The 141,615-nt window shown below is 41.0% G+C and overlaps 10 protein-coding genes and 1 long non-coding RNA gene across 25 annotated transcripts; 7 read left to right on the top strand and 4 right to left on the bottom strand.

The window, feature by feature from the left end:
* Window positions 1–12,878: 12,878 nt before the first annotated feature.
* On the top strand, window positions 12,879–45,017 carry tinagl1 (tubulointerstitial nephritis antigen-like 1). Its single transcript, XM_044171688.1, has 12 exons — window positions 12,879–13,036; window positions 19,826–20,136; window positions 22,253–22,319; window positions 28,827–28,919; window positions 29,026–29,140; window positions 34,334–34,460; window positions 34,989–35,139; window positions 35,267–35,453; window positions 36,778–36,823; window positions 37,799–37,922; window positions 41,729–41,774; window positions 42,129–45,017. The coding sequence occupies exons 2-12, from the start codon at window positions 19,833–19,835 to the stop codon at window positions 42,294–42,296; spliced, it is 1,428 nt and encodes a 475-aa protein (XP_044027623.1). The 5' UTR covers window positions 12,879–13,036; window positions 19,826–19,832; the 3' UTR covers window positions 42,297–45,017.
* A 3,949-nt stretch (window positions 45,018–48,966) lies between these two features.
* On the bottom strand, window positions 48,967–51,700 carry LOC122864840 (lens fiber membrane intrinsic protein-like). Of its 2 annotated transcripts, none has more exons than XM_044172541.1 (5): window positions 51,477–51,700; window positions 50,592–50,800; window positions 49,855–50,004; window positions 49,629–49,763; window positions 48,967–49,276 (listed from the first exon to the last, which is right to left on the bottom strand). In XM_044172541.1, the coding sequence occupies exons 1-5, from the start codon at window positions 51,683–51,685 to the stop codon at window positions 49,215–49,217; spliced, it is 765 nt and encodes a 254-aa protein (XP_044028476.1). In that variant the 5' UTR covers window positions 51,686–51,700; the 3' UTR covers window positions 48,967–49,214. The 2 variants fall into 2 exon arrangements, with proteins under 2 accessions (XP_044028476.1, XP_044028477.1); XM_044172542.1 differs by lacking the exon at window positions 51,477–51,700 and adding an exon at window positions 51,236–51,423.
* A 2,027-nt stretch (window positions 51,701–53,727) lies between these two features.
* LOC122864824 (ubiquilin-4-like) lies at window positions 53,728–60,694 on the top strand. The gene is made up of 11 exons (XM_044172512.1): window positions 53,728–53,914; window positions 55,625–55,776; window positions 55,985–56,133; window positions 56,227–56,489; window positions 56,693–56,851; window positions 57,034–57,256; window positions 57,363–57,502; window positions 58,103–58,186; window positions 58,616–58,731; window positions 58,821–59,103; window positions 59,184–60,694. The coding sequence occupies exons 1-11, from the start codon at window positions 53,771–53,773 to the stop codon at window positions 59,334–59,336; spliced, it is 1,866 nt and encodes a 621-aa protein (XP_044028447.1). The 5' UTR covers window positions 53,728–53,770; the 3' UTR covers window positions 59,337–60,694.
* Window positions 60,695–61,685: 991 nt separating this feature from the next.
* On the top strand, window positions 61,686–64,124 carry LOC122864829 (ras-related protein Rab-25-like). Of its 2 annotated transcripts, XM_044172529.1 has the most exons (6): window positions 61,686–61,794; window positions 61,952–62,033; window positions 62,585–62,780; window positions 63,082–63,275; window positions 63,449–63,529; window positions 63,622–64,124. In XM_044172529.1, exons 2-6 carry the CDS (start codon window positions 61,997–61,999, stop codon window positions 63,747–63,749), a joined length of 636 nt encoding a protein of 211 aa, XP_044028464.1. In that variant the 5' UTR covers window positions 61,686–61,794; window positions 61,952–61,996; the 3' UTR covers window positions 63,750–64,124. The 2 variants fall into 2 exon arrangements, with proteins under 2 accessions (XP_044028464.1, XP_044028463.1); XM_044172528.1 differs by having other exon boundaries at window positions 61,733–62,033.
* On the bottom strand, window positions 63,978–70,429 carry LOC122864830. Of its 2 annotated transcripts, XR_006375308.1 has the most exons (3): window positions 69,807–70,429; window positions 67,241–67,343; window positions 63,978–66,784 (listed from the first exon to the last, which is right to left on the bottom strand). It is a non-coding gene; the product is annotated as an uncharacterized LOC122864830 (long non-coding RNA). The 2 variants fall into 2 exon arrangements; XR_006375309.1 differs by lacking the exon at window positions 67,241–67,343.
* Window positions 67,517–85,124, top strand: LOC122864825 (zinc finger protein 385D-like). 2 transcript variants are annotated; one of them, XM_044172515.1, is made up of 8 exons: window positions 67,517–67,858; window positions 73,882–73,997; window positions 79,112–79,219; window positions 79,887–80,055; window positions 81,152–81,403; window positions 81,494–81,675; window positions 83,919–84,020; window positions 84,327–85,124. In XM_044172515.1, the coding sequence occupies exons 3-8, from the start codon at window positions 79,112–79,114 to the stop codon at window positions 84,567–84,569; spliced, it is 1,056 nt and encodes a 351-aa protein (XP_044028450.1). In that variant the 5' UTR covers window positions 67,517–67,858; window positions 73,882–73,997; the 3' UTR covers window positions 84,570–85,124. The 2 variants fall into 2 exon arrangements, with proteins under 2 accessions (XP_044028450.1, XP_044028449.1); XM_044172514.1 differs by lacking the exon at window positions 67,517–67,858 and adding an exon at window positions 69,106–69,270.
* A 5,826-nt stretch (window positions 85,125–90,950) lies between these two features.
* On the top strand, window positions 90,951–95,861 carry sgo1 (shugoshin 1). 3 transcript variants are annotated; one of them, XM_044172510.1, is made up of 10 exons: window positions 90,951–91,111; window positions 91,310–91,464; window positions 91,699–91,892; window positions 92,037–92,089; window positions 92,183–92,247; window positions 92,569–93,423; window positions 93,537–93,668; window positions 94,387–94,557; window positions 94,801–94,990; window positions 95,083–95,861. In XM_044172510.1, the coding sequence occupies exons 2-10, from the start codon at window positions 91,320–91,322 to the stop codon at window positions 95,240–95,242; spliced, it is 1,965 nt and encodes a 654-aa protein (XP_044028445.1). In that variant the 5' UTR covers window positions 90,951–91,111; window positions 91,310–91,319; the 3' UTR covers window positions 95,243–95,861. The 3 variants fall into 3 exon arrangements, with proteins under 3 accessions (XP_044028445.1, XP_044028446.1, XP_044028444.1); XM_044172511.1 differs by having other exon boundaries at window positions 91,699–91,907; window positions 94,870–94,990; XM_044172509.1 differs by having other exon boundaries at window positions 91,699–91,907.
* A 182-nt stretch (window positions 95,862–96,043) lies between these two features.
* Window positions 96,044–105,422, bottom strand: kat2b (K(lysine) acetyltransferase 2B). Its single transcript, XM_044172508.1, has 18 exons — window positions 104,724–105,422; window positions 103,548–103,674; window positions 103,230–103,375; window positions 102,702–102,788; window positions 102,411–102,592; window positions 102,133–102,324; window positions 101,859–101,962; window positions 101,590–101,715; window positions 100,914–101,047; window positions 100,155–100,363; window positions 99,941–100,067; window positions 99,729–99,839; window positions 99,113–99,256; window positions 98,907–99,021; window positions 98,746–98,776; window positions 98,324–98,387; window positions 98,151–98,235; window positions 96,044–97,576 (listed from the first exon to the last, which is right to left on the bottom strand). The coding sequence occupies exons 1-18, from the start codon at window positions 104,922–104,924 to the stop codon at window positions 97,383–97,385; spliced, it is 2,379 nt and encodes a 792-aa protein (XP_044028443.1). The 5' UTR covers window positions 104,925–105,422; the 3' UTR covers window positions 96,044–97,382.
* Window positions 105,423–105,568: 146 nt separating this feature from the next.
* LOC122864828 (ras-related protein Rab-5A) lies at window positions 105,569–114,325 on the bottom strand. 6 transcript variants are annotated; one of them, XM_044172523.1, is made up of 6 exons: window positions 114,186–114,325; window positions 109,631–109,852; window positions 108,990–109,141; window positions 108,618–108,740; window positions 108,276–108,369; window positions 105,569–108,061 (listed from the first exon to the last, which is right to left on the bottom strand). In XM_044172523.1, exons 2-6 carry the CDS (start codon window positions 109,794–109,796, stop codon window positions 107,946–107,948), a joined length of 651 nt encoding a protein of 216 aa, XP_044028458.1. In that variant the 5' UTR covers window positions 109,797–109,852; window positions 114,186–114,325; the 3' UTR covers window positions 105,569–107,945. The 6 variants fall into 6 exon arrangements, with proteins under 6 accessions (XP_044028458.1, XP_044028461.1, XP_044028456.1 ...); XM_044172526.1 differs by having other exon boundaries at window positions 109,631–109,849; window positions 114,186–114,324; XM_044172521.1 differs by lacking the exon at window positions 114,186–114,325 and adding an exon at window positions 113,200–113,393.
* On the top strand, window positions 114,283–119,391 carry otud6b (OTU deubiquitinase 6B). Of its 4 annotated transcripts, none has more exons than XM_044172520.1 (8): window positions 114,283–114,396; window positions 116,015–116,163; window positions 116,560–116,658; window positions 116,979–117,179; window positions 117,408–117,528; window positions 117,703–117,764; window positions 117,853–117,959; window positions 118,496–119,391. In XM_044172520.1, exons 2-8 carry the CDS (start codon window positions 116,029–116,031, stop codon window positions 118,578–118,580), a joined length of 810 nt encoding a protein of 269 aa, XP_044028455.1. In that variant the 5' UTR covers window positions 114,283–114,396; window positions 116,015–116,028; the 3' UTR covers window positions 118,581–119,391. The 4 variants fall into 4 exon arrangements, with proteins under 4 accessions (XP_044028455.1, XP_044028454.1, XP_044028453.1 ...); XM_044172519.1 differs by lacking the exon at window positions 114,283–114,396 and adding an exon at window positions 114,428–114,559; XM_044172518.1 differs by lacking the exon at window positions 114,283–114,396 and adding an exon at window positions 114,863–115,147 and having other exon boundaries at window positions 117,853–117,970.
* A 432-nt stretch (window positions 119,392–119,823) lies between these two features.
* lrrc69 (leucine rich repeat containing 69) lies at window positions 119,824–123,027 on the top strand. Its single transcript, XM_044172516.1, has 8 exons — window positions 119,824–120,364; window positions 120,494–120,620; window positions 120,719–120,791; window positions 120,991–121,186; window positions 121,896–121,967; window positions 122,075–122,176; window positions 122,457–122,636; window positions 122,882–123,027. Exons 1-8 carry the CDS (start codon window positions 120,194–120,196, stop codon window positions 122,987–122,989), a joined length of 1,029 nt encoding a protein of 342 aa, XP_044028451.1. The 5' UTR covers window positions 119,824–120,193; the 3' UTR covers window positions 122,990–123,027.
* The last annotated feature ends 18,588 nt before the right edge of the window (window positions 123,028–141,615 follow it).

Genomic DNA, 141,615 nt, shown 5'->3' with positions numbered 1-141,615 from the left:
TATAATGTAACGAGTGATATGATCAGATTATCTTTAAGAACATGTTATAATGTTGTACAAAAATATAATGTGTAATTGCCCCCTCGGCTGATGACATGAGTGATGAGATGGTGAAGAAAGACACTGGGTCAGAGACGTTATGTAATTATATAAAAAGCACTGGTTAAGAGCATTAAATGATGCTCTTTCTTGTCATTTAAATTGGTTAAAGTTGCAGGTTGCAGATGTTAAAATCTACAGTCTGAAGACTATTATCATGAAATGTATTATGATGTAAGACTAATAACCATTGTTGCCATACATTTATTATTAGACCATCCTCCACATACTGATGATAACTGGAATAATAAACTGAATTGTATTTAAACCTAATTTTCTCATAATGAAAACAGACAGCCTTGGGATCGTTGTCGAGACGGTGACAAGCCTAATGCAGAAGATGTATGATGGGCCAAAGATGGGGCCAAATCCAGCTGTTACAGCCCAAAGAAGGAATTGAAGGAGAGAGAAAATTGTGCCAAAAGTTTGTTTTGACACTGTACAGCCAGGGTATAACCTGACATAATTGCCATTAAAGCAAAAGTTCCATCCTTGTGTGTTGTCTGCTGATTGCTATGCAGTAATTGCACTTGATTCCTGCTCTTTACATCTATCAGAATCAAAACTGAAACCTGGCAGGCAGGAAGATGACGCAGGTGAGGAGATGTAACAGCTGAGGAATGTTTGGAGGTGATTGCTGTCTGTGATCATATGTTACCATGCCAGTTATACAGATTCAATAGGAGATATTAAACCTTTTCCAAATGCTGTGTAACACCCAGAGAGCAGCCTTTCTGTCTGTATATTTTGCATGGAAAAGGTAGAGGAAAAGGCTTGTGCAGGGCCGTGAGTACCCTTGATGACGCTGAAGTCATATCCTCTGTACTTTTTCAAGGACTCTGGGGATCTCTGGGAGCTAATTACAGGCCACTTCCTGGATTTCTTAGATTCAGTGTATTTGAACTTTATTAGAACAACAAGAGAGGAAACAAATAAAGGATAAAGGACACCAAAATGTTATGTCTGGCTGTGTCAAGAAGGATTGGACCTTTATACAGAGAAATAACATTTACAGAAAATATAACTGAATATTCACTTGAATAAATAAAATGTAAAAAATACAAATATTAAGACTCGTTTACAGGCTTTCTTTTTGGTGTCTGGTCAAAGTTTTCTAAGTGGGGAAGCTTTGTGTTGGGGGAAATCATGACCTCAGTATTTCTAAAATCCTGGATATGGCCCCGAGCTTGTGATTTCAGATCAGATTTATAATTGATTAAATTCTCATTCAAACGTAATTATTCACTGTTGTATTTTTATTTGCTCAGATTCTCACAAAACCCCTGTGTAATCAAACTCTCTGGCCATAATATTACCCAAACTTTAATAAAAAAAAGTTTATCGTTTCCACATGGAGAGGATAATAAAAGAAGAGACATGCAGAAAAAGGACATCAACAAATGAGCAAAGCTGCTGATGTTGTGAAAGGCTCGCTCCAAATCCCTTCCCAAGTTTTGCTGTCGTCAGCAAAATTGCTCGTGTAAGTGACTGGACTAAAACCTCTTTTCCAATCGCTGCATCACTCCACTCAGACCAGGACAAGAGATGTTGATTTCCAGATGGTTATCCACACTGACCTGTGCCTCTGCAGGATGAACATGATGTGAGGTTTGCATTAGCAGTGAGATAATGAAAAGAGAGGTAGACAGAAAGAGAGAGGGAAAAGACAAAGTCAAAGCCAGATGCTCTGTGATAATGATATTTATAGGTTACACAACTCTCAGGGTGAGAAGGCCTGTGGGAGCCCCCAGTTTCACTCATGTGACTCCTGGTTGAATTGATCTTGTTTCACATTATCTGACCTGGGCTCTGTCACTGCAGGCTGTGTTTCCTATTCCCAAATGTCACTCAAACAATTAGGAGGTTTAATGTGGCTCCAGTTCGGTACATCCCCGCCCAGAGAGGCCTCGAGGAGGACCTCTTCGGGCCATGTCATCATCTTCACCACTATCATCATCTTCATGGGGTCAATCTGTAGTCTTTGTTGTGGTTTCTTCCCCTTATCTTCTCGCCTCATCTTCTTAGTTCTTCTTAAGTTGAGTTGCAACTTTCTCAAGCTTAAAAATCGTTGTGTGCTTCTTTTCTTCTACACCTCTATAGATTAAAAAGTGAACATTTGTCACAGAAATGTTTGAGTATCAGTTAAGATAAAGACAATAACGCACAAGGAAAATGACATTTTCCTGTCTGAACATTTGTTTGACTTAAAAGTCGACTGTACACACAGACGTAATGCCACCGCTATTGAGAAAGGGGAACCAAGGGAAAGAGTTGTGCCCAGACTTGGAGAACAATGGAAAAACCCTGCTGGAGTATTTTGATAATGAATGAATCAGTATCTGAAACTTTTCCTGATGATCTCATAGAGTGAACTTTGTTACTGAGCTCTTTTTATTCTCTTCAGGGTCAGGCAGTACAGGCGTTCGAGTCCCAAAGGAAGTTTGGTTATTCTCAGTCACTCTGCGCTCTGCTCCCGTGTTTGTATGGCACATTGTGATGCTGTAGAGGGGATCATAAAAAAAAATTAAATACTAGACCCAAACACATTCAACCTCTGGTTTATCTCTGGTAATTCAACAGGTAGGTGTATTTGTGTTTGTATGTTTGTGTTTCACTTGGTGACGACAACCCTTACAATCAAAATACTTGCTTTTACATGATGAGAGAATATTTATATACCAAAAGTTTCGTAGTGTTGTTGTACAGTGAAAACCATGTATCTCCAATTTTGGTAATCTGGAGGATAAAGTTTTGCTTTATGGGTTACTGTAAGATGTATTATGACAAAGCTAAAAACAGGGCTGTTTTTGGAAAGTTTTTCATAGCGAAAGATGTTTTTTTCCCTTTTCTTAAATTTTAACTGTTGTTAACCTGTTTTGTTTTTGTATGTTCTTCATTGTATTACAGTTTTTTTGTGTGTTGAATTTTTTTATATTGTTCATTTAATGAGGACAATGTGGACTATACATACTACATCGCACCAGATACAGCTAAAAGCTGATCTTCATCTGTAGTCTCTGGGTGGAGGCCAGTGATGTGGAGGTTGATGTGGTTAAGCACTTTGTTACTCTATTTAGAAAAAGTGCTATATAAATAAAGTTATTATTATACACAGTAGGTATTATTATTCATTTGATGAGAATAAATACGGCTGTTCACAACCTTAAATGGCTTGTGACCCTTTAAAATACAGCAATGTCAATCCCTCATCACATGTTATGAGTTGTGAGCAGTTAAAAAACATTGATTCTTCCTTCTCATAGTTACATTTTTAGTGGGATGAACTATCCAAGATTTCAAAAGAAGAAAGAATTTGAGAAAGTCTGTCTTAGCCCTGTAATCTAGTGACCCCTCCAGATTTATTTTAGGACCTCGTAAGGGTTCCGAACCCCCAGGTCGAGAACCACTGCTACAGTGCGTGCATGTACGCAAATACAGGAAGCAGATTAAACGAGAAATGGGAACATCCGAAATCAGAGCCACCTTGTTATGTCTTCCTCTGAGCACGCTCTCTTTTTTTATTTTCCCTTGTTTATTAATCCCCCCCCACACACACACTGTGTGATAGTGTATCTAAGATATTCTGGGAATCCTAGAGGAGCCATGTAGGGACACGCCAAAGGAGAAGGAATTTGGAAGTAGAGAGGAGACAAAACGGATGGAGGGGGAGGTGGAATGGTAAGGGGCCGCAGGTAGAACGAGTCTCAAGATAAGACCCTCACTGACATGGCTGTCCTTTAATGTGTGTTTGATAACATCTGTGGGCCTGTCTGCTCTGTGTCTCCTCACCATACTCTGCTTCTTTAACCTAATTCTGCCAGCAACTTAACGTACTGATCGATAACAGGTGCTGTCATCAGATAGTGATGGTCCTGGAGGATCAGTGGTGATGGTTTTAGAGACAAAGAGGTTTCAGCTCTACAAGGGTCAGAGGTCAGGACCATTACATGCAGTGGCTGATGCATGGGTTTCGACTAATAGCTGTTTTTTTGTCATATACATGATTTTTAAAGGGTCTGCTCCCACAAATACACAAAAAACAAAAACATACAAATATATCTTTCTCTCACCAGTGCTATCTATCAATCCACATGGTTTTGTTGTCATGTGCTAGGAGGCCAAAACAAATCTCATTCAACAACAGCAACAACTTCTCTCTCTCTCTCTCTCTCTCTTATCATAGAGAATTTATGTATAGCTACGTAATACTGCTAGCTCATCAGCAACCAGTGAGATCATAACAAGCTCAGAAAAACGCTGTATGTTTGCTTCCACTTTTCAGTCATCATTCAAGATCACATATTCTGTTCATGAGCAACATGGTTTCTGCTGTAGGGAGATGTACAATTGGTGGGTGTTCTTCAATAAAAAAACAAACACAAATTACGCGTGGATGATAATGAGTAACAATCCCATATTTTCAGCAGCATAAACAGAATAACATCTGCAAATCACCTAAGCTATCTGAATGGAAACAGTAGGTAACGCACAAAATATTTTTAAATGGGACTTTACATTTATTTACACATACTAGATTGCACTGAGGAATAAACTCAAATACTACAATGCTTTGTTCAGGTGTCCACAAACTTTTGGTTGTATATTGTATCACATTAAAAATGGATATATCCTTTTCTGTTTCTATTAGCACTATGTTGTAGCTATTATCTCAGAATCAGAATCACAATCAGGTTTATTGCCAAGTAGGTTTTCACATACAAGGAATTTGCTTTAGTATTTTGGTGCATTATGGTCACAATTAGCATAGCAAGAGAAAATAAAAATGAGTACTGCAAGTTAATAATCTTAAATATAAAATAAAAATTTACAGTACAAAATTTGTGTAAAAACATATCTCTTTAAAAATGAAAAGAGCAAAAAAGTCCAAACATCCTCTGCACAAGAGTAAAGTGAAGTTTTGTTGAATGAGGGGAATACAGTAAATTGTCCATTAATCATGTAGGTTGGTGATTTGTCAAAGTCCATATGTCAAAGTGTGGAGGGGGAGGTGGAAAAACACTAAACCTCAAATTGTTCCACATGATGAGCGCTTTGAATGTGTGTGTCCCTTTGGACAAAATATATAAATGTTTTATATAAATATTTAAGTCCCTTTGGACAAAAGCATCTGCTGAGTGAATGTAATACGACTGGTCCCTGATGAAGAGAGAAGCAGGAATGGATGATGAAGTGCTCTAGTTTATTAACATGAGACTGTTCCATTTTCCATTTAAAAACACTTAATGTAAAAACAGCATTTTACATTAAGTGCATTTCATATTAGCAACACTTTCCATTTATATCGTTTGGGCTCCAAGTTGATGACTCTCTCGCCTTCTTGACATTTGTGAGACAACCCAAACACTCTCCTCATCCTGCTTCTCGACATTTCTGTTTATACTGTTTCTGTCCTGGTCTCCATGGTGACGGCCCGTGTACAACTGCCTGTCGTGGAACATGATGCTCGATGTTCCGCAGGCGTTCAGGAATCTCAAGTCTTTGCCAGCCTGTTGTAGACAATCTTGCTCCTGTGACACTGACTGGCAAACAACAAGGGGTATGAGATCCTCAACTGTCCCACTGTGTCCCACTAAAAGTAAATTGCAAACAACTTGCTGAACTGAGGGAGGAGTGGGAGAAAGCGAAGCGAAGAGATCAAATTACCACAGAATGTATAATATTGGCCTAAAATAACACTCAGCAAGCCCTTTACAAAATCTTAATTTACCAGCATAAACAAAGAAACCAAATTGTTCCAAACCATGAGATGTTTCTTCAGTCTTGAGCCCTGTGGAGATCAGTGGGAGGCTTGTGTAACAGTTGTGCGAGTTTGACAGGATAAACAGATGATAAACATGGGAGAGGTGAGGAGTGCTGCTGATGCTGCCCCCCCTGAGCCTCACCATTGGCCCTCTGAACTCCAATCTGCTCCAAATAAAACAAAACCCTTCCTTAGGGCCAAACCTATTTCCACTTTATTTGTGGAAAAGATACTTTTGAAGAAATCACACTCGTGTAGCCTAAGAGTCATGCTGTAATGAGTCAGAATCACTTGATCGGACATTATTTCTAATATAAAGTGTATATTTATAAAGTGACTCAGCACTTTTAGACACTAACATGAGATGTCAACATACTTGAACTCTTGTCGTCATGAATAGCATTTTGTGTTCTTTGTGAATTTTTGACTTCACGGTACCATGAATGCTTTTGCACAAAGGTACACCCAGATGTTGATAACAGAAAGGCCCAGTCACAGTGGCACAGTGAAATTTGTCTGTGTCTTTGAAATAGGCATTTCTTTCTATTTTCTCTTTGCATTTAGTTTTCCGGACTGTGGGAAAGGGTTGTGTCCAAAATCACTCCCTATTTACTGTGTAGTGCACTATATTTACTGTCCACCATTTTATTTGAGTGTGCGACTGTTGCAATTTATACACTATACTGTACTTTCCTCAAAAATTCCCACAGTGGAATGAAAAATGTAGTATCCATGGTGTGTACACTATTTTCTGCTAACAATCCCATAATAAGATGTGTCAGTACAGTAGTACAGTAATAAAGTGAACTATTGAGTGTATATTATATAGGGAGCAGTGAATGACATCTAGGATAAACTGTCAGTTAACAAGCTTGTTAGCTAGGTTGCTGCAGTTCATGCAAAAGACATGTTTTTACCATTGACTTCTGTCTCACATCTGTCTGCAAACCGTTCCTCCTTTTTGTAGCAGTTTATACTCCGACAGAGGAGGATTAAATAAAAGTGGATGTAGCAACATTGCTAAGAAGCTACATTAGCTTCCTCCACTTTGCTCTCTGAACCCTCAAAGGTCAGCACTGTCAAGATGGCTTGCCAACTGTTGTCAACTGTGCGAATTTGCAAGTCAAGTTGAAATTGACATGGAAAAATTGTGCAGATTTACTTTGCACCTGCAATCAGATCCACAGATGTGATTCTAATGAAATTAATTGATTTTGCTGCAAAATGTTGCAGTTTTAAATGCTGATGTGGCAAGGCCTTTAAAGAGGCCCATGGAACAGAACTGGTGAATGTATTACGCTCCATTAGGAGAGATAAGTACCATCAGTGAGTGGATGGATGGATGAGTGCAGGTTTGGGTGACAGGTATTGAGCGAGGGTGTTAAGACCACCAAGACCGTGCTAAAACCGTCAATCCCTGTGGGGATGGAGGGAGAGATGGATGGATGGATGGAGGGCCTGGGTAGTTGGAGGAGGGGGTGGGTGGGTGTGAAGCACCACCTGATGCTTCCTCTTGTCTTTTTGTGTAAAGCGAATAGATGACATCATAGGCGAGGGAGAATCTATTAGGTGCTTTTCCTCTCTTCTCCCAGCAGACACACACATCTCAGATCTGGCCAGTCCCTTGTACACGTGTTTCCTTCACTGTCCAATGTTAAATTTCCTCCCTTTGGAAGTAAAATAATCTTTCCCCCAAATGAGTCTTTCAATTCATTATTGTTGTACTTACATAACATGTGGTGACTTCAACACAGTTTGTACAATCAATCTGTAAATTTTAGCATGGAAACACCTCTCACACATGAGAAATGCGTTATGTGCAGCTGAAAAATAAGAATCAAAAGAATCAAACAACAGGCCTCTGCATGCCACATACAGTAACTTCTACTTGTAATGTACTTGTGGCAACAAAATGTTTGAGGTCTTTACTTAATTAGACAAAGAGACACCTGGCTTTGTTTCATTATGTGTAATCTTTGGCACTGAAGATATTGTGAAGTTTAATTTAAAGTAATAAAATATCAACAGTGTTCTTTTTGAATGGATTTATAGTGGCTGTAAGCCTACTTGACGGTTCCAGATCTGACTAGTGATAAAGAAGAAAGTGTTTGATGAGAGGTAGTTCGTAATTTACTTGTGTGGTTTCAAAATAAGTCATGACGTGCTGGATTTTTTAGTGTTTTTAGGACGGTGTTAACATGACTGTCAGTAAATATTTAATTACCAGTTAAAGATAAATGCATTACAATGTAATCTTGGAACGATACCTAAACAGGGATGCTAAGTGACTTAACGATGAACATCGGTATAGCTAGCGATGTGATGTGAGCAGTGTTCGACTAACATCGTCGCTTTCAGGGGTGGGAGGGTACTGTACACATGCACATGCAAACGCGCCTGCCAATGTGCAATAATATGCTATTAATATATTTCAATTCATACAAAGAATATTTAGCCTGGGACAACAAAGAAACATTAACATTAAAATGCCAACGCACAGTGGACAGGCAACGTTTTACGGTAACATAAAAGAAACATTTTACAACATGATGAACATGACTCTGACCTGCACATCCTGTTTATTCACTGAAATTCCACTAGATGTATTTTTCCTGGGCTTACAGCATCTGTTGAGCTTGTAACTCATGAATCTTATCAAATAGAACTTTTTGCTGACATGAATGAAGTTCAGAGATTTTTAGCAATTCAGTTTTTCCTACGATTGAATGATTTAGAATCTGTCACTTCTCTGTCAGCAATAATCAGTCTGCAAGTCAGTGGTTTCACAATCAATATGAATCTGACGTGACAGACGCACAGACATGTGAGGAGGGCAGAGGTGACAGACAGACTGACCTTTACAGCAATTCACATCCTGCAATACGTGCTGAGCAATCAATTTTTTCATGACTGTGAATGTGTTTGACATTGATGGAAACTGTGGAAAAGGCCTTTGTCTAGGTGTATACGCAAAATTATATAATATAGATAATAGTTACTGTTTATGGTTTTTACAACGGTATCACCTAGAATTGATGTTTATATATTAGTAATTTGCAACAGCAAATACTGTATGTTTACATTTCTATTCATATACTAAGGAAAATGTTTAATGAATGTATCTGCCAAGATGCAAAATGTTTATGTCATGTTTTGAGGGTTTATGTTATTTCCTGTTTTATTTTGTAATGTTCTTCCTCCCTCATGTGTCTTGTGGTTTTACTTCCTGCTTCTGATTGTTTGCCCAGCCCTGATCAGTTTCACCTGTGTCACATTGTCTCCCCTACCTGAGTGTATTTAAGTCTGTGTGTTTCTTTTGTTGTCTGTGTGCAGTGTGTATCTCTAGTGTTTATATTGAGTTGTTACCATCATCTTGTTTGCCCCTTTAGTTCAGTCAGTCATTTTCTAAAATGTTTTAGTTTAGTTTCAAATCTGCACTCTTCTGCATCCTCAGGATTTTCACATCCATTCAGTCATGTTAAAAAAGGGTTTTCCTTTTACCATCCTCATCCTTGCTACACTGACTGTGGGATGGATGTTTTGTCTTGGAGATATGCAGAACAAAAACAAATGCAGATCCCTCACAGGATTGGGACCTGTTTTACTCAACATGAGAAGGAATTTGAGCCTGAAACTGACCTGAACAAGAGGATTACAGAGAGAAAGGAAAGCAGTATAGATGTATCTCATATTCCACTCCATTAAGTTGTTGGTGTAAGGGTTATTTTGTTTGAGGCATGTAGCCTCCAAACAAAAGTACATCAGTTGCTCTCAAAAACAAAACTGTCAAGTGTCATAACTCCATCTGCCAAAAAGAGAACAACCAGTACAATGAAATTCTGATATTCTTCCAAATGTCTGTATTTCTCATCAACATATAAACATGTGGTTGTTTTTTTTACCCGCACCTGCTGCTAACTGCCTCGAAAACATCTAGAAAACACTCTGCACTCCACATGCGCCGTGAACACCCATTCTTGTTTACTATCAGCTGCACACGTGCTGCATTTTCCAGAAACAGGAAATGCACTAGAGAGATGGAGATGGATATTAGGAGAAAGAGAGGGATTGTTCCTCAGGATGACTGTGTGTGAGTGTCTAGCCCACGCCATGTGTCTGTCAAGTCCAATCTCAATGCTAGATTCTTTTTCCTGAAGTTTCCTTATTAAACACATCTGTGAGCGCGCACAACTGTCTTTTTGTGTGCATGTACTATAAATGTGTGTATGTGTTGCTTTTCCCTATAGAGTGCACCCGCTGAGGGTTCTTTGTGTATGTATAGGCTCTATTGTTATCATGTGTGTCCTCAGCCTCCACAGTTCTATCTATTTTCGGGGAAATTACCTCATAAACAGAAGCACTGCTGATCTGTGTCACAGTTAAACTTCTGGAGGGCTCGTTAAAGCCTGAGTCACTGCAGGCCGGGTAAAGCTTGTGTGTGTGTACATATCAAATGTACATCCAGTCTTACAACACGCCGCCTACAGATCTTGTGAAACATATTTCTAAAAGCCATCCAAGGTGATTCACTCTCCTCATCTTCACTTATGAACTGGAAATGAATCACACACACTCCCTTGTCTGGTGACTTCCTCTTCTGATTCAGGGGTCAGTTAGCCCCCCCCCCCACACACACACACACATACACACACACAGGCACACCTTCTCCTACAGATGGCTACAATCAACCTCTTGTGCATTTATCGTAAATGAAGCATCACAGCCATACTCTTCTACATGACTCATTTGCTGCCAGTAGCTTTGCGCAATAGCATTCTTTACATGTTAGAACAACTGAATCAATCTTCACTGGGAGATATACAACATGTACAGTAAAACCTGCAATAATGATTGAGAAGGTGGGGACAACAAAACACAGTAAACATAGCTTAGAGCACCTCTCTTCAGGAGGTATGAGGTTGTGTAAGAGGTGTTAAAGCCATAATTATAGCGTTGTATGATAAGCGAACCTGTTACCCCTAACTGTCTCATCTTTACTCACATTACTGACAGAAACTGTCTGAGAGCTTTTCATTTCTGTCATGTAAGTTAGAGACTTAGAGTTAGAGTTTTGAATCTTGCAGATTATTAACTCAGGCTGGACACAAGACTGTGGTGTGTCCATGTGTGGGACACAGGGATGTTCCAACCAGGCTTTTAGGGAAGACACCAAGCATCAACCTAACATCACAATCAGTTTACAGAAAGTTATTGCATAAGAAACTCTGTAAAAGCCACGTTTGTCTCACATCCAAGTGTACCCCATGTTATTTTACAAGATGGCCTTCCTATTTCTAAATGCTGCATTGCTCCACTGTATACTAGCGGTTACCCATCTTATTTCACATTATATTCAGTTAATCCCTCCCAAATCAGAAAGTTTGTCTTTACCTATAAATGATGGATAAGTCACCTCCTGCGTGTGCCCTTCTTGACAGCTTGAATGTTCAAACAAGAATTCCACATTTTTAGCCAAATAGCCAATTAGCCATATGTCTTTCAGAAAGAGGTATGTGTCTGTGAATGCTTTCTAGTTAAACGGTCTTTGTGGTGGGGCCTCTGTTAGCATTAGAAGAATTGTGGAGGGTTATTTCTTTGATTTTTATCAATGTTTCAGATGTCCAAATAATTGACAACATATTAGAATCAAAGTTTGAGCAGGTGTTGCAGCATTTCATCCATTTTTATAACAGCAAAAACAGCAGACTGCGGTGAGAAGTCAACTCAACACCGCCACCTAAAGAATCCTTAACAGTGGATTTGAGAAGCCACGGTGGACTGGAAAATGTTTGATTATTTGTTTGAAACTGTCTGACTGACATTTATTTATTTGCCTTATTTCAGAATTGTTTTCTTTTCTGATCTGGGAATTTGGAAACCACCGTGTCACTTGTCATGAGTACTGGCTAATACTGATCAATAATCAATGATGGAGGGCATGGTAGACCTGTTAGAGGACAAATTTTCTGTAAACGTTCTGCAAGTGCTGAGAAAATTCAACACACTGACGTTTACATACCTTTTGGACAATGTTTTTGTTTGTCCTGAAAGGATTTTTGGGGAGCCCTGCCCTCCCCACCCTACATGGTTATTGATTCCTATTGAAGCCTTTAGCTTATTGATCAACCTGGGGGGGACCACCATGTCAGTCTCCTAAATACCTATTTAGCATTCGAACATGCAAAAAAGTAGAAACAACACCCTTTGAGCAATAATATTTTGTCTGATATTTTGTATTTGTGTATTGAATTTGGCATCAAATATATAAGTTGCCATCTTTTCAGCTGACTGAATCATATATAAATGAGAGGGTTAATTCATGGATCTATTATTGATTTCCTGAACTGAATCTATTCAGGTTGGAAAGGAGGAGATGTTAAAAAACAGAGGCACATGATGTAAACATATTCAAGACCACTGACATGTGGATTGCGCAGAAAGAAAACATTTTGTACATTCAGAGTATTTAGCCTCCCTTAAACACCTGCCAAAACCTCACCTCCAGAGGCCAGTTTGTAAGTTTCTAGAAGCTGGGAGGTCTTCCATCCAGCTATCCCATAATTTCCTGGCTGCCTGAGGTGAAAATATGCAACCCATGACCACTAGATGGTAGACATGTGGTCATCAGTACTCTACCACAGACAGACAAGCAGATTTGACCCTGCAGGGAAAAGCCACAGACAGTGCAGAGGAAACCGCTGGTGTTGCTGCTGTTGGTGAAAGTGGAAAGAAAATAGAAGAAAAAGCAGCAGAGCAAATACAGATGTGTCTGAGTGCAAACCATTTCACTTTCAGACTGGAGCTTCCAGTCTGATAAGGAGAGGAAAGACATGAAGAGACAGCAAACCTGTGGGAGTCACAGGGAAAGAAGTGTTTATGTGTGCGAGAGAGGGAGGGAGAGAGAGCACAGATTTGAGCAGGAGGCAGTGAGGTAGGGGACACGGGACAGGGCAGAGTGAAGGGGGGGTCGGGAAGGGGGAGTGGTTAGCCCTTGTATATAGGGAAGACAGAGTCTGATAGAGCAGATCCTGTGAGAGAGTGAGGAACAGAGGAAAGAGGGACTGACCTTTTACCCAAACCTTCTCTACCTGTGAATGACTTCCTGAACAACACATTAGCAAAGCTCTGCGGTTTTTCTATCGGATTACAAAACCAGGAATTCTCTCTCAGCTCAAGGTAACAACAGTTTTCGCTTTCTACACTTTTCAACAGCAGCCCTCTTTTGAGCCAGACTCCAGGCAGGTGCAGGCTGAACGTCACAGCCTGGTTTATACTGATCTCATGTTACCCAAAATATCTCTCTGATTTATGGAAACTTTTAAGCTCTTTTGATTTATGTTTGCTAATCATCATTATTTTTCTGAGATTAGAACTAATTCCTCTGCTTTATTTAGCCAAAGACACAGTACTGAAGTTAGTCAAGACTTGTTATGACATATTTACCTTCTGGGTGTGTGATTGTAGGACACAATATTCAGGATGTTATTATTAGGTTCAAGAATATCAGTGGGAGACTGGTAAGATTTTTTTTCAAGAGGTCACTGAGTTTGTGGCTGCTCCATTTGTGTAATTCACAATGAAACTGATAATACACTGATATACAAGACCAGTTATCCCATCACTCACCTGTTGTGGTGCAGACCTCATTAGACACCTGTGCGGTATTATAAATGGTCTCTGTTCTCTACTACCTTGACCTTGTGAGTGTTTAAAAAATAGAGCTGGACAGATAATCGTCAAGGACTGTGTGACACAGAGGGAAATGGAGCAGAAAGCGCTTTTATACAGATATACTAAGCCACGATGCCTGAATTATCTGAAGGGTGGTGCAGAGATATCTCAGAGTTTAGCTGTGTGAAGGAACGTGAAAGAGTGGGGTCATAGGACATATGTAAGCAGGGAACATAAAGGTTTGGTTCACCCAAATTACAAAATGACTAACCTTACCTCTAGTAGCCATGCAGACAGTTTTGGTTTTTAGTTGTCCAGCTTTTGAGATATCTGGTATTTCTGCCCCAATACAATGGTGAGGTTTTACACATTTATATTTCTGGTGCCCACAGCATTGAAAATTACATTTAAAATGTTAAACACACTGTTGAAAGCTTTTATAGAGACAAGTTATTCAGTAGAAAGTAGTTTCAAAATGTTCACATTGAGGTCTGTGCATTATCAAGACTAACCTGGACTGGAGGTGCGTGTGTGTGTGTGTGTGTGTGTTTAAGTGTGTGTGTGGGTTAATCTGTCCTGTGGCTGCAGTGTGGGATCAGTAGCTTGGCTACAGCTGTCTGGAGCACTGATGGGCCATATGACAACTTCTGTGACAATGTAAAATTTCACATTGTATTATGCAATGAAAGCTCTGCTTACTATTGCTTGGCATCACATACTTGTCCTTATTTACCTAATTGTGTTGATATGTTTGGAATATTGGATTTTACAGGATAGTTTTACTTAAAATAAAGACTCATCAGCTAAAAAAATGTACATTATCTCTCTTCAGCTGAGAACTAAACCAAACACAATAAAATATTGTCCTATATTCAAGCTACTTGGAGATTTCTTTTAGGTTTAAGGTACTCTAAAAGAAATAAGTTGCTCTGTTTAGGGAGGCTATTGATGAAGGTACTACTGCCAGTTTGACCTGAAGGCCTTTGCTTGTTGAGCAGACTGGTGGGTGTTTTATTGCACTGCTGCTCAGAGTCAGCCACAACAAAACACTTGTGTAAAGGAGGAGCCCTGCCCATCCCATGCTGCCATATGCTTGTGTGTGTGTGTGTGTGTGTGTGTGTGTGTGTGTGTGTGTGTGTGTGTGAGTGTGGAGTGCGTGTGCATTTCAACTAAAGGCACAGTCATGCAGAAAACAACACAGCAAAGGTCTTTTCCGGAGCCCCGCTTTATGTGCAGAGTGTCCATTGTGCTCTGAGATCTGATTGGTTCATTAATGATGTTATTTATGTAAGCAGCGGGCCAACCCCTCGTCTTTGTCTGGCCACACATAGACTCACCCATCCAGCAACCTGAGACCAATACACACGCACACATCCACACAAACATCCATGCATGTGGATGATTGTTTGACCTTTGTTAAGCCTAAGAGTGAGAGTTGTGGATTGCTTGTTTACACACACACACACACACACACACACACACACACACACACACACACTAAGCCTGGTCATTGAAGGTGTTACACATGCATATACCCATACTAGAGAATAAATAGTGTGACAGTTAAAACCAACTGTATCCCCGACACTGTCACTGACAAAAAAGATCTAAATTTATCACATGATGATCTCAAATGGTGGAAGGTTCCCATAATGGCAGTCTGTAAAATGATTCATATGTTGTTGTTTTTTTTTTTTTTACTTAGTCCCAGCTCCATTAACACTTATATTTTTCATTTCTCAAATCACTCAGATTTGAATGCAGATTTTTCTTGATTGGACCCACATATCTTGTTCTAAAATTGATCTAAATTGATTCCAGAGTCACCAGCTGGAGCACAAGTGTGATCATATTAGTTTCTGTGATTATGATTCTGTGTTAAACAGACATTTACTGTATGTTTATTGTTTCCCTCTGCCTGCCCCATTACCATGCCCCAGCATGGCATTTAGATAAACTGTATTGTCTCTGAGGTCCATTAATACTGGATGTGGGCTGCGTCTGTTCACCCAGATAATTTCCTCAAGTGTGACAGATTAGCTTTGACAGCAGGACATTACTTTATTTCCGTGACTGAGATAGCATGCTAATCTTGAAAGATAATGTCCCCTCCTTCATCCCTCACTAGTACTACTTGTAACTGCACTGGCAGATCCCACTTGGATAAAGTAAAATATTTAATTACAGGTGATTATAGTGCAACTGGATTTATATGTCACTGCAATGCAAACATCCATCCATCCATCCATCCATCCATCTTCTTCCGCTTATCCGGGGCCGGGTCGCGGGGGCAGCAGTCTAAGCAGGGACTCCCAGACTTCCTTCGCCCCAGACACTTCCTCCAGCTCCTCCGGGGGGATCCCGAGGCGTTCCCAGGCCAGCCGAGAGACATAGTCCCTCCAGCGTGTCCTGGGTCTTCCCCGGGGCCGCCTCCCGGTGGGACATGCCCAGAACACCTCCCGAGGGAGGCGTCCAGGAGGCATCCGGATCAGATGCCCTAGCCACCTCAGCTGGCTCCTCTCGACGTGGAGGAGCAGCGGCTCTACTCGAGCTCCCCGTGTGACTGAGCTCCTCACCCTATCTCTAAGGGGCGCCCAGCCACTCGGCGGAGGAAGCCCATTTCGGCCGCTTGTATCCGCGATCTTGTCCTTTCGGTCACTACCCAAAGCTCATGACCATAGGTGAGGGCAGGAGCGTAGATTGACCGGTAAATCGAGAGCTTTGTCTTTCGACTCAGCTCCTTCTTTACCACAACGGTCCGATACAGCGCCCGCATCACTGCAGACGCTGCACCGATCCGCCTGTCAATCTCACGCTCCATCCGTCCCTCACTCGTGAACAAGACCCGAGATACTTAAACTCCTCCACTTGGGGCAAGGACTCCCCACCCACGCGAAGAGAGCAAACCACCTTTTTCCGGTCAAGAACCATGGCCTCAGATTTGGAAGAGCTGATTCTCATCCCAGCTGCTTCACACTCGGCTGCAAACCGTCCCAGTGCATGCTGCAGGTCCTGGTTTGAAGAAGCCATCAGAACGACATCATCTGCAAACAGCAGAGATGAGATCCTGTGGTTCCCAAACCGGACACCCTCCGGCCCCTGACTGCGCCTAGAAATTCTGTCCATATAAATTATGAACAGAACCGGTGACAAAGGGCAGCCCTGGCGGAGTCCAACATGCACCGGGAACAGGTCTGACTTACTGCCGGCAATGCGAACACAGCTCCTGCTCCGTTATACAGGGACCGGACAGCCCTTAGCAAAGGGCCCCGGACCCCATACTCCCAGAGCACTCCCCACAAAGCGCCCCGGGCACACGGTCGAATGCCTTCTCCAGATCCACAAAGCACATGTGGACTGGTTGGGCAAACTCCCATGAACCCTCGAGCACCCGATGGAGAGTATAGAGCTGGTCCAGTGTTCCACGACCGGGACGAAAACCACTCTGCTCCTCCTGAATCCGAGGTTCGACTATCGGACAATTCTCCTCTCCAGTACCCTGGAATAGACCTTACCGGGAGGCTGAGAAGTGTGATCCCTCTGTGATTGGAACACACCCTCCGGTCCCCCTTCTTATACAGAGGGACCACCACCCGGTCTGCCAGTCCAGAGGCACTGTCCCAGACCGCCACGCGATGTTGCAGAGACGTGTCAGCCAAGACAGTCCCACAACATCCAGAGACTTAAGATACTCAGGACGGATCTCATCCACCCCGAAGCCTTGCCACCAAGGAGCTTGCCAACAACCTCAGTGACTTCGGCCAGGGTGATGGATGAGTCCGCCTCCGGTCCCCAGCCTCCGCTTCCTCTTCGGAAGGCGTGACAGCGGGATTGAGGAGATCCTCAAAGTATTCCTTCCACCGTCCGACAACATCCCCAGTCGAGGTCAACAGCTCTCCACCCCGCACCGCGTACAAGGTGTTGGTGAAGCACTGCTTCCCCCTCCTGAGCCGTCGGACGGTTTGCCAGAATTTCTTTGAGGCCGACCGATAGTCCTCCTCCATGGCCTCTCGAACCTCTCCCAGTCCTGAGTTTTTGCCTCTGTGACCCGCACGGGCTGCAGCACGCTTAGCCTGCCGGTACCTGTCAGCTGCCTCGGGAGTCCCACGAGCCAACAAGGCCCGATAGGACTCCTTCTTCAGCCTGACGGCATCCCTTACTTCGGCGCCCACCACCGTGTTCGGGGATTGCCGCGCGACAGGCACCAGAAACCTTGCGACCACAGCTACGAGCCGCCGCGATCGACAATGGAGGTGGAAAACATGGTCCACTCGGACTCAATGTCCCCAACCTCCCCCGGGATCTGGGAGAAGCTCTCCCGGAGGTGTGAGTTGTAGACCCTGCTGACAGAGGGCTCCGCCAGACGTTCCCAGCAGACCCTCACGATACGCTTGGGCCTGCCAAGTCTGTCCGGCTTCCTCCCCCGCCAGCGGATCCAACTCACCACCAGGTGGTGATCGGTTGACAGCTCCGCCCCTCTCTTCACCCGAGTGTCCAAGACACGCGGCGGAGGTCAGATGATACGACAACAAAGTCGATCATCGACCTCCGGCCTAGGGTGTCCTGGTGCCACGTGCACTGATGGACACCCTTGTGCTTGAACATGGTGTTAGTTATGGACAAACTGTAACTAGCACAGAAGTCCAACAACTGAACACCGCTCGGGTTCAGATCAGGGGGGCCGTTCCTTCCGATTACCCCTCTCCAGGTGTCACTGTCGTTGCCCACGTGGGCGTTGAAGTCCCCAGTAGAACAACGGAGTCCCGGGTGGTGCACTGTCTAGTACCCCTCCCAGGGACTCCAAGAAGGCCTGGTACTCTGCACTGCTGTTCGGCCCGTGAGGCCGCCACAACAGTGAGAGACCTGTCCCCACCCGGAGGCGGAGGGACGCGACCCTCTCGTTCACTGGGGTAAACTCCAACACGTGACGGCTGAGCTGTGGGGCTATGAGCAGGCCCACACCAGCCCGCTGCCTCTCCCCGCCGGCAACGCCAGAGAAATGGAGCGTCCAGCCCCTCTCGAGGAGACGGGTTCCAGAGCCCAGGCTGTGCGTGGAGGCGAGGCCGACTATATCTAGCCGGTAACGCTCAACCTCCCGCACAAGCTCAGGCTCCTTCCCCCCCAGCGAAGTGACATTCCATGTCCCTAGAGCCAGTTTCTGTGTCCGGAGATCTGGTCGCCGAAGCCCCTGCCTTCGACTGCCGCCCAGATCTCTCTGCACCGGCCCCTTACGGATCCTCCTGCGGGTGGTGGGTCCACGGGAGGACGGCCCCATGTCGCTCCTTCGGGCTGTGCCCGGCCGGGCCCCGTGGGGAAAGGCCCGGCCACCAGGCGCTCGCCGTCGGGCACCCACCCCAGGCCTGGCTCCAGGGTGCGCCAATCCGGGCGACGTAACTGGCCTTGATTTTAAATACAATGCAAACAGTGCTGCAAAATAATAATAGTGCAAGAGCGACTAAATACCAACACTTACGAAGGAAAAATATAGTAAAATGTGGGAATCACATACATATTCAGTCTAATTAATCAGTGGGGTCACATGAAGGGCTGAGAGTAAAAAAAGGTAACTAAAGAACCTTTCATCCTAAGACCTGAAGTGACCCCATCATACACCATTCAACACATTTAAAGACCTCTGTGTTTTTATCATTGTACACTTGTTTTCCATCACTTTCTTGCTGAGTGTATTTTCATATTTAGCTGCTGTTTGTCTTGGGTGCTTGAAAGGAAAGATGGAAAAAGCAGATCTTGTGGGTTTCTATGTGGACCATTTGCTGCCAGCTCTGTTTAAATGTATCTTTTGTGTGGGCGCCCCGGTGGCTCACCTGGTGGAGCACGTACCATGTATCAAGGCTGGGTCCTTGCCGAGTCACAACCCGGTCCCTTTGCTGCATGTGTTCTCCCCCCCGCCTTTCCTGTCTCTCTCCAACTATCCCTATCTCAATGAAACAGAAATGCCACAAAGTATCTTGTGTGTGTGTATGGGTTCTACTGAGTGTATATGCGTCAGTGTGTATGTGAATTACATGGCAGGAGGTGGATATTGTTTTGGGAGAAGCCATACTCCAATTATGCTGCTCACAGTGTAACCTCTTCACCTCTCTTCTCTTCACCTTGTGGAGTGTAAAGCATTTGGAGTGTGTCTCTTCTTGGGAAAAGCAGGCAAACTTTCACAAACATTTTTCCACTTTATCATATAAGCAAGGATAAGGATTATAGAAGGGCATGGATTATATGGTATTACCTTCACTTAAACATCCTATACCATATTTCCTAATCCCTTCTTTCACACAGATTTATCATGAAGCTCTTCCTGTTGACTGTGGTGGTGCTGCTCCTGGTGGTGGGAGAGAGCACTGCAGACAGAATCCTGTCAAGAAGGACCAAGCGGGAGCTTGCCAATCCGCTCCATGTTGGTGGCATCAGGGACCCATTTGGCTCCTACTGCCAGAGGAGGGGAGGCTGCTGTCCCGGCAGAGACGACCTGTGCACGGTTCCCTACCTGGACACCATCTGCTACTGTGACCTGTTCTGCAACCGCACCATCTCCGATTGCTGCCCTGACTTCTGGGGTCATTGCCTAGGCATGGAGCCACCTTTCATTGGTAAGTAACGGTGCACAAGCGAATGTGTAAATGTGTTTGGGTGTACATCAGTGAGTTTAGCAGGAGTATGTGTGGGCCTGTCGTAGTTAGTCAAGCTCAGCCTGAGAGCAGCACAGAACCCCACTGAAAGACTGTGCTGGATCACAGTGTAAAGCAGCATGACACCTGAACATGAATTACAATTAAATACCTGCTTTCTTTTAAACTCACAAGAAAGAAACATGCTTAAGATAAGGGACAGTATGAAAATGATTGGAGTGGGTAGGGGCGATGATTCTCCTATTTGTTTTTATAAAAGAATTCACCCATTTTCCCAAAATAATACAATAAAGCCCAGATACAGAGACAGGATTGTTGTCTTTTGCATATGGCCAAACACACCTTTGTGACCCATGGTGCACATGAACACCATCTTTTTTGATGTCTGTTTGATCTCTTCTTTATTAATAAATCTCAGAAGGGAAGGCTGAAACAAAATATAAATATGAAAAAAATAAAAGACCCTCCCCTTCTCTTCCAAAGAAGTCACACTACCCTCCCTTCAACAAAGATAAAAATTACCCTCTCGCTTTTCTGACCCTCTGTCCTACCCTGATAATTTTTGTACAGTCCCTAAATCTAACTGTTTAGCTGACTACGTTTGGACTCCCCACACAGTTATAATACCATTCTCTCAAGGCAGAGGTGTAAAATGTGCCAGCGACAGCAGAGGTCTACCTGAGAACAGAGCAGGGAACAGTACGCTTCTTATTAACCCAGACAGAGGGAGGGAGGAGGGGTGGATGGAGGGATGAATGGAAGTCAGGAGAAAGAATGTGGGCTATGTGAAGGGAAGGGGAGACAGACAACGGGTGCAGGATGGGAGGCAGAGGGGTCAGTGTAGGTATGTGTTCCTTGGACGACAAGGTAGGGGGATCACAAGGTGCGACACAAACACTAATGCATTTTTAAGAGCGTGCACACACACATTCGACCACACAGTCTGGAGGAAAGCTGTGGTGCTTCAAAAGGAAGAAGGTGACAGATTTTCTTATCTCTGCCCTGCAGTCACAGATTGTTGTAGTTCATAACACAATATTCAATGCCTTATTCAACTGGACATTTTCTAATTATGTTGTCAAAGTCAGTGTATAATTTTCAAATATTCACTTATCATGCTATATACAAAGTGTCACATCAACCTGTTACATGAAACCACATGCTATCAGATCAACATAATTCCCCTATATAAAATCCTTCGCTGTCAATGTGTAACTTGTCACACTACGAGTTGTGATGGACTGGGTGAGACAACTGTGAGGGAGAAGATGGGTATCAGAGGGCCTCAGTCATAAATCACACACTGAGCTCTGGGCCTCACACCAGAGGCCAGAAAACCCACTCAAACTGTAAAATGTCAGCCAGCTCATGCTTTAAATTCCATATGAAATTCACACAAATTCACAAAGCAGACAGCTCCTTTCACTGTAAATCAGCTTGTAGGTAAACCTCATTGTGAATCTGTCACCAAACCAATATAGTTTTCACAATGTGTAACTAAGCAGGGTTCAAACTTCAAGAGTAATGGGTCAAATTCATTCAAAAGGAATGCTAATGCTGTGTCACTGCTAAATCATTTTTGTGCTTTGTGACAATGCTGAGTGGACTTTACCTCACCATTGCAGCTCACAAATCCTTTGGTGTTTAATTATGGATGTAATGGGCGGGCCCTTTCCCTCAGTCTCTCTTGAGGTGGCGAAGTGGAGCGTAAGCTGGTTGAAGCATGACGAGGACCCAGGAAGCCTGGGAAGGCAGGAAAGAAGCAAACGCCACATTCCTACACTGGATTACTGGAGCTCAGAGCTCCTTAGACCTCACATATTCTTTGTGTACACTCACACACAGACCCACACACTGGGGGAGTTGATGTTAACACTTTTTATTGTGGTTGTGAAGTGAAGGAATTCGGCCAGTGTGCTTGTATTATATAAGTGTGAGTGCTGTATATGTAAGTCTGTATCTCTGTCTCTGTATTTGAGGCTGTGCATGGTTTTCTCTGAGATTAGTGGTAGGATCTGTGTTGTTTAGCCACATCAAACCCAGATATATAAAGTTTCCCCTCTTTGTCTCCTCTCAGGCACCTGTGAAAGAAATGGAAACAAGTTCTTTACAGGGCAAACATACAAAGAGAACTGCAATTTATGGTATGTAAACCCCTCTTTATTCTTCTATTTGTCTTTATACCTCTTAAATCCTCGGCTTCCCTTAAATGTCCCCTTAAGTAGCTTTAAGTTTGAAAAACATGTTTTTCCCCTCACTTCATCTATATGCTCTGTAACTACTTGTTTTAACACTTCACGTGAACCATTAGATGCTTATACTGGGAGAATATGCGGCATTACAACAAATAAAACAATTGTAGATGTCTTGTGCGTCACACTTCTTCTCACGCTGACATACAGTACAAGTTGTGTGGGTTTACAAAATATGTGTGTGCACAGCATGTGTTTCTAATAATAAAGCCACTGGTGGAGTAATATTCGATTTTATACGCACACACACAAACACACAACGACTATCTCCCTCCCCTCCTCTACTGTATGTCATAACTCTTTGCTCATAATAGGCCTTTTCCTAAGATATTTTGACATGTCACTTGGAAACGTACAGGTGTAAATAATAAAATGAATGATGGCTGAATTCCATTTAGCTGCTTCAATTTCAGTGTCCTGGTGTTGTGCTTGCTGGCTCACTGTCACACTGTCATGACTTTATGGAACAGAGCCATTATTAATGTTATTAGTAACACCTCTGCTTTTCTGTGACAAGTCAAAATGACTGCTGTGAAAAAGGCCTATTGTTCAGTATGAGAGTAATGAGATAGAAAAGGAATAAACACACTCTTAAAGTTAGGGAAACAAGGGGCTTTAGGCCTTGCGTTGATGTCCATAACCGCTATACTGAGACCTTGAGAATATTAAACAGTGGAAAGCTGTTGAAGTTTTCTCTTGTTGTTGTGAATGTTTGAAGATTTTGTTTTTGTGTCTACATATGTGGGACAGAGTGTTCTGGAGAACAATATTTTTAGCCACGCTAGCGGCATGGCTCTCTGGAAGGTAATGTCTGTCTGTCAGTCTCTCCACCGCTTTGGTCCAGACTGGAATATCTCAACAACTATCAGATTAATTGCCATGAAATTTGGTATAGACATTTATGTCCCCCTCAGGATGAATTGTAATAACTTTGATGAGCCCTTAACTTTTCATCTAGCCATCATCATTACTTTGTGTTTAATGCTAATAGCACATGTTAGCATGCTAACACGCTAAAATAAGATGGTGAACATTGTAAACATTATACCTGCTAAACATCTGCTGCTAGCAGGGGGTCATCCCTTTGTTCCCAGGGTCCTATGTTCCCAGCATGTGTATCTCTTGATATACACTAACATTGTAAGAGATTGATATCTTTGCAGTTCAAATTGCAAAAAAAGGAAGGGAGATTGACGTTTCAATTGCAGTTTGAATGGTAAAAATCCATTCAGCTACTGTGGAGATGTGATGATGTGAGATGATCAATGTCTAAAGTCAAGAAAACTGTCTTGCCTGCAAATTTGAGGGTGTTGGTTTCAAGGAGAAAGCTACAAGCTGTAGCTGGGTGATTTCAACATACTGACCCAGGGAAACATATATTGAACATTTTACCTAGGGAAAAGCATTGCTGAGAACATAAAACCCTTTGAAAGGTCTCCTTAACGTGTCATATTAAGAGGATCATGAGCTGGAGAACACAGAAGCCTGGGAACATCTGCTCCCAACTATAGACTGTATTGAACAGGTAATGCTGATAAAGTTAGTTGTTATTTATTCCAAAGCCTTTTCTGTTATAAAGTGAAGAACAGCTTGGCGGTTTGTGTCTGTTACAGGAGGAACAGTAGCTGCATAACTGAGAATAAATCACAACAGGCCCCCCTGCTAATTTTTCCCATCTCGTAGCAATGTTGTGTGCGCCAACCTCTCCAACATTCATATCCTACTGAGTAACATGGCAAATTTAGTCATAATTGAAACAGATTTCTTGTTGAGCTTCTGAACCGTGTTCTTACTTTCATATAAATAAAAATCCATTCTGCTCTAATGCACAGAACTGAGGCTGGAAATTGTAATACAAAGCTCATGTATTCTTGTTTTGACTCTTTGAGTAGATGTCTTTGACAATGTTGCATCCAGTTCAGGGGTACTGATGGACAGATTCACAAACAGCTCTTCACTTTATGACCCTGACATGAAGTTAAGAGCTTCTAAAAACAGTATTTTAGATTAGCTCTCAGTCACAGCAAAGTGTCTTTAATCTCTGTGTCCTTTCACACTCCGAGGGCAACAGGGACCATGTGGCTGTTGTTATTTTTCTGCATGATATTGACGGTAGCCAAGTACAGTAAAGCAGTTCTTGAGAGACCAAAGGAAGGAGATTGAGGAGGTCAAGTTAGTGAAAGCAGGAAGAAGGGAGATTGAATTCCTTACCTTCATTTTGCTCCTCAAAGACCCTGTATGCATGTGTACGTGTGTGAACATGCACACCTTGCACACAAATGTTGATTAAAAATCCATTTGTACATCTGTATTATATTTATTTTCATGCAACAAGAACACACTGTGGCTGTTTGTCATGACACGTCTAACCAAAACCACACTGACCCTGATGATCTCCACATCCTCTGCTTTTAGTCTCACAGCTGTTCGACTCCAGTAGCTGTGCTGTGTCAGTGTGATAGGCCTGCAGTATGACTTTTATCAAGGCAGCTCAATTAGGTTTGACCTAAAGGGTGTGATGGGTGCGTAGATAGGCGAGGTTGGAAGTTGATAAATGGTGGGGCTGGCGTTTTTTCTTGAGGAAAGACTTGTGGAGGTTGAGCAAACACAAACTGTGTGGTAAAAATAGCCTCCAGTGTTCCAGGTCACCAGAAATGCGTTTATGTGCCAACTCCCCCGCCAAACAAAAGAGTCTTATGCACATATGCTCTCACACGTGCTTGTTAAGGCAATACACATGGATGCTTGAAATATTGCACCACAACTTTGGCGCAGAGGGACACACACACGCTGCCTTTTCCTACTCCCACTCTCTCTACTTCCCAAATATGCGTCCTCCCAACTCTCAGAATCAGGGCTGCAGGGTGGAGGACACAGCTTCCTCTTTGAGTCATCAGGCAGCTCTCCCTCCTTTCCCTCCCAAGTCTCTCATTAGCAGTGGTTGAGCCTCTGCGCACTTATTTAGTTATCTAACCTCCTACATGTCTTGACTAACTGCTGACTTGGGCAAAATTGGAAGCCTTGTCAAATAGCCAAATATCACAGATACAGTCAATAAAAAACAGCTCTTTGACACCAGTATCACAATAAACTATCTTTTCCTAAAGTACGGTTATAGCTTGAAATTACTTCTCGGCAGATTGTGTCAGTGCTAGACAGCATAGAAACACAGCACACTCTGACTGAGCATGAAGTGCTAAAACTGCTTATGTTTACTGTTGTGTGCGTGTGTGTGAAGATGCACCATGATATGCGTGGCAGTCTTTTGTTGTGTTAATGAGATCTCCAGCTGAGGCCTTTTCCTTTCCGAGCTGTTGGCATCCTGATAACTCTCTATCTGCTCCAAATTATCTGAAACGTGGCGACTCCCGCTTGCGCCGGCAATCTCACACAGCCCAAAGGACCAACTATCTCTGTCTGCTTGTACTTCAGATTGGACAACAGCCAAATGCCAACTCAGTTGTTGTATAGTTTCTCAGATGCTGTAGATACGTCATATCTGAACACACACAAACAAGGCCCTGTCCCCACTGATCTGGCGGGATCAGTGGCGAGATATAGCGAGACAATAGACCTCATGTCACCCAGGTGTGCGTATTTGTATGTATGTATGCAAGTGTGTGTATGTGTATGGTCTTTGCGGTGAACAGGGTGTCTTTCTCTAATAGGGACTGTGACGAAGAATGTGAAACATGGCCTCCCACTGTCCTCGCAGCCCTCATATATCATTCTTAGTCACACTCTGTCCCCCTGTCTCCACGAGTCTATCATTACCTGTCCCTGTGTGTGTGTTTCAAGTACTATTACTGTGTGAATTTATTGCTGTTTTCGACCCAGTGGCACTGAGCTGCATGTACAGTATGTGTTACTGCTGAAGGGAGGGAGAGGCGAAAGGTCATTGTCTCTTTCCTTCAATCAAAGCCATCAGACGGTCCTCTGTGGGAGGTTGAGCAGACAGTCACTGGTCTAAAGTGTGTGCCAGCGTGTATGTGTGTGTGGGTGTGTGCTTGAACATTGTATTTGCTCGAGTCTTAGAGAGACAGCAGGGAGGAGTGCAGTGGAGAGGTGATACACACTCTGTAGGCTTCAGTGGGACTAAAGGGGAATTTGGCCTCTTCATCATTGTGTGTTTGAGTTTAATGGGCAGGTTACCTTTTCTGTAAACATGATGTCTAATGTACAGTAGACTTTATGGTTGGAAGTCTATACACACCTGTGTGGGAAACACCCACACTCATTCTTTCTCGCTTGCTAATGCACTCATTAATTTTGAGACGGCCGCTGACCCTGTGGCTGTTATACACAATAATTTATGTTGACTTTTTTTAACCAACAAGTGTTAGTGACAGGGACCTGCGAACAAAACCATTTACAGTCAGACAACCACGAAACAAAAAACACATCAATAAAGCTTTAAAATCACCAAAAGGGAATGAAAAATTCTAGCTTGAGGCTTAAAGATTTAAATCTAGTCCAGCCAAGATTAGTGTGTACATAAGGTGTCTGTAGAGTAACTATGTAGCTGGAGCCAGCAGCCAGTTAGCTTAGCTTAGCATAAAGAGTAAAACAAAATCCTGTAACACCTGTATAGTTTTTACACTTTGGGTTTTGCACGAATCAAACAAATGAGATATAACGTGTTAAAGGTCCAGTGTGTAACATTTAGGAGGAGCTATTGCCAGAAAGTGAATATATTTATAAGTATGTTTTAATTAGTGTATAATCGCCTGAAATAAGAATCGCTGTGTTTTCATTACCTTAGAATAAGCCCTTTATGTCTACAGAGGGAGAGGGTCCCCTTCCACAGGGTCCTGTCTAGATGGTAACCCTGGATACAAACCAAACACTGGCTCTAGATAGGGCCGTTTGTGTTTTTCGCGGCCACCATAGTTTCTACTGCACGTTTCGAAGGGGAGGGTGAGGCAAGCGGTATTCAAATGGTTGCAAACTGCAATTTCACCGCTAGATGCCACTAAATCCTACACAATGCTCCTTTACTTAGTGAACTTTAGAGGTGCTGGTAGGCAGAATTTATTACCTTTGGGCAGAGCCAGGTTAGCTGTTTTCATAATTATTGTACAGGCACAAGAGGAGCATCAATCTTCTCATCTCATTCTCAGCAAGAAAGCATATTTCCCAAAATGTCAAACTATTCTTGGAAGAAATTACAGAATGTCTCTGGAATAAATTAAGACATAAAAGTTGACCCACCAATCGTTTTATGGTTTAGAAAAGTCATGTGTAAATCACTGCATTATCACTGTAATTATTCTGTATTATTCTATAGCATCCTGGTAGGATAATATAAAATTTATAAAGAACAGACATTAGTTTTGATGTTTTGTTTTGTCCATACAGTTGCTTTTAGGAAATATATGGGATGAAATATCCTGTAGATGTTTATAGTTTCAAACAAATAATCAGCAAGTTTAGGGGACGCAAATTTTTTAATAATTTACTTTGAAGTATCAGCGGAAGGTGAACTTAAGTACTTGTACTTTACTGAACCATTTCCATTTTATACTTCTACTTCATTTCAGAGGGAAATATATGTTTTACTTCACTACATTTATTTTACAACTATGGTTACTGGTTAAAATTTTAATCCAAAACAAATTATCTTATAAATTATGATGCATTATAGATTTATTACTGTACCCAAAAGTATATATAATAATATAACATGTAGAACGGGGACAGTCTGCATAATGAGTACTTCTACTTTTGTATGTTTTGCTGACAATACTTTGATTGTACTTGTTTGATTTTACTTGCATGACTTTTACTTTTGTTGTATTGGTGCTTTTACTTAACTAAAAGATCTTGATACTTTTTCCACAAGTGGTCTAGCTACATACACACACACACACACACACACACACACACACACACACACACACACACACACACACACACACACACACACACACTCCCTCACAGTGAGTCATCAGAAAGCCCAAAGTTATATTTGAGCATCCCCAAAGAAAACATCATCATCATCATTAATATCCTGTTCCCTTATCTCTTTTGTCATCTTCTTGACTTCTTCAGTCTCTCTCTGCTTCCTTCTGACCAGAAATGGATCTGTGTTCTGCAGCCTTAAAAGGCTGAATATCTCCTTTAACCTCTCCCTCTATTTCTCACCCCCTCAGTCATTCTTTTTCCAGTCTTTTCCAGTTACTGACATTCTTCTCTTAGTTAATTTCTTATTTGGGAATTCCACTGAGCCCCTGCATATTTGTCTGTCCCTCAGATGGTCTTTCTATTTTAGCTGGTGACTTCACTGGCTTTAGCATAAATATGGAAATTGATATATTTCTATTTTAGTTGCAATTACAGCTGCTAATGCCTTTCAATGGTCTCATCTCTTTGCCCCTACTTTCTGTCTCTCCTCTGTAGTACATGTGGGACCACAGGACGCTGGGAGTGTGAGCAGAACGCCTGTCTGATGGAGCCTGACATTATCCATGCTGTCAACAGAGGACACTATGGGTAAAAAAACAAACACGGCCATACATAAACACACAAACTTGATACTATTTGATGGTCTACAATAAGATCTTTATTACACATGGTTCCTCCTATCTTGTGCTCTCAGGTGGAAGGCAGCTAACTACAGTCAGTTCTACGGCATGACTTTAGACGAGGGCATCCGGTACCGCCTGGGCACACAGAGACCCTCCAAGACTATTATGAACATGAATGAGATCCAGGTACAGGACAGTCTTCATCCTTGAAAAGTATTTTAGGGTTAATAGGACCCACCTGACCAAAAATACCAGTCGAAAGAGAACTATGTGGGTGATCAAGTTTCTAAAGGCACAGGTACAAACTTTATTGTTGATACTCTTCATGAAATCCTTACCATCATCAGTGCTACCATTTCATAACTGACATTTGACCTCTGACCTTGCTGGAGGAATATCATGTTACTTGTTGCTAGTAGGTGTAACCTCTTAAACCCTGGGTTTCTGCTTCAACTTCCACTTTAAAAAATATTTACATACAATCACAAAGTGTCACATAAATCACATATTATGTATTTGTTGTTCCCACTGACATTCCAGATTTCTTCTTCTTAATTTTATCAGGCTGTCATGTTTGGTGTCATTAGAAACTTAGAAAGAAACATTTTTTTATCACTAGAACTTAAGATAAAGTTTAATATTTTTGAAAAATGCTTTTATGTACAAAGTATATTTGCAATGTTGGACCCAACAGAAGCTGAAGGGGTGACAAAAAAATTTTAAATTTGAATTCCCTACAATTAAATCTCTTTACTTTCATTTATTTTTTTGGCTATGGTCTGGAGATACTATATAAAACCAGATTAGCCAAAATATTACATAGAAAAACTTCCAGAACAGTATACAGTATTTATATTGAGTTATTTTAAGCCATGATGGTTCATCTCTTATCTTTGGCATAATGAAAAGATGACCATGAAAACATTAAAATATACATAGTGTATGTACTGTATACCAGACAGAAACTAGTGTGAATCAGTGTGAGTGTGTGACACATGTATTGTAGGGATGTGGGTGGTGGGTGGTGGTGAAGGGAAATGTGGGGTGGTGTGGTGGAGCAGGATGTTTTAGCGACAGGTGAGAATGCAGAGTAAAATAAATTGTTACAGTTGTGTTGAGGCTGTTTCACTTCTTTAAAAGCTCCTGCCTACTTCCTGTGAGTTTATGATTTGTGATATGCAGGTTTAAAACCTATTACAACAAGCGAGCGCTGAAACATTTTCCACGTAATTATGGTGGCTTGTTGGTATGTGATGGCGTCTCCGTCTGGAACCTCAGCCCACTCTGATCCACTCAGCCTTTGTTTACATTTTACCCAGACAGATTACATAAGACGGAACCAAAACATCAGACAGAGAAGATGGAGGGGATGGTGGCTGCCCGGAGAATAAAGAGCAACCTCCTCTCCAGTCTGTACCTCCCCACCTCCATCCATCCCCTCATCCATCCATCCTCACTACCCCCGCTTACCTCTGCCAGCATTCCACGACTTCTTCCAGCCAAAAAAACCTCTCCCCTCCTTCTTCCGCCGTCAGCGTGTCCCTACCAGTGCCAGGAACCAGATAAGAGCGTTGCAGCTCATTCATAAATCTCTCTCTCCCTCCTTCCCTGTCTGTCTGTGGACTCCTGTGTAAGGGATGGAAAATAGTGAATTAATGAATGAATTCATTACACAACACCTTATTCTTGCAGCCGTTTTTCCTCTTTCATCTTGCCTTTAGGTCAGGTGTTTCTGGTGCCCGTGCTTTTGGACTCTGACCTTTCACAACTACAAATCTCTAACCAGCAGCACATTCCTTAGTTATGTATCAGGTGGCCGTTTGCGCTCTGAGTACCTCACTATTAATCAGAGGAATGCAGTGCAGGCAGCCAGGCTCTTTGTGAGAGAGAGGGGGAAAGTCAGTTGTACAGAAGTGTGTTCTCTGTTATCACACATAACTGGGAGCGACCTGGAGCAGCGACTAATAGATTGAGTATGTTTGGCATCTGAGAAGCAGCTGCGAGTGAACATGCGCTCTCAGGAATCAATTAGTCTTTTCATCCTAATTGGCATTCATTATCACAGTGGTATTGATGTTTTAAATAGAGATAGATGCCTCCATGAAAGCTGAAGTCAGTTGATTCAAACGACACGTTTGATTTTATACTGATGTAACCAAATTGCCTCATGGTTTCATGGAGAGGACCTGGATCAAAGGTTCCTGTCTGTTCTACAGCGTCAGGGATTAAGACTGGGCCAATGGGTCTGTAAAATGTCCCTTCTGCTTGAGGGTTGATTAGCAGACTTAGGTAATCTGCCTGTGATCCAAACTTGTCATACAAAGCCGTCCACAAGTATTTTAATCGCAGCTGTTAGTTTGTGTTCTGTTGTGGGCAAACAGTCTGACACCACATTCAACTGCTGCTGCAGCTTTATGTTGGCTCTAAGTGCTGTTTTCTCAATTTTACTCTAAATCCTTGTTTGAGATTTTGGGCTGTCACTTATGAAAATAATTGTTTTCACTGAGAAATATTGATGTTTTCTCAATGAGGGTCGTTCTGTGATAGAGTAACAGTGATTAAGTGATATTTACTGAGATGTCTGACTGAGGCAAAGGAGGCAGCACTGAGCAGATTGATCACCCGTGACTCCAATATGGCAGCACGCTGCTGCTAGATACAGGCTGGAAAAGTTTGCTTCCCTGCAAGTTTACTAGCAAGTTTTTTTTTCTTCAACTAGAGAGCATCATAATGCAGATTAATCTGGCCGGCCCAAAAGAGCCAAGCATTGTCCGCCTGAGAAAACTTGAGTGACAAGTTATTGACAACTGCTACAACGTATTAGTCAAAATGGCCGACGTGGACAGCCATTCATCAGCGGAAAAAAAGGAACATATCTACTGCCACCACTGCTACAGGGCAGATGAAACTCCTGCATTAATTCAATGGGAAGCTACAAACACTGTATTTAACAGGACAAGATATTCTGGACATTAAAGAAACCAAAAACAATTAGACAATCTGCGGAGGGACAATGACCAACTCACAGCTTGATTCCATCGATCAGCTCTGGCGGCTGCTTTTCGTTCTGGCTGGAGCTGATCGTGGCTACTCTAGACAAAGCTTGTGATTTCACCAGATGCAATGCAACACGTTTCAGAAGTGTCCCAGAAGCATCTCTCCACTCTGTTCCACTTAAAATATGCGATGATTAAGTTTATAGCCTATCTACAATAAACACATTCTTTGATAATATAGATCTTCCCAAGCTACCAGAACCTCATGCAAATATCTGCAAATACAGACCCATTACACTAGATGACTGTGAGAAAGCACTTCAAGCTATGTCAAATAACAAACCACCTGGATCAGACGGTTTCCCCACTGAATTTTACAAACACTTTTGAACCACAATATCATTAAGATGGTATTCATTAAGATGGTAACAGAAATGTACAAATCCTCCAACATACCACCACAATTCAGCACTCATCTAAGTTCAAGGATCCTACTCTGCTCAAGCTACTGCCCCTTATCATTCATCAACACAGACATCAAAATTATTAGTAAAGCACTAAGATTGGAAAAAGTCATCCATATCTTACTTCACTCGGACCAAACTGGTTTCATCAAAGGTAGACACTCCTCAAATAATATGCACCTAATAACTATATCAACAAATCCAAAGACTAACACATCAATCATATCATTAGATGTAGAGAAGGCATACAACCTATAAGGTCAGTTTATATGCCGACGATTTATTATTATGTATGCAAAAACCATCAACATCACTACCTACAGTGTTTAAACTCATAGCAAGATTTTCCTCCATCTCTGATTATTCCATTAATTGGTCCAAATCCACCATCCTCACTACAGAAAAGCAAACAGCTTGGAGGTTAGGTCTCTTTTAATTCATGGAAACACCTGTTTGAAAACAATACAGTACCAATATTTGTTGGCAGAACATCTCTCAATGGAACAAATCACTGCATCTAACAAAAATCAAACAGCTACATTTCAATGGGAGTTTGTTTTAAAAAACATTTTTATATATACACTTTGTCTTTGTTCTGGAGTGGCGACACCTTGTCTGTAAACAATTGAATGCAGGACAAGCTCTCCCAGCTGAGTGTGGCTGAATCCACCGGCAGGTGGATCACAGGCTTCCTGTCTGACAGGAGGCAGCACGTGAAGTTGGGAAAACATGTCTCTGACTCCCAGACCATCACCGGTTCCCCTCAAGGCTGTGTCCTTCCCCTCTGCTCTTCTCCCTGTACACAAACAGCTGCACCTCCAGTCACCTGTCCATTAAGCTGCTGACGTTTGCAGATGACACCACCCTCATTGGGCTCAACTCTGATGGGGATGAATCCGCCTACAGGTGGGAGATTGACAACCTGGTGACCTGGTGCAGTCAGAACAACCTGGAACTCAACGCTCTAAAGACAGTGGAGATGGTTTTGGATTTCAGAAAGATCCCTTCTCCACCCGTGCCCATCACCCTGTGTGACTCTGTCGACACTGTGGAGTCCTTCCTCTTCCTGGGCACCATCATCACCCAGGACCTCAAGTGGGAGCTGAACATCAGCTCTACACCGCCATCACTGAGTCCATCCTCACCTCCTCCATCACCATCTGGTATGCTGCTGCCACTGCCAGGACAAGGGCAGACTGCAATGTATCATTTGCTCTGCAGAAAAGGTGATTGGCTGCAATCTACCTTTCCTCCAGGACCTGTACGCCTCCAGGACTCTGAGACGAGCAGGAAAGGTTGTGGCTGACTGCTCCCACCCCGAGCACAAACTGTTTCAGACACTCCCCTCCGGTAGGAGGCTGTGGCCCATCTGGACCAAAACCGCACCCCACAAAAACAGTTTCTTTTCATCTGCAGCCGGCCTTATCAACAAGGCTCGAGACCCCAACTGACACCTCCTAACCCTGCACTACATGTTATATTAATGTAAAGTCTACACTCCTGACTCAGTGCATTACATTAAAGTACATCTTCTGGACTACTATCTTTCACATATTATTTCACAAATATTCTTTAAACTTTATACTGTGAACTTTTGCATATTCCCTGGTAAACATTTTGCATGTTGCTGCACAAACTATATAGCTATTTCATTTAAATAAGTCATATTGTACATATATATTTTTTTAATCATACTTTTTCATATCTTGTTGTCAATTTTCTATTAATGCTTACAGTACTTGTTTATAATTAATATTATTATTATTATACTTTATTTATATTTTCTACTTACTATGTTTATTGTTATGCACCAATATACCAAAGCATATTCCTTGCATGTGTGAACCTGCTTGGCAATAAATTGTTGCAGGCCTACGTAATATCTTCCATCTTTTTCTTAATTTTTCTCTCTCTTTCAGATGAACATGGATCCTCATAGTGACCGTCTGCCACTCTACTTCAACTCAGCAGAGAAGTGGCCAGGAAAAATTCATGAACCACTGGACCAGGGCAACTGTGCTGCATCCTGGGCTTTCTCAACTGCAGGTAGAACAGGAGAATAAATTGAGAAAATGCAGGGAAATATGGGATATCATTATGAGATCAAAAGGAAAGAGAGAAAATAGAAGAATAAAATTTTGTGAATCAACATTTGGCATTTTTGACAAGGTGCTGGCAGGTTAAATGACATTAGTTCAAAAAGACAAATAATGACCCAAACACACAGTCTTGTTCCCAATACTTCTATTTTACATGGACATGATGCTGTGTTGACTATAAAAAGTCTTCCTCAGGTTTGTGGTTGAAATATATATATATTTAAAATATATCGTCATTCTGTGCCGATATTTGTTATCCAGCACCTGCAAAAGATTTATGGATGTGTGTGTGGCTTCTGATGATTAATTGACATTAATAATCACACAATTTAGCTTGCTGCAGACAAAAAATAGAAACAATTTAGAGGATAAAATCTTAAAATCCTTTTGTGTAATTGTTAAGTAATCAAGTAACATCGTATTTGTTTTTTGAATGGTTTTGACATTTTTTTATGTTTCCTAACCTCTTCACTAGCTGTGGCATCAGACAGAATCTCCATCCAGTCAATGGGTCACATGACTCCTCAGCTGTCTCCCCAAAATCTTATTTCCTGTGACACGCGCAACCAGGGAGGCTGTGCTGGGGGACGTATTGATGGAGCCTGGTGGTACCTCCGGCGTAGAGGGTGAAGACTTCATTTTATATGAACTAGAAACAAAAAACAATGCAGCACACAATAAGTTTTGGTGATTACTTGATGACAACATTCTAAAGATTTGGCACATCTTTCCATCTCTCCTCTTCTCTCACAGAGTGGTGACAGAAGACTGTTATCCATACCAACCTCCACAGCAAACACCAGCGGAGGTTGGCCGCTGTATGATGCAGAGTCGCTCGATTGGTCGGGGGAAGAGACAGGCCACACAGCGCTGCCCCAACACACACAACTACCAGAACGACATCTACCAGTCCACACCACCCTACAGGCTCTCATCCAATGTAAACAACACAAAACAATACGTGCATAAACAGAGATACATGATGCACAACTGCATACATACACACCGACTCACAGGTCAACACCCGACCAGCATAACATGTTCTCCAGTAAACATGCAGCTTTCACAAGCTCGCTGTACATTTTTGGGACTTCTTCGTGCTACAGTGGACTATAATCTCTCTCACGTGTCTATTACAGTATGTGTTTTTGCACACTTTCCTCATGCATACTTGACTCTGTTGTGAATGAACATGGGAATGTACAGGATTAAGTGCTTGACAGCACTCTTCACTGAATCAATGAAGGGCAAGAAGTTGCATTTTTACCTGCATGTTTTCAAACTTTTATGGTCCATGCAGTTGGTTGATTGAGATATAATACAGAATTAAAAAGTAACCTATTCTGTTTGTAGTTACACTAGTTTGTCTCAAAATATATTGGTTATACAGGCCAGAGAGTGAATTAAACCAATTTACAGACTGAGCAATCATCATCATCATCATCATCATCATCATCATCATCCATAATCATTATCTACTATCATTTAGAGACTCAAAAGTGTATCTGGAATTAGATTTCTGTGTTTACCTTCTAATATCAAATTACTTGACTGTTTCTACATGTCATATATTCATGTTTATTAATATATTGAATTGAGTAAACCAGAATCAGTTGATATGAGAGCATAGTAGCCAAGAGTTCTGACTGATTACATTGAGAAAACACAGAGAAACAACTGTGCTGTATTATGAGACATTAGCGTATATAAATTCATATGGTATTGTCCTAGTGAATGAGAAGCAAATAGTAAATAATTAGACTATGAGCAGGTCAAGAACAAAATTGCTGTGAGAAAAGTTTATTTCACAATTTAAAAGCCGGATGGTCTAAAGTCCACTCCATGTAGAAAGCGCCTCTGCCATTCCTTATTAGCAAAAAGTATCATGTAACATTCACTGACTGTTTCCAGAAGCTGTCTCTGCATGCGGCTCCGTGTATCCCGTCTAATTCAAGACAACCACTGAGCTGCAGCATAACATGCGGTTTTATCAGCCAGCATCCATCAATGCTAAATGACGGCTAATGCCTCTCAAAATCATTACCGCCTGTTATTTCTGTCTCCCGATGGCCTGTGAAGTCAATAAGCCAGGCATTAAGGCCCAGGGGCCCTGCTGGACTCAATCTTGTTATCTGACTTTTAACATCCAGGGGGGTTGTTTTCATCCTCTCCATTTCACTGACATGTAATGATTTCTGATTAATTTCTTTCTGTCTGTCTCTCTCTCTTTGCCTATAAATTATTCCTTCTATCGTCTCTCTCAGGAAAAGGAGATCATGAAGGAGATCATGGATAATGGTCCTGTGCAAGGTAATTGTAAACAATATTTTAGTGTCAACATTTACTCCCAAGTGAGAGTTACCTTTAAAAAAATTAAACACCGCACTCCCAAGGGACACACAAATCCAAACACATGCACCTTGAAACCTCGTGTTGGGGATCCAACCTTGGACGATGTCATGTTTGGCTTTGTCATCCTAATGGTTTTTCCCTGGGTATCAACTGTGACCCCAGACACCGGGTCAAAAATGTTGGACTTTCATGTCAGTGTGGTTGAACTGACCTTCCTTTACTAGCTCGCCTCACTGTCTAGTGCCCATCTGGGCCATTGTCAAGTACACTTGAATAGGAGTCACATGTAGGTGTGTGTGTGTGTGTGATTCTCTATGAGCCTGTGCCAGCTTCTTGTTTAATTGTTTAGCAGTCCAGGAAAATGTATTGGCTTCACATCAAGTTTCCTTTTTGCCTTTGAGTTTCTCTCTGAAACAAAGACATATAGGTGTGTGTGTGTGTGTGTGTGTGTGTGTGTGTGTGTATACTCACATTGTGTATTGTTGATAAGAGGGGAGGTCTACACATTGTTCTCATCTAGAGAACACTGAATTTAGTGCAGGTAGACCTCCAAAAGAGGGAAATTTCTCACCTGTACATCCGGAGAGTTATTTCCATTGAGCTGGAATAGGAAAGTCACATGGAGTTCACAGCTGAGCACACACATACACACACACACACACACACACACACTGCTGCCTGCCCTTTCTGATGTCTGGGTGTGTGTGACTCAGGGGAGAATTGGAATTTGTTTGGTGAAATTAGTTAATTACTTTTAGATTAATGGATGTTTGAATAAGATTTTTATCTCTCTTTTCCATAACATATTCAGCAGCCTTTATAAAAGATAGTCATATTGTTGTTGTGTGTGTGTGTGTGTGTGTGTGTGTGTGTGTGTGTGCACGTGCATGTTATATCCGCCTACTAATTCTCCCTGCTTGTTTGTTCTTGCAGCTATTATGGAGGTCCACGAGGACTTCTTTGTCTATAAGAGTGGGATCTACAAGCACACTGACATCAGCTTCACCAAACCGCCACAATACCGCAAACATGGCACACACTCCATCAGGATCACTGGGTAAGTTACCAGTACACAGTAACAGTGCAAAACATCTCCTCCTCCCCTGTTTTGTGAACCAACAGCCCATTAGTCATATCATGGCCCTAGGTAGAGGTTTTGCTCCTTGCACAAATATGATTAGACTCAACATAAACACTTTGGGTTTTGAGATTGTACTGGGATTTTATGCCTTTTGACAATGAAAACTTTTGTTCAGTTGGAGTTATTGACAGGGAAACCATGTGCCATGTTACACAAATTCAACACACAATCACTTGTTAACTGAATGGGGTCTGGACAAAAACATTTGCCTCCCCTGCTCCTGATCCAAGTCTTGGATCATGTGTCTGGTTTCACTGTTGCTACATGCTCAACAGATGCCATTTCCGCAGAAAAGGTGTGTTTTAAAGGTGTGTATTAAGGATGAATCAGGTTTTAATTGAGAAGCTGCTGGTATCAGACTTGATTCAAAGCTTCACTGCACGTGTGTTTGCACACAGACGAGAGTCTATTGCTCTATTGCACAAGACACACCTTGGCTCCACTTTTCTGTCTAGCCCCAGACAAGGCCCCCCTCCCTCTTCTTCCTACTACAGCGACCACAAATATGCAGGCGGGTAGACAGCTGGCACACCTGGATTACCTGCCCCCACCTCTCTCGTTATTCCCCATCCTCCTCGCTTTCCTGCCACATCTCTTCTTGCTCTGTGGTGTCTCCATCATCACTCCTTAGCTGGCCATCTGACTCACTGACCGTCCCACTTCCTCTCTTTCCCCTCTGCACATCCAAGCCAAAATACTCTTATCATTTAAACTATCCTCAGACAGACAGGTGGTTGTTTGCTGCTGTTTTTATGTGTTTAGAGGGTCCAGCTGGTTTTGAAATGTGTCTGTTGTGACAATGATACGTTTGCCGCTCACTAGTCTCACTTTCCAAATTATAAAAATGAGCAGCTACCTCGTAATGGGTCTATAATGGGAGCTAAGGAATGTGTGTTTGTGAGCATTTGACTGTACCTTAGTACCTCAACGTCTGAGCTTGTCCTTGACTTGAACATCACTTTCTCGAGACACTCCAGACATGGGATCTCAGTGCTATGATAAAAGCAGTCTCCTTATTTTTATCTGATTGGCCATTGATAAACAAAACACAACCCATATACATTTTCATGTCCCTTTTTGTGTCCGTGTCTCGCATGTAGGTTTTATGACGTTTCATTTTATGACATCATATGACATGTATAGGCATGTGTATGATCAACACTCAAGCCCTCAGCCTCCAACCTGTACTTACCCTGTTTAAATCACATACTTTACAAGCACACTCTGTTCTGAAATGTGTTCTTGGAAAACTGTGGATGCACATGTGTGTTCACCATGCTCATGTCAGGATCACACTCTGTGAACTGTATTCACCTCTCTACAGTCTCAGTTTGTCAATAAACTGTAAAGGTATGCACAATGTGAGATGATGCTGAGGATGAGGATCCCCAGCGTTCCTGAATGCCTCCTGCTCTTTGGCTCCTTCTACTGAGGCTGTGATTCCTCACCGCTCACTGGATGAGTGGATGTGGATGTACAGCGACACGGGTATAGGGACGGATGGAACAAAAAGAGGAGGGAGGGCATAGTATTTTGAGCTCCAACCTTCCAGCCACAGGCATCAGTGTGTTTACATAGGACAAATCCCATAGCGATGCGTTCCTTTAAGCCCAGTGCCTGGGAAAGTTTGTGGAAAGAGCATTGAGGTCCACTGTGGTGGAAAGGGCATTGTCTGGGCTGCTGATCCTGACTGCACCGGACAGAGAGAGGGGGATCAATCCTCGGAGAAGAGGTCAGGGGTGGGCTGAGGGGCGTTGGGGAAGGGCGGGGCACATGGGCACAGCGGTATGCCCATCATTGTCCCCGAGTGAGCAAGTGAGCTGATTGGAGGCCAGATAAGAGTTCAGCAGTGGTCCGATTCTGTCTGGCTCTGTCCATACCAATAAATATGCAGGCAGGCAGGCATGCATATGGGATCTCACACACACACACATGCAGGTGTGTATGTGCCTTTACTCACAAACACAAATCCCATCACTCCAGTCAGTTTCAGATTGTAGTTGGCATCTGTTGTTCACACAGCTGTTTTGAATCTGTCTGCTCCTGGTCAATGTGACGTCTGACTCCAGTCAGGGAAACACTGGGCTAATAAAGTCACTCGCTGATAGAAGGTTGGCACTATCTGCCAGTATTGTGGTGGCAGGCTACTGAGTTGGCAGAGTCTGAGACCAGTACCTCTATTTCCCAGCATTCCTTTCCCTTATAAAAGAAAACAAGCAATTGGGCACCGGGAGTCTCTTGGGAATCGAAAGGCCTGGATTGCAAAAACAGGATGGGAATTGGCTTTGGGAGAGTGTTTTGATCCTGCTGAGCAAAAATAGTAGTCGTCTAAAATGAAGGTAAAACCCCTCTTGAGGTCGGACTGGAGGCCGGTGGCAAAGACAGAGGCCCTTTGGGGGTTGGCGACGAAGGCAAAATCCCTCTGGAGGTTGGACAGGATGCCGGCGGTGAAGACAGAAACCCTCTGGAGGCCGGGGGCGAAGGCGAAACCACTGAGGAGACTGGCTGCGAAGGCAGAACCCCTCTGGAGGCCCGTGGCTGGAAATCTGAACTGGAGGTTGGCGACAAGACAGCAGGGCTGGAGGCCGGTGACAGAGAGACTGGTAGAGGAGCTGATCAAGCCAGTGATGCCTCCTGCTCCGCAGGAACAGGAGACAGCTGCAGCTCAGGAGTAGCAGATTGCTGCAGCACTGGGACTGATGACTGCCGCAGCTCAGCAGGATCAGAGGTCTGCCGCAGCTCAGGTAATGGTGGCTGCTGCAGCTCGGAAAGTCCAGGAGGCTGCTGCAGCTCAGGAGGTTCAGGAGGCTGCTGCAGCTCAGGAGGTTCAGGAGGCTGCTGTAGCTCAGGAAGATCAGGAGGCTGCTTCAGTTCGAAAAATCCAGGAGACTGCTGAAGCTCAGGAGGTTCAGGAGGCAGCTGCAGCTCAGGAACTGGTGATTTCAGCCCAACTGGCACAGGAGGTGGCGGCAGCTCAGGCTCAGTGGATTGCTGCAGCACCCGAGGTTCAGGAGGCTGCTGCAGCCCAAACAGAACTCGAGATGGTCACGACCCAACCGGAGCAGGAGAAGGTTGCTGTAGACCGCCCAGGAACAGGTATCGGCCGGACCGCCAACTGGGAACCAGACAGAACTGGAGACATCTCTGTGGCACTGGGCAGCTGAGTCTCTGTGACGCTGGGCAGAGGGACCTCCCCGGTGCAGGAAACATTGATAGAAAAATATGAAACTAAGGAAAACTAAAACTAAGAAGCAGAGCAGGACATGATGCCTTAGTGTTGTCGTCTGCTGTCTGTGCATTGACTAGGTTGGTTTCCTCGTAACCTATCCTCTCCTTCCTGTTTCATGTCTGGAGTATGGAAATGGCAGAGGATGAGGGAAATTCCATGTTCTTTGGATAGGAATGTTGTAGGAGTGCAACTAGGCGGTGTCCAGCCATAAATACTCTGTTTTCAGGATGTTGTTAACAAGATGAAAGATTCACTTGAACACTACATATATCTCATCCTGCTTTTCTTTATCAATAATGCCAAGTGTGTCCTAGGTGAACACATTCCTGAGAAGTGTTTACATCAGACTTGTTTGTCATCCATACTTTAAAAATAGCAGGGCAACTCTGACACAGCTGATTTGATGTCTGTATTGAGGATATTTTGTTGTCCTGTTGATGACTCTTCACTCAAATGCATTTTGAATAACCATCCTTTCTGCTACGTGCAACAGGTGGGGAGAGGAGAGAAACTTTGATGGGACATCAAGAAAATATTGGGTAAGCTTTTTCAGTGTGCAAAACAAACATACATTGTTCTTGTCCAGGTGCTGAGTCCTAAAAACTGTAACTGTGATTTTTGTCTCCCAAGAACTTGCAACACTGTTAAACACTCCCTTTAAAATTTCTATTGTATTACATCATCAGTACAACATTTCAGCCCCAAATTAGCTCTTAATTGACTCAAACATTATTCTTTTTCTAATGAATAAAATAAAAATTTTAAAGGGAGTGTCAGTGTCGGTTCTGTTTTTTTTTGCCTAATGTACATTAATATAACCAGGTACTGTACATGCATTCGCAAATAAAAATCAGTCTCATCTGTAGTAAGTTTGACTATACTTTCCTTTTCAGATTGCTGCCAACTCCTGGGGAAAGAACTGGGGGGAGAACGGCTACTTCCGTATTGCTCGCGGGGATAATGAGTGTGAAATTGAAACATTTGTGATTGGTGCGTGGGGCAGGATCACAATGGAGGACATGCACAGCCACCATCACCACCATCGTCGCCGACACATTTAGAAACACAACAGATGTTAAAACCCCACCAAGACCTTTGTTTTTAATCCCACCTATAGCTGGGTTTTTACCCCAGAGGAGATCCCCACCAGTCTCGGAACTGGGCACATCCCCTTACCCATCAAACTGACTGGGACAGCCACAAAATCAATCTCAGAGCCCCTGAACCTTCTCTTTCTTATATCTTACTTTACTCTGGGAATCAATACAACCCCTCTTCTCCTCCATCTTTACTATTTTAAGACAACCCTCCTCACTCTCCCTGTAACTCAAGGTTTATGGCACCAAAAATACAAAGAAAAACTCAAGTGAACTAAAGCTCTTTTTATGTTGCCTTGCAATTAGGCACCTCAGGTATCTACTGATCCAAAGACCACACTTCCCAGAATCCTCAGCGTAATATCTGGTAAAACATGTTCATGTCAAAGTTGGGTGAAGAAAGAAGGAGACGCTCAATTTAATGTTTTCATTCTTCTTTGTGCTTCTTTGTCAACCTGAACCTTTAGTCTTTTCTAGCTCTAAATCTATAATCCAGACAGACCCAATTTCAGAAGGACACTGTGGAAAAGAGGAAATCTGAGAGCCAGATTATCAGACATCAGACCCTTTCAGAGAGCCAAACTGTGTAACCTGATAATATATCATAGATGACCTTACTGACATAAACCTGTCAGCTACACAGACGCACAGTTTGGCTCATTCCCTCAGTTTTAGAGAGGACACTTGTATGAAAGTAGTAACTGCAGGCAGTAGAGTTCTCACACATTCCAGTAAAAACGTAGAATCTGACACTGGAAACAGTAGGAGATTTGATGTGGAGTATAAGATGACAAAAACTCTGATTTGGGATTTTAGGATTTACAGTGCCACTGGCCATGACCAGCAGTCAAAATGACTCCCAATACCATTGGACATTTTAAAGCTATTTAATAATCAAACAGGATAACTCTTGGGACTACATGTTTATACTGGGAAGGACAGTGTCAGTAGATAAGATTAAACATGTATCATTTGGTCTTGGCTGCAGGTGAAATAAATAATTTTCAGTCTTACTAGATTGTTCTTACATGAACAATGATAAACACTTAAATGAAAGCCATGCTGCCATTCTTCACCCCACTGTCTCATTTGAAAAGTAAAACACTGATGCGTTAAGAGGCAAAACAGACTGTAATGCCTTAAAGAAACAGAGTTTGTTTTGACCGATGTAAAAGAAAGTGTTTGTGTATAGTAGTCTTAATTAGCTCTGTTCTGTGTTACAATTTGAGCTAAAGATGTTATTTTTTCATTGCAGTTATGTTTTGAAGTTTTATTTTACTACTTGTTTAAAGATGTGCTGTATGTAGTAACTTTAATAACACACGCATCACTGAGTTGCTTTTCTGCTTGTGCCTCTACATAGTTGTAACGAGGGGGGGATATTGCTGCTAAAGTCCGGTCTGTGCTACAGTATTTGACTGGAGTCTTTAGTTTAATGCATTTCATATGTAATAAGAATGTAAAGCCACTTCTAACTACTGCTGAAACACCAGTTCAAGTCACACAGGCTGCAGATGAGCTTGTCTTTTGACTTTATGTTCTCATATTTTATTTCTCATTTTTATTGTTTTCTGCTGGAAAACTCAACATGCTCCAACTTATCAGTGGTGTGCTTATCTTTGCTACAGTACCACAGCGCTTTATGGTGTCTTTATTGCAACTGGTTACAGGCTGATTGAGGGATTTTCAGATCTTTTTGAGCGCCTCCCTTGATAAAGAAAGCATGGTGTATTATAACCACTTACCTTAAATTACATGCTGGTGTGCTTCAGCTGTAACTTCAAACGGCTTTTCAGTTCCTATATCATCATGTCTTCTAATCTTTAAGTTCCCTCTATCATGTCCTTCAGGCATGGATAGGCAGATAGGCATAAAAGCAAAGAGAAATGTCTGGAAGGACAGGCAATTTGCAATGTGGTGGAGGGGCTGTAGATAGATAAGCAATTATTGCATGTTTCTCATGCAATGTACTGAATCCTTGCTTTCATTCTGATGTGAACGAGGGCAGGGAAAGATGAAGAGCAGCCAATCAACATGAGATGCACAACAGGTTTACAATAAATGACACCAAGGACAATGTGAAATGAGCTCTTTGGTCTGAAGAGTGATTATGATAATCTTCTGTCAGCAGAAAGAAAGAGATTCCTCTTTATATTTTTTCATCTGTGGGCATGTTGCTATAGCTCCTTTACATGAGAGAAAAAGATCAATGGACAAAACTTAATTTGCTAGATTGGTTTATGTTACTGTGTGCAGTCCTCACTGAAAGTCCATTGAGTAGAGACATCTTGTCAGTGTACATTTATTTTTCTTAGAGTATGTTGGATTATAGGTCATTCAGGTTCATTGTTAGCTTGGAAAACCCAAATCTATTCCATATAAATTGATCTTACTTTCAGCAATGGTTTTCTCCAACTACACACAGCCTCTCCTCTAACCCCCCCACCCCCCAGGAGCTACAGCAGACATCCACTCAGAAGTTGTGTATTTCATGTAAAATGAACCACTCCGTATTCACCGATGTGTAGACTTTATTTATGATAAGATATGTAAATTATATACTTTTATTCTTTGTTTTCCTGTGCAATGTTTTTATCATCTCTCTGTCTCTTGTATTGTGTGTACTAAATTGCAATACCACATTAGTGTTCACTTGTGCGTCACAATAAAGTCTTTCCAAAACCACACGGTCTCATTGTGAACAGTATCATTGAAACATTGAAACAAGGTGAGATGATGCGGAAAAAATGCCTTAGATAGTACGCATATATATATATATATATATATATGTAGGTTAGATGGTAGAGAAGATGTGTGATTTTTAGGAACATTAGGGATCAGTGAGCCACAATGGGAGGGACTGGGTGCAGGGTGTTCACGGGGAAGCTCCATGGGACGAGACCGGGTGGGATGAGGACAGTTTTTATAAAGTCCTGCTGTGTCAGCGTACTCTTCCATCACTGAGAGCAATAACACTGACCATCAGTCAGTGGAAGACCAGGCCAAAGAGTATGTATAATCGATCATAAATATACAGTATGTGACACATTGAAGACAGCTCTAATTAAAAATGAAGGACATATATGCTTGTGAAAAAACAGTTTGACACTGAAGCATATGTTAGATTTTGCCTAACTAGAAGCCAAATATCTTTAGCTGCACAGTTGAGAACTGGTATTCTTCCTCTTGCCAGATTAAAAAATATTCAGGGGGAAAACAGATTTTTTGAACTGTGTGATTTGGGAGAAGTGGAAAGTGAGTCCCATTTTCTTTTGTACTGTACAAACTTTTCATGAAATAGCTAAAAAAAAAAATCCCTGAAATATACCGGTGTGCAGATGATCACATCTTGGAATGATGTGTTTACGTTTGCCAGCTTTGTCTCAAAAACCTAGAAAAGATAATTAGATAATTAGTATTTACTCCAATTTCTCCAGTATGTTATCTGCCAGGCAAGGTATGTTGTGTGCCTGTTCTGTATGTGTTTTTCTTCCCTCCTGCTTTTCTTTCTCTCCCCTTCTCCTGGTTTCTCTCTATGTGTTAAGAACATGATTGGTTTCCACCTGTGCAGTCTGGTCATTCTGCTTATTGGTTCCCTTGGACTTTGAGCTGGCCTATCATCATTCAGGGCCCTCAATAAAAGGAGCATGACTTAAGAATTCTCTGTCTTTTTCTCTGCTCTTAACCTGTCTGAGCTGTTGTAGCACTATTTGTGTGAACTTGTTAAGAATAACAGAAAAAGATGTGTGTGGTGGGAGGTTGAGGATGACAGGTGAGCTGGGGTCCACTTGCCTTTACACTTATCCCACACGTAGGTAACTTTTGTGTAGAGACACTAGGATTATTGATTGGTGCCACCTCTGTATTTGTTTTGGTGAAGTTCTTTTTTTAGATAAGCATGTTAGGTCTTTTGTTTGTTGTTGTTTTGAGTTAGGGATTTTGAGAACCTTTGTTATGTTTGCAAGTATCGAGATGAGCTAAAAATAAATCACTTTCATTATCACTTCTACTCTTTTCCCCCCTATTTTTACCAAGATGATGTAACAAGTATTATATTTTAAACGTTTTTCTCAGTGATTTATGAATTGAGACAATGAAGATCCAAAGAGCTGATCATGAAAGTTGTTGGTTTTCTATATTCATGGAATTCTTAATTTTTGTAGATTGAAAATGCAACACTTAGGATATGGATTATGTGAATTTATGATGTTGTGTAAGACAGTGCGGGCTTGGCTGTGCAGTATGAATGACACTATAATAAAAACTCAGTTTATTCATTCATAGATATAAACACAAAAACATGTGTGACAACAGCGTCTCTTATGTGTTTCCCTTTCAGCTAAATTTATTTTAGAAACGTGACAAATTAACTTTCCTTTTTATTTAATTGCATTATTAAATTCTCTAAAGTTTATTCTTCAACCTTAGCACAGTACTTAAATAAATACAATTTCCACCAATTCCCTCTCCTTAAATTTGTTTTGGTGTGTTTGTGTGTTTAGCATGTCTGTATGTCCATATCCCACAAACAGCTGGGTGAACATCTGCCTCAGAGAGGGACAGCATTCTAATGTGGAGAGGACACCCTCCTGTTTGAAGTGAGAGAAATTGCAGGTCTGTAAAATTAACCATATTGAGCAAATTGTCACATATCAACAGGCTCTGTCAGTGAAAACTAACAGGTGTTCTCACTGGCACCATGTTCAACAAACACTTTTGCTAAGAGAAGGGTGAGCAGACCTGCTGTGTCCAGCACAGACGTGGAGGGGTGACCTTAACCTTGCATTCCTGCATCAAATTGCTCACCTATGAAACATTGGAGTATATGCATTTAAATTACACTTCAACTTTAAGTACACATTTGGTCTGGCCAGTTTCTGTTGGTGAGCTGATGAAAATTATTAACAGTTTACAAGCTCCTATTCAGTCTTAAACATTTATAAGAGAAACATCCTGCTGCTGAGATGGGCTCATTCTACTTTTCAAAGCAAGCTTGCCTGTTTCGCGACAAAGTAGAGTTAATATTAGACATAAACAGCAGAATGAGGAAGATGGTGCCTCTAGTTTAGAAATAACAATCTCATATTTTCTCTCTTACTGCATCAATGTCAAGAAAATTCCTTTGTTGTGTAAATTGAGTTATGTTTTGAGGTCAAACACATTGCAATTAAAATACACGACTGACAATTAACCTTATTTTGGGCAAAATAATATTTTAGGACTTACAATGTTATCTAATACTTTTGAAGATAATTTTGCAATTTGATTTTCTGAGCTGATGGAAAAAACAGGACTTTTACCTGGAAGCTATTAATACTTTTTAATCTTTTACAATACTCCTTCACAAAAAGGCACTAATACAAACAACTCATTGTGTTAATTGTTGTGATAATTGCTCACAATTTACTTAACATATATGTGACGGGATGGATGAATGAAAACATCCCCACAATCCTCACTTCCTAAATTTTTACAACCGCAGTGCTGTAGAACCTCCCATAGTTCTGCGGAAAATAAATATTACTAAGCATTTTGTTGGTTTGCTGAAATGTGAAAATTTACCAAGCCATCCCATGACAACTGGCCTCAGTGAAAGCTTTAGAGTGGGTTATGAAAGAATCTGGAGAAAAGCACACAATATTACAGAGATAATGACTTCACAGCAGCCACAGGGACCAAGTAAGGAAACTTGGATCAAGGGATCTGTCCAGTGACTGTTTACATTTCTCTCATTGTTTCTGCGTCACCAAACAGCCAAAGCATTCATTACCTCAGCAGCTACTACTCCTCTCCTCCCAGCTGATGGTGAGGAATGGACGAGTACCAAGAAAAAAGGAGGAAGTAGTTATTGAAGACAGGGGCAGTGAAACAATCACTGGCTGGAGACCCCACCCTGGTCCCCCGGTCCAGGAACATGATCTTCTTCTCAGGTTCTATGTAGCCTGTTCTCCACACACATGCAAACACAAACAGCCTCCCTCAACTTTTCCATGTGCTGTCTGTACTTGAGTGTACTCAGGGGACGTCAACAAAGATGTTGTGGAAGATCATGCTGGCTGCCAGAGGCAAAGCCCTTTCCCATGAACAACAACCTAATGCAAAACATACATTTCATTTTTAGTTTGGGCGAATCCTTGTCAGAAGTACTGAAGTAGAACCAAATCGAATAGCTTCAGGGGGAATCCTGAGACAAGCATATACTGTAAACCTTTGATGTATTGTTCTCTGCTGTGTAGTTTAATATTTCCACATTATATATTGCCAACTACCATAAAGCATTTCCTGAGGGGAAACATTGTTTCAGTTGTCTGTGTCTACATACAAAATAAAGAGTTAGAGATAAATGACTGTAGATAAATGATTGATGTTTCTCAATAGACTGCAATCTTATCAGATATTTGAACCTGATTCAATCCATAATGCAAACCCAACCCCCTTATCAAATAGAAGTGCTCTGCTCTTGTACTTGTGAGTGTGCACTCTAGTGGAGTGCTTTAGTGCTGCCATCTTCTGGTGGCCTTTCAGTACAGCTGCAAAGATTACGCTCACATTTGAGGACCAACTTTATCGAATGTGCCAAATTACAGTACAGATTAAAAGTTAAGTTAAATAACACCAATAATCAGTTACAATATTTAGACACACGATTAGTTTTATTAAGCTTGTTTTTCCTCTGTGCTATCATCATGACTATTCCTAAAAAAATAATCCATATTGCAAGAATACGACTTTTAGAAAACATGTTAACAAGACCGTCAAAGGCCTTCAGGAGCCACACCAGATGTCATCTCTTCAGTAGATCAGTCAAGACTGTCTTCTGTTTCTCCTCAATTAAAAGTGGGATTGTGGGATTTTTTTTTTTGACAAAGTGTCTGTCTCCCTCTAGCGTGGGCCAGTTCCTCTCCTGCATTCACACATTCTGTAGGCACATATGTAGAAAATACCTGCAACAGACAGAGGCAATGTATTTGGTGATGTACAGTATGTAAGATAACAAAACTGGCCTTGAAGAGTATTTTTCCTAGGGTGATTTTGATATCAAATTTGTTTTAGTCAGTTTTTATGTGTTTACACTAATTTTGTTTCAGCCTGAGCCCTCTTTGGAAATATATATTAAGATTTAATTCATACTGTAGCAATAAGACTAGAGATGATCTCAAAATACTTAGCAAAAAAGCTTATTGTCTAGAATATTTGATAGTAACTTCTGTGGTTACTGCTTCTTCTGAGCTATCTGACAAGTTCGAATAATAATGTCTGGACAAAGAATGACCCCCGGCCTTTGTCCTTTCTCACCTGCAAAGAAGGTCATGAGCATGGCCACCCAGCCCAGTATGTAGGACCAGGAGAAGCGCCAGTCACCGAAGCGCCTCCCCAGGAAGTTGATTGTCACTCCAGTATAAATGGCCATACCCAGCAGAACAAAGAAAGCTAAAAGGGAGACGGGGATGTACATGCTAGTTATGATTAAGGCAAGTGTAAGTGTATATGTATCTGTCAATTCAGAAGAAATAAGACTCACTGGAGACAAAAAACATGATTCCTGCAGCAAAGGAGCGGTTGAACCTTTCAAAGGACGAGAAGTGAGCAAAGGACATGATGCCAGCGATGATGCCTGCAAAGCACGACATCCCTGAAAGGATCATGAAGGCCCTGGTGGCATTCCAGTAAGCTGCAAGGAAACAGGGAGAGATCATCAAATATGTCATCCTTATAAATGTCTTCACAAACATTTAATTACCTTTATTTAATTAATGTGTCCAAATTTAATTTTCTCTCCAGATATGATTTTAGTTTTTAACTCAGACACACTTATTCTAACCAGTTCATCATTTTGCCACTCAGTAAGCAAATTAACCATTCAGCCCTTCAGTCACTCTGTGTAATCATGTCACTCTTTGCATACATAACACGGTCCAACTGTAGAATCCACATAACAGACCCATGAGACAGGTCAGTATATGCCATCAGATAGCATTTCTCACACTTTTAAGAAAAGCTTTGACTGTTGCATTAGCTGGTGCTCAAATATACAGGGACTTAGTGTGAAACTGTAGGCGGGGGTTCAAGGTCTGTCTCACAGCCACACCACTGTCCAGCCAGAGCTTCTGCGGTCACACAACAGTGTCACAAAATCTGTGTGAAAATAGAACAGCCCACTCCCCTGAACGAAACAAAAAACCTGCATGTGCTTTTGATTTGTCTCGATTGTTATCTTGGCTGTCCCACAGGATTTGAAAGACATCCTGAGTGTCTTACCTATGCTGTCAGTCTGCATGTAGCACTTGTTGGACATGCAGTACCTCCAGAGACCCTGGTGGGCATAGCTTCCAGAGAGACGGTACTGCATCCAGTAGTCAGTTGCAGTGGAGACTACCAACAGGATATTACCAACAATAGCACAGAACAGGCCCCCTCCCATGAAGCTGTACATCTTGAGCTGAGATAACGGGGCTGCTGCAGAGCAACTGTAATGTTGTGAGGAAAAATCATGGAAGTCAAGGGTACTGCAGATATTGCAAAATCATGTTCTGCTAGTCATGTACTACATACACGTTTGCACTCACACACACTGTCTCAAGTCCTGCAACATCAGGGGTTGAATATATAATTGCTAAAATAAACACACTGTATGAATTAAAATGTCCCTAAAAAAAGGGTTGTGATAGTGAAATCTAATCCATCAAATTCAATACTCGAGTGTCCATTTAGAGCTCTGTTTGAAAACCACATATGATGCCAGCCAATCATAAAGCCACAATAAGGAAAACCAGAGAAACATGAAACAAACATCCAAACTGAAAATATGACTCTGCAAACACATTTATAGCTGCTTTAACGCCTTGATTTGTAAAAATGAAGCAGAGTGGATTCCTAGAAACCTCTTTATCAAACATATTTACCTCTTCTTTAGTGGAAACATCACTGTTAGTTGAACAGGTGCAAAGCAAAACCACAGTAAAAGCTATAATGTTGCAGTTTGTTGTTGTTCCCCGTCTCAATCCTCATGTCACACCAGTGTTTGTTCAGCAGTAATGAGGTTTTATCTGATTCTGCCAGCCTCTGTCCAATCACAGTCATCATAAATGAAAATGTGTTGCTCTAGGATACACACAAAAACCACCCTGAAATTTGATCCCTTACCTTGTTTCTGGAAATGCTCCCTCTCTACTGCCCACCTTTCCGAGGTAAAGATAGAAACGGTTGGAGGGGGAAAGAGAGAGAGTCAAAGACAATACTACAACCAAAAATTTGTCCCCTCGTTTTTTCTGTTGATGAAAGCAAAATCCTTTGCAGCAATCTCCCTCGTGTGGGATGCTCTTGAATGAGACACCGTAGGGGCCACAATGCATGTGACCCTGTACATTTGAGTGTGTTTGTGTGTCTGTGTGGGGTTTGTGGGGCCTTGGAAAAGGTGGTCCATGTTTCTTTTTTGGGGTTTTGTTTGTTTGTAAATGGCCTGCTCTAGAACTGGGGATATGCATAGGTATGCAGGACTGTCTGTGTCAATGCGACATGCTGAAACACACACTTTTCTTTCAGTGCTGTCACACTGTGGTGGTGAGGAGAGACACATATAGAGGGAGCGCTCTATACAGGCAGTGTCTCTCTCCCTCTACTATAGGACTGTCTTAACTAAGATCAAATATATGTTTTTATATCCTGAGCGTTACCTTACAAAAACACACGCAAAAAATACATAAGCAGGCATACTCTGACTCGAGCTCTTTACTATACACAATCTTTTTTACAAAAAGTGAAGTTTTCAAATCTTGTGTTAAATAGACAAAAAAATGTACATACAAAACATGACATAGTGTATGCAATTAGTGTCCAAAATTTCTGTGTTTGGCTGCATGCGTGAACTTAAGTGAGGGGATGTTTCAGTCTTGCAGTCAGTGAAAAAAAATGACTGAGAAAGGGAGATACTGTAGGCAGTGGTTAGAAAAGTGACCCCACTGAGGTGCCCGTGAGCAAGGGACTTAAGGCCCAACTGCTCCGGTGGCCAACAGATTAGACTGTGGTTTTTACTAGGCAGCTTCCAGGGAAGGCCCTGTTTTCAGTAAAGCCTCTCTGGATAAATAGAGAAAAATGGTAAAGAGAAAAAATGAAAGAGAGCACAATGTCAGGTTAAGCATGTCAATAAACAACTGCTGGCACCTCTGGCCCAAGCCCAGGGCAACAGAGGGTGACTCCTGAACAACATAAAAAGATATGACAGTTTGTCTCCTCCAGGATCAGCTGTGAGTGTGGAAATAACAGATCAACAATGGCAATTAATCATATGCATTCTAGTTAAAAATGAATCATATACAAGCCAGTTAAAACTTTTTTTTCAGACTTGAAGCTCCTGGGTAAATTGGATATTCAACAGATTAATTAAGCAAGACAGTGTGCTTGTTGCTACCTGTGTGATGTAAATGTGCGCTAAACTTAGTTTGAAGATATGCTCCGATTTCTGACTGCTGGAGCATACAATATTTGTAATTAATTTTAATTCATTTTATCTTTACACAAAAAATAAATGGTAAAGTTACCATTTAGATCTGTTGCTCTTCCTGAGGTTTTTTTGCATTTTACATTTTTTGGGGGAGTTTTCCTTATCCCAGTCGAGGGTCTAAGGATAGAGGGTGTCATATGCTTATGCTGTGCAGATTGTAAAGCCCCTCCAGGCAAATTTGTGATTTGTGATACTGGGCTGTGTAAATATAATTGACTTGACTTGACAACTTTACTTTGAGGTTGCAACTAATAAATATTTTCATTATCAATTAATTTGTCAATTATGTTTTTGATTAATTAATCATTTAACCTATTAAATGTCAGTAAGTTCTGAAAAATGTCCATCACAATATGCAGGAGCCCAGGGCTATGTCTCAGATGTCTTCTTTTGTCCAGCCAACATTCATAAACAAAGATAGTTGATGATTTTACATGATTTTAAATAAAAGTAAAAGTAGCAAATCCTCACATTTGAGAAACTGGAAACACAACATTTAGCATTTTTTTCTTGTTAAATGACTTACACGATTAATTATTTATCAAAATTGCTGGTAATTAATTTTCAGACAATAGACTACTGGTTTAAGCGACTAATGGTTTCCGAATGCCTATTTAGCTTTGATGTTGGATAAAATAAATGTTCCAACAACTTTCCTGACACAGGCCATCTGTTTAAGTCAAATAATTTGCTGTTTTAATTTAAGCAATATAACTACCACCTTTAGAGACCTGATCTAACAGGCAGCTTCGTTATCAAACCTAACATAAACCTGTATGAACAACAGAAATTTCAGGGGAAACATATATTTTCAGTCTTGTACTTGAGATGGCCAGGCAGACTGGGGAACTCTTGAGGCTCGTTCTGGAAACGGGTTTGACCTCTTTTGACCCGGAAGCTGACGCCAGACCCGAGCTGTTCCATCGGCGGAGTAAAGATGGCTGACCAAGGTGCCGCAGATCCTGCTAATAACAACAATAATAAACCTGAAGCATCGGAGGGAACTATTATTAAGGTCACAGTAAAAACCCCTAAAGACAAAGAAGAAATCGCCATCGCAGAAGATGCCTCTGTCACTCAGGTTTGTTGATTTCGTAGGCGGGGAGCTGGCTGTTGCGGTTCAGCGCCGTACTCTAACGTCATGCCCCTGCCCACAACTTCAGCTAGGAAGCTAGTTAGCCTTGTTAGCATTTGTCGTCACTCTTACCGGCTAACTGATAGTGTGTGAAATTAAAGAGGTTGTGTGTAGTGAAAGTATTAATGCTCGGGGCAATAACTGTTCGGCGATATTAACGTTATTGATACCCAATAGAGAGATATAACCACGTTAATATTTGAAATGGCTAACCGGCTAGCCAGCTAACGGTAACAGTTAGCTAGTTAGCTAGCAACAGCTTGCGAGCTGAGCCTACGATAGCTAACCATGAAGCCAAACAAGTGTCAGCTGACGGGTTGCGCTCTTGCTGTACCTATTGCAACAATAGCCTGATAGAACCATGGACTTGGTTTTGGGTGGATGATATGCCGAATCGCTTTCATTTTCCATTTCAGCTCACCAGCTTTAAAAATGCTAAAGCTTGCTATCACTCTAGAACATTCTCACTTCCATCACTGAGTGATTCAGCTTTCTAGGGAATATACAGTATTCTCAGACCTGCTGTTGGCTTGGCGACGTGTTACAGTGAAACCATAATGCAATCCATGTAACCAGAATGTAATCATAGTTTCTTTAGCTTTGTATGCCGCCTGGTCATGCTTTTATCATTACTGTGTAGTCTTGAGTAGCCATTTTTGCCTGGTTGCATGTGTTTCATGTTCAAACATTGGACTTAATGTCTGACTTGCAAGTATGTGTTGTCATCGTTATCTACATGTGGCTTTATATTTGACATACATAATGAGAACATTTTTTCATTCTTTGAGATACATTTTATATACAGCTATGTGAAATTGTTAAAGCTGTGAACTAATGTGGAAAACAGCATTCTTTGTTATCTATTTTTTATTTTGATCCCCATCAGCTAACAGAGTTCCAAAGTGGTTGCTAGTCTTCCAGGGGTACAGCTATTTAAAATCACACAATATCAATAGAACAAGAAAGACAGAACAAGACAACTATAAGCATCAGAAAATAAGATGATAAGAAAAGGATTTTGCACATGAAAGGGGAAGACAATTAAAAAACATACTGTAAATACAAAAACAAATAGCCAAAATAAACAGCAACGAAAGGACAAAAAAAATCCCAAACAGCATCCAGATGACCAGTGCTAAATAAATAACATGAGGTTTTTATTAAATTTTGCATGATGGGGATCATCCTTGGTGCATCTGTTTCAGATATCAAAATTCATATCCTGTATAGCTGTTAAAATTGTGCTGTGTGGCCATATCAGTACTACAAGTGGCTGAATGGAGTGCAGTGTTTAGATAAGATACTTCTTATTTAAAATTAAGTGAAAATGAAAGATCTGAAAGAGAGCTGCTTCCTTCAGGATGAGACCTTTTTCTGTGCTAATTATGCTTCACATAATATTCAAAGAGTGAGTGATTTGGCAGATTTGAAGGGTTTAGACTACTGCTAATAGGATAAGCACAAAAGACTTTCTTGGAAATTGGAATTTAAGGCCTGAAGGTTGCAACAGAACAGAAACACATTTGAGCAGCACTACTGAGGTGTAACCATCTTAATCTTAATATTATCCTTTTCATTTCCTGTTTCTGTCTTACCTCCTTCCCCTCTTGTTCCATTTCCTTTCTCATCTCTCTTTTATTTCTTGCTGTCTTTTAGTTTAAAGAAGAGATCTCAAGGCGATTCAAAGCCAAACAGGACCAGTTGGTTCTGATTTTTGCAGGGAAGATCTTGAAGGATGGCGACAGCCTCAGCCAACACGGCATCAAGGATGGCCTGACCGTTCACCTAGTCATAAAGACAGCACACAAGTAAGGCTACATCGTTATACAAAGCATGTTGGTTCAACAGATCGTTTTGTAGCAGGCTTGTAAGAAGGATTAATTAGCCTTGCAGTACAATCTTGGTTTGGAATTCAGTGAACTGCATTTGTTGTTACATTTATGTTAAACTGTCCAGACACATTATCAGCTTACATAAGTACTGAATTTCTCATACACCTACAAATTATTCTTGCAGGGCAGGAGATGGCGGTACCACCTCTGCCTCTAGCTCAACCTCCACTCAAGCAGGCAATACCTCCTCCTCTAGTCCAGGTACCATCCCTTCCTCCACAGCAGGCTCTACTGGTACCGCCCCACCACCCACACAGACGCCCAACATACTGAGTGAGTCCACCTGTGTGTTACTATTTAAATTCAAAACCCATTATTAGTTCAACACCACAAAGATAATGTGAGTAACCATCTGGCCTCCCTCAGCTGGCTTTGGTGACCTGGCTGGTCTGTCTGGACTGGGCATGGGCTCAGCTAACTTCATGGAACTGCAGCAGCAGATGCAGAGGCAGCTCATGTCCAACCCAGAGATGCTTTCTCAGATCATGGAGAACCCTCTGGTGCAGAACATGATGTCCAACCCAGACCTGATGAGACAGATGATCATGGCCAACCCTCAGATGCAACAGCTGATGGAACGCAACCCAGAGATCTCCCACATGCTTAACAACCCTGAGCTCATGAGACAGGTAAAGGAAATGGAGAGGGACTGAATGGCACTTAGATAGATAGATAGTTAGTTAGTTAGTTAGTTAGTTAGTTGGTTGTAACACAGGCGTGACTACATTAGGTTCCCACTGCATTTTGCTCTGTTTATTCAGGATTTACTAGCTCTGTTTAAAACACACCTTTACTGACTTGCCTTTTCTCTCCCTCTTCTCTCACCTCCCAGACCATGGAGCTGGCCAGGAACCCAGCCATGATGCAGGAAATGATGCGGAACCAGGACCGGGCTCTGAGTAACTTGGAGAGCATCCCAGGAGGTTACAATGCCTTGCGGAGGATGTACACAGACATCCAGGAACCCATGTTCAGCGCTGCCAGGGAACAGGTATCTGGGAGAGATGTTTACTGATCAAATCCTTGTTTGTTTATGCTGTGTTAATCCTTGTTAGGACTTGTTTTAACACATTCTATAACCTTTGTCATGGTTTTATTTACCAGTGTGTTGCATGGCTAACTATATTTCAAGTTTTTTGTGTTTTCAAATGTGTCTAATTTCTTTCCCTGTAGTTTGGTAGCAACCCATTCTCAGCTCTAGGTGGGACCTCTGAGTCTGGTGTCCAGCCATCACGGACAGAGAACCGAGAGCCGCTACCCAATCCATGGGGGCCACCAAATTCTTCTAACCCCTCTGAGGGTGGAGGGGGCACCACAGGAAGCACTAGCACCACTGGGGGCACCAACCCCAGTGTGTCCAACCCTCTGGGCATCAATCCTGGCAGTCTGGGCAATGGTAAGACAGAGCATGCTAAGATTTTTAATACACCTGCATGCTAAGTCATCTATTTACTTACCTGTATACACATATACATAAATTAACTCAGCTCTTTGCGCTGCAGGGATGTTCAACAGCCCGGGCATGCAGAGTCTACTGCAGCAGATCTCAGAAAACCCTCAGCTGATGCAGAACATGCTGTCTGCTCCCTACATGCGCAGTATGATGCAGTCACTGTCTCAAAACCCAGAGTTGGCCTCCCAGGTATGAAACAGAAAGACGTGTGCACACACAAACACATGTACATACACACCCACCATACAGAAAACACCCACAAATATAGTCATATTATAGTATACATCCTGGTTATTTCGTATCAAAGCTTGCCTTAATGACCTTGTTATTCTGATTGTGTTCCACATATGGAATCAATTGATTATATTGAACTCTGCAATTTGTAATGAATTGTAAATAGTAGGATCCAGCTTGGCCTGTTGTGCATTAGGCTAATAAGCCCAGCTATTTAGTGCATACTCAACAGAGGGGATTGTCTGTTAAACTCACTTGCATTTGCAACAAATTTTAAGAAAGAATAAACAACATAGCTCTGACTTATTTGGTTCTAATAAATAATGCTGACTGTACGGCAAACCTGAACAACCTTACAGTGGAGCTGTACAAACGTGACATGAAAGACCTGGATTCTCCAGAACTTTTATTTCTGTTATTCAACATTTTGTTTGAGACCTTTGCAAAGATGCTAAAGCATATATCATTTAAATATCAACTCTAGTGAGTAAGCAGCATAGCCATATGTGGAATGACACATTACCTTAACTGTCTTTTTTTCTCTCTCTGTACCAGGTTTTGATGAATAACCCCTTGTTTGCTGGAAACCCACAGCTGCAGGAACAGTTCAGAGCTCAGTTGCCCATCTTTCTGCAGCAGGTACCACACACAGTCCGTTAAATCAGTCCTGGATTTTAAAGTTTTTCTTTCCCAATAAGACACAAAGACAGTCCTAGTGACATAACAAATTATGATACGGATTGGCCCATAGGGGGCACTATACTGGAACAAGCCTTGATCCAGGTGTTGCAAAACTTAGCACAGATATTTATCGGCACATGTTGAGCATTTTTGTCTCTAGGATTATAGATATCTGCCATACATTTTTGCCTACCAGTTTAGTTTTTTTGATAAGCCTCTAGTCATTTTCAAGTAAAAATTCCAGACATTTGGCAAGTACGTTGATTAGGTGTGCCTTATTATTATTATTATTATTTATATTTTTATATTTTAAAGTTAAAGTACAATAAATGGACTGCTAATCGATCGATTGCTTAATTCATTGCTAAACTCTCTGTTTGGTTGCAGATGCAGAACCCAGAAGCCCTGTCAGTGATGACCAATCCCCGGGCCATGCAAGCTCTAATGCAGATCCAACAGGGTCTACAGACACTGCAGACAGAAGCACCAGGCCTCATGCCCAGGTATGCTCTCACAGACACATATACACATATTGCATTTTTTTGTAGAAGTAATTTTTTTTCACCTGTTTCATTTTTTTCTTTTGGCCTAGTTTGATGTCAGGTGGAGTTCCTGGCATGCCCACAGGTGGAGTTCCTGGCATGCCCACAGGTGGAGTTCCTGGCATGCCCACAGGTGGAGTTCCTGGCATGCCCACAGGTGGAGTTCCTGGCATACCCACAGGTGGAGTTCCTGGCATACCCACAGCAGCGGGCATGCCCACAGAGAACCCGGCCTCCTCACCCAGCAGTGCAGGAACGAACACCGCCCAGCAGCAGCTGATGCAACAGATGCTCCAGATGTTTGCTGGAGGAGGTGGAGGAGGAAGTGCAACGGTACACACATGCACTGATATTACATTCTTCACACCTGTATGATTATTTTTTTTTTAAGTTCCATTAATTTCCCCCTGTAGACCCAGACCCCAGAGGTGCGGTTCCAGTCCCAGCTGGACCAGCTGAGCGCCATGGGCTTCATCAACCGCGAGGCCAACCTGCAGGCCCTCATCGCTACTGGAGGGGACATCAACGCCGCTATCGAGAGACTGCTGGGCTCACAGCCCTCGTAAAGACATACAGTACATACTGACACACAGACACGTGCATAAATACATACCTGACTCATAAACATACCCAGCATCTACAGAGAACCAAGAGAAATTTAAGTGTATTGTCCCAAACTTTACAGAAGAAACTTGGGCAGGATCTGTAAGACCCTCATTCTACATCTGTTCTCAGATCATTCCCTAGTCCCCATACTTTCTCTTTTTGGCATCATCCAACCAGATCTCTGTCTCATAGTGCTGCTGTAGAGCCGGACTGAACAGAGTGCTGCTGTAGAGCCGGACCCTCAGCTTGAGGGGTGTTCTGGTGCAGAGAAAAGGAGCGAAAACCTCTCCTGAAAAGGGATTCCCAACCATGTCTTCATTCATTGTTTTCTTCACATAAAACTGGAGTTGAGTGTTGCAGACAAACATTTACATAATACAGATTAAACCCATGTGATGTGATTGGCTGTTGGCTCTGTTTCATACATGGCCATTGTGAGGCAGTTTGTTAGGATTTATCTAGCAAATCAATACATGAAAATTTTCTGGTATACAGACAGTAATCCTGAACAAGAACAGAAAATATCTTGTCCATACAGATGTTCAACCTCATTCCTCACTCTTTCCCTGTTCTCGACATTCTACATAAATAGCTGTTTTTTGCCCAACAACTTTCACTATTTATTGCAAGCGCTTACGAAAATGACACCCTCCACACTTCCCTAAACTTGTAATTTGTCATTCCAGATAAAAGTGCCCACTCACGGGTGCACAGTGTCTTTTCCTTCTGAGGCACCACTGCTGTGCCTTCTGTCCTTCCCTGCCGTATAAGAGCATTGTTGGCAAATTATACCCCCGTTCAGTGGGTTAATTAGAAACCCCCAATAAATTCCACACAGCATAATCCAGAACTGTAACCATAATCAAATATCACATTGTAGCAGCTCCGAAGCAGAGGACCCTGCTAAAATGAATATGAATGAAACAAACAAGCTTTCCTTTCATTTTAATCTGATTCTTCTTTTTATTTTCTTTTTCTTTTTTTGAGGTGCAGTTAGTACCTAGAGATGATTTATGATTTGTCTCGCATAAAGTAAACGTGGAAATCAAGTCAGTAAAAAATAAATAAATAATGGAAAGACTTTAAAAACAATTTTGGTATGGTGGCACCATACATTTCTAAAATCATGTTATAGGTTGTCTTCTTTTTTTCCTTTTTGAAAATCTCAGCATTGTAGTTGTGGTAACCTTGGCAACTGCTTCTATAGCTTTGCTTTGTCTGTTGACCTCAGCTGAAAAAAATCCATCTCCCAATTGAACATGTTGGAACTAACTTTTAACAGTACTGTACTAAAAAAAATAAAACATGGTCAAAAACAGTCCACCTCCTGTGTCAGTTGATTATAGCCTTGTGATGGTGTAGATGAGATGGTATAAGATGACACCTGTAGCCTTCCATTCATGAAAAATTTCTGGCTTTTAAGTTCATATAAAGTAATTCATGCTCTGCTTCTGTTTGTTGTTTAATCTGAAAATGTTGCATATGGAAATGTAAGATTAAATAATCTGTGTATGGGGACCAAATGGTCATATTTAAAGGTACATTAGGCACAGTTTGTTTGGTACAATTATGGGTAACACTTTATTTTGCAGATACCATATTTCCTAATAATATAAGATTTCTGGAAAAGTTGTAAATTGGTATTAATTCTTGTAATTTTGCAGAACATTTGGAGTATAAAGTTTTGTTTAAATCGACCAGTTCTTTTAAGGGAATTCCTCTGGAAATCAACCAACTAAACTCAAACAACTACCTCTCAGTATTTCCTCTTTTCAATATAGTTGGTACCAAATTGCATACTTCTCTCCAGGAAACTTTCTAGAAAATATTTAGGTAATTATGTATGAACCTGTAATTTTGCATTTCCCATTTATATAAAACTATTGTCATAGGTTGAATGAGTCAATATAACCATGATGTAGTATCTTATCCTGGAAAAAACTGACAACCTTTTAATATTACCATGTGAGCCTAAACTCTGAATTTACTGCTTGCAACTGTATAATATTCATATAAATGTTTTTGGGCTGCATTCCACAAAGCATTAAAATTATTACATGTACAATTAAAATCAAACATGAAAATAAGTACACGAGGCCAAACCACGGTCTGTGCCCACATCCCTGTACTGTTGGCATCAGACAGGTGGCAAAATGGTGTCGTGATCTGGTACACAGATCCACCTGTTGGGAGAGGTTTATTGTCATTCAAATGAACAGAATGAAAGGCGAGAATAGGAGAGGGTGGAGTCTGCTCCTGATGACTGCTGCAAGTCGTTCTACCTGTTCCACCCGCTCAACCCCCCCTACACACACACACACACACACACGGCTCTACCTTGGGTGTCAGCTGATGAGGGATTGGCAGGCCACAGGACTCCTGCCTGTTACCCCTATCCACAGATATAGAAGGAAGCTGGTAGGTGCAGCTGAACCTGTTTTTCTCCTCCATTTTCACCTTTACTCTCTCTCTCTCCACACTGGAGAACAGAGAGGAAGAGGAGTGAGGCTGTGTTTGTTTTTCTTTCTGCCTGTTTTTTACTCTGCTTTGGGACTAATATTGAAACTGGCTTCAGGATCTTTACTAACTGAAACAGGAACCCTTCGCTACTGAATGCAGCATGGGGTCTGACGATTCATACAATTTTGTCTTCAAGGGTGAGTTTTGTTTACTTGAGCTGTGATTGTGTAAAAAGAGGTAAAGCATATATAGTGCGTGTATTACTTCTGTTGATGTTTAAGCCGCCAGGTGCAACTAACTGCCTGCTCCAATCCCTGAATAAGAGAGAGAAGGAAGTAAAGCAGGAAAAGATAGCTTTGTGTCCATTTGACCTTTGACCTGTCAAACATGATCTTACATTTCCTGCTTCACTAAGAGACTGTTATGTGGTTTGCATGCGTATTTCCCTGATTAAAATAAACCGCCTATGATTTTCCATTCCACTCATTCCAAAGTAAAGTCAGCCACAGATAGATCTGCCAGGTTTATGAGATGTCACTGTGTCTGGTGTCTCGTGAGGGTGACAGATAGTCTACACGTGTTAGAGGACAGAAAGGATATCTGATTCATTACAGAAAGTAAAAGTTTTGACCAATTAACAGTTATATTTTTTGACTTGTGTTATAAAACAACCATTAAAAAGTCCTAATGTGGTAATCAGATAATGTGAATGAAGGGATTTTGACTTCTCCTGTCTGTGCCCGTTTAGTGGTTTTGATAGGGGAGTCTGGTGTAGGAAAGAGCAACCTTCTGGCTCGCTTCACTAAGAATGAGTTCAATCAAGACAGTCGTACCACCATCGGTGTCGAGTTCAGCACGCGGACTGTTCAGCTGGACAACTTCACCATTAAAGCCCAAATCTGGGACACAGCGGGGCTGGAACGCTACAGGGCTATAACCTCAGCGTGAGTACACACACACACACATATATACATACATATGTATGTATATATATATATATATATATATATATATATATAAATGTGTGTATATATATATATAAATGTGTGTATATATATATATAAATGTGTGTATATATATATATATAAATGTGTGTATATATATATATATAAATGTGTGTATATATATATATATATAGTCACACCTCCTTGACAGACTTCAGACATTTTACAACTTTAACAGTTTCCAGTTTTAATATAAAATCTAACTCATGTATGTTGGGTCTCTCTCACCTGGTGGATTCAGGTATTACAGGGGAGCAGTTGGAGCACTGTTGGTCTACGACATTAGCAAGCACCTGACCTATGAGAGCGCAGAGCGGTGGTTGAAGGAGCTGTACGACCATGCAGATCCTCACATCGTGGTCATGCTGGTGGGAAACAAGAGAGACCTGGAGACCCTCAGGACCGTGCCCACAGAGGAGGCCAAGGACTTTGCAGGTCTGTCAAGAAGTATTATCTTTATTTTTGAATGTGTGGTCATGATGTCCCCGCTTTATATGACTGTGTTTTTCATGAAAAGTGTATTTAATGCTCAGTATTGTACATTTTGCACCTTGAATATGTCAGTGTTTGTTGATTGTGATCTTTGCCTTCCTTGCTCTCCAACCCAGAGAAGAGAGGTCTCATGTATATGGAGACATCAGCGTTGGACTCCACCAACGTCGAAGCTGCTTTCAGTGAAGTCCTCACAGGTACAGGAGCTCAGTCAGTGTGTCCAAACTCACATCCTCAGTTAATCTGGGTTCTTTGAATTAACTTACTGATGTGTCTTCATTTTCTCCAGCGATCCATAGGAAGGTGGCCAGCAGAGAGGTGACCCGTGGCTCCATCAGCGCTGTAACCCTGTCCAGCCCCATTGGACCCACCGGTGAGGCGCAGGAGGAGCACAGAAGCTGCTGCAAGAGAAACTAACAGACTGCTGCCCTGTAAAGATCTGCTCTGTCCACGTTGAACCCACATCACGTTTGACTGTTGTTCGAGCTTAAGCATGACTTTGTTCACACCCATTTTGAAGAGCGAGGTACCTGCTTGACACTAGAGCTGTCAATGTACAAGCCTCTTAAAATATAAAAGCTGTATAGTATATAACACCAAAACAATAGATTAAGAGATGAAAATATTGAGGAAAATCTGTTTTATACAGTATATTTTTGTGGTGTCTAATTGGAGCTTTTTACTATAGATAGCTGTGCATTTATTTTCATGTTTTTAAAGAGGTTTTGTAAAATTTGACTGATTTTATAAAGGAACGCATGATGATTCATTTGGAATAAATTATTTATGTTATTCTCTCTGCATGTAATTACCTCACAAAGACGTGAATTTATTATCTGCATTGGACACATTATCTAAACTAGATGAGGGAACAGGAGAGAGGGCTGATGGGAAATGAAGAGGGTGGTGGAAGAACTCAAAACCTTTTCTTAAGTAAAAGTGGTGATATCCCAATGTAAAACTACTCTGTTACCAGTAAAAAGTCCTGCGAAATCTCGCTTAAGTAAAAGTGCAGTTTTATTGGCAAAATATAGTTAAATTATCAAAGTATCAGTACTCATTATGTAGAATGTCCCCTTTCAGAGTATAATACTATTGTATATATTACACTATTTTACTGGGATTTTTTTACTGATGCATTAACATGTAAGCAGCATTTATTGTTGGAGCTGGTCAAGATGAGGCACATTTTAGCTGGGAAATGCTTTACTATCAGTTGAAGGTGTTCTGTCTCTTCTCGGCCTGTAGATGGCAGTGCTGATGCTGTAAATTGACTTTCAGGCATCAGTACTGCTTAGTGCAATGCATTTGTTCCCTCTCTCATTTCCTTATTAACTCCAGTACAACTCATACTGCCATCTAGTCCCACTGTTCATTCCATTAATGATCATGATATTAAGCCCATGTGGCGCTGCAGTGTTGTCGCCATGGTAGCAACCTGTGATGACCTCTTGACAAGCTAATCAGCCTGTCCATGAAGTAGGGAATTAATTTACACTTTTCTCGCAAATATTAAATTAATTCACATACCTTGTGGTTTTGTGTGTGTGTCTATGCAGATGATCTCCAGACTATGGATGTAATTGGACAGGCTCATATGGCATGACTGAGAGAATATAAATCTACAGCAGTGGTAGTTAATGACATTCTGGACAGATAGTGCTCTATCTCTGGCTCACAGATGTGCATAAGGAGCCTTTACTGTGGTGTGTGTGTGTGTGTGTGTGTGTGTGTGTGTGTGTGTGTGTGTGTGTGTGTGTGCGTGTGTGTGTGCGTGTGCGTGTGCGTGTGTGTGGTGTCCCCAAGCAAGATTTTTCTGCCAGAGATCATTTTGCTACAGTGAAATGACCACAAATGCTTTTATTAAGTTTCTCTTATGAAAATATGATAGGGAAGGCTCTGCACCAGTAAATGTTTAATTATTTCCTGTGAATGAAGATATTTTATGGGCTGAGTAAAAACATCTGGTGTAATAATCCATGCAGGCTGAACAGGCTGCACAGGTTGAAAGCCTGGTCATGACATCTGTAAATCTCCCACTGTCCTGAGCCTAGAGGTAAGTCTTATGTTTGCAAAAATGATGACAAAAAATTACAAGCTCTCTGTTCTTTGTTAGGATGAGGACAGTTAGATTTTCTTCTACCACTTTACAGATTCTCGCAAATTCCTCCTGGATCTGCGTGTGTGGACGCCTTTCTGACCTCGCCTTAAAGGTAAAGCTCTCACAGTGGTTGGAAAGACTTGGATTTAGCACATACATGTGGTGGCTATTACCCACATGCTACTTGACATGTGTAGCCTGTAAAAAGTGTGTCTGAAAGCAGGACTCATATATGCTAAAGTGATGAGCGGCATGGCTCCGTTGACCCCAACATGGAGCTGTTTATCTTCATTTACGAGACCTCTTCCTCCAGCACTTTGTGGGGGAATCTTGTCCGCCAAGAATTCACAGTTGCAGCATCACATCTGTATGGGTATAATTGTGACCTTTGACCCCATGGAGCATGGATCTTTTATAAAACTCATACTTATGGAATCCATAATCTCTGTAGTCTTGGTGTTTCTCCTCCCCTCTCCGATTCCTGACTTCACAGATTCCTGATTTTTTCCGACTTGCTGCCAGGCTTTACAGAGCTGTTTTTCTGCTGTTTATTTCCACTTCCTGTGTTTGTTTTCTTGTTTATATGTGTGATTGCCAGTGACTGACACAAGACCCTACAAACTTTCATTCAAATACACACAAGATCTCAAAAAACATCTGTACTCTCGTCTTTTATTTATCTGTTTCTCTCTGTGTGATTTTAACTCAAAGTCTCTCAGACCCAAAATATTCCTGTCACACACACACAAAGGGCTATTTTGTGGTATTTTTGCATATCATTGCTGTCCTGTGAAAAACATGTATCTTCAAAATGGTAAGAGATAAGAAAAAGCATTTTTGCAGCTAATCCAATGGTTTTTAAGTGGTCTATTTAGTTTAAGATTAGAGTTTAAAATTTTCTCAACCTATAATCCCAACCAAATTTGGACGTACAGGGTATTCATTGGACAGCAATGATATGTGAGGTATTTTATAAGATTATGTTAAAATACAAAGGTCTTGAACGTACCCCTGTCACTGACAGCCAGATTTGTGATTTGTTGCTATTGTCCCAAAGTGGGTGAGGTGCCGTGTGTGGGTGCACGCTCATCCCAGCATCTGTGCATGCAAACACAAAAACAAAACCAAAGTCCAAAACACAGGAGTGTGTGACAGCTGACATTCCTCCGTCCATCCTGCATCTGTCAGTGCATGTCAGCAGAGAGCACACATTTTAAGGTTTCCACGTCAGCTGACATCAACACATAAATAGGATCAAAGTCAATGCACGCTGATTACCATGGTGATGTTGTTATGGCGACCAATCAAAGGGTGAGCTGATGGGTAGCTGTGTGTTCAGACTCTCTACTCCCTAAAATGCGCATTAAAGAGAGAGAGAGAGAGAGAGAGAGAGAGAGAGAGAGAGAGAGAGAGGAGAGGGAGAGGGAGCTGAGAACGAGCTGAGAGGTGGATTATTGCCTGGAGGTGGTTGCAGATAAAATGTTAAGAGTGTCTTTATCACTCCTGCTTGAAGACTTGAGCTGTTTAGTCTCAGTTTAGCTTGTGAGATTAAAACCTGTTTAAAAAACAGTTGTCAAAACTGTGTGCCTTGTTGTGTTTAGCTGCATCACCTCCCCATATACACTCTAGTCAATGAACTTCTTTAAAAGTCTCTAATTTCATAAGGGAGCCTGTTGTGCTTGGCCGTCCGCATTCAAGGCCCAGCTGGGGTCACAAGATTCCTTTCCGGCATGCAATTAAACAGGTTGCCAGCGACAAACAGAGCCGAGAGCCTCTGCATCGGTTCACTTAACATAATATTACATACCTCAGTTGCTATGACAGCCACAGTGTTTGTCTGTGATGCTAAACGGCTGCAGGTGTCAAGTGATGCAGCTAGCTATTATTTGAGTGCCGCTTTCAGCTGGAACCTGAGACCAGAAACAGTGTAAAATAGGATTGTCATTAACATATTATCCCTGGTGTGACAGGTGAGCTTTCTGCTGAGTGTACATTTGTGCTTAAGTGATGAGATCTGGAGAGCAGAAGGCAGACCATGTTTTAGTCAGTGAACGGCAACTTTTTTTTAGTCACATTAGCGTATTGAAGTCTTTTATCCACAGTCATAAGACTGGACTTCTGCCTGGTGTCATGTAGCTGCGCTGACCACAAATCCACTGACCCTGGTCCAACATTTTACTCATCAGAACAAAGTTTCACACCACCACTTCGATGGTGATTTCTTACCTTGGCACAATTATTACACTTGAGGAAAGAAGACACTTGGCTACAACTAGAATATGAAACCCTGAGCTTCCAACCGTGTGACTCCGAGAAAAACTTTTCAGCTGCTCCTTCCAAGGGAGGGGAAAAAGGCAATAATACCACCCGGCCCCTAAAAGTGCTCTGCTCTTTCTCAGAGGAAAACAAAACGTCTGGCAATACAGTAAGTGACAAAAGGGGCGTTAAATTAGTAGATATTTCCATATGTGTATTTTTCTCCTCCTCAGCTTTTGTTCCATGTGGCTTGTGGACGGAGGTACAGTCCAGTCCAGATGACATGGCTCAGCCAGGAGATAAGTCCTGAGCATGAAGATACCATGGTTATTGTTATAGATGCGCTTCACATACTATTTTGTTCCACTGAATTATTTCACTGAATGACCCTGAGTGGGGCCTTCCTGCATATTTCACTCTATGGTTTTGTTGCGTAGGTGCTTGTAGTGAGGGCTGCACTTTCTAATCAGAAATATGTTCCCATTTTATGTCCACCACTAATTAAAATACTTGTTAGTTCAAGCACACAGAGGCAGTGTTTTCGCATTTTCAGGACAACAGTTGTTGAACTGATGGCTTTCGTGAGCTGAATCTCCCTGGAGTTGTAGATTGTGGGAAAACACATGTTGTTGTCCACTTTCCTGACGTGGGGGTGGGGTGGGGGTGGGGTGGGTGGGGGGGTGGGGGCAGAAACATGCTTGGGCTTGAGGACAAGAAAGTTGAACCAAAGTCACTGCCAAGAGATACAGTGCATCTTAACTCTCTACGGATGTGTGCGAGTGTGTGTGCAAGACAGAAAGACAGGCATGAACATACTAGAGTCATTTTCAGTGTGAGTGAGTGCATGCATATGCATAGGCCTGCATAAATGCATTTTAGCTGGACTGTGCATTGTGTGTCGTGTGTAGTTTCCTCTCTACGTAGTGAAAGCTCTGGGATGCATCTAAAAATACCATGGACCTGAGAGGAAAGAGGATGGGAAACCATTTACAGAAGCATAAGAGGAACACGGGGCTACTTCCAAAGACAGCAGCCCAGGAGGGAAGCCCGCAGACAGGAGTCACACTGTGGCCTGGAGGGGAAGGATTTCCCCTCATTCTTTTAAAGCATGCAGTTTTGTTTATGATATTGTCTTAAAAACTGCATAAGTAACTTTGTTAAAGAAAAGATTCCCTCCTTTCTGTTCTATTGAGTTGCACACTGTATCAAACCCAAATGTGCTTCTTGCTCTGTGTATGTTGGCATTGAGGGTTTCACTAATCCAGGGTGGTACTGTACACTCATTAAGGTCGTTTCCGTCTATTTACTGAATTAAAAACAGATTTCTTGGAGATGTAGATACAGGGGCAGACTTGTGCACGAATCGTAAAGAGATGAGGAGGAGGAGGAGGAGGAGGGGGCGGGTAGGGAGGAGGAGGAGGGAATCCAGATGGGAAGGAGCAGCATCGGCGCCGCAGGAGAGAGAGAGGAAAGACGGACTGTGGAGGAGAAGACGCAACGCCTGATCTCTGCCTGGAGATGAAAGATACTTTTATCTCACACTGAACAATCGGATTTCACTCGGTGCCGCCATGTATTTTGGTATGTAAACGACGCGTTGTGCTTTTAATCTCAAAAGAGTTTTTTGTGTGTTGATAATAACGCAGCGGAGTCACTTGTTGCTATGTTGAAATGGATGTGAGCTTTGTGAAGTCAGTCACCTGCTCAGTGGAATAGACGGAGGCAGTGATAGTGCTGCTTATTCAGTGCATCTCTTAGAATTAAAAACCTAGATCATGGTCTTTAGATTTTAGTTTAGAGCGTATTGCGCTTGACTTTACAGTAATCCTCATGAAAATTAGCACACAGGGCGAATTCTTCAATAACAAGAGCGATAATATACAAATATAATGAAGCAGAATAGCTCCCAAAAACAGAGACTCTTTACTATGAATTGTTATATACATGCTTATACCGCTGAATGCCATAAACTATAGATATTTTTTACAGGATTATAAACTATAGGAAAAACACTCTGCATGAACAAAGTAAAACACATTATTATTGCTTTAGATTATTACATGCAAGTGATGGGAATGATATATAACGATGACCAATCGCATTTTCAGGCTACTTACCATTTCACGTCGTGTGTGTCATCTCGTCCACGTGTTTCTTGTAGCTCATAAAATATTTTGTCGTTTCTCACAAAAGCACATGGGTGGGGGTTGGTGTGCAGTCTGGCCCTGCTTGCTAGAGTGAAACAGTGAAAATATTATTTTACCTTTTTAAATAATCTCTGATAAAAAATAATTTTAACAGTTTCTGTTCAAGTGCTTGTAGATGCATTATTCTGTTGTGGTTCAAGTGTGAAAAATATGGTACATTTTAAGGATTAACATTGATATGGTTTAAGTATCCTGACGTGACTGACTCGTTGACCTGTTTTGGTGTCTGAGCAGGGGGTTGAATGGCAGAGGGTGTGGCCAATCCAGCGGGGGAATATTTTGGTCACTTTATTCGGTAAAGTCATATCCATATAAACCTTTCAGAAATCACGCAGAATCCTTTTATTCGTGTTTTGTTCGTCTTTCCACTTTCATTTTACAATCCTCAACCAGCCGACGTGATCACACGCACACACAAAAAAAGTTTTATTCCGATCATGGCCTTTTGTTCCAGCCAGACAGAATAAAGATTCACAAGTCTGTACTGAGGGCCTTTCCTTTTAGCTGTTGGCGCTCTTTACAGCCATCTGAAGACAGCATATATATATATATATATATATATATATATATATATATATATATATATATATGCAGTCTCTAACTGTCAAACCGCAATGGTTACCGCTGGTGTAACCGCTGGTTACATTCTGTGCAATAAGCACCAGACTGTTGCCAAATAACCACAGAAACCTGCGCGCTTATGTGCACACCAAACTGGTCTGTTATGGTGTCTCAATCCAAAACACCGGGTAACCAGGGCAACGGCCGCGAGCGTCTTCTTTTTTTAACTAATCTGCATTTTTTTGTGTGTGTGACCGTGATGAGCAACATGCTGTGATAGAGGTTGTTCGGACTACATTTTATTGCCGTGTTCCTTGAAACAAAATAATGTTGTTTTAAAAATCCTAATTCATTTGTGCCCAGACGGCAGGGCGCACCTGACTGCGATCCGCGCTGGCAGAGCAGCAATTAACCCACTATCAACTTGTGGACTAAAGGAGATAAAAAGAAAGGGTCTGCGCAAGGAAAGTACACTGACAGACAGATGAGACAGACATCCTGTCTGTCTATTTTGGACATCTACAGTATCTGAAACACCACGAAGTAGCTAAGTGTTGACAAGCCCATACATGTTAAGCCTATTTGTTTGATTTCTTTCTCTTTTCAGCTTTGCAGTTTTGAGTCTGCAGCAGCTGAGGTTGTTGCAGGTTTAAATATTCTCTATCATTATGTTTAACCTGCTGTAATGTTATTTCCTCACAAACATTAGACTTTGTTTTGTTTTTTACAACTGGTTACAGCATTTCTCCTACTGAGTTCATTTTTTTAATCAAAACTCTTCACACAATTCTCTTTACCAACATGAAGCTCAGCACAACAGTTCATCTCACAACTCCTGTACCAGAATACTTTGACTTAACACGAACAACAGGTCGAATTGCAATGTGTATCACTAATGTCTTTAAAGTAGCTTTTATTTTATTTTATTTTTGCATAAACCAAAATTCCATTACAACCAGGCCAGAAACTTTCCACCTCCATGAGGACAAGAATTCCTCTGTGGAGTCTCTCTGTGTCTCGCTGGGTCCATGTTCACTGAGAAAAACTCATTCCAAAGATCTGCCTTTTTACAGTTTATGCATGGCATGAAATTGAAAACCATAATATATAGGTGCTCTGCTAAAATGGGAATCAGCTGAGCTGGTCTTCTCTATTTTTATTACATTTTTTTTAGATTTTCAATGTTGCAGAATGTAACACATTGCAGTATAAATCACAGTAATTTAGTGTTATGTTAGGTTTGTACATTTAACAGTTTTTAAAATAGCGTGTTAACATGTGTAAAATGGAGTGTAAATACAGAGTTTTGGTGGGGGTTGAGTTTGAATGAGAAATCATGAAATTTGAAAGATGTGGTCAGTGAATGCATCTTGTGTCAAAGCAGTGAAAAGTGATCCACAGTTTAGTCCGCACACACTGTTGTCCTGACTGTGTGAAGAGTTTTGAAAAAGTGAAGTCAGCATTGAGAAATGTGTGTAACTGTAACCCCCCCCCCCCCGAAAAAACAGTAATTTGTGCGTGTAAACTATCAAGAGCATGCACGTATCCAGGGCAGCAAATACTCAACATTATGTGCACACACAAACATACACACGTGACTTCAGCTGGTTAAAGACAATCAGACTAATGGCAGAGCGGATGGGTGTGTTGTGATTTTGATTGTGATGATTACACATGTGGGCTGGTCCTGAATCAAACTGTAATCAAGCTCAGAGAACATGCAAACTAGAAAACAAGCTTCCATAATCAGGACTTAGCAACACAAACAAGACGCTTATCGCGCAGCTTTTTTAGTAATGGCCTCATTGAACCGGAAATATTTGTGTGTGTGTGTGTCAGGTTGCAAGTGTGTGAGTTTAATTTTGATCTAATAATGTGTTTTGTAATAATGTGATATGGGTGATTGTTTGCCTGTGTGTGTGTGTGTGTGTGTGTGTGTGTGTGTGTGCACCCTGCCCATAGCTGTAGCTGTAGTTCTGCACCTGTATCTGATTAACCTTCAGTGGCCCCCCCGAAGTGTATTGGGCGTGTAAAAGCACATTTGGCCCCATGAGTAGACCTGACACAGCCTGAAGGTCCTATAATTAAAGAAAGCTCTCACTTAACCGCATGTCAAGTATGATAAGCTTTCATATTAAGTGAAGCTCTTCATGTTCATTCAGGAAAACAGGTGTAAATACCCATTATCAGTTCTACAGCTGAAACAATAAGTCAATTAGTCCAGCGTCAGAAATTTTTTTAAGCAGCACTTCTGACAGTTGTTTCATGATTTAAGTCATTTTTAAGCAAAAATGTACTGGTTCCAGCTTCTCAAATGTAAACATTTGCTGGCTTTCTTTGTCCTCTATGATAGTAGAGTTTGGGTTGTCTGACTGTTGGTCAGACAAAGCTAAATGTTTGATTGGAAACTGAGAATATCTTTTGACAATTTTGTGACATTTTAAATGATTGGTATATTAATCAATAATGAAAATAATCATTAGTTGCAGCCCTAATAAATTATAAAGTAAATGTACAATATTATTATCAGCAAAATGTACTAAAGTATCAAAAGTAAATGAACAGATTATGCAGAATGGCAACTATCAGTGTTATAATATTAGATTATCATTACTGATGGATTAATGTGTAAACAGCTTTTACTTGTTTAATCTATAACAATGTATCATTTTATAAATGATATGTTTTGTATATAAAATTTTTAATCTGCAAATAATATTGCACTCTCAAATGTAGTGAAGTAGAGATAGGACACAAGCAGGACACAATGGAAATACTTAAGTACCTCAGAAATCCACCTCTGCTTGTCCATTTCCACCGTTTACTTCACTGCCAATGTGGATGAGTGGGTGTTTCAAACCAACATAAGATAAAGTGATGTTTGATCTGACCGAACCTTTACCTTGTTTCAATCACTGCCAATATCGATGAGTGAAACCCAGTAAGAGTTCTGCTTAGATCAAACATCATTCATGTTTTTCCAGTTAGGAGTTGTCTAATAGGCTAGAGAATATGTTTTGTTCATTCATGACACCAAAATGTGTTTATGTATAAGGAACAAAGCACATTAATCAACATTGGCATTTAACAATAGTAATGTAAATGTGCTTGGGTTAGCTCCTGACTCAACTAAAAACTGACAAATGGATAAAAAGCATCCTACATATTAGAGGTACAATGAAAGAGAGGAAAAAACTGAAGGAAATGAACACGTTGTTCTGACAATCTTAAACAAACTATACAATCAGACAAGTTTCTGAGCACAAAAACTTTGAGCACAAAATGTCTTCATCTAGTTCTCTGTGGTGTATTTGCTTCCATCATCATCATATTATTTCTAAAAAGAATCACGTCATCTCTATTGAGTCATTCCTCCATATGTTTATCTCTCCACCTGTCTCTTCCCCGACGTGCTGTCTCCTAGGTAATGTGTGTCACAGCGCTCTGCCGCCGCTGGCCCGTCCCACGCTGGGCAGGACCCAGCCCTCCCCAGACGCGAAGGCCCTCCTCCCCTTCCACCTGCTGCCTGGATTCACTGATGTGAGTACTGTCAGTCATTGTAGTTGTCCTGGCAACCATGCTCTCACCAACTGTACTCTCCTACCTTTTTAAAAAAAAAATCAAAACCCCAATCTTTCACTTTTATCACGCCGCTTTCTGCTGCAAGTGGAGGAGTTTATTTCATGGAATAGTCTGCCTGCGTGGAGTTATTTTTCAATACACAGATGAATGAGCGATCTGCCCACACCTTTCCAAATATATCACCTCTGATGCAGAGAGCTGTGACATTTCCACACAACCAGGGGGGTGGAGCTGATGCCTTGGTATTCCTCACACAGCTTTTCTTAGAGCTGTCTGCCCCGGTGTTTGTGATGGGTGAAGGTGGAGAGAACTAAAGCCGGCCAAGTCTGAGCCCCGAAGAGAGTTGATGTGTCAGGCATGGCTGAGGGCTGACATCAGGTTTACAGGGGAATCGTGCTGTATGTCTTAATATACTAGGCTATATGATGTATGAAATCATTCTTCTGGCCGGAATCAATGTGGTAAAGTAATGTAGCTCGACTGCATATAGCTGAGGTGTATTTACCGACAATATGAAAACTGTTTCTAACACCTCGATGCCAGAAGTGTCTCCTTTATTGTGTGTTTTTGTCTCCAGCACTTGAAGCCAAGAAAACATGATGTGTTTTTTTGTCCTCACACTTTCGCTAATACCAAACCCATTACAAAACCTAAACTTGAAATGAAGTACGCATCTCTAAACTGCGATGTGCTCTTAGATGTGTAGAATAGCGATATAGAGAGACAAATTGAGGGTTTAAAAGAAAGAGAGGATTGTGTGTCTGCATTTGCTGGACTGTTAGTGTAGAGAGAGAGAGAGAGAGAGAGAGAGAGAGGTAACCTCTCCCTCTTTGTCAAAAAGCCTTTCTGCCACCTGAGGAGACATCAGGTCTTGGCTCCCTCCATTTCACCTCACTCTCCTCCTCTCTCCAGCCTTCTCATCCATCCCTGCTTTGCTCTTCACCCTCTTCACTTCAGCTCTCTTCTCTTGTATTTTCCACTTTGTCTCCTGCTGTCATCTTCCCCATCTTTCACCCTCTTACCTCGCACTCTTTCTTTCTTTCAGAGTTTTCAACCCCTGCTCTCTTTCTTTGTTTTCTCTTTCTCCTTTACCACAAACAATCAAACTCAAAACACTACCATTTTTGGTCAAATTTCTAACTTTAACTTCTCTTGGCTTCCTCATCGTGGATGACCTTCCTACTCAAGTCAGAAAAGCTGTTTCACTTACAATTTACCACAGGTTGAAAGATGTCAAATAACTCGCATCACCTTCTCCCTGCTGAGTCACATCCCCTCTCACATATTTATAACTCTCTCATTTCTTTCATTTTATTCCATTTCCAACACTTCTGCAGTTGCATGAACATTGTCAGCCCTGTAAAGAGTCACAGACCTTTAAATGCCTGCTATTGGTTGGGTGTTATTTTGGAGATTTATGGGTTTTAACTTTTAACTTAACTTTTTCTTTGAAATCTAAGTTGTAAAAGTCCCTTCTGCCACCTCTGTAGACTTTATGGCTGCAACTGGCAATTATTTTTGTTATCAATTAACCTGCTGATTATTTTCTCGAATAATCATTTTGCCTATAAAATATATATAATTTCTCAGAGCCCAACGTAACTTATTCAATGTCTTGTTTTATATAACAACAGTCCAAAACCCCAAAATATCCAGATTCCTATCATATAAGAAAAGCAGTAAATCCCCACATTGGAGAAAGAGGAACCAGAGGATTAAAAAAATAAAGACTGGAATGGTTGAGTATCGAAACAGTTTCTGATTAATTTTCTGTCCATCAATTGACAGCTTTTTGTTTCAGCTCTGCTGTGTTTATTAACTAAATGACACCTTTGAGGTCAGGATAATATGTTCCTCAGTTGCTTTTGAGGTTCAAATTTAAATATTGTTTAACGGAAACCTATGGTAGCTGTAGATGTGAAAAACAACTAATAGAAAGAAACATAATAAAGTTTTGTCTCACATATATTTCATCTGCAAACTGGATAGATAGCTCACCATAGTGTAAAGGGAATCTTCTCCCTCCTCTGATTTGAACCTGTGGGTGTTCAGTAAGTGGGCACACAGCTGAACTGTAGCTGGCTGCGTTTTCTCCTGGAATGTGTGTTTTTATGTGTGGGTTTTTTGGTGTGTGTGTGTGTGTGTATAAGCCTGCATTTTCTTGTGAATGTAGGTGCTATGTGTGTTGGCCTCTGTAAAGCACTGCACAGGAGTTTGTTTGGTGCCCACATGTGGGTTGTCATGGTTACAGGATTTGCACGCATGTGTGTGGATGTTTGTCGTGAGTCAGGGCTCCAGCACTGTAAACTGGAACTTCACTGGCTGGTCTGGCTTGTAGTTCGACAGCTGTTTTTTTTTTTTTTTTTTTTAATGGAAACAAAAGTGTAATTTAAATGACAAAGAACCAAAAGCAGCAGCTTATTCATCATTTGATGTCACTCTGGTACACAATGTAAGGAACATTCATCATTTTAAATGTTGAGGCTTTTGACTGTGCTCCAGGTAAAAGTCTGCTTTACTTCACTTGGCCATATGTTTCAGACATAACTCACTCCATGGAGCTGAGCTTGTTTGACACACCACCATCGCTGAGTGTGAGGAGGTGAGACAGAATATACTGGTTGATACTGAAGCTATGTGGTGGATGTCATGTCTTTTATTTAGTGTATCAATCACTGGATTTACTGCTTGTATTGCTTTTAATGCCACAATAAGCAGCCTGGATAGATGTAGTAGTGGATAAGAGGAAGGAGACTGATTTGATTCAGCACATGATGTAGTGTGTATGTGTGTGTGTACAGAAGAAAGAAAGAAGAGGTAATCAGTAAGAAGGGCAAAATGACTTTGCCGCAGGTGCTAGTCCACCCCAGAGTGCGGAATGGGAGTGAAGGTTAAGAGAGTGAGTCCAGTGGGAGGTAGGACGGTGACTTTGATCAGACAGAGACGAAGGGAGAGGCAGAGAGTTCAGAGGGGAGCAGATGGGGGGGTGAAGTGAGGAATGTGAGATGGAAGGTCAGATGCCGATGCAGGGGCTGAGGAGGGAGGGAGACGGGCTTTTCACCAATGTTAAAATGTTCAGTCCAAATGTTCAAAAAACTGTGCTCACATTCTCATAAATGTTTAACATTAATGTGGCCATGAATATACACTTATCCTTCCCCTGTATATATTTCCATGTCATGGTTATTACAGACATTGAATGAATGATTTCTTAATTTTTAAAATTTCATTATTTGCAAAATAACTATATTTGTTTTTATGTTTGTTTGAGTTTTATATACACAAACAGCTACAGGGAAACAGGGAGAGATAAGAGACCAGTGACTGTAGAGATGCATTCCAGTGCAGCCGCCTAGAGTGATGATCAAAGAAAATGAGCAAGACACACACACACACACACACACACACACACACACACACACACACACACACACACACACACACACAAACACACACTTACAGACAGATTCTTTTGCGTACGTAATGTTTGAAGAGAAAAGAATTCATCTTTGGCACTAAAGAAACAAGCACAATCTCCAGTGCGGTGCTATATGTTCCCAGGACTTACAGAACAAGTTGGCTGACCCATAATAACACATAACGTTTTACGTCACCTCCAGCCAGATTTCCATAAAGCCTCCCTGGTTGTGGCTGCTTATATGGCTCCCTACATTTCATCACAGGTAATAAGGTTTGTTTTGCTCCACATAGGCCAGTTGGGTTTTATTGCGCTGAGTATATGCGCTCATTAAACATTCCAGTAGGTAATGTCCAGAGGTGTACAGCGCTGTGTGGTCAGATATTTGTATAGTTATTGTGCACACAGACGCACACATGCAAAGACAAAGAGAGGTTTACTGCCTGTTTCTTATTCTCATAAAGAAACCTAGTCTGGAGGTGACTGGTCCATAATTTCCTCCTTAGTTAGTTGTTTTTTGTGTGTTCATGTTACAGAACATCACACATGATTTCAAAACTATACAACTTTGTTTCCTCTGAATGGTAAAATGCATTATTTTAAAAGTGGATGGCACCTTGCGAGGAATGTTCCTAAACCCCACCCTCATTTCTGACGGTCCGTGTGGGAAGATCATCAGCAGGATCTGTGTCATGGGTGGGAAAAGGGCTGGGTGTGGCTAGGTTTTCAGCATGAAGCACTCACCCCTGTAGGTTTGAAAGGTGGCTTGTAAAATGTTTATTGTCAGCTCCATCATGGAGAGCAGAGGCTGTGGTCAGGTGGGATTCATGGTGGTCACACTGGATTCACATATTTACATGTTTTTGTGTGGAAAATAAAATTCTAAGAACATTCATAGTAGCTTTTTCAAATCTGTATTGCTGCGTATCTACTTCTCGGCTGTCCATCGTTGCCCATATACTGCAATTCAGTTATGCTGCATTTTGTTTATGAAGTACAGCATCAGGCTAGACAATTAGTTAGCTAGGATTAATTAGTTGGACGAGCAGGACGCTCTAACCAGTGAACAAACTAATGCTCGCAAGCTCGACAGAAAATTGAGATGAAAGCAGTGTTTTCAAAAATCTGGGTGTTTGGAACATGCTGAGCATACTGAATGAATATTTTGATATTGAAACATGTTACTATTAGAATAAATTGATCCAAGGGAAATCCAGGCAGACCACAGCCTCTGTTCTGCCTTTGACAGCCATCTTTGAAACATACAGGGGTTGAGTTTTTTGTGGTCAAAATATTTAAGGTGGAGCGTCACTTTAAAACAGTTGGGGTTAGTCAAGGTTTAGCCTCTCTAGAGCGCAGGGCATGTCATTTACACACTCTTTACAGTGTACTGTTGTCCCTAGTGGATGATGTATGAACATGTGTATGTGTTACATGCATGAGAAACTAGTACTCCCCCCTTTCAACTCCTTCTTATGGCCCCCACCTCTAACCTGAGATATTATAAATCTGTGTTTTCTTGAAAGGAGCATATTAGCTCGCAGACTGCAGTCCATTTACACCTTAGCTGATCACTTTCACTACCTACTCAATCTTGTGTTTCACAACCCTAAACCAGTCGTGACCTTAACATTATGTTTCTCCTTTGTTGCAGATGGATCACGTCCATAAAGCTCTAATTGGCCCAGGCTTCAGGCTAACCTCACCGCTGAAGAGGAAGGCCAGTTCCTGTGGAGTCTGCCGACTGAGGTTCAACTCTGAGGTGGGTGTTGTCCTGTGGGAAACACACATTTTAAATATTTTTTCTTTCAGGGTGCTTTATTTCTCACACACACCCTTGCATGACAGTTGAACGGCTGAGGAGACCTGCCCTTGTTACTTGGCTGTTTTACTGGTTCTGAGGGGTTAGCTGCCTCATGTAATAATTGGGTGAAATGTTCACACCTCTAATGCCCTTTGTAGAGAATACTTTTTTTTTTATTGTGCTCATTATAGAATGATTCATAAACAAGCACTATTATGTGCTGAACTGCAATGCAATGTCACCACTCCTATTTCTAACAAGAAAAGTGTAGTAGCACAGGAATCATTGTCAGAAAAAAATTCAAGGAAAACAGAAAGAATATGTAAATGTAAAGACCAGATTTACTCCAATATTTACAATTGCAAACAATGTAAGCAAGCATTTACATCAGGAACATTACAAACTTTTATTTACTTGTTGCCGGTGTTAGTCTGTATATTAAAACATCTGTCAATCAATGTGTGAGTGATAGAAGCCTCTACAAGTTTATGCTGGAGCTACATTTTTATTCACATTCAAGTCATGTATTGTGGCTTAAAATATTAACATAACATTGTCAGGTTCACATAACTAAATAATTGTGTCCAGTGAGTTCATACCTTCATGTTTGCTGTTGTGTACACAGGTGCAGGCTTCTTCCCATTATAGTGGCACCAAACACGCGAAAAGGCTGAAAGCTATGGACGCCCCAGATTCAAAGATCAGGACCTCTGAACCAGTCGCCAAGGAAACCACATCGCAGAGCCTCTCGTCACCCTGCTCACAGCCCTCCAGCTCTGACACAACATCAGGAGGTGTGTGTCTCTGCAGGCACGCATACTTCCCCTGTGTGTGTGTGTGTGTGTGTGTGTGTGTAGACATCAAATGTATGACAGCATTAGATATATAAATCTACGACTCAAACTTTCTTTTCCCAGTCACGACTTTAACTCTTTGATGTGATAAACCTCCTGCTGCTTTAGGTTTCACAGTGAAGAGATTAAAGGTTGAGCATTATCTTCCTTCTTCATGTCTGCATTTACTGACCTCCTCATTGGCCTCCTGACATCAAAAACACATTGAAAATGCTTCGTATAACATATTCAACATAAGTGTGGAGGTGTGTCGAACCACTGACTGCTTTCCAACATGAGTATATGTGTGTGCCAGTCCCTGATGTGCTGCTTTTGCATGTGTGTGGGCGTCAAGGAATGATGAGGATGAATAATACATTTTACTGCAAGCTAAAGACCAAAATGATTGAAGAATTGTATTTGACATTGCCGACATGAGAGAAAGAATGATTGATCATTTCCAGTTTGGAGTTAGTTTCAACAAAATGGATGAGACGGTAGGACAGCTCTCTGAAGATTACCTCAGCAAACAGCAAGGGGGGGCTTGTAAGAGTGGGGAATCAATGGAAACAAATAAGACACCCACTCAGCTAGGCAGAGCTAATCATTGTTATTAGCAAAGAGTGAATCCTTAAATCAGCATGCGCTCCTCCAGGGAACCTCTTCAAGTCACTCTCACAAGAGATAATAGAGCTAAATCATCTCTACACAAAACTGTTCGTTTAAGTTCTGAGGCCGATCCTAGGGGAAATCACTGATTATTAGTGCGATTAGAGAGGTTGATAGAGATCATAATCACTTGTGGCCTGGTGAGGGTTTTTTTTTATCTCTGTCTCTGGGCATGTCACAATATTGGTGCTTCTTATTGTAAGTAGTAAGAGTTCAAGAATTTCATAGAAGTGGAAAGATGTTTGTCTTCTTATCATCTGACTGTCTCGGTCTCCATCTCTCTTCCTTGCTTTCTATACTCTTTCTCTTTGCTTTCTTACAATATTTTTGTTTCTTACACTACTTGCTACTGCTGTCTCATTAATGTGGTATCGCTCTATTTCTTCAGAACCCTCAGCCCCAAACCCTACCTCAGAGGCGGCACCATCGAGCGGTGGCCCCTCTGAAACCGAGAAAGCACCCTCTGACCCCTCCCTGTCACCCAGAATGAGGACACCAGAGAAAGACACACACAGAGATGGAGAGGTGGAGGTGGCTCCAGAGGAGGAAACAGAAGAACAGAAAGCTATACGTCTTCTCTACTGTTCCCTCTGCAAGGTGGCCGTCAACTCTGCCTCCCAGCTGCAGGCCCACAACAGCGGTGAGAAACTGAAGGCACAGCTGTCATAGAGTTTAGCCTGCTATGTTTAACACTCTGTTGACACTCTGACGTGACTTTATATCTGCTCAGGCACGAAGCACAAGACAATGCTGGAGGCAAGGAGTGGTGATGGAGCCATCAAGTCCTTCCCGAGGACGGGGGTCAAGGCCAAGTTGGCCGCACCGCCTGAGTCGTCAACTGGACTCCAGAACAAAACTTTCCACTGTAAGATCTGCGATGTGCATGTCAACTCAGAGACTCAGCTCAAGCAGGTTAGTTGCTGAAAAGTTGTTATACTGATTAACACAGAAACACAGTCCATTACAGAGCTAAGTTTAGGCATCAGAGGAGATATGGGATGGGAACCTCCAAATGTTGGACATACATTTTAGATGATCCTGCTTTGGAACAGACTATGCGTGAACAGCAGATCACTAGAAATATTTTTAACTGGAATGTTATGCATGGATGCCCCTGGATCATTTATTGTGTATTTTTCAAAACTCAGCGCAAATTGCACCTCATGCATAAGAAAACGTGGTCTGTTTGGCATAAACCTAAATTACAAACATGTTCTCATGAAAAGCAACTACAGCGTAGAGCCTTGTGTGAAACAGAACTGAACCAAAAGTCACAGATCTGTGTGTGATGTGCACTGTTAGGTACTGTACACTGTCATGTATGTTTAATGATCTCCATGAAGAGAAAAGGCTTTGTTTGATATGTGATTTAGGTGAGACTGAAGCCTGTTTCATGTTTTAATGCTCTGGATGATTTAAGGGCTATACTTTTTAATAAAATGTCGTTAATTTTTGTTATTATGTGCCTGTATTTGTAGAGCTTAGGACAGAAGACACAATTCTTTGTGAAAAAAGTTATGTTCTTGTCTGACAAATGTTTCACCATGGGGACAATGTGGTGGTACAGTGGTGGAGAAAGTATTCACATCCTTCACTTAAGTAAAAGTACCAATGCAACAGTTTAAAAATACTTCATTATAATAAAAGTACAAAAGTATTAGCAGCTAAATGTATGTAAGTATCAAAAGTAAAAATACAAAGTAAAAAATACAAGCAAAAAATTATCCCCTGTGACAGAGATATTATTATATCTGATATTATGAGTTTGTTAATACCGATGCATCAGTGTGTAATGTAAGCAGCATTTTACGGTTATAGCTCGTCGAGGTGATGCTAGTTTGAACTACTTTATATACTTTAAATATACTTTATGTAGTTTAGGCCAGTGTTCAGTGACCCCATTCTAGGGGTTGGGCCCGCACAAAAGTGTCACAAAATAAATCTGAGGGGTCAAGAGATTATTAATGGGAGAGGAATAAAGGAAACAAAGAAGATCTGGTACACGAAGTAGATGTGATTTGATTATTATTATTCTTTTTTTTTTTAGACTTTCCTCTAATCTTTACTTACTGGATAATTTGACTTTTTTGGGCCTAGAACAGTTATTTAAATGAAACCATGTGAGAAGTCTAAAGGGGAACTCACTTGGTGGAACTGCTAACAACTCATAGACATCCGAAACATGATAAGGGGCCCGAAGTAGACGCTGCTTTTTTTTGTCAAAAGCCAAAGAGTCTGGGAACCTCTGGTTTAATCTTTAATAATGTGCTGTAATTGGAAAAAGTACAATATTTACCTCTGAAATGTAGTTAAGTAGAACTATAAAATAGCATGCAAGTACTCAAGTAAACATAAAAGTGCCTCAAAATTGTACAATACTTGAGTAAATGTACATAGTTTCTAATGTGTGTGTATGTACACTAATAGTTGCTATGTTGCTCGAGCAGTGTGAACACTGGGTGGGTGACACGAGAAACTGGCTCATTGCACTTCTTACTGGTCTGTTCCTCTTATGAATGTACAGCCATGAAAAGGTCAGCTGTCACAAAGATTTGCCACTCACACAGTTCAACATCAACAGAGCCATCATCACTTTATCCATCATGCAGTACAGAAAAGGCAATTCAGGACCTTGCATGTTTTATTCTCACACCTGTCGCTGCAGGTGAGTTAAAATCACAGATCCCTCAAGATAATGAGCACAAAGCTACTAAGCCTCATGTATTTCAGCGAGCATCTGAATATGATGTTAGCATCTCTGTTCGTGATATGAATGCACAGTGTTGGTCTTCATAACTGACTGTTGAAAAGTTAACTTTGGCCAGGTGCTCATGAATATTTAGCAGTTCACCGCTGATTGTGTGCCTCGCTGGCCGTAGCCATCTGTTTGTGCTTGTCAATCAAATCAGGAAGACTTCCAAACCCGCCCCTCATGAATATTTTGAATCTCAAAATCAGAGCCAACAAAATATCAACATTCTGCCCGAATTGTCAAAATAGGAACTTTGATTGTGCTTCCTTTCATTTCCTCTTCACTGATTATTCAAATTTCCAAGCAAAGACTGACCTCTTTCTTTGTTGTGTCTTTTTGCTGCTGCCTGCGTTTGTCTGGCTTTATTTTTCTCTGTGTTTATGTTATCTCTCCTCCGCTGCAGCACATCAGCAGCAGGAGACACAAGGATAGAGCAGCAGGTAAACCAGCCAAGCCTAAGTTCAGCCCCTACACTCCCACCCAGCGTCACCAGAGTTTCCAGGCAGTGAGTACTCTGCTGTTACTCTCATCACTCATCATTGTGTTTGTGTACACAAGTTGATTCTCCAGAGCCTCCTCCAGGAAGTTCCACTCCCTACTTCCAATGAGACAAATCGTCAGTGATATGAACTGAAGAATCTTATGTCTGAATTGTTTTTATCCAGTGATGCTGTAAAAGGAACAAAAAGGCATATTGCGTTAGAAGGGAGAGCAGATTCATGATAAGATTGTTTGACAGTAACTGGGACAACTTGTGCTTCTAAGACGTTATCTCCTTGTCTGCAGTTTTGTTTGTCTGTTTCCTCCTCAGATTCGTCTGGCTCTACGGACAAACCAAGACCTGGCCAAACCTCTGGCCTCGTCTCTCCTACAGCGTCAACTCTCTGTTGCCGCTGCTGCTGCCATGGCAACTCTGCCTTCTTTCCCTCTCCGCCCTGCTTCAAACCCAAGCCCCGCCCTGTTTCAGAGTCAGTGCCTCCCCCAGGCGCTGCTGCATCCGGCCCCTGGACCCATCTGTTCATCACACACACCGGTTCTGTTTTCCCCCTACTGACCCCGTCGACATCTCAGTCAGCTCTGAACTACAGCTAAAAGCAGACCTGAGACCTGAACAAGATGTGATATAAGACAGCACTCACTGTACTCCACATAACAACAGATACTGTGGGTGTCATGGACCAGGACTGAAGATCATTTGCTGGTGCCAAAACCTTGAGGCAGGTGGGGATGGAGGAAGTACAAAGCAGCTAATGAGCGAAAGCAGCGTTTTCTGATGAATGTGTGTGTGTGAATGTGTGTGTGCATGCGCAGATATAGCCATCACAGAAGTACAACTTTTTACAACATGTTTGTTGCACTACTGCTTGATTCCTCCAGTAATAAACACGTTTTATAGATGCTGATAATTTATGACAATCAAGAAAGTCCCTCTTAAAATGGACAGTTTAATTCAGTATAGATATAAGAAAGACGCATCATGGTGAACTTCCATGATGACTATAACTGTGTGTGTTTGTGTGTGCAGACATGCATAGTATGAATGGCAATCAGAGCATGCTTGACTGAAGATGTTTATTATTTTCCAATAAACAATAGCTGTGGATACTCATATTTGATTCCAGAAAATTCATTACCTTTCTGAGTATGAATGCATCTTCATAGCATCATTGGTGAAAATAACACCAATTCAATGCTCCAAAACATGCATTTTATTCAATAAATGAGTGCAATATCTTTTTAACGTAATATGGTGTTTATCATCTAAGATACATCTTTGTTCCAACAGACTTATTAAATGAGATGCATTTCAGTCTTTTCAGCTCCTTGGTAACGTGTTCACCCTGACGCTGACAGAAATGTAGACACGCCGAAACGCAGTCAGGCATCACCTCCTTCCGAACCCATAACTCTACATTCAGACACTGCACCTAAGCCCATTTCATCCTCCTTTGCTACGTAACCGCACGCAAAAACAATCTTTCCTTGGTCTGTACTCAGGTATTTTCCTAAAAAACAAAGCTTCGGAAGACTTTTTTCCAACTATTTATCACTTAAGAGTACAGATAAACCTTTAACCCGCCCCCCGTCATCCCCTCCAGCCTCATTCTCTGAGCTAAATCAAAGCAGGAATGTTCTGTTTGACTTTATTATCTGTCTTTCTGATGAGGTTTACTACACTGCAGCCTCAAGCAATGTGTAGCTCACTTTGGTAAACTTATATTTTAAAGGAAGTTGATTTTGGAAGCCTATAGGCATATGTACATAGAGAGGGTGTACTGTTGCTTCAGTAGGTTTATGGTTTACTGTAGATGTACCTCAATCAGACTCTTACATTTTGTCTGAGGGTTGTTGTTTTGTTTTCTCTTGTTTTCTGACTCATGTGAAAATGAAACAACTGTAAACTATTTATAGTCGTGACTACATTTGTGTGATCACTGATGAGATTCAATGCTGATGTGAACTGAATGATGGTTATTTTAAACTTTCTCAGTGGTTGAAGTCTTAATGCACTCCATCAGGTCAGCTGCTGTGTGATAGCTGCTTTTTCAACTTTCTACAACCTCTCAGACTATCTTCTTAAAGGTGTCAGTTGTCTTTCATCGGCCAACTGACACCAAACTGGATCGATTAGTTAGATATTTTTTGCTTCTGCATCCCGCAGCCAATCCAAAGTAAATAATTCCACAGGCCAATTCAGAGAATTATCATCCAATCAATCACCTCCTCCTGATTCACCCAGCTGTCACTGCAGTCATTATTATTATTATTAATTGTCTGGAGTAATGATTGTGAACATCTGTGTGTGGGATGCTCAATTCGCCACAGGCTGTCTGAATCCAGACCTCCTCTGGCCCCTTAACTCCCTGGCTCATTCCCTCGCCAGCCTTCGCTGCCTTTTCTCCTTCACTTTTTGTCATCTTTCTTTCGTTATCTCACAATACGTTCACGGTTACTCACTCCACCGCCTCTCTGTCTCTCACCTCCTCCGTCGACTTCATGGTAGGCACGCGCACATGCACACATAAACATATGTCAGTAACACAAAAGCCTTACTTGGCATCCAGGGAATTTTTCGTTCTCTGCTACCTGGAGAGAGTACAAAGGTACAAAGCAGAGCTGTGCATGCCATGTTAGAGCAGCTTTGCTTGCTGTTCTCATAGAAAAAGATTATAATAAACTCTTGGCATGATGCAGCATTTTGACCTTTGCACTTTAATTAAATTCTTAAAACAAAGGTGGTCATGGGTAATGAGGCTGCACCAACAGAAATGAAGGAAGGAACTCAACTGGAAAATAAAATGTAAAATACAACTGCAGTCTGTATACGTCAAACAAAGTACAAAGTACTTTTTAATGTTTGCATTCAAATAAGCGCTGTAAATAAAGTTTATTAAGTCAAATAAAAAGAAATACTGAGGAAACATATTACCATAAAATATATGGTAAAATATATTACCAAAACAACATTACTTCTATGACAGGAGACAAAGTGGGAGAATTGATTAAAAGAATAGTTCAACATTTTGGGAAATACACTTCTTTGCTTTCTTGCTAAACGTTAGATGAGAACTCTCACGGCTGCATGGTAAGCTGCGGAGCCAGCAACCGGTTAGCTTAGTTTAACATAAAGACTGGAAACAGGGGAAACAACTAGCCTGGTTCTGTACAAAGGCAAAACAATTTGTCTTCCGGCACCTCTAAAGCACACTAATCGACACATTAGGCTATATCTGTTTCCTTAATCTGTAAAAAAAAATAAAAAATGTGTAAAAAGGACTTTCGCCATTTTACGGCGGGTAAGCTATTGTACAGTCTACATTAATATGGCATTTATTTACAGGAATCTGATAATCTACTGGTTCAAAAAAACTTAGTATTTGCCCCATTTTGACTTACCCATCCACAGACCTGCTTGTTGTTGTGTTTGACCATGTGGTAAACAACAAACCCTGCATCTTAAACCTGGGCCAAGTATTGCACTTCTAAAGGTTGCCACTCCTACGCCACAAGACATGTAAAAGCTGCTCTTAGGATCTGTGTTTCTCTGGCTCTAGTGGGTAGACAAAAGAGTGGGCAGAGGGGAGCTGTGGCACAAGCACCATCTGTCTGGGTCAACACGCTTCCACGGTTGTCCAGGGAGCAAAAGTTGAAAGTTCAGACCCAGCTGTCAAATTCCAGTTTCCTCCAAAGTAGCAATTGTTGGTCCTGCAGCACCAGACAGGGTTTGTTTAGACCCTGTGAGGCTGTATGGTTCTGTGGAGGTAGTGCAGCGGTATGGCACAGAGCAACAGATCAGTAAACGGAGGAGATGTTGGCTGTGAAGTAAATGGCTCAGCGGGGTGTTCAAGAGCCGGCTGTAAGGCATAATGACCAAGCTGCTCCCCACGGAGAGTTGATTTTGTGTCTGGGGCTCAGTGCTGCTCCTCCAGGTTGGTTTGTTGGCAATGCAGTCAGACATTGGTCTTCCTCACACTCATAGAAGGAAAAAATTGTCATGTTAGAGTTCCTCTGCAATATTGAAATCCATTGTGGAGTGTTCCAGTTATGGTAATCACTGCACTCGTGCACGAGGTATCCCCTTTAAATATTGTCAACTTCTTAATTAGATGATTAATTGTGTTACAATGTGGGGTTAAGAAGGCATTTGAGTCATGCTTTGGATGATAGACTCTTAAATCAAATACTGATTGTCAGCCAGACTAGAGCTAGTGTGGTGCTCGCTGAGGTTTAATACAAACACGTATACCTGCTCTTTTAGTTTCTGTGGTGCCAGAGAATTAGAATAAATTGCACATTAAAATCATAAGTAACCACTGCAATTTAGAAAAAGGGGTTTCAATTAAGGCTTACGGGAAATTTGGAAGAATAAGCTCACCACACTGGATAAAATTGTACTGTATTTCTTTAATATAAACTATTTAATTTAAAAAAAATGTTGATTTGGAGTCATTTTATTGATATAGGCATTCATTGTTTTGGTTTGTTGGTAGTATAATGTTGCTAGGTCTCCTGGACTATTTTTACATCGAGGATCTTAATGCAAATAAGCCTTGGACTTCACTGTGTAATCCTTGACATTTTTCATAGATGTGTATGATTTGATGTCCTCCTTCTTGTAACGTCAGATAAACTAAACTAAAAAAGCATGTATGAAAACATGATGTAGGTGGCTGCCTGGTCATCTGTCCTACAGTTTCCCATCAATCTGAGATCCATAAAACAAGTCATAATTTGATTTCCGGAGCTGTTTCTGTCTTAAAGGTTGCTTAGGGGGTTGATGATTATCAACCTGTGTTATGATTTCATTACCATAAATTGAGAGTATAGCACCATACGCACATTTTCCATTTTAAAAAGTAGGGCTGTGTATTCTTGGCCCCAGCTGAGGCGAGTGCACAGATTAGAGCTAATACTTTTCATCTGGTTAAAAGAGCAGAGGATCTTTTCATTGGCCAGTCAGACTGTCTGGACAGCAACGGGTGAGACTGAGATCTGACTGGACAGAGATTAGTTTATGATCGCTTAATAATGATATCAGTGCATCACATCAGTAGATAAATAGACTTGTACTCGCTACTGTTTTACAAAAAAAGGCAGTGTGTTGATGTTTGTAGTCATCTGTTCTTTGCATCTACATGTGCCCTAATTTCTCTGGCTGCCACAACACTCACTCTATTTTAATTTGAATCAGTCCATCCTATTCTGTCTTTTTCCTGTACCTATGATAATAAGTTTCTCTCTAGGCATTTGACAAGTGGACAGTCAGGGGTGGCATGAAATGACTGTGTGATGGATTTGTCCATTAAAGCAAGCTGAGATAAAATCTGTGGAGTCCCTCTGGCTGTCTATCGGCTTCTCTCCCTCCTTCTCTGTCTCTCTCTTTTTCTCTTTAATACAGACAAAAAAAAAACACTCACACACAAAACGCACCACTCACTATTTCCCTGCTGTGAGGCAACAGCGGTAACATTTACTTGCTTTTAGCAAGAATAATACACCTTTTAGGTAAACAGAAGTGATCTTATTATTAAAACAGTGAGTCATTACAGGTCTGTATGGCTCACTTAGTGACAGAACGTCATACCTATAACACTTATTCAGACCTCTAACCCATACTAAAAGTGCACACCTATTAAAAAAAAAAACGTATGATGTTAGCTGCAGTTTAGGAGGGATTTTCAACTGTAATAAAATGTTATCAATTTTGTTTGTAATAAAGCTTAACTGCTACATATCCTTACCTAAGCAATATGGAAATAATCCCACTGAGAACGTACAAAGTGGCCAATATTTGTGTGAAAAATTCAGCTAAATCAAAAACTGTCTGTGTGCTTTACTCAAGGGTCTCGCCCGAAAGTACATGCCTGTTTCACAGCTGAGGCGCGCTGCTGAAGTCATTTGTTTTCAGTGGGTGACACTGACAACACCCAAGCTTTACCAAACCCCATCTGTAGCCTCAATATGCCATTCAGTTGGCTGTCATGAACACTTTCTTGGATCCTCACTGACAGAAGGTCCAAATGGATGTTACATTAGCTGCAGTGCCATGCAGGAAAGGTGCAAGTTTCTTCCCTGCACCCTGCCAAGTTAGACATGCCTGTTTGACTTTGAGTTGGGAAAGTAAATGAGATCATGACTAGGAATTCAGTGTAATCCAATATTTACAGAACATTTATTGAGCAAACTGTGAGAAGGGTAGGAAGGGGTACTTATGACATGGAAGCAGGGTGGCTTTAAGAAGGTTGTGTGTATGCATGAAGCTATATGTGTGTATATAGGCCCTATTTTAAAAACAAGATAGGAGTCTGGACACTGGAGCATAGTGTCACAAGCTCAAATTAATATTTGCATTCCTGTAATAATTGACTTGCTTTCTGAGCTACTGTGTAATCTATTTTTGAAAGAGCTGAGAGGGAGTTTCAGAAAAACCTCAAGGAATATAACTCAAACATTGCCTATCAGTGGGCTTTTAGATTAACACAATTATCAGCTCTATCCACATGCAGCAGAGCACTTCAGAGCACACTCAAGCGCTTATCTTCAGCAGTCAATTATAAATACTCAATTAGTCATTTTGGAGGGGCTGAATGAGCCTGACCCTTGATGAGTATTAATCTAATTTCCATTTACTATACCTCCATTTCCCATTGGTGCATATTCTCCACTTAGCTTAGTTTGTATCCTGCAGACAAACAGACAGACAGGAAAAGGGGAAAGGAGGCTGATTGAAATGCCAAGAATTATAATTAGATATTTGGTGTGCTGTGTGGTAGTCTACTATTTAGTCTCGAAGGATCAGAATATGCAGACGAATAATGAATACCAAATCAGTTACATCTTCACTGCAAGGAAATGTACTTCACTTTCTGCTATGCATTAGCGCCATCTAGCGAACGGTAATTTCACTTGGAGGAAGTGACGTCGTTTTTAAATTCCTACCAATCAACAGTCGCGGCTCAGAATTCGAACGTCAACTCGCGGAGAGGGTCGGATACTGTGATAAAATGGATTGTTTGGTTGCCTAACTTTACTCAATAACGCATTTTGTTGAAGCGATAATTTACATACCAAAAGCTTGGCGATATACACATGCTGGTAAGCTTAATTTTACGTTGCCTTCAAACATGACGTCAGACAGCAGCTAGTGAAGATAGCTTGTTAGATTGATTTAAGAGCGAGCTAACCTAGCTAGCACGTTAGCTTAGTCATATGTTTTGGTAATGTTTATCTTTATGCTGCGCTGTTGATAAGTTAGATAATGTAAAAAAAAAACTATCTTTGAACTAATCAAAGATCCTGAGCCATGGTGAGAGAACGAGCCCAGAAGAAGTCCTTCCAGCAGAGTCTGGAGGACATCAAGGAGAGGATGAAGGAGAAGAGGAACAAACGGCTGGCCAGTGCCTCAGCTCCCAGCAGAGGACGGTCCAGAATGATAAACAAAAGCAGTGGTAAGGAAATGAGAACTCATCGTGCACGGCAACAATCACACTTATGATTAAACGTTACTTTTAGGACTTTAACCGCAATTATCGTTACCGAAATCAAATTATATAGATAATGTAGAGTTAAAGGATACACTTGTAATTGCCAAACCATGGCATGGACAGATTAATATGTGCAGAAGATGTTGACATGAATATGAAGTTTTGCCTTAAACAAGCAAATAACATGTTTTCTCCCAGTGGTTAACTCCACCCACACCATCCTGAAGGGTGTCCAGGTGAACAACAAGGCGCTGGCTGTAGGTCTGCAAGCTGAAAAAGAAAAAGTGCGGCAGGCCAATGCAGTGATCCTGCAGCTTAAAAGGGAGCAACAGGCCCTGTTCCTTCACCTGCTTCTGCTCAAGAGGAAGCTCAAAGAGCAGGAAGCTCTGGCAGTGAGTGCTTCACAGGTACGCCTAGGCGACCCGTGGTCTGTCCTTTGTTTGTTCCTTAACTAATTCTGGCTAACATGTAAATGAGTTTGAAGTACTGCGTGCCATTGTAAAATAAATATCTTATTTCTTTGTGTGTTGATTCAGACTAAACCTCCAAACATCCTTGTTGAACCCCAACACCATGTGGATTCTACAAGGTAACTTAAAAAAAAAAAATCATCACATAACATTTTTGACATCCTTTATCTGAGTTTTATGACTGTCAGGATTTATTACCTCTCAATTTACAGGAGACAGCGGACCAGCCAGCACCTTGATGAGCCCATTGTGTGCAAAGCCTCCCCAATTTGTGCAGGTATGCACACACACACACACACACACACACACAATCTAATATTTCAGGTAAATATTAGGTATTAGCCATTATAATGAACTTATGGTCAGCTGAGTAGTTTTATGCCAAAAAATGTTTTTAAGTAACTTATAAGCATTCTGCCAAGAATGGTATTCTTAGATGGAGCCACAGAACAAATTTAAATATAGGCTGTTCTTCAGATTACCTAGTTGACTAATTCTTCAAAGAAATTGGAGGAACAAATTACTTTTGAACATTACTACATGTCTGCTGTTGTGTACTGGTCTAATGATAATGTTGATTTTGTCCTTTTCTTCACAGACCCTCAGCCCACTGAAAAGAATGCACAATCTGAAAGTGACAAGCAGGTTACCTTGCCGTCTACAGTGGGTGTGAGGCGTCGCTATGCAGACAGAAGAAGCAGGAGGAGGTCTGAGCGTGTGCAAGAAAAGAGGTCGTTGATCGCAGGCTCGAGTGCTTTAATAGCAAGTCCTATTCACAGTGACGATAGAAATCCAAATCGGCCACAGCAAGCAGCAGAACCAGATTTAGCAGACCCTGTTGACACTGAGGAGTTTCAACATTCTACTCCTGAACCTGTCCCACCCAAAAAAAACAACCAGCAGCGGCCCAGCAGGAAACAAGCCCAGCAGCAGCCCCGCACCAAACCCGAACCGACTGCACGGAAACCAGAGAGAGGTCGAAAACCAGAGCGTGCCCCATTAAAGAAACCTTGGGAGAATCCCAAACCCAGAGCCCGCTCCAAGAGTCGGGACCGGTCAGCCACACGGGCCAAAACGGCACCTCCATCACAGGGGAACAAACTCAACACCTCACTGGGATTTAATGACACGTTTGACTTTGACTGTGAAGAGACGGTTCACGTCACACCGTTCAGGGCCAAGACAGAGGACAATCAGTCGACCACGCCCATCAGCGAAGAGACTCAACCAAGAGGACAAGCCCAAACTGAAGCTTCACCTGAGGTTTCCAAACTGAATGAGTCCAGCTCATCATCACCATCTTCAGAATCAGAGGACAGCCTTTATGTCCCACAGAAGACCAGACAGAGACAGACTTCCCCTGACAAGACCAAAGTGATCACCACTCGTAGAGGCCGGCCCTTTAAAGTCGTCAGACAGAAAGAAAACATCCCTCCAAAACAAGAGATCTCTGGTGAGCTTTTGGGCTTGTCATTCTTATCTTCAACTTCATGTTTAATTTGTTGTTATTCTCTTTATTAGAGTTTAAATGGTTATAATTAAACAATTTATTTCATTGTTTTGTAGTCTTTAGAGATGAGGAGTCAAGTCCTAAGGCTGGAGAGCCTGAAAAGGAAGAAGCTCATCTCCATCACTCCCCTGACTCTAGCTTCTCTAACAGCCTTGACCCAGCGAGGTCGGGACAGGAAAATCACCAAGGTGAGCAAATGTTCAAGAACATGCTGACTTTGTGTCCGGTGTTATTTATATTGCTCAGGTTCTAATGCCACAGACGAAAACATGGTGCTGATATTAATTTATAGTGCGTCTGCATCAGGGTGTAGTATTTAGGAAGTAGTAAGAAGGAGGCAACACATTTCCCTTTTTATATAGCTATATACACATATAGCATTGTCCATCATGCAGTGTCCTTCCTTGAATAGTGGATGAATGCACTTGTTTTGGTAGGATGTTAATTTAACAAGTTGAGTATTTGCTGGATTTCTTAAAGCTACATCATGAAAATATGAATTACTAACCGTTATTCTAAAAATGATATGATATAAAAGAGGTGATAAAATAAAGTGCTTGCCTTCAGGCAGTGTGATGTCAGCAGATGCTTTTATAGACAGCCATCTGTTGGCCAGACACATCTGACAAGGAGTTTTTTGTCTGTCTGTCATATTCTTGTTGAATGAATGAATTTTAGTCTTCATCAACTAATTGCATCTTATGAAATGAGAAAATAAAGCTGGTCTGGTGGTATCTTATTGTCTCATGATGACCTTACTGTGATATTTTCTGTGACCTATAACAAAGACGTCAGGGTTAATTGTTTAGAAAATTGTTGAATGCCTCATTTTTTGGGCTTGAGTGCCTGTTTTTGCTGAAGGTAATTTGTTAAAGATGGTTACACGTGTTTGTCCTGGTTTTTCAGAATCTCGCAGAGGGGTTATTGAGAAGGACTGCTTGCTCCCCGTCAGCCCTCTGGTTGAAGCTGAGATGATGAGAATAGACAACGTCCTGTCCAATTTTGGAGATTCCTCCTGTGACGCACCCCCACTTTTACCACACCACACGCCCCAGATGGTCCGGACGAGCAAGAAACGTACGTTTATTTGTCACTCCTAAAACCTGCTTGATGAAATAAAATCTCACAGTTCGACAGCTAAAAGACAAGAGCTTTGTCACTGAGCACTTGGGAGGCTTTGCCAGATCACATTTTCATTGTATTGTCACTTCTCTTTGCGTTTCATTGCACTCTGGGTTTTAGCTGCTCACTGGTGAATTAATACATACAACTCCTGTTTTCTTTTCCTTTTGGATCACATCTTCCTTCACATTTCTACAGGTGGGCTTGGTGTAAGGACAGCGGGGCGGGGCTTGAGTCTGTGTGATGTGACCAATCTGTCCCCTGCAGCTCATCACAAGTTCTCCTGTGGTGGCTCACGTCCCTCTGATGCCCGATGCTCCACCCCTGTTCCTGCTCGCAAGCGCCGCTGCACCATGGTGGTGGACTACAAGGAACCCACGCTAAATGCGTAAGTTCACATATTGATGCTGCTCTTACTGTAAGTGATTTACGATGTTTTTTTACTGTATGAATGCTACAGTCACATTTCCATCTTGACAGGAAACTTCGGCGTGGAGACAAGTTCACAGACTTGCAGTTCCTCCGCTCACCTATTTTCAAGCAGAAGTCTGGCAGGAAGTCTGTGCAGAAATCAAGAAATTCCATGAGCAGCCAGCAGCCATTTGAGAAGTACAATGAGTCATTTGTTGGATGTCGCTGAAAGCAGCTACCTTGTTTGTCCTCTCTGAACTCTGAGTGTTGGCTGGCATTGTCAGTGATCATTTTGTCTTTGACTCAAGGTTTTATTTCTCTATGTGATGAAGAACTACTGTGATCAGTTTTAGGTGTTATTTTTTGTGACTTTGTTCACTGCTTATTTTGCAAAGCTTTAGTCTTTCTTCTCTCCTCCATTTCTCCTCGTTATCTCTAGGTAAATGTAGAAATTTTCTGAAGATGGCCAGATTTTCCAATTTTATGTCATCATCTTACTTAAATTCTGTGTTTTTATAATAAGATCCTGAATGTGTATATTATTGTCATCTAATAAATTGTATCTCCTACTGTGTGATATTTACTGTGACAGTAAATCAGTTCTTAATTTGCTCTATTGCGTCATACATTTAGTTTATATTAATGGCTGTGGCAGAATGGCAATGAAATACAATTAATGAATATGATGAGCTTTATTGGAGGGGAGTTTGTTTATCCTGACAGGCTAACACATCAAAGTTGGAACTCAGGTTGTGTCAGGGTGTTCATGTCTGTCTTGAATAGTTAATAATAAAAATCATTTGAAAATGAAGCTTGGCTGATGCAAATAAAAAGAACTTACAACAATGTACCATGATTATTTTTTCTAGTGGTAAAACAGGTTCCTCTATTGACCTGAGAGGCTCCTTAAGAGGCACATAAAAAGCTGTGTCCTGTCATGTTTGAACTGAAAACAATGTATTAGGACTAACTAACCTTAAGACTAGAAAAATTTTTGATGTTCTTGAGTTGAAAAACTACAGACACTAAATTAGCTTCACTTCTGTTTTATTCAGTCTATAAAATAGGCTAATACTATGTCATTAAAACCAATTGTACAAAGAGCATGAAATAATTTTTCCAGACATATTACAAAATGTATTTTTTTCCTAAAGTTTGAAAAGTACAAACACCTTTTTTACAAAACAGCAAAACTACATAGTATTGCACAATCTTTTCATTTATCTCCAAAGTATAAAGTTATCAATCTCCATCTGCAGGACAAAAATAAGAAAGAATAAATTAAGACCTTGTCTTTAGCATAATTCTTTTAAATTACAGCACATAAATAAGAATAAACTCTAGATAACTGAATTAGTCCTTAGTCAACAGCGGTCATTTATATGGAAAACAGAAGGGCTTATTTATGTTAACTAATACTTGGAAAAATAAAAGTGCATTTTGATAGTCAAAGAGCCCTATGCGGCTTATGGAAAAAAAGATTATTTTTTTAAGTTCTGAAACAAAATATATGTTATATACACATTTAAAATATACAGTGGGTATAAGTGCTTTCAAATAATTAAAATCTGTACAAATTTAAAGTACGTATTCCTCTTTTGGCAGGATGAACTCATCACAGACAAACTTTGACCTCATTAACGCTGTGCACACTCACAGGAACAGAGTTAAACAGACAGGAAAACCCTGAACTCTCAGTCACGCTCCTCACAGGTAACACTTGTGTAATGACTTAATACACTGTAAGATGTGGTTACTGCTCATGACAACTCTACCTGAGTCAACTGAGGATGAGGCAGACACTCAAAAAGGCAGGGGATGAAAGTATGAAAAGAAAGGAGAAGAGATGGAGAGAGACAAAGTAAGGTGTATGGTGAATCTCCAATCAGCTGTCATTCTGTGTTGCCTTTCAACATCTAACACAAAAATAATAATGGAGGCTTTTATGCCCATGTATTACTGTGACACTCTCCACTGTCCTGTTTTTCCATGGGACTCTGGGATACGTGATGAAATATGAAGACACTGCTTCTTTTGCTTAATGTCAGCAACAGTCTCACAGGCCTTCGATGAGGCCTTCCCTTGTGGCCTATCTTTCAGTGTAAATATCAGTTTAAGCTACTGATTCAGGATCTGGACCGGCATGCATCTAACATTAAAAGGGGCGCTGATCTGAGACCTGTTCGCACCTTTTACATTAAGATATGTGTTTCTGAAACCTAACCGCTCCAGAATCAGTAGTCCTATTCTTATCTTCTCCATGCATATAGCTATCTTTTGCATTACCCATAACCTAACCTTAACCATTCATAGTCTGAGGACTGTCTCATCCTTTGTTAAGGTGAGGAGAAACTTCTTCTTCCTCTCATCTACTTCTCGATGAGGCCTGCTTCTTTGATCTTGGTGTAGAAGAATTTCTCCAGTAAGTTGGCACACTTGTAGTACTCGCTCTCTGGAGGGTTGTATTCACGACAGTTGGTGAAGATGCGCTGCATGTCAGCCATGAACAACTTGCGTGTCGTGTAGTACCTGCTCTTCAGACGCTCACTCATTGTCTTAAGGTCTGTGAGTGAAAAAGAAGTGAATTGTATCATTTATACTGCTTTTGAACGTTTGACCAATACACTGTCAAAGGTTAAATATGTACGCTACTAAACCCAGAGGTCTTCTGTTTGTGCACAAAGGACACATTTCATTCTTAATTGATACTACTTGGACAGCAATTATAAATGAAAACCACTGGAATGTGCTAAATGTGATGTTTATTCCAAAAGATTGGCACTATAACTGCCAAATCTAAAAATTAAAAATACAAGTGCTAAAAGATTTTTGAATGGACTGAAACAGTTGGAGCATGGTACACACATACTGTAGAAAGGTTTAGCACTTCACCTTAAGGAGACCATCCTTCAACCACAAGGCACAGCCTCAATCCAGTCTGAAAACATGCGTCTGCACTGCTGATGTGTCCATAAACCTCATCTGCAGTGTCTTACTCCTCACTTCCTTACTTTTCGGAGTAATTTGTTTTTCACATATTATTGTAGATAATTAGGTCTGCTTATTGGCAAGTGTGTTCCACTTTAAATCCTCTGCTCCCTTGTCAGATAACTGTGACCTGTATACTGTATACATACCCATGGGGAAGCGGATGACTTGGTAGTACCCAGGTGCCTCTGTTTTCTTCACTGGCTCCATGAAAGGCCAGGCGTTCTGGTGACTCTAAGACATAAAGACCAGTCTGGTAAGAATAAACTGTGTGTATGTGTTAAAGGTAGTCTGCATGTACATGTGTGTGTCTGTCCCTCACCTTCACATGTTGGAGGATGGTCTTCAGAGTGCTGTACAGTTGATCTGGGTCCTTCAGTTCCTTCCTAAAGTACGATAAGGAACAGAAAACATACAATCGAGTTTGTGAAGTAGACAGTGGGTGTGTAACTGTATTACAGTTACAAGATGACAGTACTGAAAGTGTTTGGTGTGCTATTAGCTAGTTTGACATGTCCAGATATGTTATAACAAGACATTAATATGAGTGATTTTCCCATCCCGTTCGTGCAAGTTTATCAAGTTTGTATTGTTGCTGACCCTAACTTGTGTCTCTGCCTTGAGTCCTCAAGTTAGAAATCCTGCCTTTTGCCATTATGGGGAATACAGTAGCCCAGTCACTGAGTGAAGCAATGGAAAGGCACTCTGCCGAGTTCAAATCTTGTACAGTAGAGTCACACTTACCCTTTGCCCACAGGCTTCCAGCCAGTTTCACCTGTTGGTATAAAGAAACTAAAATTAATCTCATATATCATACTAAGACTTCCATAAATGTTAAATTAAAAGTGATTTTGTAAGAGAAAGATAGACTGCATACTGTAAAGTCAACAGTGTAAGTAACGTACGTATGCCAGGAATGCTCTCAATGGGAATCTGCCGAACTCCTTCCTTAAAACAGGAAAGCCCTGGATAGACTTTTCGGATCTGAGCCTGCTTCCTCTCTATCAGCTTCTTGATGATCTGAGACAAATGAGAAGGGATTAAAAGGTAGTGAGGGCACAGACAAAAACAGAAAACTTTAAATAAGTAATTTAAATGCAAAAGCACACACCTCCTTCTGCTTCTTGATAATAACAGAAAACTCTGTGTAGGGAATGCTGGGGTTGAGCTCACAGCCCATGAGTGTGGCTCCCTCATAGTCCTTGATGTAGCCCACATATTTGGCCTTGGGAACCTTGATGTCCTTTGAGAAACCCTGAGAGGGAGGAGATTTCTGTTTTCTTGCAGCTGTATAAACAGGGCTATGCAATCACTACAAAAATGAGCCCACTTAAAAAACACACCCATCTCATTTTTTTAAATTCATTTTCATTATCAGACTTTCAAGACCATGTAAAAATGACAACATAAAGTAAGTAAAAACACCAGTACAAATGCTGCCAAGTGGCAATAGTTCTACTTGTCTTGAAGAAATTTGTTGAAATGTGTGTCAGTATCTTAAAACAAGGCAGATTCAATACAATTCTTAAAACAAGTTGATTTACACTGGAGACAAGTGAAACCACCTTAATTTAAATGGTAGATTTTGTCCACTTTTTTCATTAAAGTTCATGTAAATGTTTTTATATAAACACAATTAAGAGGTTCAGGAGAGAAGGGGGAGAACGAATATTGCATCACAATGTTACAAGCATGAACCATGCACTTTAATGGTCATAACACGTTACCTGTTTCTTGAAGTAGCCAATGGCATACTCATCAGCGTAAGTGAGGAAGTTGAGGATTTCATGCTTTATGTGATATTCCTTCAGGTGGTTCATTAAATGGGTTCCATAACCCTACAACAACACAGCCAAAAAAAGAAGAAGGCATAAGTCAGAACTGACCAATCAGGTAGCATGAACTCCACACCAAGCTGAGAAACAGAAAGTGCTCTCACCTTGACCTGTTCGTTGGAGGTGACAGCACAAAAGACGATCTCTGTAAAGCCCTGCGACGGAAACATCCGAAAGCAGATCCCTCCGATCACACGGCCATCCTTGATCAGTGACAGCGTCTTGTGCTTCCTGTCAGAAAAAAAAAACAGTACTGTGGTCAGAATCCACACCTCCACTACATCTCTGAAAGTGATGATAAAGTACGGTTACACTCACGGATCAAAGACCAGCCGTGTGATGTACTCCTTGGGCATGCGGGGCAGCTGGTGAGAGAACACGTTCTGGAGGCCGACGAGCCACATCAAGATCCTCTTATTGGGCTTCTGGTTTAGGGAGTTACCGATAACGTGGAATTCAATCACCCCCCTGCGCTCCTCTAGACGGGCAGCTTCATCGCGTGCAGAGTGAGCTGACAGCAGGCTGGTCTGCACAGGAAGGAAGGTATAAAATAATGATGATCACCTTTGTCCCTAACATCATTGTCTCTATCAGAAAAAATAGCTTTACAGAGGTGTTGATATACTTTGTTCTCATTGTCTCCATCAAGTGTGAACAGATTACTACACACCACTCCTCACTACTGCACCTTTACAGAAACGATCTTGGATCTTGGCCTTACAAGTAAATCATTAACAGTATGAAGCATTGTCAGGACTAAGATATTCAAATGTAGTCTAATATATATATTTTATCCTTTTATCTATTATATTTCTTGCCAAATGAAGAACATTATTCTCTCTATAAACCTTATATGACTTTCACAAACATAAAAAAATATTATTTAAAAGCAGTACTATGTCTTGCTAATTTTTAAGCTAAAAATCAGTTTGATGTCAATAAAATGTTCCTATACCCGCCTCTGGCTGTCAGTGGGACAAAGCTTATGTTATTTCTACTGTCTACCTTTTCCTATGTAGAGTTATTTCACTTCATGCTAATGGGGATCCAAACAAAGAATAAAGAATAAGTGGTTACCTCTGGAATAGCGGCCGGGTCGGTGATGGTTGCCATGACTTCATTGATGAGGTCCATGGGGATGTCACCCACCACCCTGGGTCTCTTGTTTTCCTCATGGGGGAGAGGCTCTGAGGGTTTACGCTTTTCTCCAACTGTGATGCACGGACACAGAGGAAGGTACTCATCCTCATTACATGTCTCTTTTACACCTTCTCACCAGTTGAGCAGTGTATCTAAATCCAAACAAGAAGTTACCCAGCATTTAAGGTCAGCTTACTATGAGGTTCATCTCCAGTTGTCGTCTATGCATGATGGCAAAACTGACTTACTTTCAGTATGTTAGGAGCAGTTCTGAGGTGTATTTCACTTTGGTTTCTTGATACAGCTTTAAGGCCAAAATTCAAATAAGTATTTGAGGAAATGGGTTAGTTCTACTTTTTGCTTGTTCCATTTCAAAACAAGACTTCTTTGAGGCAATGGATAGATTTAAAGTAGTCAGATGGAGAAGATGAATCTAAGTTAGCTACTGAGGGTCAGGTGCAAATCCCACTATAACACATAAACACATGGTTTAAATTAAAACACAAGGTTAACTTTACCCTGGTGCTCACTGTTTCCTGTCAGATGTGAGATGTTACGGAGTAACGTAGAATCATTGTAACCTTATGAGTAATTACAGGTTTGACTGTAATACCTGGGTTTGGCTCCAGTCCAGAAGCTGTTTTCCTGGCAGGGCTGACACTGCCACAGGTGGATGGGTCCACTGACACAGGACTGGTGCTGTAGTACAAGGGCCTGGCCATAGGGGGCGCACTGATAACTACAGAGCAACAGAGAGGACATTAATGCTGTAAGAACATGTTTTTATTCATATTCATATATATATCATATTCTTAAGTGACATTTCTCACATGGTCCAAGGGGTAAAGACATAAAGGGTACGTCTGGAAGTGAGTGTGTTACCTGTGTGGATAGGAATCTGCCCTCCTGACGCTCCTGCCAAGAAGTCTTGGCTCCAGATCGGAGAACTATGGCTGTACACCTCCTCCTCCAGCATAGACAGAAACCTGAGCCGAAGGAAACACAACAACCACAACTTTGCTATATTAAAAAAGTTTGTCAAGCACGCGCATGTGGCTTCTGTGTGGTTTGATAATGAGAATGTGTGTGCATGTTGTAGTGTATGAGTGAGTGTCTCTGCTGTGTGAGTTTCTGTATGTTTGTTTGTTTTTCTCACTTGGGAAAGTGTGTGAGGATGAGTGTGCGTTTCTCAGGTGGCAGCTTGTCCTTTTCCTGTCTGGCCTGCTCCAGCAGTTGTTTCCTCATCACAGTGAACACCGAACGCAACAGTGTCCGGCCGAAGATCTGAGTGGTCTCGTACCGAGGTAGACTGTCGCAGAACTGAGGCACGTTGCAGTAGCAGAGCCATCTATAGCAAGGAAATAACTTTGTTTGAACACTATGACTGTCAACAGGTGTGATGCATGATAACAGGGCATCAGGCAGTGGTGCTACCTCGTGTAGTTGGCTTTGTATCCAGCTGCATCATCATTGGGAACCCTCTGGCGTCTCTGGGAGGGTGTCTCCAGCTGCCAGTAGTTGATCTGGTTGAGAAACATCTTGGCTAGCTCCATAATGGTTTGACGTTCCTTAGATGGCAGGTGGCTGAATTTGTACTGGACAAAATTGTTCACCCCCTATTTGGGAAAGAGAAAATGAATAAATGTGTACACACTACAACACTGATTTGTGTTGAATAGTGTTGCTTTTGTATTGCAAATGATGCACATGTAGAAATGTGAATACCTGCTCAATGCTGGGTTTTTCAAATGGAGGACTCTCCTGTGTTTCTAACATCGGTTTACCCATCTGTAGGATGGATTTCCTCAACAGCTGAAAAATAAGCAGTAAAGAGGTATGTTCACTTGTACACAATGCAGGTTGTAAAATTTTGTGTTTGTATATTTTATGAGCATTTATTTAGTAGCACAAAGGAATTGATAAAAACAACAGTATATAAAAACTAAACAGCAGGGATTGTGCAGGAGAGGTATGAAACCCAAAAGCGGTTATAGTACCAAACTCCCCTCTAGGATTTACAATTTATCCTAATACTATGGATATTTCTTTCCTTAACATAGAGAGATAAAAAATGAAGAAAAACTAAAACAAATGAATAGTAATAATAATCAGAAATGAAACAAATATAAACAAACACATAAACACACATGCTGAACACATTAACTATGGCACAGGTGTTTTTTCATATTAGACTTAAATACTGATAATGATTGACTTTTTGATTTGAGCTTGATTGTAAAAGTAGAGGCTTACTTTGAAGAGGGAAAAGTAGACCTGTTTCGTATCAGCATCCTCCTCTTTGTGAACACATGTGTAGAGATACTCCACATCCAGGACAATACCTAAAAGCCTGTTCATTTCCTCCTCAGAAACATTTTCTAGATGGGTCACATGATCACCTAGGAAGAAAAGAATAAACCTTAAAATGGTTGTCACACAGAAAGTAAACCTCCTGTCATTATTATAAGAGTAAAAGTTCTTCATTCATCAGTGGCACCACATACACCCCATACTCTGTGCTGTTTAGTATTATTATCAGATGTAGCTTCTTTCCTAGACTTGCTGACATACCCAAGGTGTGAGAGCAGCTCCGGCAGGGCTCCTGCAGGTTGACTGTGCTGACCTGCTGGTCAGTTCGTGGGGGTGTAGGAGGGGGGTTCTGACTTTTCCAGCCATTACACTTACAGGCTCCCTCAGCCTAGGAAAAACACAGTTTAAATGAATACAAGCAGGAATAAAGATGGGGTGAACCCACTTTATATCAAATTAACCACCTTTTTTATCTGTGCAACATAGATTCATACTCAGCTGTCATAGTGTGAGTAGCAGTTTTATTATCTTTTAAGGAAAAACAGGCACGAATTCTAGACCCGCTCAGTGGAAAAGTGCAAGGAGATAACTTCTGTTATGAATTGGCGCTATATAAATAAAATGTAACTGAATTGACAGGTGGAGTTACTGTTATCAGTCACTTTTTTGATCTATCACATCTGTGCCTAGAAAGTAAACTGTATACTACAGGCACTAAACCTTTTTACCAGTAATGTATTATGGGCCAGCATACATACACTCTAAAACTTGACAATGCCGCTCAGGTTAATGGAGATTTATTATGACTTTGTACAGTATCAGGAGGTGGGGTGAGAAGGCCTGTCACCGTCAGCTGGAGCTGCCACACTGAGCATGCGCCTTGAAACAACAACAAACTCCGCCCCCCAGCAGCTGTCACCCTGTCAAAACAAAGACCCCGTCCCTCTCTGCGGATGATACACTGCATAAACCCAATAAAATCCTCTCCATGTAATACCGTGCGGTGACAGACTGCACGGGGACACTGTAACATTTCCCGTGGAAAGCGTCAGACCGCGCACGAACACACACACTGGGATGCAGCCCTTGTGCACACAGCCAGCTACTCCCAAGTCTGAGCGCCAAGCCAGTGTTTACGTTCACCAACCCCCCACCTAGACAGATAGTAACATTGTACAAACAGCTTGCACCTGGAAGGCCTCTGCTTCAGAGTCGTGGAGCATTAATAAAGCCTGAATTAACTAGATTATTGATGTCGCGTTTTCAATAATTGGTTCGTGCATGCAAAATGAAAAAATGAAGTGCGGCAATGGCTTCCTTTGCTGCGCTTGCATTTTGCAAACTATTGCAACCAAGCCCAGGAAATACCATTTATAAAAAATAAGCCATCATAAGCCGCTAGTTTTAAAAAGTCAGACATCTGCAAATATGGCATACTTTGCAGGATGAATACACTCCGAGTTTTTCCAGTTTCTTTGGCCGAGGTGAGGAGCGGAGTTGCGCCTTCTTCACGGCGATACGTGCGGATCCTCCAGCGGCGCCGGAGCCCTCCGTCCCCCCAGCTCCAGGAGCGGCCGGAACCAAGCCCGCGGCCCCGATGGCCGGCGAACCTTGCTGAATCCCAGCGCTGTCGGCCATGATTCACACCGAACCCCCGACGGGACCCCCGGCCCGGGAAATATTCGCTCTGCCGTCCGCTCTATTCCACAAGCGGAGGATCAGACATGGCGCTCATCCTTATTTTCAATTTCTCACTGTAGGCCCATTTTCCTCCGCTAGGGGACTCAAATGGGATAGGCCAATTCTACTACAATTCAGAGAGGAGAGGTCACAAAATGCAACCATTTGTAGCAAAATTTCAAGGTCAAATGTAATGTGTGGCTTGCTATGCGGAGCCATGTCTGAGCACGCAGTGGCTGGTTAATCATGGAATCATGCAACATAAAGGAATTAGTGGAATTGATACCAATAACCAATATTGTATAGACAATATTTAAATTAATGTCACATTATAACATTAAAAATATAGAAATACAATCTGTTAAAACCCATTAAGGAAAGAAAACATGGCATCCAATCAAATTTAGACATTACAAAAAAATGGTTAAGGTTAAAGGTCAGAGATGAACAAACGGGAAAAAAGTTTTTAATCAATTCAATGTCAAGTTAGGAGGAGAGTAAAACTGTAATAACCAAAACTGTTGAGATGAAAAACTACCACTATCTGTGGGAGGTCCTTGAGAAAATGTCAAGTCCATGCACAGCACACATGCACAGCCTGATTACAATAATAAATGATCAAATTTATTTCAGTATTTATTTGGTCATTACATAACAGTACTGTAAAATGCTTGCATTTAAATGTTTTCAGCTGCAATTATGTGTTCATGGAAAAAAAAAACATACAATTTACATCCTTATTATGTGTTAATTCATTTATTCATGAATCACCATGTGCCAGCTGATAGTTGTTACATTGTTCCTACAAGATTTTCACAAGGCTACTGAGATGTTATGGAGGGGCATTTGTATTGCATCTGACTCCTCTGGAGCTTTTACAACCAGTGTCTCTGGAAGTTCAGGTCTACTTACAGGGAGGAGTACTGGACAAGGCATCGTAGCCTGAAACTACTAAAAAAGAATTAGTGAAATGCAAGAAAGAGATAATGTTAAAAAATAGAAACCAAAATGTTTGGATATTATTCTTTTGAGGAAAAAAAAGGTACAAGACAGACGACTAAATAAATGCAATTTCATTTTTTGTTAATAACACTACATACATTTATAGAGACCACCACTGATTATAATTTAACCGTTTGTCTGAAAAAAGGAACAGCAACAAAACTCCAAACCCAGATTGTAGCTGTTTTTTCCTGCTAACTGTACAGTTCTTTTTATGATTATCTAGACAACTCCTTACCAAGCATTAGTCCTGTCACTGGTAAATTGAAAAAAAGGTAGACTACACTGCAACACCCTATTTACAGTATATTATTTATATATTTATATATATATATATATATATATATATTTATATCACACTGGCTGTAATTATGACAAGATATATTCATGAGCATCATTAGTGCAAGGCATGAGTAAGACAGACCTGTAAAAAGAGTTATTGACCAGATGTACTGTATGTATGTGTGTCACTGTCACAGGGGCGGGGGGGGTAACAGTCTGCGTGTGTGTGTGCGCTTATGTACAATGATGTTTAGGTCTGACAGGGTTCAGAAGGAAGAAGTCATTGTGTGTTCATGTGCAAATGTGTGTTCAGACACACACACATAAATGGGCACGTGTGAGTGAGTCTATGGATGAAATCTGTCATCAGCCAGCTAGGCCCTGTTTGTACACACTGACACACAACTGTGTCTAAAGCACTTCCTAATCAAGAGAAGATGACAAATAATTATGATTCAAAGGTGATTATGAAGCAGCCTTACATATTGCAACTCCCAAACATCACCTTTGCTTTCTACCAGGTGCAAACCCAGCAGCGGTCCGGCAACATTAACACAATGGAAAAGGTAATCTAAATCATCCAAAGACAGAAACCAAGAGACCCAACAAAGGGACGGTCTACACAAGATTTATGAAAAGGACACTGCATCAGGAGATGGGAAAGTGGTGACACTGATGTGTACCTCAGAGGCCCCTGCACCTTGTTGTGGGGAAAGCTGGGTGGAACAGGGGTTTTGCTGTGCTGCATCGGCCCTTGCAGACACTCAGTCACAGAGTAAATACTGTGAAACATTGCACAATGCCACTAGGGACAGCTAGAAGCAGGCATGGCCCCAGAATGAAGCCTTGGGGTGGTAGAAGAGAATCTACACTAGAGCTACTTTGGGTTTAGTGGGGGAAAGGACATGGATAGCATAGGCAGGCAGAGAGAAACAGAGAGAGAGAATCTAAAAGGGCTACAGTTCATGAATGTTTAAGATAAACTTTAAGATAAAAGGGTCCCAGTGACAAGAGAGAGGTGTGAAGATTAGGGTTCCTCTCTTGCTCTCTCCCTGCCCTCTGCCGTTCCTCTTTCTCAGATTCACAAGAATCCACTCCTCTTCTCTAATAGACTTCTGTGCTACTGCAGACAAAACACGGTTTTGTTTTTCTATTTTAGGCAATGTAAGTATACAGGTGTGTGCATCCATAATTTTGACAAAATTATAGCAAACAATAATAAACAAAATTTTCAAACAAAATTTCAAAACAAAAGACTGGTGTTAGAAATGCAATAGTAAAGTCCTAAGCTATCCCAGAAAAGGGAAGTGACCACTTCTTCTAAATGAAACTCATATCTACACGTTGGAAGGAAGATGATGGAAGGCAGGGTGCACTAATGTATCTAATATCTGCTATCATTAATCTATCAGATTAGGCAGAAAGTACGAAAGAATGGTTAGGAGGCTTAACCAGGTAGCAGCAGAACCATGATGGAGGAAAAAAGGGAGAGCCATTTGGAGAGATCACTGTAATGGCATTGACTTTGTTACTGCAAAAAGAAGGGGGGATACGGGGCATCTTTTCTTGTTTTGCAAATGAGAGAATTGGAGATAAGAGTACAACACATTGCATTAGTAACTGCGGTGGCATTTGGGGCATCAGCCGCATTAGTTACTGCTATACAGGTTGGTGGGGGGGGGCATGTTCTTCACGTTAGTTACTGCAGCATGGAGCCTTGGCTGGCTGGGCAGCTTCTGTCAGATCCACTCCTCGGTTCCGCCCGCTATTGGCTCCTGCAGCCTGAGGCTCACTCTTCGGCAATCTCTTTGCTGGAAGGAAAAAACAAACCAAACTAAACAACAATAATAGAAACTGCAGCTTTTCAATGGTGCAGAAGTTACAAATGAAATAAACTTTCATAACCCAACCTCAACCCTCCAGTTAATCAGAATAAATACCTGTAAGATTCATCAATTTGGCTTTGATTACCACTCAATAAATGCACGGGCAAAATCTATGGATAAAGTGTCAAGAATTACCCACCAATAGCCATAAATATCTCATTCACATTCATAGATGTCTTTGCCGACGTCTCCATGAAAAGTAAGCTGTTGTCATCTGCATAGGACTGGGCGTCCTGTCAACACAACGTAAACACCATAAGTTTTCGATACGTCCTCACACATACATACATTCAGGGACAAGAAAAGACGTTAGATGTGGTATTGAGACTGCAACGGAACTTATCACTTGTAATGTATGTTCTGGATATAATCACACAAAACAAAACCACAGCGATATCCATTAGAAGTAGGAGATGAGTATTCCCAAGAAATGCAAAAAAATAAGACTGACTGTCAAGACAGTTTGTTTGTTTGCTCTGACCTGGAAGTCGACAGCTCTCTTGTTGGCTAGGTCAGCCTTGTTGCCTGACAGAGCGATGACTATATTAGGGCTAGCCTGTCTTTGCAGCTCCTTCACCCAGTTCTTTGCCCGTGCAAAAGACTCCTGCAAATAGAATAAAATAGTGCCATCTGTCAATACCGTCTTTTGATCAGTCACTTCAAACAATATTTCCTTTCAAAATCAGACATTTTCATAAAAGCCATCAGCTGTATTTGAACTACAACTTGTTGTACACTGCAAGCAATCTGACTGCATCTGAGGGCATGAATATGACAAGTATCATCTGTACAACTTAAAGTGAGAGTAATGTTGGGGAAATTGTATGAACAGCTTAGTCACGAGTGAACGTGCCTCATTTGTGATGTCGTAGACCACAATGGCGGCCTGTGCTCCTCTGTAATACATGGGTGCCAAACTGTGGTAACGCTCCTGGCCTGCAGTGTCCCAGATTTCAAACTTCACTGTTGTGTCATCTAGACACACTGTCTGGGTGAGAAAGGCAGCTGAAAGGAAAGGATAAGGTAAGGGGTGAGTCAGCATTAGATAATCGATATCTAAATCAAAACAATACTTTTTACAATGTATGTAAACAGGTCATAAATACAGCAAAACAAAGCATTATCAATTTATGTGAGAAAAACTGTAGCCACTGTAGAATTGAATCTCAATTAAAGTGGAAAAAAGACAGATGTTTGCAAAGTTTATGATTTTGTAACTCAATTCAAGTTCCACTTTACAAATGTGGCAATGATCCGGACTACAAAAATAAAATGGTAAACTTCTGCAAATTATTTTTTACTTTGGAGTTAAAAAAAAATATTTTAAAAGGGCGTGACAATAGCCAAGCACCCAAGTGGCTGTAAGGAGGTGCCCCTGTCCTGAATCTCACATAATTGGGTAACTGTCTAAAAAAAAAGGCAAAATCTGGCAAATGCAGACATACATATACCTGTATGATCTACAAGCAACTGGTATTTTCAAATGAAGCTCACCTCCTATTGTGCTCTCTTGGAATTCATGGAACTGACCCTTGACAAAGCGGAGCACTAAGCTGGACTTCCCAACAGCTGACTCCCCCAACAGCACCAACTTAAACTGACAGATCTTGTTCCCTGCATTGGGTCCATTGGGTCTCGTAGCTCCTCCCCGATTGGCCATGACCTAGTCAGATCCCCCGGTGTCCTGTGTGCCAAACCTCACTATCAGGACTTCTGCTGCAAGAAGCAAGAGAAGAAATTGTTTTGCTGACTATCAAAGACTAATTAACATGTGTTAAACTTTGATCTGAATAAACATAACAAAACATATCTTCTTACACTGAGTGAAATATGCTCCAACATTTTATGTAAACAGTGCAATGTTCTCAAACACTGACAAAGTTCAAATGTGATACCAAAATACTAATGGCAACAGTGTCTACATGACATTTTGTTTTAGAGCTGTCAACAGTTACTCAAATAACCTGCTTTTTTTCTTTGTTTTGATATGGTGAGGGACTCTACACAGCTCAAAATAGAACAAAATGCTTGGTTTCCGATATGACACACTTTACGGTATTACTATGTGCAAAAAGTGGAACAAATAAAACCTACTGACAGTAATCTTTTTGTGTGGGCAGTTTGTGGTGGCTTTAAGTAAAGGCTAATATTTAAAGAAAATTAGAGATATAGGACTTGATCTGCCAAAAGGTCAGGTGTCATCATGCAACAAAAATCAGAAAAGACTCTCCAACACCAAGAACAACTGTGCAAAAAACTAAATGATTTAAAAATCATTCCAATCATACAAGCTAGAGCTAGACCGATAGAACCAATGGAAGTAATTAATATGGAGGAAACACTCTGTGCACATTATTATAGATAAGTTCAGTCTATATTGATCAAGTCTTTATATTTTGTAATAAATCTCTGTAGTGGCATATATATAAGAAACATTGGCCAGCACCTTCACTGTAGTTAGAGACGCTCTCTATTCTCTGTTATTAATACATTTTGATAGTCTTGTCTGGTTCCACCTGTTCTGACTGACAATGCCAATCAAGTCCATTAAAAAAAAGAGCCAGAGCATTGAAAGTGATTCATTTCACACCCATACTTTCTCATGTCAAATTCAAGCTGTAGCACTGTATTTATCACTCTTCTTTACATCATGCGCTTTTCATTTTGCAGAGGCCATTTCAAATAAACAGCAGGCTTCTACAGAACGTCCACAACAACACTGCAGTTTTTGTAATATCCTTTTAGTTACCCTTTGCCACTGCAAAAAAAGTGTGTGAAGTTTGAAAGCAATACATAAGTTTACATTCACATTATGCATTAATAAATTAAAATGTTAATAAAATATACTTACAATTTATACAATAATTTTGCATTCTTTTTATCTTTAAGTTATGAAAAAGTAAATTCATTTGCTAAATCATTTTCAAGTCTTTAAAAAACAGCAAATTAACTACATGTTGAAAGCACCTCAAACATGCAAAGCCATCATTTAAATAACTGTTATCGTTGACACAATATTTACACAGTTACACACATGAGTAGGTATGTCTTGCCAACAGTGCCTTTATGAGTTAGCTACATTATATTATATATTAAAGAGGCAAAGAAAGTCCACCACAAACACATACAATAACAGCAAGCGAAGGAAGCCTTGTCAGAGTTTTCACAAAAGTGTCACCCACCCACATTACTTGAGCATGTTACAACTGCACGCACCTCTGTAAGGATGCATGCCATGCATTTATGCATTTCTTAGTAACTTATTTAGGATTGAACTGCTGACTAATTTGTATAGAACAGAAGACTGTTGTCAGGAGATAATAGCAGTCTATGTCCGATTCTGCAGGGAGAATTCGTCCTGAACATGATTTGTGGAATTTTATCACTGACCACAAAAATGACTATTATGACTTTCACCGTGCACCCCCCACCAAGCCCCTTATCTAGGAGACGGATATTATGCCTACTGACAAAAATACAGATACCTTATCATACTCACATATGCTCTCTAATGCAATAAAGTACAATGGCTCTGCAAAAAGCTACCTTTGTAAAGCATATTAGTGATGGCCTCTATGGTGAAGTTTGAGGCCACAGTTTATGATGTTGCTGTACCGCTTTAAATTACATTGTGAGGTTTACATAATGCCATCCAACACAGACACCACACTCTACACCTTTTTTGCAAGTCTGTTGTATGAAATTGTATTAGAATGTACACATGATTTATGTTATGTTTAACTGGTATTACTATTGAATGGATATAGTTATATTTATATATAAAAGCAAAGACAAGGTCGAATCATTTCTGGTGTTGTGTCAGTCTGTCAAGTGCTGGGTTAATGACTGTTGAAGTTATGTCAGCCATCAATAAATCAAAGCATCAATTGGTTATATATAATCTCTTGATTGCATATTAAGATAACAATCAGTACACAGCTTTAGTAAATTTCTGCAATATAATAAAAACCTGTGTGTAAAACTTAAACTTATGTTGCAATACCAAAGGCTCTGCAGGATTAACAAAGTAAGCAGGGATTTGTTTACAAAAAGCATTCATACACCTGTCAAGTTATTTTCTTAAAATACAAAACTGGGAATGGGATAAAACACTGTCCTTATAAATAAAAAGCTTTGGGAGACAAAGTGACTAGTGAGGCCGTTATCGAGGTAGTTAGGTCAGGTATTTATCCTTTATATTAACCAAGACAATTTGACAAGAAATTATTAAACGCAGGCAAGCAAGCAGAAAACACATACGCATGAGAAACTGCTGCGAAAAACCAGTAACTGCGCGTTTACTCAGGCTCATGACAAGGACTGTCAAGAAACGCTGCGCACTGCAATGCTCACAAAATATTTGGATTTGACTGTCGTTAGTTGACTGTAAACACATTTGCTCATGTTAGCTGTAGCCATGTATCTGTTTTGATTTTAGAGGGGGACGCCATTTTCCAAATTGTTTTTGGTGTCTAGCTAGTTAGCTTAATTGCTGTTAGCCAACCTTAGCTTTCTGTCCAGTTACGTTAGCCTCCCAACCACTTTAAGAAAAGCACATAAAAACGACAGGCTCAGCTACATAAAACAAAGGAAATTACGATGGGTTAACAAGCTAGTCGTTGTATTGCTAGATAACGTTATCTAACTGAAATATTGTGCTGGTTAGCTAATGATATTTAATGGGGAGTAGCCAAACCCTCAATTAACAAACACTAACGTCAGCTTGCTAGCACTGTTAGCATTCCACCCACTGACCTGATTCCACCCATTTAGCTGTTAGCTATCACAAAAGTCAACTGTAAGTCTGTCATACCGCTTGCTATACCAGACGCTTGCTAATGGCACCACATCAACACAGATGAGAAAGAGCTGGAGTCGGTAAGACGTGACAAAGGCCTGTATTTCTGCATTCCCTTAGCTATCAAACATCACCGACATTAGCTGGAGTCAGCTAGCGACAGCGCTAGCTAACGTTACTACCCGATGACAAGTGAGCTAGCGTTAGCCAGTCAGCCAGCTGGAAAGCACAACTTGTCGATTCATGTCAAGTAACGTTACGCTACCTGAGAGCCAGACGATGTTTTGAACTTCAGATACCACCGCTGTAGTATTTACACACGGAACCCGGGACACTGTGGTGAGGTGATGTTAGGGAACCAAGAAAATAATTTCAACAATCCCGTCACGTCTCCTCCTTTCTTTATTCTCGCAACTTCCCCTTAGAACCAAAACACAATCAAGCTCTTCCGCCCCCCGTGCCACGTCACACAGCACGTCTGCCCTCCAGAAAAGAGTTTCTCAGCCTCCAATAACAGCAAAGATGTTTTAATGGTAATAATAATGTATGTAATAATACTAGACCATAAAATATTTTTCAAAAGATAAAAAAAAAACCCTGAAGCAGGTGGGAGACAAGAGGACACTGTGATGTGTCCATAAACAGATCAATTGTGTCTAGATAAGGCGAGTTTTGTTACTGTTATTAATAATGACCATGCAACTGCTATTTAACACAGTGGTTCAACCACCCTATTGGCTTGTGACATTCTGTTTTTGACCCCCATCACACATGTCCACACAAAGACCATAATGTTAGTCATTTTCAGATTGTTTCACTGGATCAATTTTTAGAGGCATGACGAGTTTAAGGTATCCAGTATTTCACAAGAAAAAGGCAAAAGTTATTGATGTCAGACAATAAACATAATTTTGTGTTACAGAAATATCCCGGCAAACAGGTAGCCTTCCTAGAATGTTCCCTAAAGGTTTCTGTTTGGTTATTATTTGCAACCTTTAAATGACGTTCAAGGAACGTTCCCAGAAGGTCATTTTTGTAAAACATTTACAGAACTCCTGGGGAAGGTTCCCAGAAGGTTATTCTTGAAAAACCTTTAGATAACCCTTAGGGAACGTTGCCTGAAGGTTATCTAAATGTTATATAAAACCTTTAGAGAACCTCTAGGAAACGTTCTCTGAAGTTTTAGTCTCTGAATACACTGAAATATTTATCATTATACACATTAAAACAAACAATCAAAAACAACCCAACCTTAATTCATGAATCCGTGATTGAGTTATTGTGACTCGGGGTGTGTGTAAGAAAGTACATAGTGAAGTCTCAGAAAGCTGCGCGAGCCAGTGCCATTCTCACATTCACGCGAGTGCAGCGAGCTGTCAGCGGCTGTCAACGGCTCAGTACTGCTTCCAGGGAACACCGGTCAACGCAAAGCTCAATGCGGGGTGACGCAGTTTATTTCAAGGTAAAGCAAAAGTAGTTCCGGAAAAAATAGTCCCTCCGTGATCTTTCAGGGGCTCCGTTTATCATTTTATGAACCGTCAAATGACACACCTTTCGATGTATCTTGGGACCATTGGATTGATTAGAACCTAGGTTGGAAAACAATGATTAAATGAACATTAGAGGTAAGAGTGATGTGATGTTTGTATAAAATACAGAGAAAGTGAAACGTGCATTATGTAACAGCTGCCCATAGAGTCTCAGATTAAAAAAAATTGAGATTACATGACCAAATACAGGTCCCCTGTATCTGGAACCACATGTTCTCTCACTGGCCTAAAATAAGACCCTGCTTGAAATGTATCACATGGGTTGAAAATATTTATGGAAAAGGTGATTACAACTGGCTTCTATGACAGGAGAGAACTGTAGTATAACAACAAGCCAAGAGGAGGCGGTATAGCTAAATGAATCTCGGAGTTTAGTTAGGCGAAGAAGAAGAAAGCTCCGCCCTGCTCCTTCGTCTCTTCCGGATCCATGATATCAGCACATTTTATTTATTGTTGAATATATATTTATATCTCTTGTCAGTGTTGTGCCATATTTTATAACAGAGACACCATAACACTTATATAAGGCTGGCAGTTTCATATAGCTCGCTAAGGCTCCCATTGAACAAACTGAGCAACATCCAGTCATGGAGGAGGAGATAGTGGAGACACCGGAGGAGCAGCTGGCAAAGAAGCACCGCAAGGAAAAGAAAGATATGCAAGGTCGCTAAGCTAACCTCAGCTGTTTTTATTCCTTGTTTGTAGTTAAAATGTAACCTTTTTTATCAGTTTGTTTGCATCTCATGTGTTGCTTAATTTCTTGGAATTTAGCACAATTTATCCACTAGTAAGCCAAGCACTGGAAAATATCATTTCACACGTTTCAATTCTGATTAAAATGTAGGACCTATAACTATAATCATTCTGTAATCATTCTTAGGTATTTACCAGTCCATTTGTGTTTTTCACTAGTAGCTCACAGGGATTGTAGTTTTAGGGGTAAAATTCACAGTCATAGCAGAAAACGTCGGCTACACAGATCTGTATGGGTTGAAACTTTCAAGCTTATCATTGTAGTTGCACTCCGATCATTGATGTCAAAATGTGTTTTTCATCAGCTGTCAAAGTCAAAATACAAGCTGTGGCATCACAAATTGTGGTGTGGCTAGCAGAGAAATAGGTTTGAAAGTTGTATTCATACACTCTTTATGCCATGTTATGTAGGCTATATTAACTCACGGAGAGAGGTGCAGCAGCAGTTTTCTGAAAGAAGAAAAATGTTAATTTTAATTTCTATTAACCAATAAACTAACTTTAAGATGCATTAATAACATCTGTGAGTTTGTGCTTCATATTGATCATCCTGGCCATCTAATTTGTTTTTAACTTCCAACTTTTAACAACTCTATCGAGGTTCTCGATATGTATGCTGTACATATTACAGTACAGACTATATAAATAAAACTGACATGACCTGACCTCTCTAACCAACATCCAGCACCATCTGAGAGCTGTATTCTGTACATAGTGTGTGTAGGCTTTACTGAATATTGTTTTGTTAGACAATCTGCTCTTGTGCTTCATTTTCAGCTAAAATCCAGAGCATGAAAAATGCAGTCCCCAAAAATGACAAGAAAAAGAGGAAACAGTTGACAGAGGAGATTGCTAAACTAGAGGCTGACCTCAGCCAGAAACATGAGGAGGAATTCAGGCAACTGAAATCTACAACTGACACAAAGGTAAATGTCTGCATTTGGTTGACTGACAAATCTCATGGTTATGCATTAGGGGGATTTTACATTATGAGACATGGATGCCTTAAAAAGATGTACCCTTTTCAATGCAATCCCTGTATAATTTATTGCACAACAGGTATTGTTCCACACTAGACACATAGATGTACTGACAATGCACATAGTTTTATTTAATTAGTTGGAGGTACATTGTAAAAGAAACAAATGCGCACTGAGGCAAAAGTAGTAAAGTATGCATAGAATGACTTCCGGATGGGAGCCGAAACGTCTTGATTCTGAAAACAGTGTCCAGATGACTACGACTGAAACCTTTTCTACCATAGAATGCATTGTTTGTATCGCAGCAACATAACCAAAGCTCTCCTTACTCAATCTTACAAGATGGAAGAGGTGATAAATGGAGTGGAGACCATGAAGACGGAGGATGGAGAACAAGAAGAGGTGAAACAGCCACGTGTAACCAAGGCCCAGAAGAGAAGGGTGAGATACAGTTTCCACCTCAAATAGGACAATTTTAAGGGCTGTTTGTTATTGCTCACAGCAATATAACTTTATTGTGTCATTTATTGACACAGTCAGTGAACAATTGAAGAAGCATGCTTCATCCTTATTTACTAGAATTCCCATGCACAAAACACAACATTCTGAATAATATACAAATGTAAGTACCTTATAGCAATGCCATTAGTGGTTATTCCTTAACATTTCATAATCAACCATCTGTGTTTGTTTTTCTTTGTTGTTTCAGTCATGGCTCCAAGTACTAATTAAATACATTTAATTTATATGATCCTATCCAGGAAAAGAAGGCTGCCCAGGAGAAGGAGCGGGAGAGCAGGATAGCAGAGGCCGAGGTGCAAAACCTGCAGGGTGTGAGGCACCAGGAGGGTTTGATGCTGGCTCAGAAACTTGCCCAGCAACAGCTTCAGATCAAGGAGATCTCTTCCGATGGCCACTGCATGTACCGTGCCATTGAAGATCAGCTGGCACATCGATCAAAGGTACATATTGTTTTAGGAGTATCATAGCTGTAGCTTTAGTTTGAATACCTAATCAAAAATGTCATAAGCAAAAGTGTACCGTCCGCATTCCTTGCCACTGCACTGGCTCGAGTTGCTAGAATTGAAAATGGCACAATGCTGCTTTGACAAACTTTCAGTTTAACATGTGTTATTCCTTAAGTTCATATACAGTGAGTACGTATTATATTTTATTCTGTTTGATTCTAGCCTGAGTTAATGATGAGTGTGAAAGAACTGCGGTCCCGCACTGCTGAGCACATGAGAAGCCATGCTGATGACTTCCTGCCTTTCCTCACCAACCCCGACACTGGTGACATGTACACAACAGGTAACACTTTTATGTTTGTTTTTGGTTTTCAGAAACAATCTGTCATAGGTATGAATATATTAAAGGCCAAAAATGGTAGCCATGGATATTCCATATGACATATTATGATTTTAGAAAGTAATTCTGTGTATGCACAGTATTCATGCAAGTGTTTGTGTGTGTATTGGTTTCCAGATGAGTTTGAGAAATACTGCAGTGACGTGGAGCACACAGCAGCTTGGGGTGGGCAACTAGAAGTGAGTTGTTTAAGTTTTGCCACAGATACACTGTGCTGTTGCTCCTTGTACTTTTCAATAATGATTTTCTTTTTCATTTCCCCAACAGTTGCAAGCTTTGACCCAAGTTCTTCACTTGCCAATAGAAGTGATCCAGGCAAACTCCTCAACTATAAAAATTGGGGAGGAATTTGGAAGTGAAGTCATCACCCTTGTGTATGTTGTGTGTACGTTGTTATGTCTATTAGGGATTCAAGTTGTATTAGCATAATTGTTGAAATATATACAGTTAAATTAGTAGAACAATGTATAGTAATATATGAAGCTGAAAACATTACATTTAAATTAGACATTACAGTTTGATTTACAATAGTTGAAACCTGCTGTGGCAAACCAACCAATGCATTTATTGCAAGTTTAAATATAATCTGTACTTATGTAAAATAAGTATTTATGAAAGGCTCATCAAAAGGCTTCTCTCATAGCGCATGCTGTTGCTCTCACCAGTTAAGATCAGTGTCAACTTGAATAATTGATATTCCAAACATGAACTGTGCTTGTTCATGAGGGATATATTATGGCAGGTTTGGATTCTTATATAACCGCATGTAAATGTTAAGAAAATGATGGCTATCACACAGCACACTAAAGCAGCTGTAGACAGACAAACTTGTATAACTCTAATCTATGCATGAGCTATATTAAATGGCAAGTTCTACTAAGTCCTAAATACATTTTCTCATTGTTTGCAGCTATATGCGTCATGCCTATGGACTAGGAGAGCACTACAATTCTGTGGAGCGGTTAAAGGACCCAGCCAGTGCAGAGGACAGCTGAGAGACAGCTCAGTCTTGGTGTGACGTAAACCAATGTGTGTAATGCAGAGAGTGTTCAAGCCACTCACACCAAGGGCCCCTAAATACAAACGTATTTGGAGGGAGATCCCCCCCCCCCCATTGAGGACATTGTTAAGATGAGGTTAACTGAGAATGTTGCAGTTTTCAGAATGGGTTAAACACATAATGGTACTTTTCTGTTTAGAAGTCAAAAGATATCAGTGGGGAGAGTGAAATCTAATAGAATTCATCACTTCTGAAAACAGTGCCATTGTGCGGTAACACTTTATTTGGATAGTCTGCCTACAGATAGTTTATAGAGTATTTGTAACATTTTAACGCTTTGTCTGTAGATGTTTAACAGATTATCAATAGAGCACATGTGACTATTCATGAACATCCCGAGATGTTTTTTGTGGCTAAACTTAACCAAACCTAGAAAATGGTTTTATTTGTGAAACAGTTGAATTATTGAATCTCAACTAGTAAGCTGTTGAAATGTTACAAATACTCCATAAACTATCTGTACACGGACTATCCAAATAAAGTGTAACACATTGTGCCAATAAAAATAGCCTACAATGGAAATTAATGATTTTCCAGTGACCCCGAGTTCCCTTCAGCCCATTTTTAGAAAGCAAATCCACTTGGGCAGGAGAGGATGTAAGAGCCGCTGATCATGCATGTCACTCAACCAAATGTCAACAGAGTCACAGGGAGGTTGTTGAACTTTTGCAGTGCTCTTGGAATGAACTGAATTGTTGAACTTGTAAATCATAGCAGTGTTACATAAACATATACAATACTAATAATGTATGTCACTGCTTTATTTTTTAATATTTCTGATGAAGAAAATAGTATTCATTGATTTTAAATGAATACTGTTTTCAGCATGAGACTGAAAGATAGTTTATTTCTTGAACTTAAGATGCTCATCAGGAGGCATATGCACATCCATCAGTTCTTTGCAGGTGTTTAACAGTTATCTGTACAAAAAGGTGAAGTACCTGCAAACTACTGCCTCAATCTGTCCCAATCCTTTTTTTCTACACGGACAAGACATTTAGACCATAAATGGTGTCCCTTAGGTTAATTCAAGTTGTCAGTTTCATACAGTAAAATAGTTTAAACATATATGACATATCTGCCTATATGGTAAACTGTACACACAGAGGGAAATATTGCACTTTATACTTAATTGCATTTATTTGACAGCTATAGTAGTAGTAAAGTTTTGTATGGTACATTTTTTAGATTAAAATTTAACATAGTAAAAGTAGGTACGAGGTATTGCCACTTTAAGTAAAGGATCTAAGTAGTTCTTCCACCAATGGAAAATGCTGTGCAGTCAGAATTGGACATCAGCATTTATCAGCAAACTGAAGCAGGTGGAAACATCCTGCTATACTCACCTGTCACCACTGGAGGCCGCTACTGCCTCAACACAAATCCTCACTGACAAGTCAAAAAGCGTCTTGTCGCCATGGAAACTTGAACGTGAGCGCTTGACGCTGGTTTTACCAAAATGGTTTTAGCTGTTGGTTTTCCATCTTGAATATCTCGTTCCAGTCTCGTTTTCTTTCCATCCCACGTCTGCTGTTGCACAAGTTTGCCATGGAGTCAGTGGTTAGAGCTTTATATGGCAAAGCAACTTCTTTAAATCTGAGTTCTAAGAAAATAAAGGACGTTCCCAAGTGCGTTTCCGGATTAACAAACCTCTCAGTTCTTCTGTTGAACAACAACTCCATCAGCGCCCTGCCTGCCGAGCTGCTCTCTTTACAACACGTGAGTCTCCTCCGTTTGTTTGCTTCGAGCTCATCTGTTCGCTGGAACATTTCCAAGATAACTCTGTAAATGTTTTACACGCCACGCAGATTTGTGATTAAACACGTTTCCTTATGCAACGCCTGCAAGCTGGTTAAGCTGAATTTGGGAAATAATGCCTTGAAGGAGGTTCCCGCTGTTTTGGGCCATCTGGAGTCCTTGAAGAAACTGTATCTGTTCAGCAACCAAATTACATTCGTGCCACCTGAGGTGATAGGTAGGTTCTCGCTGTTCTGCATGATTAGCACCTCGGAAGATTTCTTAAAACAAAAACAACACAAAGCTAAAAGTCTATTGTAATTTATGTTTTTACAGGTGGTTTACAAAACCTTGTTGTGCTCAATCTGAACCACAACCAGATTCAAAGACTTCCACCAGAGATTAAAAGGTAGCTACATTTATAGAACCATTGTATCCAAAATCTCCTTACCTGCAATAATAGGTGACTACAGATTTAATATTTGTACATGTAAAGCTAAATTCACTCGACTGATGAACTTGAAATGGTCAAATAAAGGTTACAAAGGGGTCAAGAATAATGTATTTCTATGTTAAAAACACAGAATCCAACCTGTCTTTCCCATTAGTTTGAGCAGGCTTCAGCATCTCAGTGTGCTGGACAATAAGCTGGAGGAGGTCCCTGTTGAGTTGGGTGATCTCACGAGGTTGTCTGAGATAAACTTGACATCCAATAATTTGTCCTGGCTACCTCAGCAGCTGTACCACTGTAAAGAACTAACCAAGTTGTATGTAGCCAGAAACAAGCTGACCAGCCTACCAGAGGTGAGTATTCACTCATGTGATTTTAAACTGCATTTGTCCTCAGCTCATGCAATAGAAAACATATTTAGCAGTTTTTTTCATGTTTAGTTGATTTTTCTTTGTTTCTAGTCAGCAATGCAATTGAAATCCTTTATGCAAATGAACATGTGGTCACTTCCAGTTAAACTACTGTCATTTCTTTGAACCTATTGAACACAGAGAATTTGATTTCATATTTTAATGAGGTAACTTTTAGGGCAGGGGTGGGCAATTATTTTTTCCATGGGGCCACATGAGAAACAGAAAATATTGTAGAGGGCCGGGCCAAAAGGCTGAACTCAATTCATGAGGACATTTTTGAGGGCTAAAGTCGTCTTGTCACTTGCTTGTGACAAGGATCTAATCATGTGCGCGTCTTGATATACGTATTGCGTAATTACGTAGTGAATAAAAACAACTTCAAAATAAATGCAATGCATTTTTAGTCCATGCATGAGGTAAAATGAGAAAACATTTTTATTTTGTAATTTCCAATTAACCTTACGTGGGCCGGTCAGAGTCAACCAAAGGGCAGTATGTGGCCCGGGGGCCGTACAATGCCCAGGTCTGTTTTAGGGTATTAAGCGACATCCACTTATGCTGTCACAGTCAAGTTCTAACTTCAGCTTTACCTTTTTAGTGTACACTGTGGCAGCCGCATAACCAAACACTTGTCTTACATTTCACACAGGGAATTGGGGCACTGGCAAAACTCCAAGTTCTAGATGTGGCTGGGAACAAGTTGTCCATGTTCCCTGTTGAGGTGCAGTATACAGTGTTAGCTAATTCACAGTGCTGTGTCATAGTGGAATCTAAAAAATATGGAATCACAACTTCATTGTATGACAGCCAGGACGTTGCTCTGTGTAGTTTCACCTGCTGCCCCTGAAGGAGCTCTACTATGAAGGCAACAGGTTTGTGCGCTGTGAACCGATGCTGTCAGTACAGGATGCTGAGGTGCTTACATTAAAGGTAACTGAAGTACAGCAGACAGAACAACAATTACCATATTTATGTAAGATATCTCACAATATGGCTTTTTTGTTTATTCATTAACATTGTATTTGGGGTATATGCACCTCATTACTTCTGTATCATCTTTGTGGCCCGGGGGCCGTACAATGCCCAGGTCTGTTTTAGGGTATTAAGCGACATCCACTTATGCTGTCACAGTCAAGTTCTAACTTCAGCTTTACCTTTTTAGTGTACACTGTGGCAGCCGCATAACCAAACACTTGTCTTTGTTTCCCAGGAACTGGCTGCCAGATTTGTCTTGCGGGAGGACAGGAACAGGTCTTCTCTGGTCCACAAGACGCTTCCCCACTACCCATTCTTGACTGCCCTGTTGGCCAATGGGAGCTGTTGTGCGCTCTGCCTGGGCCCCATCCTCACCACCTGGCTGGAGTGTGTGCATTTTGTCAGTCTGAAGAAGGTGGGAAAAGATTTTCTTAAAGATTGTGATTTAAACAATATGATTCTATGACACCTGATAAAGCATATATGACTGCATTAACACTGCACTTAAATAGGATAAATATGGAGCAGCTCATGTAATTAAATGCGTGTGTTTTTTGTCTGTTTTTATGAGTCGCACTCAGGCAAATTCCTATCAACTGTGTTGACATGGCGATGAAGAATTGAATTGAATGTGCTTTGTCATGTTTATGTGTGTTACAGGACATGAAAATGAGGAGTTCGCTGACTATTCCAGTGCGTGCCCTTCTTTGTTCATACAAGTGTTTTAATACAGATGGACACTCCTACTATGGTGTTGCTGCAAGATAAATACAAGTTCAATAAAAAGGTACTATCCATGATCTCAATCACTATCCCATCTCATACATTTTTTTTAACTAAAACTGTTGACACAGATCTGTTAATACACAAATTTAACAACAGACCTCACCAACACAATGCATTCCTGGCAGTAGTTCTATGTGTTAAAGTATATTAATATGGTGCTATGATTTCCGGTATATGACGTTTTTGTCCTTCAAACATCTCACAGATGCCATTTGACTCTGTGGTCACTAGGTGGCATCAAGTGAACATTGAAAATTGTAGTTGGACCCTGTTTTAATGCTTAATACAGGCTTCAGTTGATAACATGTAGAGTATATTTATGCTGTGTGCCAACCATAGCTTTCATAAAATTCCCAATAATAGAATAAACATTGCAACAGCTGGATACCAGGTCTGTACATGGTGACATTGCTTACTACTGTGTACTTGTGCACTACTTACACAAAACTTTTATATGTGAATACCTGGATTAACTACAGATGTTATTTTCACATTGGTTGGTCAGTGCAGCTATGTAATATATAACTGGCCACCCTGTAGATACTTTCACCATGTTTGTTAAACATAAAGCCTACATGGAGGCTCAGCCATTACAGTTAAATATCATTTTAAAATATAGTATTTTGTATTGTGTTATACTGATGGAATGATCATAGAGTTGAATCAACAAAAAAATGAACATTATAACCTTCATGAAGGTAGGATTTATTGCAGGACTGTTGTATTAGACTGCATTAGTTGTAGCTAGGTGTACCTAAGAAACTGGCCACTGAGTATATAGACCCAGTAAAGTCACACATTGCTGACAAAATTCTAGTAATACCTGAATCTCTGACACATATTTTGACTGTGTAGTGAGATCCTATTCTTTTGTCAGTGCTGATCAAGCTGTACTGAGACTCTATAGCTGCCCCATCTCTATCTCCATCTCTAGCCAGTGGCATCTGTTTCAACCTGCCAGACAAGAGAGCGATAGAGAGGGAGAAAGGGAGAGGGAGAGGGTGAACTTCGTTTCTAGCAAATTAATTTCCCATCCACGCCTCCAGAGCAGTTCGTTCGCTAGCTGCTGCGGCCGTTGCTGCGTGTGTCTACTGAGTCGGAGCCTCATGCATAAGGCATCAGGTTTAATTGCAAACCCAGAAACTAATGACTTTGGACTGGTTAACAGCAGGGGAGCCATACATCTCGAGCAAACTGAATGAAAAATCAGCTCAGAGGAGAGAAAAAAAGGAGCCTAGCCCCTAATTGATGAATAATTGAAGCGGCGAGCTACAGGGCATAATTGTGACATTTTGTTTCAATCAATTTCCAAGTGGTGTGGGCGAAAGTGCACTTAAAGGGAAAAGGCAATGACAAAGAATGAGAAAGAGAGAGATAGAGAGAGCGGTTGGTGATGGAAATGGACATTGGGTCTTCAGTCACGGCAATGACATTTGCTGGGGCAAAGACCATTCTCATTCAAACACAAAATGACTTTTCTCTCTATCTCCATCTCACTTTGTAGGTTTTCTGTCAAACTCCTGTTATACCACTGTTAGGCCACTTTTTCAGTCCCAGCCAATGGATCCATATCCATTTAAAATTATTTCTTTTGTTCATTTTCACTTGCCTTATTCATTTTGAAAAAGTCAATTTCAAAGCTACTGTCCATTTACAGCACAGAGAAACTAAAGTGAGGCTGCCATCTGTTTAAGTGGATGTGTTTGTGTTTTCAGCCTGAATTCATTTAACAGTCAGCTTAGTTAGTTTACTCTCAGAGTATGAGGGTATGGTGTGGTGGAACTAAACATCACACCAGTCTATCTTGGCCTCGTTGGCGTGGAGTGGACAAAGCCTGGGGTTCAGGCAGACAAAGAGAAGCACTCAGGGCCACTGTGGCACAGCACCATCTGAGCTTATGCATTTGCCCTACATAGTATCGATTTTGGTTGAAGTTTCATGATTCAATAAATTATGACTATACTATATTGTATGTGTGCAATACGCAGCACATCAAAACGGAAAGCATGTCATGTTATATTGTCTCCAACATTTTAATATTCAGGATTTGACAGCAGGACAGAGTCTCAACAGAGTATATAGGATCAACACTCTCAGCTTCATATTTACCGTACAGGCATGATAGTATCGATCTTCTCACCTAACTCTTGGCAATATAGCGAATAAGCGTAGGATTTTTTTTCACCCACAAGCTTTCAAAGTTAAATGGACTGTACTTATATAGTGCCTTTCTGTATACTCAAAGTGCTTCAACTAGATATCACATTCACCCCATTCATACACTGATAGCAGAACTGCTCATCAAAGTAACTAACTCAATCACACACACACTCACACACACACTCACACACCGAAGGCCCTCGGGAGTAAGTTGGGGTTCAGTGTCTTGCTCAAGGACACTTCGACATGTGGGCTGGGGGAAGCCAGGATCGAACCGCCGACCTTCCAATGGGTAAACGACCCGCTCTACCACTAAGCCACAGCTGCCCCCATACTTGTGCAAACGTCCTTCAATAAAAATGTTACGTTATTCTGGAATAATCACACTGGGTACCATCATATTACCCATCAAGTCCAACTCTGGTTTACATGGCTAATAAATAGGTCATTCCATTCTGCTGGCACCATACTAATGGGTGAAAGGCCAACAGTACGCGCTTTCTTGCTGGCAGCAGATGTTGAGTCCTGAAGCAGTGGAGCAGCAGCAGCAGCACCGCTAGCTCAGTGGCCTCAGGACTTGTCTGTCTGTGGTGTCTGGTGTCAAACTTTATGCATGTATTCACATATACACACATGCTTCTTTGACACACTGCAGAAAAGCAAATACAATCACTCCACCCACTCTGCATTGATGACACACCATCAAGATAATTTTGCCCCCATCGCTTTGTTTTCATCATGTCGCTTCACAAAACACATAGTCACACACCCACATGTGCACAGAAACACTTTTTCCATATCACTGAGCTGTCCCTTATGATTGCCATATTCAGAGAGCCCTGTGTTTTTGTACAGAATTATTCTAAAAGCCACGCACAGCTTGATTGACGTCTATGGAAATGAGGAGGTTGCATCCTCAAAGGAGACACCATACGGATGGGAGCAGCACACTGACGAGAGGCATCTACAAAAGGCGCTTGTAAATTCCTGACATGCCTAGCATATGTTAATGAGCCATTCTCTCTCTCTGATATAATTACTATGAGGGGATATTGCCTTTGGTGGAAATATCTGTCTCGCATGGCATGGCTACCTCATGGGGGTGAAAAAAGTAAAGAATGATAAAGTAGCGGGTGCATAAATTCTCATTTACCATGCTTGGAGGTAAAGAGAGTGATGTTGGCAAATTCACTCAGGATGATATATTGGGGAGAAGGCACCTGGGATTCATTACATACCTCCTTTGTTAAAGCGCTTTCTACAGTCTTGTATCGTTTGTTAGGGGGTATTTAGTCTGTCTTGTCATTTGGAGCAGTTACTTAGGATGTCTTTAGAGGAGCCTATGGCTGCTTGAGCTCACATTGCATCTTGTGGCTAGAAAGGCAAGTGATATGTTAGCTAAAAGGATACTGGATGCAAGCTTTTGTTGTAATGAGTATGATGAAAATGTGTATGTTTGCTGCAGAAGGTCATATGCAGCCTTGTCTTTACTTTCTGTATAATCAAGTCTCAGTATTACGTGTTAAGGCTTAATATATCATTTGCATGGTTATCTGTGTTTGTATATGAATCCACACTTTAAAGTTTTATAGTATTATGCTTAAACAAGTACACTGTCCCGCATCATATCCCCACTGCAACACTGTAGAATGTTGAGTAATTTTTAGAGATACATTAAAACCATGATTGCCATCTTCACCTGATTTCTCCTCTTCTCTCCTCGGGGCAACAGCAGAGGTGCTATTAAAATGAGTAGCAATGACTGCTGAATTAGGGGCCTTGTGACTGGAGAGAGAGAGAAACAGTCATTCGATAGCAAGCGGTAGGCCAGTGTCATAGCCACCAGTGTGCACCACTCCAATCAGTAGAATCAATTGTCGTGCATCGCTGCCCATGACAGATCTTGGTATCGAGCCACTGGCAGAGTACCAGGGTATTGTCTGGTTGACTGCTGCACAATCAATTCTGTTGTGTTACTAATGACAGTGGGCACTAGGGGGCAGTATGATTCTCTGCTGGCTCTCTAACAGATGAGGAAAGAGATGCACTGATGCACAGCATACAGAAATATGCCTGATGAATCTAAGAGATAGAGCAGCTAATAAAAGCAAGAACAATGGGCTGTTTTTGGATTTAAAATGTTAATTGAAATCCAAGCATCAGATCAGAGCATTGTAACTCATGTGTGACTATTAAATCTAACAAGTGCAACCAAATGAGGAAATGGTGAAAATTTTCTATTGATGCATATCAATAGAAAAAGAGATGGCAAATATGGCAGATGTACAAGACAATAACTGTACTATCTCTTCATCAAAATCAACACAATTCAACAAAGGAGTGTGCTTGATATAGATTAGAAGGTGGAAAAAATAATCTAGAAAAGCTAGATTTGAAGTGCACTAGACTATAAAAAGATGCTACATAACAAAGCCACCCAGATGTACCAGTCTAATAACCTAGCTTCCTCCTATGTCTTTTTTATTCTTTTTCACATCATAATACGATATATAAATAACAGTTGGAATACAAGCACGTAAACTGTCTGTCCTTTGAGGTTACAAGGAAGTGATGCCATTACTGAGCCATTCCTCATTATTTTGAGACAAGAGCCTGGCCGTCGGGGCAGCAACCTCTCTCTGGCAGTTCTGGGTCAGCACCAACCACACTGCAAAAACACCATTACCACGCTGCATTTGTCGAAGAAACAAGACAAAAACACTGCTGGAACTTCAAAAGGACAAATAAATCTTTAATCTTGAGTGTCTTTGAATCTCTTCGAAAGTTTCCTCAGGCTTGGTAATGACAGAGAACGTGGAGAGGGATGAAGAATCTGTGTTTCTGTTTGTTCAGGAGAGAGTGACTGTTTATTTATTTGGGGAACAAAACTGGAGGGAAAATCACGCTGAAAGAGATGTAGATGCTGCATTATATCTTTTGATGTCACTTCAGATAGTTCACTCAGTTGGATGCTATGTGGAATTTTGTGATGTGTGCTTTGATGCTTTCATTTTCCCAAAATAATTCTTTATCGTGTGATTATCATTTCTATCATGCTAAGGTTTTGATATTACTCCTTATACTGTAGGTGACTTCTCAATTAGAAAATGCATATCCTCTGACTCACATGCATGGGACTATTTCACTTTCTTATAACTACCTTATTTGATTCCTTATTCAAAACAATCTGGCATATGAATTCACCCTGTCATATACACAGTGGTGAACCTGCTGAGTTGACCCTACGAAGGCTTTCAGTTCCAGCTCCACTCTTCTCTATCATCAATATGATTGACGGCACACAATCTCAAAACCCAGTTTGAGGTCATGTGATGGCCACTGGAGCATGCCCAGTATAGCGGAGCGGCAGGCGGGTGGAACACCAGGTAGCAGCATCTGGTCTCCGGGTTTTTCTAGAACACACACTGCCTGTGGCGCTGCAGGCTTGGCTGGCCGAACATCTGTCTACGATGTGCAGGTCTGGCTGGATGAGCAGACGAACAACCCAACCAACCAGCCAAATGAATGTCCTGCACAAGTGAATGTCCTTCAGGAATATGTGGGTTAATGTGTCTGTTATCTCAGTCTGACTCTGCTCATTCCTGTCTGTGATCACACAATTCAAAAAAGTAGGCGTTGCCTTCAGTGACAAAACTGAAACTAGAATATGTTGTGCATATTTCAACCACATATTTGTCTTTGTTGTTACAGTAATATACCGTGTATATTCTTAATTTGTAACATTCAATCATTTTACACAATGCTGAAGATAAGAAAAGCACTTTTGTTTCTCAGCTGTATTTTCTAACCCTCTAGCCAATATGTCTGCTACTTCAAGCACACTTGGTTTTGTAAACAGAGACATGACAAGAATGAATTTTCTTAGCACAGCAAATGTGGACACAGATGCTCTGCATGCATACATTCCTGAGAATATATATATTCTAACTTCTTTGTATGCAAAGAAAGCAGCTTTGTGAGGCTGAACTTATTCACAACAGTGCTTTGAGCAAAATGCTAACATCAGCAAGCTAACACGCTCACAATGACAACATGCTGATGTTTAGCAGGTGTAATGTTTACCATGTTCACCATCTAACTTTCACACGTTAGTATGCTAACATTTCCTAATTAGCACATAACACAAAGTACAGCTGAGACTGATGGGAATGTTATTAGTTGTGCAGGTATTTGGTTGTAAATCAAAGTATCGGAATTTTTAATTTTAACCTGATGATGGCAGTAGTTGAAACGTCAGGGGACCAAAGTCATTACAATTCATCCTGAGGGGGACATGAATGTGTATCCCAAGTACAATGGCAATCCATCCAACAGTTATGGAGACATTTCACTAAATAACAAAAATGTCAATCTCATGGTGGCGCTAGAGAAAAGGTCAGGGGATCACTAAAGTAAGTAGGATTCATCATGACCATGAATGGCTGTACAAAATTTCATGGCAGTTTATTGAATAGCTTTTGAGATATTTCAATCTGGACCAAAGTGGTGGACCAACTGATAGACCAACAAAATCAAAGCAAAAGCTGCCCTCAGCTCACTCCACATGTTTTAAATACCACAATCATTTTTAATGGTTCTAACTCCCCGTCCATCTTTTATATACAATCTCAACAGACTTAAAATTCATAGGTTACAGCTGCGTAGGTAGAGAAAAGAGTTTAGTATTTCTGTGTTCAGAATGACAATGGCCTGCTGTGAATCAAGAGGCAGCAATCGTAACCTTGCCAGGATAATTGAAGAAACTTTGCAGCCAGTGTCATGTCAATCAAGCATTCATGTGCTGTCTCCCTGTGAAGAGGGGTACACATTTCCAAGATAATTAAGAGAGAGTTCAATTTGACAAAAGGCAACCGTTTGCATGTGGTTTTAATGAAGCCAAAACATTTTATATGGGACATTGCTTTTGTGTAATTAGCACATGTTGAATTTCTTGAACAAAAGGTGTTAGTGCCCTCAAGGGAAGCGACAATTACTTTTAACACTGAAGCAAAAACTACGCAGTTGCATTTGTAGCTTATTAAATGCAAAATTAAGTTTACCTTCTTCCTGTAGATATAGTGTTTTAGCTGACTAACACCAATAGGAGTGAGAACAACAAAAACACTTTAACAGCACAACACTTCACACAGCTCAGACCAACAGAAAAGAGCAGCATGATGCATCATGCCCGCTTGCCCCCTTCCAATCCAGCCTTGCCGACAACAGATGGCCGTCTCTCCCACAATGCCGTGCGGTCGCAGATGCCAACAGAAGAGGTGACAAACACTCTGCAGGTGTCTGTCCCTCTGCGTCCGCGGTGTGTGTGCTCGTTTGTGTGTGTGTGTGCGCGACCGGGGACAAGGAGCATCTTTCTTGCAAGGAGAGGAGAGTGTAATTGATAGCAGAGGACAACCTGCAGGAAGGAAGTGCCATCGTATGCTAAATGGATGGGTTGGCACAGATTGGCACAAACTGTTGGGACAGATGCAGTAGAAGTCAACATTACTCATTATGGAATCTAACACAAGTGTGTTGAGAGTCTCGTTTCCTAACAAATGATGAGTGGAGCATTGTTTACAAAAGCACTGAGATCTGTCTGGTGACTAGTATTTGTGTAGTAATGTCATCTCTAATGTAGTGCCTTAAAAATATCACATTCACATTTTACATGCAGATCACATTCTTTGTAGCATCCGTAACACTATAGCCTACAGTAAACAGAAAATACATCCTATATCACTGCATCATTTCATGCTGCAATGTAGGGCTGCTTTTGGCTGCACTCTGCAATCTGTTCCCTGTGTGCTCGCCAGCCCAGGTGTGGTGGTTGGCAGGGGCTAGCAGAGCCAGGTGAGCAAGCTGCTGGCCAGGTGCCCTCCAGAGGCTCGCTAGACTGACCAGATACCAGATGGCTGTGGAGCACCAGCAGGCGGGCAAATACACCAACGCACACACGAGAGCACACATGCAAGTGGACTTTCTCGCACATACTTCATATACACATGCACACACGCGCAGAACCTCTGTTGTGTGCCATAAAAAGAGCATTAGGAAAAATTGCAGCCCTCCAGTGAGTTTCGAAGTGAAATGCTTAATGCGTTTTTACTGTACTTCTCTCCCAGCGGCTGAGGTAGAACTCATGCACAACACAGCGATATACAAGTCGCTCCACCTCCGAGCTCACATAAATGTCACTCATAAAGTCTAAAGCTGGACTAGATCAGGATGAATTTTCGAAAGTTTATGGGACTCCAGTTTTGTTGCTTAAATAACTACTTTGGCATCTGAGTTAAGCTACTAATGGAAACTTTTGTATGAGGACATATTACAAACAAAGAAATTACGCTTTTCTTAAAATATTGGTCTGTTAACAATTCTGTTAGTGTATAACCATGCTATTCTGTGTGAAACATGATCTAATGAGGAGTGAGGTTTTCTTCATTTTTGATTTGCTGTACCTAAAGATTTCTGTGCAAACTGAGTCTTTCAAAGTTACCTGAGCATTATTATTACAATGTACATTTACTCACCTGCTTCAAAAAAAATCACTGAGTAAAAGTGGCTAAAGAGCAACCATGAGTTTAGCTACCTACTATCCACAAATCACATTTTTTCATCATATGAAAGTTCTCCAAGCATAATCTATGTAAAGGCATAGTATTTGCATACCAGTAGTTCATCATAACTAGCCTCGCAGCTCCTCTGTTTCCACACAGCCGCCCACGCTGGTAATAGACTGATTTGGATCCAGGGGTTGTTAATCTAGAGCTTTGAATCTCAGCCCAAACCCGATTAGCCTGACTCTTTGGGTTTGGCTTGATTCAGGATATAAATCCCTCTGGCTCGAATTAGGTCGGGTTTAATTTTATTCCTCATTTCCCCCTAAATTGGAGCACTATTTATTTGTTTGCATTAATTTTAGATTAATAGAAGTATGTTTTGAATATAACAGCATTCTTCATCTGATGTTGCCCAACGCCTGCCTTTAATCAGCTTATTGAGGATCAGGCTAGAATCTACAGTTAACAAATGACTCTTACTTTACTAACAAGGTCATTTTAGAATTATTTAAATAGCAAGTCAGGTTAAAGTGACTCTTTGGATATTATAGTAGGAAAGTTCAGTTCAGGTTTGGTAAAACAGAATGCCCACAGGTCAAGTAGGGTTATTTCAGGGCAGAGTTTTAAAACTAATATATTCCATTTACTATTCTATCCTTGCCGATATCCACGCTATCTGACAAGATCTGGCAGCTTTTGAAGCTAATACCACGGCAATACATTTACAGGTTAATACAGTCTCAAGAACCTGTTTAAATTCAGAACAAATTCCATCCAGGCTCACAGTAGCAGGTACTTGCATGTATTAACACAGCAGTGTCCAAGGAAATACCATATAGGTGGTTGTAATACACACATGCAGTGTATAATATCCTGCCTTCGTACAGAAACAATGACAGTAGTTTCTTCCGCATTAACTGACGGTTCATAAATCACACTTGTGGGCCTGACGGATCGGCCATCTGTAAATATTTATTCAGCATCTCTATAATTAAACAGAGCCAATGCATCATGTCAAGCATACATGTCTGATGATGCCGGCTCACACACAGCGCTGAATAATACAGTGTGGAACAGCTTGGTCAAACATTTGTTGCAGATCTGAGAGAGAGAGACAGCGAGACAGAGACAGACAGAGAGAGAGAGCAATGAAGTGACAGAGGATAGATGAGTCCAACGTGTTAGAATAGTAAAGGATGGACTTATAAATGCAAGATGTCATTTGACAAAGAGTGATAGCAGAAAAAAAAATCAACAGATGAAATGATAAATACAACATGTTGCAGGAGAGAGAAGCACGGGTGAGAAAAATGAGCAGCAAGGACAGATGAATCCAAGATGTCAGAGGAAAGAATGTCAGAGAGAGACATTGGGAAGGTCTGATGGAGGAAATGGTTTCATGATGGTCTGTCTGTATCTATTTGACCTAATACAGCCCAGCACTGATGCAGGGAGATGAGTTGGAACCAGGATTCACTGGGATCTAATCTACCTCATTCTCTTGATATTACCATTTGGAGGAAAGTTAAATTCAGAGCTGGTCGAGTGGTACAAAGGGTAACTGAGCAGCTGGAGAAGCTGTGGAGTTCCAAGTACAAATTAGGCTCATATTAACCCTTTTCAGATGTCTTTAGTTGCTAATAAGAGTTGCTAATAAGAGAGAAGTTCCCTTACATAGCTCTCTTACAAAAGAAAAAAATATAACTCTAATTCTCCCCTTGGTTTTATCATTAGGCGCGTAACACAACAGCACTGGCATCACGCTTTCAGATAATATTGGTCCAGAACTACATGTTTGGAAATAGTAGGAGTCTCTAAAGTAGTGTTATATTTTATATCATATATATTTATATTGGCTAAACTGTATTGGCTAAACTGTATTTCATTAAAAAAAATACTATATGTATTTCTTGTATATGTATAGTTATTCACTTTAAGCATAGTAAGTTTTAAGTTGAAATTTAAAGGTGTCATCGCCACATATAAGTTGTATCTGTGGCAGCTGTGATTCTTCAGTGTGGTTTTGGCCTGTAAATGCCTGCATTGGTCAAATAGACATAAATTGCACAAAACAGATTAACTGCAGGGTTAGAGGTCATTGTTTAATCTGAGCATCTAAGTTTAGACCTACTTTTGGTTTAACCCATTTGTTTCCGAAAGTGTAAATGTCTGTTGCCGCTATATGCACATGTCTTCTATGTATGTCTCTGTCTGTGTGCAGTTTATTTGTATGCGGATTGTGTCTGGATTTGAATCCATAAGGGAGCTGCCATTTCCGATCTGAGACATTTCACGCAGATATAGAACAACGTTGCAACCTCCCCAGGTCTCCTGACAACTAACCCCAGACAATCGTCATCCATCTTCCTTCCCCCTCACACCAATCAAATTTGTGTGCCATGGGAAAGCAAAGAAGTCCCATGTATATTTCAATAAAATATCTCAGCCAATTTGCATTGCAAAACTCCCAGAAATGTGACATTTAGAATGAAAAATTGATTTCACAAACAAACCATTCACCAATAAATAGTTTTTAATCAAGATGATGGCTTGATGTGCCTGCAGTGCTTCTATCACATGTTAACGTTTTTATTAATACATAGCACTGGAATAAATTAATTTTTTGTCCACAGGGACGACCTCATGAAGTGCTCCACTATAAATATTCCATTGGCTCTGTCATGCTTTCTTCAACTTTCATCAACTCATGAATACGAAAACTTTTTTTTCTGGCAATCAGGAAAAACGTAAGTAAAATAGCACACTGGAGAGATATGTAGAACCATGCATTTCTCTTCAGGACAGCAGGAAACTATTAAGGCAAACTTTGAAAAAATTACAGGTACTCTTTTTTGTTTTAGTTTAGTTTGACTATGATGTATTTTAGTGTAATGTGTGTGCAGTACAGCCAACATTTTATCATCAAACAAGAAAGATTTGCCTCCACATTGTCATCTTCTTGATACTACAGAAAAACTACTTGTTACCAGTGTAAACAAATCAACCTTTATAAGGTGAAAACACGTCCCGCCAATTAAAATCCTACACAGACAAAATGTCAAAGCCAAGGCCATAACTGCTTCATCACTGATCTGACCAAACAGAGAGGCATGTAGCCTGATAATTAGACTGAATTGCCATTTAATTTCACTTCAGTCTTTGAATTGCTGAAAAAATCGGACGATTCAGAGGTGTGGAATCAGACAAGCTTGGTGTTGCGTTCTGGTAGTTAAATTCTCTGACTGGCCTGATGAGAGTGTTTTGATGCATTTATTTTTATTTTATAGGCCACACATTTCCTGACATGTTAACCATAGCATTGACTATAATTCAAAATAAAGTTCTGTAGGTTTGAACAGAGCTTATATGTGTATATCTATAAGCAACAGGACACTTGAAGGCCTAGTGCATATTTCGAGTCTTGATACAAATTTGTTTAAAAAGTGTTGAATTGTACATCAACAAACACAACATGAATGTTGTATTTTAGTCAGTGGTGTCTGAGATGTTCATAGTGACAATAAGTAACAAATATTCAATCATCAACCCAACATGTTAGAGATGACATGTTTCCTGTTCACTAACTTTCGCAACTGTATGGTCTAGCCTCACAGACTTTAGGGCTGTTTTAGGATACCAAAACACACCTCACTCCACTAGCTCATGTGTTTTGGTTCAGTCATCCCTCCCACACTCAGACTGGAGGGGAATGCTGATTTCTTTGCATGTATTAGAATATTCTATTTTAACTCACCCTTGATAGTCATGACGTCCCCAAGTCATGACATTTATTTAGAATTGAAGACCACCTTTAAATGCAGGGCCAATGTAGCAGCACCAACCCAAAGCTATCATTTAATTTTATCCACAACCCAACCCCCCCCACATCCCTTTGCTTCCTGAAAGCTCCAGCAACCCCCAACTGCACACACACACACACACACACACACACCTCACATACCTCACATGCCCCCTCAGAGAGATTGATGGCATGTATTCCCATCCCTCTCCTAGGCCAGCATCCAGGTGCACAACAGCTGGGGAAGCCAGGGGGAGGGTGCTGGGTAAGGAGGGATGGGGAGACAGAGGACCAGGGCTGGGTGGATCGAAGTGGGGCCAGGGGGTGTAAAGGATGCTCAGGAATAAGCTATAAATTTCCTCAGGAACGCGTCGGGTGCTTATGGCGTTTCCTTGTCTGTCTATGGTGTTTCATCAGGCACACTTGGTCAGACTTACTTTTTTTTTAGCAGAAGCTCTAGTCTGTGCTTCCTACTGACCCTTGATAAACATGAGTACATCTATATAAGTGTGTAAGGAGAAAGCAGTATGGCAGTTTTAAACAGGAGGAAGAATAAAAAAGGGGAAAGAAGGAGAGCTTGAGAGAAGAGTGTTGAGTGAAGAAAAAAGTTCCTGCTGATTTACGACCCTGCTTTGGTGCTTCATTTTGGATTGTGAAGGATACATCACAAGCACTTAATAGTCCCATATTCTCTAAATGTTCAGTGTGGCCAACAGTCAGTCACTTTCACTTTTTGATATATGGCTTAAGTGCATGATTTAGCCCAAAGTATGCAACTAATGTTTAATAGTGAACTCTACTTGCCTCCAGAATGAGTTATTGGAAACACACTACCGTGTATCACGTTAATGGACGGGTTTATTTATTACTGTTCAGAATGCAGACAGAAAGATTAAAATATGCTGCATAATGTCAAGAGTTAAAGAAAATACTGAGTGAGGTCACAGACAGAAACGGAGAAAACAACCCATGACTGAGGTTTCTTGTTTTTTTATTATGACATTTATTGATTTTGATTGATTGATTTTCTAGACACTACAGATGTTATCCATTTATATTTAAGGCATTAACATTTAAACAAATGACCTCTGTTTTTTGTTATCCCTCGAGAAAAAAATAATTTTTATCCCACAAGGCACAATTTATATACTCATGTTTGAGCATTTTGTCATATTTCATTCTGTTATTATCCTGTATCAGAATCACATAAGAACTACTACACAAACATATATACATATAACTTATCTAAGTTTATCACTAGTAGAGCTGAAACAATTAATCAACTAACCGATTAGTCCATAGACAGAAAATTAATCAGCAACAATTTTGATAATCGATTAATTATTTAAATAAATAAATATATAAATAAAAAAACTTGCTGCTTTTCTCTGTTTTATATCATTTGTAAACTGAATATCTTTGTTTTGGACTGTGATTCGGACAAAATAAGACGTTTGAAGATGTCACCTTGGACTCTGGGAAATGTAACAAAATGAGTCACTAATTTCTGACCTTTGACAGATTAAATTCTTAATTATTAAGATTAATTATTAAAACTGATTAATAAAAAACAAACAAACAATGAAAATTCTGATGAAAATAATAGTTTGTTGCAGCCCTAATCACTTGTATGTTTTAAGTCATCTATGTTTTCTTGCATGCACAAACATCACAGTCAAGGTCAGGCTCCAATGTACGGACCAATTTTTCCATGATCAAACTAACCTGGAAGATAAAATACAATTTCCCAACTATCCATATGTTTCAGGGTTTATATGAGGCTTCACGCAGTGTCTATAGGACGAGTCTGCGTGGTATTTGAATGGTATGGGATGGATTCAGTGAGCAGGAAACAGTGGGGTTCAAGATGACTGATGGAGTGTGATGTCCCACTGTGTGTCATGGTAAACTGTTTTTGAGTGTGATTTGGCTCAGTGAGTTTAAAGTGGAACAGAATGGCTTGTGAGAGAAAATACAACATGAGACAACTGCTCTAAAGTTACTATATGGAGTGTGGTGATAAATGGAAATCAGCTAATGTCAGTGGTTTGCACAGAGTGTATTACCTGATAAATGAAGGACCCTTACATGATACACATATGAAGCAAACACAGAAATACCAAAACTGTAAATAAACCTGTCCATGTGCACATCTTACATCCACACTTTCAGACAGACCACCACACACAGAAGCATACCCACATAAACTTTGATCATTGTCGTGTGCAAGTGGGTACTGTATCTCAGCGTGCCATCCATCATGCGGTAAAGCCACAGTATGCAGCACACAGTGTGTTTGGCCTCGGCTCCTCATTCAGCCCTCATTAGCCATCAATCACCTCCTCTCTACTGGCTGCCTGCATGGGAAGAGACCTCCTGACTTGACAACCTAGCAAGATACTGATTTTGGCACTGAAATACACACACACACACACACACACACACACACACATGCACAGGAGTGAAAACACATACATATACTTGCCCCACAAAGTCAATGTCAAATACAGAGGCTGAGAGAAATGCTTACTTACTGAGATGTTAGTTGCTGTGTGAATGATTTGCTGGTTATTTGTGATTTGATGGTCTACCAGTTCTTGAACTTAAATAGCTTGTTTATCCTGTACAGTTTGATGAGAATTTGAAAATGTCAAAGGGAGTCCTTAGTTACTGCTATCAGAAATGCAAAAGGGCAGCATTTTCTGTTTTAAAATGATTTCACAGCTATTTTTAATGATGAAATGTATAGATTACCATCTTACTGCAAGATTTATTGTTTGCTTTGTATGGGAGATTAGCTGATACTATATCACAGAAAGAGTCCCATTGTCCCATCCCAAAGAATGGGATAAAAGTGGTTTAATTTAACAGCATGTTTAACATCCACATAGGCCTACATGTGGCACCGCTTTGAATGGGATCTTAATTTCTCTACACTGATCAAGCATGTGTGTCTGTGACTGTGTATACTTGAGTGTGTATTTCCATTTGTGTGAAACAATTGTGGCTGTTTCAACAAGAACAACTGCACGGTGGATTACAGGATGCTGCCATGGCTAAGGGTGAGATTGGAGGAGATGGGAGGGAGAAAGTGTTGAATCGTCTCGGTGAGTTTTCACTATTCCCCAGGGGCGTAAGGAAGCGTGGTGTATTTTTCTCTCCACTCACCTGCTGGGCAGTGTATGGAGGCCATTACTTGACATTGATAGCTGCATGGGCTTTTGTCCTTGGCCTGTATATGCCACAACTGAATACACTGTACTGTACTGCTGAGGAGACGTAAGATCAGGGCGGTCCTCGCACAGCAAGCTACAGAGTGTTTGTGCTGTAATGTAAAGGTTTGCGTCTGATTTTATTATCATAAAATTATTATACTATTATATAGTTATTGCATGGTATCCCTTCATCCCATTCTGTTGGACTAACTAACTACGCCTAATGCAAGTCTGATGCACAACCTTCCTCAGATCAGGAGGCGGGAATCAAAGTGGTTTAGTGGGTCACAATTCCCTACATACAAGTGCTTTGTCATATGTTTTCAATGAGTCATAAATCATTTTGAACTTTGATATTTGCAGGGCATTTTTTAACAAATGCCACCAATAAAAAGAAAGCATTTCAGCCTCATATCCTTTACCCCTGACTTCCTCGCTCTTCCCCTCATTCTCGCTTTCTCTCTCTCAGTCTGGTTCCTCCGCTCCTATCTCTTCCTCCAGCTCTCCTCATCCATCTCTGCCCCCCTGTCTCTTTTGCTATTTTTCTTTTCCTCTCGACTGTTTCCAGTGTGTGTCTGAGAGAGAGAGAGAGAGAGAGAGAGAGAGAGAGAGAGAGAGAGAGAGACCTGACACATGAGCCCAGTTCCTTAATAATGTCATTCGGTGTGAACCCTATTAGTAGATTACCCTTGGCCCAGGGCAGCCTAGCCATGTGCAGAAACTAGATAACCTTGTGTTTGGTAATTTAATATCAACACTTCCCCTCTTTTCTTACCACGCTTTACAACACACAAATACCCTGCTTGTCCCCTCCGGTCCTATTTCTTGAAGGGTGGGGTAGGAGAGAGAGAGAGAGAGAGAGAGAGAGAGAGAGAGAGAGAGAGAGAGAGAGAGAGAGAGGATTACAAGATAGTGAGTTCTTGAAGATTCCTTTCCTCTGCTGAGGAGTGTGGCAAATCGCCCCTTGTCCATGGATGTGAGAAAATACATGAACAGGCTTATAGTGAAAATTCCATCAGATTTAATGCAGTGAATTTAGTTCAGCGCAACATCAAAGGAGCCGCCCATCTTTTTAAAAAGCCCTAGATGGGGTAATGTCAACCCCCCCTCCTCTAGTTTTTCTCCTCGCAGGCTATCATAGGCCTAACATTTACCACATATCAGGCCTATATGAAAGGCGCAGAGGAAATTTCCTGTCACACAGTTTGATTTTGTAAGAGTGGGTGAGAGAGGCAGGGTCTGACTGGGGGGTATCTACCACTTAAAGGAGCAAGCCGTTGTGGAATCAAATCCCACGCTCTATCCCCCACAAGCTGAATCACAATCCTGCATTAGCTGCTATATCACACTTCTTCCTGCTGTTGCTCTTTTTCCCATTGCCCGTGAGCCAAGCAGGAGCGAGAGGGCCAGACGGCAAGGCCCTATCACTCACCGGCACTCTCTCACGCCAGCATTACCACGCCTTTATCTCATCTCCTGCAGACCGGCACAGCCGGCTGCCTCTCGGTCCTCCAGGCTACTTTACTAATAACCTATTCCTTATCAGTCACCGTGCACCTCTGCCTGTGATCAAAGAGCCAATTAATGGAGCGGGGAAAGGTGAAGCATTCAAATAATGGAGACAGCTGTTTTTCTCTGTTTGAGAAAATCCATTTTGTATTGTTATCGGCTCCAAGCAGCTCCCCCCCGACTGGCGCTTAATTCAAGTCGCTGTCTGCTTCTGCCTGGCTTGATAAGAGAGAGTAAGAAAAGACAGGGGAAGGGAGAGAGGGAGATGAGGGGGAGAAGAAAAGAGCCCTGGTCACAATGAACTTTATGTAGAAGAATGTGGCAGGAATATCACAGCAATCCAACTCATCCCTGAGCTTTATCAACTCCAAAGTGGTTCAACACAGAGATAAAGATGGGGGGGGGTGTCATAAAAAGGCAGAGCTTCCCGAGCTGACAAGCTGCTTTATGGCTTCACTGTCATTCGTTTTGAAAGGGAACAGCTGATCCTGGCTCTTTGTGGTCCACAATCTTGTCAGGCAAAAACCTGAGGTTAGTTAGAAGGTTAATTGTACTTGGTGACAGAGCAGCATATAAATAGCTCCATCAAAGGCTCGTATCTTAACAGCTTTGTTGTAATATATATCACTCTCCTTAATTTTAACAGTTCCTTTAGCCCTGACCACTATGCTTGGTAACATTTTAAGGCATAGGGTAACATTCAAGTGTCTGAGATGCAACTTGATATACTGTATCTCTCATGGAGTCAGAATGCTGATTTGGTTCTTATATTAGTAAGCATTTAGTCATACATCTCCAGAAAACATATAATGAAAAGATAACAACTACTTAAAAGGTCTCTCATAGGCTCTAGCTGGTTGTTATTATTGTGTTTCTTTTTTCAAATAACCTGAGCTCAGCGAGCCCCAACACTTGGGCACCTGAGACTGCCATGCACCCTCAAAATCAATCAAATATGGCAACTGATGTTTGTTCTCTCAAGAGCCCACTTGCAGATAGAGATGATATTTTAATAAGAGTTTTCTGATGACTTGAACTCTCAAATGTTGGAAACAAACAAACAAACAATCCATCGTTACCTTCCATCCCTCATGACATCAAGACAGCATTACACCTTGCTGACGTATTTCTAAAAAGGAAAAAATATAATAATAAAAATGTAATAATATTAGCAAGTCCTTCCCTCTTTTCATTCAGATACAGTATGGTATAATGTCTTTGTTTGGTTCAAACTGTATCTGTTGCAACACATGCTGTGGGCAATGTGAGAGGATGAGAGAAACAGTCTGTCACAGGAACTAAAGGAGTCATGGGAAAGAGAGAGAAGAAGTACATTTCAGGTCCACAATTATTCTGTTACAGTAT

The sequence above is a fragment of the Siniperca chuatsi genome, linkage group LG17, assembly GCF_020085105.1.
Source record: "Siniperca chuatsi isolate FFG_IHB_CAS linkage group LG17, ASM2008510v1, whole genome shotgun sequence".
Classification (NCBI taxonomy): Eukaryota; Metazoa; Chordata; class Actinopteri; order Centrarchiformes; family Sinipercidae; genus Siniperca; species Siniperca chuatsi.
The sequence above is the reverse complement of the archived record's forward strand: the minus strand, read 5'-3'. Positions and strand labels throughout refer to the sequence as shown.

Coding starts and splice junctions, on each gene's coding strand:
- otud6b (XM_044172517.1), top strand. CDS start 115,072: ATGGAGGAGGAGATAGTGGAGACACCGGAGGAGCAGCTGGCAAAGAAG. Junction 117,765..117,852: donor CTTGGGGTGGGCAACTAGAA/GTGAGTTGTTTA, acceptor TTTCCCCAACAG/TTGCAAGCTTTGACCCAAGT. Junction 117,960..118,495: donor AGTGAAGTCATCACCCTTGT/GTATGTTGTGTG, acceptor CATTGTTTGCAG/CTATATGCGTCATGCCTATG.
- LOC122864828 (XM_044172523.1), bottom strand. CDS start 109,796: ATGGCCAATCGGGGAGGAGCTACGAGACCCAATGGACCCAATGCAGGG. Junction 108,741..108,989: donor TCTACGACATCACAAATGAG/GCACGTTCACTC, acceptor TTCTATTTGCAG/GAGTCTTTTGCACGGGCAAA. Junction 108,370..108,617: donor AGAGAGCTGTCGACTTCCAG/GTCAGAGCAAAC, acceptor TTGTGTTGACAG/GACGCCCAGTCCTATGCAGA.
- LOC122864824 (XM_044172512.1), top strand. CDS start 53,771: ATGGCTGACCAAGGTGCCGCAGATCCTGCTAATAACAACAATAATAAA. Junction 55,777..55,984: donor GTCATAAAGACAGCACACAA/GTAAGGCTACAT, acceptor TTATTCTTGCAG/GGCAGGAGATGGCGGTACCA. Junction 56,852..57,033: donor TCAGCGCTGCCAGGGAACAG/GTATCTGGGAGA, acceptor CTTTCCCTGTAG/TTTGGTAGCAACCCATTCTC.
- lrrc69 (XM_044172516.1), top strand. CDS start 120,194: ATGGAGTCAGTGGTTAGAGCTTTATATGGCAAAGCAACTTCTTTAAAT. Junction 120,365..120,493: donor AGCTGCTCTCTTTACAACAC/GTGAGTCTCCTC, acceptor AACGCCTGCAAG/CTGGTTAAGCTGAATTTGGG. Junction 121,187..121,895: donor AGCTGACCAGCCTACCAGAG/GTGAGTATTCAC, acceptor CATTTCACACAG/GGAATTGGGGCACTGGCAAA.
- kat2b (XM_044172508.1), bottom strand. CDS start 104,924: ATGGCCGACAGCGCTGGGATTCAGCAAGGTTCGCCGGCCATCGGGGCC. Junction 100,068..100,154: donor ACACGGCTGGTCTTTGATCC/GTGAGTGTAACC, acceptor TTTTTCTGACAG/GAAGCACAAGACGCTGTCAC. Junction 98,388..98,745: donor TGGAAGCCTGTGGGCAAAGG/GTAAGTGTGACT, acceptor ATCGTACTTTAG/GAAGGAACTGAAGGACCCAG.
- LOC122864829 (XM_044172529.1), top strand. CDS start 61,997: ATGGGGTCTGACGATTCATACAATTTTGTCTTCAAGG. Junction 62,034..62,584: donor ATACAATTTTGTCTTCAAGG/GTGAGTTTTGTT, acceptor GTGCCCGTTTAG/TGGTTTTGATAGGGGAGTCT. Junction 63,530..63,621: donor TTTCAGTGAAGTCCTCACAG/GTACAGGAGCTC, acceptor CATTTTCTCCAG/CGATCCATAGGAAGGTGGCC.
- sgo1 (XM_044172509.1), top strand. CDS start 91,320: ATGGTGAGAGAACGAGCCCAGAAGAAGTCCTTCCAGCAGAGTCTGGAG. Junction 93,669..94,386: donor GGGACAGGAAAATCACCAAG/GTGAGCAAATGT, acceptor CTGGTTTTTCAG/AATCTCGCAGAGGGGTTATT. Junction 94,558..94,800: donor GGTCCGGACGAGCAAGAAAC/GTACGTTTATTT, acceptor ACATTTCTACAG/GTGGGCTTGGTGTAAGGACA.
- LOC122864840 (XM_044172541.1), bottom strand. CDS start 51,685: ATGCATTGTGGCCCCTACGGTGTCTCATTCAAGAGCATCCCACACGAG. Junction 49,764..49,854: donor AATCATGTTTTTTGTCTCCA/GTGAGTCTTATT, acceptor TCTCCCTTTTAG/CTTTCTTTGTTCTGCTGGGT. Junction 49,277..49,628: donor GCTCATGACCTTCTTTGCAG/GTGAGAAAGGAC, acceptor TGTCTGTTGCAG/GTATTTTCTACATATGTGCC.
- tinagl1 (XM_044171688.1), top strand. CDS start 19,833: ATGAAGCTCTTCCTGTTGACTGTGGTGGTGCTGCTCCTGGTGGTGGGA. Junction 20,137..22,252: donor CATGGAGCCACCTTTCATTG/GTAAGTAACGGT, acceptor GTCTCCTCTCAG/GCACCTGTGAAAGAAATGGA. Junction 35,140..35,266: donor TGGTACCTCCGGCGTAGAGG/GTGAAGACTTCA, acceptor CTTCTCTCACAG/AGTGGTGACAGAAGACTGTT.
- LOC122864825 (XM_044172514.1), top strand. Junction 79,220..79,886: donor GACTGAGGTTCAACTCTGAG/GTGGGTGTTGTC, acceptor TTGTGTACACAG/GTGCAGGCTTCTTCCCATTA. Junction 81,404..81,493: donor GCTGCAGGCCCACAACAGCG/GTGAGAAACTGA, acceptor ATATCTGCTCAG/GCACGAAGCACAAGACAATG.